Here is a 104,829-nt window from a genome sequence, read left to right as displayed (position 1 = left end):
TATTTAATTCACGGTGTAATTGTTGATTTTATAATATTGTTTAATTCTTAAAGTACACTGATTGAATATGAAAAAATATTCGCTGATTCCTAAGCTATCAAGGTAAATTAAAAAAAAATTACTAATGGTCCGTATATAAAGCCAATGATATTTTTCTTTACAAGTTATAAATATAAACAATTTTTAAGTAAAAAAATCTTTTCCATTCCCTTGCGCAAGAGAATTTATATACACCAAATAAAATTAAATTTCATGAGGGGTTGAGCAAATGATTCTCCACATTCAAATGTATAATCATTCAGAAAACAATAAAATTAATGCCTTATTTATATACATTTAAAAAAAGCTAATAAAATTTAATGTAAGGAAATAATGAGCATGGGAAACCGAAAGGGGTTTAAAGTAGTTCATGCAAGATGTCTTCAACAGGGTGGGCCGGCGAGTTAAAAATTTTAAGCTTTGGGTGAATTAAAAATATCAGGGTTTTCCTAGAAAAATACGAGATTTTATTAAAATTTACAGCTGCCATATATCTTAAATATAACGGCTTTTTAAAGCTTAAAAATGGATATCTTAAAAAGCTGTATTTAAAATTTAAACTTTATTATACAAATTTTTAAAAAATTATTTTTCAGGCTTTAATTATAAATAATATGACTTTGAATTTTTTTATATAGACTTTCGTAATTTACTTCAGCGTAAATTTTTGTTTATTTACAGATTTTCTCTTGAATTGCATGATCGAAGTTTTTCTCATCTTGATGAATTGGCGGGAAAACTTGAGTTTTAATAAAATGTAATTATTAGAATAGAACAATGTTATAATTAATGGGCGTATGCCAGATTTAAGAAAAAATATTTTTGAAGGAATGCGAATACCCTCCGCCCTCCTTCTTTACCCAATTTTTTTTATTCACTATCTTAGAAGCAAATTTCCCTAGCCCACCCGTTTATATAGGCACTGAACGTGAGAAATCATTGAACCCCTGGTCTAATATTTGAATTTTCAATTTATCATTAAGTATAAATTTGCGAAGTCAATCTCAAGAATAGCATTAAATTGTCTGCAATATTTCTTTCTCCTGTATTTGGGAATTGGAATCAAATATTTCTCTAAAAAAGATAAAAAGAAATAAGATGTTGATTTTAATTAAAGTTGTTAATGTATTTAGATATATATCTAGACGCATAAAGTTGTATCTGTATTTTATCCAGATGCATATATAAAAAAATCTCTGTATTTTTAGTTTTTAAACGATTATATAGGTTTATATAAATTTTACTTTTTTTTATTATATTAAAAATAGTTATTTTTTGTATATTAAAATTTTTTCCAGATTATTTCTTTACAATAGGCAAACGTGTTTTAGCACTCAAAGCACCTAGCTAGCGACCTCCCTGCCATATTGTAAAAAATAAATAATAACAATTTTCAAGATCACAAAATTCTCATTAATCATTTTTCATTTATAAAAGTACTAACTCATTCTAATACTTTCGCACTAAAAAGCAATCAATCATCAAATATCAATCTTAACCTAAGAAATATTTTAATACTTATATACAAGCAATTGTAAACTTTTTTACATTTTAAAAAATATCATATACTTAACTGTGACTAATTTAATTAAACACATAATTTTATTTATGAGAATTTATTTGTGTGAAAACCATAATACTGATTTGGTGATTATCCCAAAGACATATAATAATACCTAGACTGATGATGCATTCATAATAATGCATTTGAAAGCGTCGTTGAATGCTAATCAACTGACTCGCTATTTTGGTAATCCATATAGTAATTATTTTCATGTTATAAACTACTATTATTGATAACTTGCTTCCTTATTATCTCGATGATCAGGCAATTCTTTAATAAAGTTTGCGTCAACTTAGGAATAAATTAGCCTCTCGTTTAAAATTTTAATAATGATATGGGTGACTAAAATGGCATCTCCAGCTGTTTTTATTGATGTACACTTTTAATGAATGTCTCGTTAGTCTAGATATTATTAAGTGTCATTGGATTATTCTCAATATTGAGGAAAAACTGAGGTATTTTATAGAATTTGAAGCTACACGATCCAAAGATGTCATACCTAAACCTACCTCTTAAGTTACCCCTATATGAAGCTTTCATATTAATAAATAAATTGAAATCACAATTTTACACATATACCGTAATAACTTCTTGTACCACTGGTACGATAATAATGAATGTGGCTCCCAACCAACTAAAAGTTAGGGAAAGGTATATCCAGGAAACGAAATGTTTGTAGTTGAATACTTTGAGTGTGCATGCTATAGAAGGCCACAGAATGATTATACAGATGAACAGAATAAATGACATCACGGTAGCCCATATTTTGATTTTGCTGAATTTGATTTTAACTTCGCTCAAAGTAGGCCTATCAATCAAATAGTGGGTATCCTTAATATCGAAATCACTTGTGAAGAGATTTGTAAAAAAAATGCAAAAAATATTTATATTAATATTGGAATAAAAATTTGAATAATAAGTTTAAATATATTGATTAATATCAAAAATAATGTTCGGAAATATTTTGAAATTTAAAACATTTGTGCTTTATTTTTTAATTTTTTATGTCTAACTTAACCCACAAAACAAATGGTGCTCAAATTGGCAAGTTGAATAATATCCCCAATTATATAATATAGAATAAAAGGAAATAATATAATAATTATATTTTACTTTTCATAAACTTCTACCCAGGGTGACAATGGATTATCGATATCTCTAGTATTTTCCCAAATTTCAGCAATCTCTTCTTTATTTTTAGGTTTCTTGAGGAAAGTCAATGAAACCGTTATTATGCCGCTTGTCAGAATTGACATTATATTCCCTAATACCATAGGAAACTCTTCGCCTATTTTTTTGACCGAAAACAAGATAGAGAAAATAAAATTAACTAAATATTTTTAATATCGCCTTTGGGAAATTTATTATTTGCATACTTGGATATTTAGAGAGGTGGCCAATAAAGAAATTTTATTTAAATATTTGGAGGTCCATCTGAAGGGTTCTATATGATACCATGTAACATTATAGATTAAATTTTATTGTATATACAGAAACCTGAACGTTCGATAAAAGATTTTGTATTGCCTTGTTTGCGACCTACGGCCAAGGTAGTCCAAGATATAAGAGCCCAAACGCTCACGCCAACTAATGTTCCTAAAGATGCTCCGAAGATCATGCTTTTAGAAGTTAAATGGGCCCAATAAATACTGAGACTCACCGGTATAATAGCACTGCCAATAATAATTCCCATGAACTGGTATAACCAATTCAAGTTTATCTGATACGTATAATATAAGGATTTTTAAGAAGAAAAAAAAATTTTGATATATAATATTAGAGAAATCACATAACTTTCATAAGTTTCATAAATAGACTAATATACATAGATCACTCTAATTCTGTGAAGATCATAAAGATTTATAGAACTTTCGCCTTATATCTTTGAATGATTGATCAAAAATAAGCCTCTTTTTTTATTATTTATATTTAATGAAAATTCTTATAATAATTTATTGGTATATTTATTTCTAAAATAATCTTAGAAAAAGTAAATTTTAGACAAATTAAAATCAGAATTATATTGTGAGAATATTAATTTTTCGACTAAAAGAAATGCCTGTTGGTATGGCAGATGCATGGGAATATTTTTTTTGAATATAAATTAATCGGATTATGTTCTAAAAATGTTAGGACCTGAACCCCTGTTATAGGTAACCCGAAAACGAAGAGTTTACCTATAATCATGCGGGTAAAAAGATCAATAAATGGAGGGGAGATATGTAGTTAAGTTAGTTTCACATTTTTTATAATTTAAGGATAAATTTAGTTGTTGAAAATTAAAATGATGATATGTACACCTTAAATTATTAAGCTGATAGGACCCGATAATGTGGCATCATCCAAATACCATACATTAAGGTCAAGATTATAAGTAGTTATTATATTGATAATGCTGTTTATGGTTAAGCAGAATAATGTAGGGTGATCCCATTGCTGTATCCTTGTGCTGATAGGATAATTTGTTTATCATATCATAATATAATCGGGTTATTGTAGCTTACTTGGATATAGTTGAAGTAATCTGGATAAACTTACAATAAACTTTAGATTGAATATTTATGTCAAATTTGACGAATGCCTGTTCTGAAGCAAAATATCCAGAGTAACCTTTCACTGCGTGGTCAGCTGTTACACGCCCTTCGTTGCCAAACCCTAATTGTTTTGGAGATAGAAATTCTGATAAATAGTTTTTTATAGTTTGTATATAATTTTTGAGATAATCCTTTTTATACCCCCCCCCCCCCTCCCCATAACTATTGGGCGGATGGTTTGATCTTTCTGTAAGACAATCTATCTGGTTTCAAAGAATATTAAAATTAAGATGAGATAAACCTCCAAAGATTATGTTACGATCTATAAGTTGTACTGCAATTGGACGTCAGCGAAAGGAATGGAGTAGATATTATCTGTAATGAGAAGCTTAAAAACATATAGCGCGAACTCAAAAAATGCGTGAATCGCCAAATGTGCATTAAGCTCTCTAGTGATGGAGGTTTGCCATAGATTATAAGTGTCTACACTCCGCAGGTTGAATGCCCAGAGTTGGATACGGAAGATTTTTAACAGAGCTGGAGGCGATAATACAAAAGATTCCTAAAGGAAATGTTGATACTATGGGCGATTTTAATGGGCGAGGGGGCAACGAAACGGCGGGTTTGAACAAAATCATGGTAGACATGGCTACGGAGCCAGAAATAGGAAGGGAGGAAAACTGGTGCGAGTAGCTCTGGTGTAAGACTGGCAGTGATCAACATGTTTAGGCAAAAAGTTTAAATCGAAGTTTTTAAATATAAATGTGGTTCCTTCTTGTATATATAATTATGGTTTTTTTGAGAACACAATTATTAAATATATAATTAAATATACATTCTTATAAATATATGCTTTTTATTGTTATTTTAATAATAGTTTTTAGATTATTTTAAAGAACTATATATATTATATTAAATATAATGCTGATTTGATAGAAAATTATAAAAGCTAGAATAATTTTCAATGATACACTTGTGAGCAATTAATAAAAAATGCTTATTGATCATTCAAAGATGAGGCTTTTTTTTGTCTTCTTTTGGTTTGTTAAGCATTATTCGTATTTTTCATTTAATGTCAGGTTATTTATCACTCATTGACCAATGAATGGGATTTATTTTTACATTTTATTTTTAGAATTTACTCTTCAAAATAATAATTAAGTTATCAAATTTTGGTCATATAATAGGAGATGGAATATCGACCTCCCTGCAAAATCGTTCAATGAATAAAATTTTTAAAATTATTTTTGTATTTATAGGTTTACCAATATGTTTTCCAACATACCTTAAATTCATGAAATATAACTTCCATCTTTATTTTAAATTTGAGCAAAAAATGTATAAATCTTCCATAATTTATTTTTATGGATGAATATTTATGATAAAGATTAGAGTTTTTATTCAAATAGCTTATTATCTTATTGAATTTGAATTTATCATTAATATTAAAATCCGCTTTTTATCCCTCCTGTATATTAGTTAGATATTTTGCCTTTAGCCCGATTATATATTATATTTTTAATGTTTATAACTTTTACCTCTTAATTTCTAAAATATAAAATATTCAAAAAATAAGATTGAATTTAGAAAATTAGAATAATAAACAAACTTGCAATATGTTTAGAGCGAAGGTTAATGGCAATATACTGAGAGTGGTAAATAACATTATCCAAGTTTTTTTGTTTTCCATCTCGGAATAATAATTCCTAAAATGTCCATGAATTCTGCATTTGTAGATTGGTCTTATAGCATTGTATTTACTGCTTTCGATATCTCTGTTTTAATATTTACCATTTTAATAATTTGAAAATCATTGTTATAAATAGATTGGTTCTATACATACAATTGGCAATAAATGATGTTTTTTAATCACAAAAATTTTAATTAAAAACTAATTTATTCATGAGAGTCTCTTATTTTATAATTTTATTTTTTGTTACAAGCTCAAAAAAAATTTAAAATGAAATTATAAAAAGATTATAGATGTGCCCTTCACAAAAAAAGGGTCCGGGTCTGGATCAGGGTTCAGCAAAAAATTAAAGATAAGAGATGAGGTCCGGGTTCGGGGTTTGGATAAAGAAATATTGACTCAAAAGAATACAATTTTTTTAAATCATATATTTACTATAGTTTACAAGTAAAATATTATAAAAATTAATTTATAATTTATATTTTAAATATTTTATTTAATTGCTAAGCCTTAATATCATTAATAAAATATTATTCTCCGCAATACAAAACATAAGCGTATCCAGGGCTTTGCTAAGTGAGGGGGGGGGGGAGTGAATTCTTTCCCTATAAATTTTATTAGAGATCTTTAGGTTTACTTATTGTAAGCCTCTGCCTATATTAGATTTTTATAAAAATAAAATTAGGTTTTCACTTCTCTTTATAAAAATTTTCTAAAAAATTTTGAATTATAGTCGTTATTTTAAAAGTTATTACCTTTTACTAATTTTTCTTTCAAATTCTTTATATAGTGATATATTGTTTACGTTTTTTGGAGGGAGGAAGGGGGTGAGGGGTGTGTAGGGGAAAAATTCTTATTAGTTTTAAATGATAGTAAGTGAACAAACAAATTTGCAATGGGAGGGGGGGGGGGTATTTCCCCACCCTTGGTTACGCACCTGGTACAAAATTCCCAAAATTTTACTTTCTAAAATTGATATAAAACAAATGAAGCAACATATACCTATTGTATAGAAAATTAATAAATTATCATTTTATAATAAAATATTATTACCTATATTATAAAAAGCAAAATATTTCACTTTCTGAATTAATTAAAACAAGATATTACCTATAAAATAGAATGTAAAAACCAGAAAGTTTTTAAAATTGCGATGAGGAATAGATGATTTCACAAAAAAAAAATTGTAGTTTATTTTTTAAAGGATTTAATGAATATTATTTAAAATTTTTTTTAATATTTCTTTTGAACACCTAGAACCCTTGATTTTCAAAAGGGTTCGGTTCTGGTTTGGGTCTAGCAAAAATACGAGGGTTCGTGAGGGTTCAAGGTCTAGGTTCGGGTTCATATCCTTGGTAATTTTTTATATTTGTTGATATACATACATACCATTTTGTTACATTTTTATATAAAAAATCCTATATTTCTTTTCAACAAAATGTTGCATATTGCTAGCAGGAACTTCCTTCTACCTTCTACCATGGCGGGGAGGGGTATCGCACAGAATCATCATTAAAATGAAGGGACTAGAGTGGACTCTGATTTTTTTGTTAATTTTTTGAAATAATTTTATTAGAATTCTTGTTTTGTTAAACACTTTTTTGTTTTTGCTAATTTTTATCTGGATTTCCTTTCTTTTTTTAATTAGAGAGATAGGGAGGTATGGCCATTGAACCAGGGGGGGGGTGTAGAAGTACTTGTTTATTAGTAGTATAGCTAGGATTTTACTACTAACTATTAAAAGTGACAAAATATCTCAGAACTCCCTTTCCACTTCCTATCCATTTGTATATGCAGGATACTATCTTGCTGAGCTTCTGTAAAAAAAGAATATCTTCTATTGTTAAATTATAGCTTGTCAAAGCAAATAATTACTTTTTACTTATTAATGTTAAATCTTATATTATAATACTTCATAATGGATTATAATGCAATCAATCCATCTAGCATTTTTAATGGTCAAGTTGTCGTGATAGTTGATTTGAATAATTAGTGTGTTTAAAAATTTTTTATATTATATTTAGTAATTTGAATATTTATCTGTAATTTTCAAAATTATATTATAGACCAACATTTTATAAGGGATTCGAACCGAATCACGAAACTGGAACGAACCGTTATAATTTTCTGAACAGTGAAATATAAAAAGAGCGAACCGAACTATTTCTTGAACCGGTTTAACACCGTTCATAATAGTTTTTAAAAATAATTAATTTTAAATTATTAACTTAAATTTCAAATTTTTATTTTCATTGGGGGCAATTATAATTAGTGATTTCCTATCAAATTGAAATTATCTTCATATCAATCAATACCAAGTTTATTGTTTTTACTTTATATACTCAATTTAATAGCGATTAGGCAAATTACTAATTAATTAGATAAGAAATAATCTTAAAACAGTTATCACACAAAATTTATTACTAAATTAATAAATTCATTCTTATATAATTTATTAGTTTTTATAATAATACTTGCGTTTAATTTAGGGAAAAATCATATAATTCTAATATTATTCTAAATCAATTTTTTTTTGTTTTTCTATAATCTAAAAATAATATAAAATTCTTACTATAAATCTTCAATTTTAATAAGTTAACTAACATTGCCTTATATTTTTATACTTTTATTTTATTTATGTGTTTTATATGAAATGGTCTTAAATTGAGTTAAAAATAATAAAAAACCCGAAAATAACCGTTATTAATTTGAAACCGGAATGAATCAATATGAATTTCTATACAAAAAACCGTAATGGAATAAAACGTGTATAAAACTCGGAACAAACCGAATCGCTATACGAAACGATTCGAAACCCTGCATTTTATATAATAATTTTAAAAAATGTATAAATTAGTAATCTACATCAGGCCTAATTTTTCTAGTTCAACCTAAATTTCTCTTAAATAGATTTGTCCGGCCCAGACCAATTCCAAATAATTTTTTTTTTGTCAAGCCTGACCCTAAAAAAATATAATTTATCCGCCCAGCCTGAATTTATATATAGAAATTAATTTTGTTTTTCAATATTTTTCATTTTTATACTGAACATAATCGAGTTCTTGAACAAAAAAAACAAAAATTAGTGGCACCCCGAATTATTTTTAAAAATATTAGACCTGACCCAATCCGAACAAAAAAAAATTATGCCGGGTTCGAGTTGGGCCTACTTTGGCAGATCTTTAGTATAAAGACCGAAAATTCGTTTTTTACAAGAATTTACTTTATGTTTAAATATTATTTTATTTTATAACTGTTTAATAATTTTATATTATTTAATAACTTTAGTTTAAACCTTTTTTGTTGTATTATAACTAGTGTTGTTAAACGGCTCGTTTTGAGGCGATTTTTAAAAACGGCTAACTCAATATTTCATCCAGAAAAATATTACCCAACCCTGAAGAATTTGCTCATAGAAGGAACAAAGGTTTAGACATATATTATCAAAATCTCAAGGCTTAAGCAATATTTTTCTGGTTAAAATATTGAGTTAGCCGTTTTGAAAAGACTCAAAACGAGCCGTTTAACAACACTAATTATAACTCTATTAAAGCATATATTATTTTATGACTTTAGTTGAAGAATTATATAATATTTTACTTCTAAAATAAATTAGTGTTATTTTATGCTTTGTAAATAACTACTTTTTTGTATTAAATAAATTTATAATTATAAGTTTTTGTATCATATATGAAATAAAATTAATAAATAACTAAATTAATTTTAGATTCACTTCCTAGCTCACAACAAATTATAAAGGCTAAAAAATAAAATTAGTTATCTTATTTTTTTAAACAAATTTGACAAAATATAATTATGTAATTAAAACTAAATGGTTCCAAATAAAAGTTAAATTTATATTAACCTGTCGTCTGTTTTGCAGCCTCCGCAATAGGTCATACTAACGCACATGCATTTATCTCTGATGTTAGATTTTCTTCCTCTTTGCATACCACATAATAAACAGCTATTTATATCAGTCGTGCGCCTAAATGGCTTTTTTAAAATATTTTTCATATATTGTTTTTTTTAAATGATGAATGTTCACTTTTTATTAAATTCTTATAAAGGAATCTTCAAAAATCAATTGAAAACCCTTAAAACAATATCATTTAACTTATAAATAGAGTTGGTTAAATATTTAAAAAATTATAAAAATTAATTAGGATATCAATTAATTTATAATGTTATAATTAAGGTTATTGTGATATTAATTATTAAGGTAGAAAACTGACTCTGATATAAATTTGAAATATATCGTAAGTTAATATCGACACGACTGCCACTATATTTGATGAAGCTGTAGAAGATATGGCCATCAATAGAAGTAGATACATCAGGAATGCCCCCTTTCTACCCATTAATAACGTCAAAACTCTGGGTAAAACTAGACCTATTAAATAAATGGGATGTTATATTATTTATATTTTATATAATATTTAGGCTATTTTCATCTCCTTTTTTCTAAGAAACTTTTGGATGCCACCTATCCATAAATTATATCGGAGAGCTTTAAGCCCATATTCTACAGACCTTTGATGGATTACATTTTAAAACTAAAAATAAAAATATTTTTGGTTAAATTTTTTTTATTTTTTAGTTTTTAGTTTTATTTTATGAGTAATTCCTTATTTTAAAATATTATCAAACTTATATTTCTATAAAAAATATTTTTTTCGAAAGAGGGGAATAGGAGATAATGTTTAAAAACTTGTAAATTTGACTGATTATTTTCTTGGGCCTATCCGATAACTACTATATTTATCAGAGGCGTCGCTAGCCTTTACAATCTCAGGGGGTTTAACTAAAAAAAATTATGGGGGCTTCGCTCCCCATGCCACCAATTTGCAGGCCTTCGGCCCTCTTTTGCTCGGTCTACGGCCGGGTTTTATATTAGTATATTATACTTTTTAAAATTTGTTAACTCTGAACAATTATTCTGAATTTCATATATTGTCATTTATTATATTATGCATACAAAATAAATTGGCATATAAATAATTAAAACAATATAAGACATTTAAAAAAATAAGATTTTTTAATACAAAATCTATTCATTACAGTATAAAATATTTTCGATTGCTGATATAAAAAAAATTTGCGTCTAAAGAATTATAAGTGATAAAAAAGGTAAATTAATTCATACATATGCCTCAATTGATAATAATTTTTAAAAATCACATATTGCAATAATATAATTCTTAGCAACTTACATTGACAAAAGGTTGAAACGAATATAAATCTCTGTTACCATTTTAGACAATGATTTATAGAATGGACTAATAAGGAAAAATTTACAGACCTAAACCAAATTAACAATTCTTGAAGAAGAGAGTAAAAACGACCAATCCAAACCATAAAACTATATGGTGGTTAGTGCATCTTTTTAAATGATTTGATGGAAGCTAGATAAGTAATCGAGAAAATTATTGTGAGATATTGAATTTCTAAAAGATTATCTTCCATTTTTAATGATATATAAAAGACTACAGAGTTGGCCATTATTGTTTATCTAAAATATGCAATCATATGCTTTCAACAGCTGTGGTAATCATCCTAAATTACATAGCAACACAAATAATAGATGCTGGATAATTTGCAGTCATAGCCATGACACTCACGATGTAAACTAATATTAGAATTTATTATGTTGCATAAATTGATAAAAAAAAACACTAAAAATCTTTGGAAGAAATAATTATGCAAATATATTGAAGCCTTGAATTATTTACACGGCAAGGATGCCATATTAGAAATGAAACATTTTCTAACTCTAAAATAAGGACCAGAATGATATGATGAAACAATTAAGATTTTATATATTGTGGCACTACCTCTAGTTGGTATATTATAACTTAAAAGTTTGTAATAATATCAAAAATATATTTGTATTAAAAATTTAACTCAAAACTGTTTTTCAAAGAAGAAAAAAATAGCTTTCCTAAAAACACGTAAAAAAAGAGAAGAAAAGATATCTAATTTATTACATCCATTGTGGGATGAATAATAAGATGTTAAAATATAATAATATTTTTAAAAATATAGATGGCGTTAAAAAATTGATTGCAAATTGTTACTTATTTATTATTAAAAGCATTTATTAGTAAAATTTATTAAAATATTAACTGTAATATATTTCATAACTGTCAAATACGTCTATAAAAGTGGCATTTTACCTAATATTTTATAATCAATTATATATAATAAAGGATTGTAAACTATATGCCTACTTACTTTTTATAAAGAAACCTCTTAATACTTATTTGGACCTCGAAAATTTTTTTAGGAATAGATATGATAATTAAATTTAAAATAAATATACAGTTGATTAATCATTTTAAACTCAGCTATACAATATTAAATATTTAGTTTTTAATTAATAATTGATTATATTTATTTAATTAGGGTTATATAATAATTTAAATAATAATAGTCAATTAAGTTTCAGCTAAAAATTAATATTAAATGAGTGATATTGATATTCTATTTTTAACACAGAATTTAATTGCAAGCTAACATAGTGAAAATATAATTTATATGTATTAATTCTAATCTAATATTTAAAATAGTATTCATTTAATAAAAGTAAGACAGTCTTTTTTTAAATACTAAAATTAAATCTATATATTACTTAATGGAATTATAAAAGAAATCGTTTAGGGGGTAACCAAAAAATTTATTTTTAGTTCAAAAGGTTAAGATTCCATAAAAAATAATTTTTTTTGCTTCAAGGGGGCTATTCAAATCTTTCAGGGGGCTCGAGCCCCTGCGCCATCTCTCCTAGTGACTCCACTCTGATATTTTTTTCAAGCATTTATTTTAGTTTCAATTTTAATTTTATAATTATAAATAATAATATATCAGTCTTTCATATATTGTTGACTCTAAAAATTGTCAATAAACATTTTTATTAATCATTCATACATTTGTGAGTGTAGTTTTATATATTTTCATCATTTTAGTTAATTTACCTGCAAAAAAAAATTGTTATCTCATACTAAAAAAATTTCCATTAGAAAATATTTGGATTAGAGATATTTTTAAGCAGAGTTCTCAAAGAGCCATAAATGTATTTATGTGCATATTTTAGCAGTGAAATAAAAATTTCATTCAGTTCAGTGTATAGATTTATAATTTGTGGCTTACTTAAAAGTTGGAAGATTTCTGATAAAAATTTTGCAAAACGACGATTGGACTAAAAATAAAATTATTAGTCGATTTATAAATTTTTGTCCGATGGAAAGAAACATACCTCTCGAAAATCTCTGATTTTTAGTAAACATTTAATAGACCAACCTTGGCATTAAAATTTTGATATATTTTTTAATGAATTTCAAGTCAATATTTTGAGTTGACTAATATAATTTGAAAACAAATTACAATATACTTATTTCTTTGTATCTTAACAGCTGTCCAACTAAAATATTAATTCCATAAATAATTTAGTAAATTTCCTAAATAATACAAATTATTTATGATATGATCCAAAATACAGATATTAAACATAATTGTTTTACGAAATGGTTGTTGTAGAAAGAAATAAATAACCATAGAGGAGAGATAGATATTTTAAGAGAGAGGGCAAATAATTTAACGTTCAGAAATGAGAAGGGTTTGCATGCCTCTAAACTAGATTTTTAAAAGCAAACTATGTGTGAAAAAGTTATATTTAATATAATGATTTGTCATTACATATATTGACAGCATATTAGTAATATACTACAGATTAAAATATATCCTACTGACCAAATAGACTAGCCATTTAGTATAATATATTGGTTGTTTTCCTATCAATATTATCAAGACAATGGAAAATAAATGAATAATATAACCTCTATCAATATCTTCCTGGTTTAACAATGATTTACCAGCCGCAAATTCTAAGGCCCTGAAAGTGAGTCCTCCCGCTGTTGCCAAGGTAAATGGTATAGAAAACCAAATAAGTCCCCCTAAGATGAAGCCTATAACACTGTTCTTGGGTTTACTAGCCATGGCGCAGTTCCAATAAGATTGATCTATAAAAACGGCACCAAAATTGCCTAAATATATTTTTATTTTTCGGGAGGTTTAAAAGTACATCGAACCGGTTTTCTATTTTTGAATAGATCTCGAATCTTACGTTCCTCTAAATAGGTCCAATCCGGCCCAAAATATATTTTAGGTCTAATGGTCAATTGGCAATATAAGATATATTATAAAAAAGTTTAATTGCGAGTATTTCAGAACTTAATAATTTTAAATTAAACCTTTATAAAGTATTAATTTTAGTTTTAATTCAACTAAAAAAAAAATTGAAAATCGATATATAAGTAATAATTATATCGTACTTTTTTAAAAAAAAACTTTGCTTAAGAAATATCTTACATTAGCGTCGCGATTGAGTAATTTTTAAAATTAATCTTTTTTTTCCTAGCTACTATCAAGACATTAGCATTTTATATAAACTAATCCTCATTCTCATTTAATTTTCCATAGAAGTTTCCCCTCCCATTATCTTATCCTGAAATCTACATAATGCTGAAATGCATATACCTATTTATAAGTGCGTTAAATGAGTAAAATTTACAAACAATGAGATCAATATTAAAAAGTTTAAAAATTGGCTATGAGATAAAATTTATAATTTTAAAAAAGCACATCAATTATATTAAAAAATCTATGTAAAACATAAATACAAATTGTGTACATTTTTATAGCTCTTTGAGCTAATGATTTCAACAAATTTTGTAGGTCTGAAAAAAAATTTCCCCTTAATTATATAGAGTGGCTAGCACTTTCGATAAATATAAATAGAACACGTTGGAAAATTTTACTTTTTTCGTAACTTCCTTTTTGAGCAAATTGAAAAACTCGGGTAGATATAATATGAAATGCTTTTGTGTGAATGTTATTACACTAACCAAAAATTATCAGTTTTTTCTTTTCGAGAATGTATTTCGTTTTATTATGAACATAATTTCTGATCTAAATCTGATATTTGTCTGATTCCTGCCTGATTTATAATTGTCTAAATTACCCCCCCCCCCCTCCCGCTCTCTCCTTACTCGAGGCATTAAATAAATAATAATATAAAGTGGCAAAAAAATATTATATCTATCTTTTTAATGCACAACTAAAGTGCCCATATTAAGAAACCCCACTAAATTTCCGACTTAATAAAGAGAATGAATCTATATATTTTATATAAATTTTGAAAAATAAAAATTTGATTGATTTCGCGAAACCACATCAATCGCTTAATTATAGTAGAACATATTATTTCTTGGCATGCTGCAAATGTATTCACCTACCATAGGCCAATTATTCTTTTCATTTTCGCGAAATAACTATATATTTATTTACCTAATGATTCTGCTACCTTGTAAATTTTGTATAAATGATAATAGACGCTGATAATAATTTCTAAGTCTATTTCTTTTGTTTTTAAGAATTTTTTTTACTAATCGATAAAAAAATTTTATTTGCATTTAGGGGTTATAAAATAATTATTAGGACAAATGGGAATAATTAAAATATATTTTCATTAAATAAGGCGCTGAAATCTTATTTAGAGTAATAATTAAAGATAGTTAATCATATTCATTCTCCATACATAATATTTACTAACTCGTTGCCAAATGGCAAAAGGATAATTTGCTAATTTTGGACACAATCTATTTTATACAAATAAGACAAAAAAGATTTTTTTTTTATAAAAATTGATGCAGCGTCTACAGAGGAGCACAATAATTTTGAGCCAATACATCGGGTTTCACCTATCCCACCAAAACCTACTCTCTTTATGACATCTTGAAACAAATTTTTCTTACCCTTAAATCATAAGACACTGCATTAATACCTTAAGAAGGTATAAGATTACAAAAAAATAAAATATTGTAGTATATAATATAAGTGTAAACTTTAGTAAAAATCTAAATCAAATATAAAACCTATGAGGTTGATGATCCCGAATTGAAATCCCGAGAGTGAAACGAATGTTAAATAACTGTTATCCAAATTTTTATATGGACCTTTCATGCAATACAAGTTGTTGTAGATATGTCTCAAACCCCCTTATAATTGATGTATATAAATAAATCATTTAGAATATTTTAAGGAATTGAACCTATATGGGAGTGATCATTGTACAGCATGTGGCACACATATAGCAAGAAAATGAAGATGAATGAAGTGTTGAAGTAGGAAACGTATAGGGTGCCTACAAGACCTCCTATTAGCGTGTAGCTGCCAGTCACTACGATCATAAGGAGAGAAAAGTTCATGATGTTTATATCTTCTATCAGGTATTTACAAGCTCCATACCCACCTATTATAAAAGACATATAGATATACTAGGGATTAAGCAGCCATAAAGGTTGACTGGGCATACCCCCTTAAATCAATATATATTAAACATTTTGTCTCAAAATTGGTCAATATGTTATATATATGACTTGTAGCACCTTATATATGTTCATTTATTAGATACTGCTCAAAATATATTTAAGAAGAAAGTTCTTGGTACCACTTTCTACTCAAATCTGTTTTTGCATTTTTTTTATCTAGAGAAAAAAAAAGTATTCATATTACTGATGTTTAATATAAATGTGATATTTAGATTTATAAAATTATTCGCAAAATTGGAAATTTCTGACAAAGACTTTGTTTATAATAAGCGCGAAATATAGTTCTTATCGCTAAACGATAGCATAGCTCTGTAATTTTAAGACTATATATTTTATATATTATGTATCGCTTGAAGAGACACTATGAAAGGTCAAAGACAATTAATATATCATTCTAGCAGTTTTTAGCCTATTCCAAGAATGAAAATTATATCAATTGAATTTATTGAAGGTGACATGGTCTCATTTTGATATTATTATTTCATAAAAAAAAATCAGGTACTTCTTTTCATATTTTTTCCTTTAAAAATAATTTTATATTTACAAATGGAAGAGCGTTTTCGCTTTATTCCATATAATGTTTTAAAATGGCAAAGATAATATAACTTCTATTTTAAACACCAACTTTTTTAGAAAAACATAACGCTAATAAGCGCTTCTGCTCAATTTTCAAATATTAAATTAACTTTTTATTTTATAAATTTCATTACATTTATTCTAATTTAAATTTTTTGTATTATTTTTAGAAACCAATAATTTCATAATTTTCTATTCAAAAAAGGACTTGGTTCATAGTTTTTTTTAAATTTTCCTATATACTATTGTTACTGTTAATTATATTATATATATTAAAAATAAGGAGAAATATAAAATCTACAATATAATATCAGCAAAATGGCATTTATAGTATTTTATTAAAATGTTTTATATTATTTGTAAAATTCATATTATTATCTCAAAGAATTTTCTCATAAAGCAAATATCAATAAGAACTGGTGCAAAAAAATGAGTTCCTTCTAAAACAAAAAACTCAATTTGATATCCTAAGAGGGAATTAAAAGGGTTTCTTTAAAACACTTCCTTATCCCTATTAGCTTCTCCTTTCTCCTATAATACTATTAAATTTTTTAAATATTATTTGCTCTTATTTTTCTTTAAAAAAAGCGTGCAATATTTATTTCTAAAGCTATTTGGTAGCTAAATCTGCACTTTAGATAATATTTATATAAATAAAGAAATAATTGCATTTGTTTTTTTCTATGAGACTGCACAACCTGATATATAAAGTATATATTATCAGGGGTTTTACTATCCTTTACAATCTCAGTTGGTTCAAAAAAAATTTTAAAGTTATTTTCAAAATTACCTTCTTTTTAGCTAACATTATCCGAAATGACCTTTTTTTCAAAATTATACCTTATTTGTTTTAACTAACATTTTCAAAATTATGTTTGGTATAAAAAAAAATTCAAAATGTTGAATGTTATCTTCAAATTTTTCAGGGGGCTCTAAACCCCCCCCCCCTCCCGTTACTAATATTATACATGTATAATTAATATATTTTATAATATTATCGACATTAGATTAAATTTAATAAATTTACCTTTTCGTATAAATAAATATTTTATTTTTTTATAAAAATTGTTATATTGGCTGAAAAATCGAATTTTTAGAAAATAAAAGAAATTATATATTTTTGTATTTAACTTAAAGGTCTGCAATGGTAAAATTTTCATGCCCGGCTAAATTAGGACAGGCCCATCAAAATTTGTACAAAGCTAGGAGGGTTCCAATTATGTAAAGGTTGCCGGAGCCAGTTTTTAAAATCCATGCATATACTATGGGAAAATGACCAACAATGATGGGGATTTGAGTTTCATGATTTTCTTATTATTGAAATAACACAAAATGTAGGAAAAGGAAAGCCAAGCCCTGTCAAAATCCAATGGGCCGGATACCGAGACTAGCTAGGCATAGCTGATCTCTAATTTAACTCACATTTTAATATAATATATTTTAGACATTATTTTCTTTCATAACTTAAAATTTTTTTTTTATAAAGCAATAGCATATAAAAATAAAAATAATTTTATGACTATACTCATTAACACTCCTAAAAGGAGTTAGCTCTCACTCCTGCTTTTCAAAAGCATTATTATAAACAGTTAAAAATCAGCAATAAAGTTATTTGAAAATTTGTAATTTATTTTTATAATATTATAAATCTTTTATTAATGCCTCGTATAAGAGACTCTACAATAGATTGATAAAACTCTTAATCTGCAAAATAATTAAAGTTTTAAGCAAGTCTAAAAATAGTTAAATTAAACCCCATATTCATATGTAGCTCACCTTTAAATTTTTGCCATATGCTTTATAATAAATTTATGTTCTTGATGATTTATACCCTTCAAAACTTTTAAATTATATTATCATTTCTGTTTAAACCATAAAGACTGATATTTTTGATATGAGCTTTGGGATATAATTTTAAATCTATTTTCTAATGCTTTCTCCGCAAAGATATTGAGGCTGACACAGTATTTTAATAGAAAATCATAACTTTTGCTCTATTAATTAACATCTTCGTAATTTACAAGTTGAAAATCTTCATAATTTTTAAAACGTTTATCCTCCACTTTTACATATGAGAAAAATATTCCTTGATGAGAATTGAAATTTTTCTCCTGTATTTATGGTATACAACAATATATAAATAAATTAAAATTATTTTTTGAACAATTTATACAATAAAATCCAATCCCAAAATAGAGCTGTCTCCCGCTCCAAAATTTTAAAAAATAGAGGGATGATTTTTAAAAATACTCCATTCAGTATTCTCAAATAAATCTAGATTTAAATTATATTAGTCAATCATGATAAACTAAACAATCTTTTATTCAAAATTTAAAGATTCTTTTGATTTACATCACTGGCGTCCAAATTCGCAAGGGGGGAGAAAATTTTGGGTAGTTTTTTAAAAATAAATTTTATGAGTCCCGATCAAATTCCCATTAACAAATAAAAGTACCTGATAAATAGGGCAACTGTCTGCCTTAAATGGGCAGATTTTTAATTTTTTGTCCATTTGTATAGGACTTCATAAAGTGGGCATTTGTTGTTTCTTTGTTACATTTATTTATATTATTATAAAATTTTATCATCTTTTGCTATTTATGTAAAGTAGCAAAATTAATAAAGAAAATAAATATAAATTACCGTTAATTAAAGAAATTGACATTATTAAATTTCTAAATTATCATTCTCAGAAAGAATGTGCTAAAAAGTTTAATACTTCTAAAAGTACTGTTTACAAAATTCATATAGGGGAGACCGGGGTAAAACGATAGGCATTTTGCATATTTACCATAAAAATTTTAAACAAGAGTCAAACACAACAAATTATAGATCAATGTGTAGCCCCATCTCTCTTCTACAAGATAAAAAAAAGTGTAGCCCTCTACCTATAATATTTTAGGAGCTATGATTAGTTATGTAAAACTACTCATTTTCGCCATTTTACCCTGGGTACAGGGTAAAATGGATAAGCACTAGGGTAAAGTGGTTAAAATAATATTTGACACATATTTATTGTTTTATTTAACAAATATTACAAATTTAAGATTTATTTATGATTTTTATTTAATAATCGATACAATAAGGACATGTAAAATAATTATCATAATTAGCATATTTAGAATGTGCCCATTCAAGGCACATTGTACATTTTAGCCATTCATCGTCCTCCCGACTATTTTTATAGTTTTTATTACAAATAACACATAAACAATTATTTTTTGATATCTTTTTTTTTCTCTGAATTAATAATTTTTTTTTATAAGGTGTAGATGTTAATATTTCTGAATTCTTTTTCTTAGATATTTTATCCGATGAAATATTGAATAATTTTGGAATAGGTATTATAGATGAAGGATTGAATACTTTATTATAATTTTTTGAGCATGATGGTAACATATCATGATAAGGTTCATCAATATCATCTGGAACATTTTCGTTCAATAATATAGATAAATCACTATCATTATTTTGAGTCACTGTAAGATTTTGAGTCACTGTAATATTTTCATCATTATTTTCAAATTCAATATTTGAGTTAGCATTTGAATTATTACAGCAGATATAATCTTGTTCTGTAAATATATTTGGGTTTAAAGGAAATATGCCACATGCTAAGAATCCATTTAATATATTATTTGATGTCACTGCCCTTGGTATTTCATTTTTTAACACTCCTGGAATATCATAAATCTGAAATTGTTGCCCCACATGATTTTTAGATTGAGCATTATTAAAATTATGAAATACAATATAATTTCAATTGAGCATTTTTATTAAAGTTACCAAATAAATAATATTTAGATTGAGCATTATTAAAATTATGAAATACAATATAATTTCAATTGAGAATTTTTATTAAAGTTACCAAATTAATATTGATATTTAAATTGAGTTATTAAAATTATGAAATACAATATAATACAAACAATATAATTTAATTACTTGTTTAGGCGTTAATCCCATAAATGACCTACTTGCTTCTAATATGTAGTCACACAATCTAGATTCTTCTTCATTTGTAAATATTTGTTTATGATGATCTGAACTTTTAATACCAATTTTACATCTCCTTCTCAACGTTGTATAAGGTATGTTAAATTTTTTAGCAGACAAATTTAATGAAGTATTATTTGTTATTTTATATTTTATGGCTTCATTTATTATATTTACATCTCTGTATATGGTTTTTCTTTTATATTTTCTCATTATTTGATTGATACAATAAAAATTATAATAAATGAATTAATGAAAAATTAATGTGAATAATTTTATATTTTAACCGTTTTACCCATAACAGCTTTACCCCTAGGTGACATATATTATAAATATCGTTATTGCGTGACTTCTAATATAGCTAAAGATGTCAGATAAATTTTATTTTATAGCTAATACATTAAGGAACATGTGTGCCAAATTTTGAATCCTGAGGATATGTAAATTTTACTAAAAGCAAAATATACTAGAGAATGATTTTTATATTTTTTGGGTAAAAAACAGTTTTTTGACAAAATATATAAAACCAGGTAAGTTTTTTAAAAGATGAACATAGGTAAGAAATTAGATATAAAAATACATCTTCACACAAAATTTAAGGTCTTTATACTCAATGGTTAAAAAGTTATTCGCGTTAACATTGTTACCCCGTCAATCGCTTTACCCCGGTCTCCCCTATCCAAATAACACATTATCAAACGCTATGCAAAACATATTGTATTAAATAAACAAAGATAATATTCTATTTTATAAATTAATTTTATATTTTTACTCTTATTTTATAAGCAACCATTTTATAAACATATACATACTTATTTTGTTTAAGTTTATGTATACATACATAATTTTACTCATGATTTTAATGAATTAAAAAATAAAATTATTGAAAAAGGTTGAACATAATATTACTTGCTAAACTAAGAATATAATATAGAAATTTTTATTAAAGATAAAAAGGCTAGATAAACTGTGCAAATGTCTAAGTTGGACAAAAATGTCCAGCACTGCCTAAATTATACAAGTGTATACTGTTGTAATTAGGGTTGTTAAAGCTCGTTTTGGCGATTTTTAAAAACGGCTAACTCAATATTTCATCCAGAATAATATTACGTAAGCCCGAAGATTTTGCTTGTAGAAGGAACAAAGATTTGGACATCTATTAGCAAATCTCGTGTCTTAGTCATTATTTTTCTGGCTAAAATATTGATCTATCTTTTTGAAAATAGGCTCAAAAAGAGTCGTTTAATACTAGTTGTAATCATAGTCGTATATTCGTATAGCATATTGTTGTATTTTTATTTAAACGTTATTATTATTATAAATTAATTTTGAGGTTTATTTATTAACTAGTGAAAATCGAATGTTTTATGTTATACATATGTGTGACATAATCAGATAATCTGAAAAATGGAAAGTTATGCAATGAATTATTGTATTAAAAGAAATATGAAAAGTTATATATGATTTAGCATCTATATTGAAATTTATTTCGACACCATTTTTTATTTCCTATTTTATAAATTTTTTTTTTTTTTTAACATGTAAACTTTTTTTATTAATTTAAAATATAAACTCTTTAATAGTAAAACATATATACGTAATTTAAAAAAAATATATATTAAAAATGTCATGTAAACTATTTATATAAAATCTATACAAAAAACTGTATAATAAAAAAAAAAAAAATTTAAATAATTAGTATAGTAAATTGTATGTTGGGTGGGGGAGGAGGTCAAGAAAGAGAGCCATGGATGGCAATGCAGTTAGATCTGCATATATCAATAGATGTGCGCTGTCTGAGATAGAAGCCTTCCTGTGGGTCACCAGTGATGGCGCGGATTTTTTTACCGAGGGATTTGAAGAAGGTTAGGGCATGATTGCCAAAAGAACCGGTTGTGTCTGATACGATTGGTATGAGATTGCAATTGGTTAGGGAAGTGTATTTATTAATTTTCGAGTTTTCAGCTCGCATGAATGAGTTCTTATTAAAGGAGGGAGCAAATCGGTCGATGCAGGTATAGTCCCATGCTAATGGACTTCCAATACTCCATGGTATTAATGTCAGCCCATCTGGACGTATATTATTCTCTGTTGAGAGGCCACAGGGTTCGAGGGTTGCTGGAATTTGAGCTGAGCGTAGAGCACGGAGAATGGTGTTGTTAACTGCACTGTGTCGAGAATGTCTACCTTTAGAGAATCGACAATGAAGAGGATGATGTCCTAAACAATCAACGGGTTGGGAACATAATGTACATGTGGAGTTGGCCAGTATATTACAACCAAGACGGAGACCTATTGCTATGCGTAATTCTTCGTTTGTTAAGAGAAGTCCTAAGTTTGAACTGGGCAAAGCTTCTAACCATTCATAGCCCGATAGGGAAGGCAAAAGTTGTGGAACTTGCAGTTGTGGGAGAGAGAGATGATCAACTGTTAAGAATTCATCAACTGTAATGGGAGATAATAAATGTGAAAGGATTGATGGGGATCCCTTAGAAGCAGCACTCGATATTAGATATTCAACGGAGTGGCGTATTAAGGGAAGATCCCAGTCATGTTGCTTTCGTGATGTGGGGATTGGAGCGGAGAAGGAATTCTCTTTCCAGATTGCTAGGGCGTGGGGAAAGTGGGGGTCTGTGGGGTTATTGTTAAGTGATAGCATAATTAAGCGGGAAAGTTATCAGAACCCTTTCCTAGATTTTAATAATATATTGGACCTTTTATTAATTAAAGTAAATTAATTGAAAATAGGTCGATAGAAGTAACAATATTATTTGTTATTTTTTTTAGGAAAAGGAACACCATTCATTACTAGTTTCAAAAGATAACTATTAAAGAATTTTTTTTTGAGTAACAGTAACGTAGAACATTATATACTACTTTTAATTTTTAGAAAATATAGAAAATAATATATTACATAAGCTCTTCATTTTTATTTTATTTATTACATTTTTATTGTTAAATTTTATACAGTCTGTTAATATAAATAACATTCAATCAATCAAGGTATGTTAATTAATTTTTTTTATTATTAATTTATTTTATAAGGAATATATATATCAAGAATTCAGATTAAATTCTGATAAAGATAAAAAAAATTTGAGGATCTGAATTAAGATTCTTGTTAAAATGATCTGATATGTTTTTTTTAAAACAAATAATTTTAAAATAAATTCAATTAACATGTTTATTTCTTAAATTTAATACTACCCTATCGTCCTTTACATCAGTTGGATGTTCTTTAACACAGCGAAAGCTGTGTTTAGGACTAATCGCTCTTGTTTAACGCGTTTCATAATGCAACGAGTAATGGTAATGCCATCCTTTTTTCAAACGTAACGAGTAAGGCGTTTCTTTATAAGTAACGCATACAGCACTAATTAACTAAATTCCCTTTCCATCTAATTACAAATGATATGGGAAATATATTTAAAAGCAAATCAATTAATTCAAACAAAATCAAAATTGCGTTGATTTTATTTTTACAGGATAAGTCTATTTTATTAAATTTATTATTTTGGTTAAGAATATATTTTTAGATTCATCTGTTAATGACGTCGCCAGGAGGAGCTAAAAAAGATAGACCTTATAGCAATTTCATTTTATTTGAGTATCTTCTAAATTAGCGCCACTGACCTGACCTATTAACATAATTTTAGAAAAAATAAATATATTTATTTTTACCCAGCATGAGCATGGAAGTTACGACAATATTTGTCAACAGTGCGAAAGAGCAATACAGTATATGACACTTTGAACCGAATCTTATCCTTATAATCTGAAGAAAGGTTTTAGCTCCCGGTCCTATGATCTTGAGTTGAATGGCTAACATGGAGAATAGAATTAGCTGAATGCACGCTCCTGCTGCGTACCAGAAGGCTCCACTTATTCCATACTTTTATGTTTAATTGTTGGGAAGAATATTATAATATTACAAAATTCATATATAATGAGATAAAATAATATATTACAAGAGTTTAGATCTGAACTTGTGTTTTAGAATTTTACAAATAAAAGCTTTCAGTAGCTTTTTAGGTTTCAAAATTTGTTTTCAGGCATTAATTAAGTATGAAACATTCAGATATATATTTTAAAATTAGTACCTCCAATGTTCATGCAACTTTGACCGAATATAAAGATATTAAATTTTTAAAATAGCAAAAAAAGCTACAAGATTTATGAAAAGTAGGGCGAAGTTCAGAATTTTTTTTATAGAATTTATTCAATAGTGCCCTTCTTGCTAAAAAATCATGATATAAAACTAGAAAAAAAAACCATTTTGAAAATGAATAGCATGTGATAATAGCATAGTTATAAAAATATAAGCAAATTTTACGAAGTTTTTTGAAATTAACAGGGTAGATATATTCTATTTATGCTTCGTTAGTTCACTCCAGAACCCTAGTATGTGACAAAACAAATGAGAAAATACATTTGACACTGTAACTCTGCGCACCGAGAAGGGTTTAACTCTATTAGCTGCTTCTCTAAATATCAGGTCTTTCAAAATTAAAAAATACGCGCTTAAATGATTTGAGTTTGAAATTTTCTAAAAACCAGATAAATGAAAAATAATCTTGAATTTTCTAAACCCCTAACAATATTTACATTATATTAATAAATAAATACGCTTTAAAATTATTAATATAGTTATATCTTATATTCAATCTATCTGTTTTTATGATGTACATTTTGACATATCTTATCCATTCTTAATCTTATACCATATTAATAAAATAATATTTATAATTGATTTTTTGAAAAGTATTATTTCAATTGAGACCAAAATTGAAAGGATAAAATTTTCATGAAATGCCACTTTAGGTGATTAAAATTATCTGACCAATTTAAAAACAATGAATAGAAAATGTATCAGACATTTCAAAGTTATAGTGAAAAATTAATAAAGAAATTATAATTTTGTTAAATTACAGGAGAGGACTAAAATAAAATAATTTAAGTTAGGCCATTTCCAAACAAAACGTTTTTTTAAAGCAAAAAAACAAATATAGCTGATGTACTTCCAAAAACACAATGTTTTTTTAATGCAGGCTTTCCTGCGTTTTTAAATATCATATTTTTAACGATTAAGTAGCGTTTTATATGAATGAAATAACAAATTTTTAAATATTATATTATCAGTGGTGCATTGCAAAATAGACTACGGGGGGGGGGGCTAAGCCCCCCTGCTAATTTATTTTTGATTTTTAGTGTCTTTCCAAATTTTGAAGAGGGGCGGGAGGGACGCCCTCTTCAAGAAATTTTAAAATATTTTCAAAAGTGCTAAAATTTGCCCTTTTCTCTTTATTATTTTTATAAAAATTACAATTATTTTAGTCAAAATCTTTTTCATATATTTTTTATAGCCACATAGAAAAAAGAGAGGGTGAAAATTTTATTTTTCAATATTTATATTTTTATATAAATTTTATGGCCACCGCTTCTGCCTTATTATAAGTATAGAAGGTTCACCATTAACAAATATTGGTGATAAATAGCTCCTTTCTAGCAGGTTTGAGCCAACTTTAAAAAAGGCTACAAATAGGATAGCACAATTTGAAAAAAATATGCTCTCACCTCAAAGTTTAGCATTTTTGACTTTTAGTATTGAGCCGATAACGACATTATAGGCAAGAAATTTAACAAAATCTTTGTTTAAATGGGAATTTGAAATTTTTTCAAATAAGTTGGTTATTAGTTATTAAGATTGATCAATTTACTTTGAAAGAAATAATAAATTGGGATATTTTCGGTGCCTTTTGCCAATAAACCATTTTTAATTAAAAAAATAAATTAGGAACATGGTGACAATAATAAAATATTATATAGGCAGTGTCTACTTGACAGAAAATTTATTGAAAGCAAACTCCCTCCAAAATCAACCCTTACTCCCTAAATGGCAGCCTTCGGGCACAATATGACTCACCCATTATGCTATAACAACCCCTTGATACTAATTTAAAAATCTTATAATGAGCCATAATTAAATAACTTAGAAATAATTCTTATTAAATCTTCTAGGCCTCCTGATTATTTAGACTTGGAATAATAATTTAACATTAGTTGGTGGATCAACTAGTTGTTGCTAATCGTATTCTGAACATTAGCTACGCGTGTTCAATTTCGGTCTGTTAAATGTTATCTGTGAATGAATGAGAAATAAATATCTATTAATAAATTAATTTTTTTATTAGTTATTTTTATCTTTAATCTACAAATATTGTTTGTTTTCCCTACCCCGCCCCCCCCCCCTCCTCTTCAAAAAAAATTAAAATAAATCTCCTACAAACTTTTTCATATAGACGCCATAGGTGTAGGTAAATATTTACAGATGTCGCTCGATTTAGCGATTACAGTTTTATTTAAAAATACAACATTAAAAATCCAAAAATTGTAAGATTAAAAACAGACCAAGTTATAATATCTCTACACCAGTTGCGTAGCTACAAAGGGGGGGGGGCACCCCCCCCCTCCCCAGAGAAAAAAAGATTATACGTTCAAAAGAGTCAAAAGTGACTTTATATCAAATAAATACCATAAATATTTATTCTGTTTTGATGTTTGTGGAAGGATATTATATTACTATTGAAAATATTCTGAATAGTATTATTATAAAGTCATACAACACTAATTAAAATGATTAATTCTAGGACTTTTATATTATAAGAAAAACAAATATGATTTTCTACGCCACTGCTCTATACATGCAGTCCCGTTGGATAGCTAGAACTGAAAATTTTTTAATAAAATTATCTTTTTATTTTCGAAATATTTTATAATATAATATTTATTTAAAAAGAAATTTGGGCTAATAATGTACGATTTGGCGAGATGCAAAAGAGGAATCTACCAACGATTAAAAGTAAATGAATATGAAATGATTGCTGAACTTCGACAATATATCGATCAAGATATTCCTAATAATTTTAAAAAATTACTTAACTCTGTTCATACTTTACCCTGCAGTACAGCCGAGTATAAAAGGGCGTTCATCTTATGAATTCAAACATGGTAGATAATCGAGGGAGTTTAAGAGTAAATAATTTGTCAAATTTAATTTTCAATATTAATGGACCTTCGATAACAAAAGAAATCCAGATCCATGTAACAAAATATGGAAAATGATTCATCACGCCAGAATGAAATCTTTTCAGAGAAAAATACACCCAAAGAAAAAGAAGAAATAAAAGATTTATATATATTTATATATGTTTTAATTTCTATAGATATTGGTGGTTTGTTATCTTATTTTAAAATATAATATAAATAAGGAATTTACTCATATTTGTAATAAAAAATTCAATTTTATATATGTCATATTTTTTGATAATATATAAAATAAAAATTGTAGCCTCCCCAGTCACATTTTTAAGCAATAACCCACTATATTTTATGCAATAATTTTAAACTCAAATAAAGTATTAGATTAATTATGATATGAATTATGAATTTTATACGCCAAAAGGTAAAATAGTTTGATATTGCATCACATCTTGTTGAGTTACTAAACATTTTTACATATAATTTTATATCAAAGGATTTTTTTAAATTAATTAAGATCATTATTTGATATAAATATATTAATTTATATTTCTTTCATTAAATTAAAATAAGGTATTCAATGAATTTAAGCAAATTATGATAAAAGAATTATTAGATAACGATCCATGATCATTATTATAGAAATACATATTAATCAGATCAGATTTTACACTTATCCCAAAATAACTTAGAACTATTTCAAACCTTAGCTAATATGTATGATAGATATGTTGTTATTGAAATATTTTTTTAGAATTTGCATAAATTAATAAATATTATAAACAATTACATTATTTAATAATTTCCCATTCTTTTATCCCAGTTAGATGGGCTCTTATGAGAGAAACAAGCGTTGCTCTGTTATATATATGTCGTATTGGGATATGGAATCATGTGGGATTCGGAATCCCAACGTGGGGAACGTTTTATTCGGGATCTTTTTTTTATTTAAAAATATTTAAAAAATATTCCGAATCCCCATGAAAAAATAATAAAATATAATTACTTTTTCTTCTCTTTTTTGCGGCTGGCACCATATAATTGAAAAACCAAAATAAGGGATTTAATAAGAGAATTTAAAAAAAAAGTAAATAGTATAAAATTAAGAAATATGATGAATGAAAAGGGATGAGGTTAAGACTTTTTTGATTTAAAAAATATATTTATAAAAAATCCGAATTATTTCAACATTTAAGCAGGGACCCGAACCGTTATTTATAACGGTTCAGTTTGGTTACGGTTCAGTATATAAAAAATTATAATGGTTACGTTTTGGTTACGGTTCTTGAGAAGGAATTTATATAAAGGTTCCGTTCGGTTCAGCTAATTATAAAGGTTCATTACAGTTAGAAATTTTTTTTTATTGAAGCAACACCATCTTCTAATTTATTTTTATTATAAGCATTTATGAATTATATATAAAAAAAATATATAAGATTCAAAATAACTCATTTTTAAATATATTATTTGAACTTATAAGTAATATATTTTCAAGTATAAATGGATTCCTTTTTGTTCGTTGTGACGATAACACAAAAAGCCATTTCTACAGAAATTTGTGTTGCGGGAACCGCAGTACTATAAGAGCACGTTTATATAATTCTGGATATTCAAATTATTTCCATTTCTATATAAAAACTGAACCGGTTTAACCGTTTTTTATAAAGGTTCTTTTTACTCCTTCAAAAAATAATTATATCGGTTCGGTTACGGTTATGGTTCAGATATTTATAACAAAAATAAATTTTTTTAAAAAAAATATTTAAAGGGATTCGGAATCTTTTTTTTAAAAAATTTAATTAAATTTTATTTTCACCAGAAAATTTTATTTTTTAGAGATAATTATTATGTATTACTTTTATGCTTTAAATCATTAAATACTCGAAGGCAATATTTTGTTTCACGCCCGAAAATTCATGGTGTTTTTAAATTTTTCAAAACTTTATGCTATAATTTTTTACACTTTATTGAATTTATTCCATTTATTTCTTTAATTCCATAATCCATAATAACAAAAAATAAATACATATTATAAATCCAAATTTTGACTTAGAAAAAGAAGAATGTCTATTTTTTTTATTTCAATTGTGTACGCCTTTCCTCTAATAGGCGATTGGCTAGAGAAAATAACCTTTCACTAGAAGCCGAATTTGCCAGGGCTGAACAAATTTTACTCTCTAATTTTCTCAAAAAATGAAAAATTTTCCTGCTTCCAAAACTTCAAAATATTGCCATTGTTATTTGTTTTATTTTTTTAAATTTTATTTTGATAATATTGATATTGGTATAATTTTAAAAAAAATGATAAAACACTAAAATATTAAAACTATATAAAAATATGTAAAAAAAAATATAAAAACTAAATAAAAATATATATTGGTCCTTAGCTTTTTTTAAAAAAAAACATTTTGATAATCTCAACTTAAAATTTGTTCGTTATTATAAATAATTTAGTTTTAACAATCTCTACTGACCTTATTTGTCTCAACCTAAAGATACATAGTATTTTTCCTTATTCATATTTGATTTTTAAAAACGGCTAACTCAATATTACATCCAGAAAAATAAACCATTGTAATTTTTTATATACTGAGTAACCAAACTGAACCATTATAAATGTTTGGATCCCTGCTTAAATGTTCAATGAAATGCCATATTGCATTGAATAATTTTTGCTTTGCAATAATTCGAATTTTTTATAAATATAATTTTTAATATTTTTTAAAACAAAAAAATCTTAACCTCATCCCTTTTCATTCATTATATGCCTTAATTTTATACTATTTACATTTTTTAAATTCCCTTTTTAAATCCCTTATTTTGGCCTTTTAATTATGTGGTGCCAGCCGCAAAAAAGAGAAGAAAAAGTTATATTTTATTTTTTATTCATGGGGATTTGGAATATTTTTTAAATATTTAAAAAAAAAAAGATCCCGAATAAAACCACGTTGGGATTCCCCACATGATTCCATATCCCAATACGACATATATATCTTTGATATATATGACACTTTAGGGCTAATGCGCTTAATATCACGTATCACGTATTAACAAATAAAAATCTTCTAAATTATTTATTACACATTTATATGGAATAATTTTAATTCTTTATAAGTTATAACGGCATCAATAGATTTTCGATCTCTATCCCTTATTTTTTTTTAAATGCATCTCTTAATTCAATATTGTAAACATGTATTATATATTTAGGATATTCATTGCCTACATTTTTTTATGTCATTATATTTTTGATAATAAAAATATATAAACTTATATGGTGAATATTTTAATAAAAGTAATCATTTAAAAATTAAGCCTTATCTTTCTCTTAGATAACTTATCCCTATAAATATTCAGTTTGCTCATTCTGTTTGTATAGATATTTGAAAATAATTTGGTCCTGTAACTATTTTATTGCTTTTTATATTTTAATAATAATATAGGTTTAAAGTATACCTAAAACGAATTATTTGTTATTCGATCGAATAAGGAAAATATATTATTCGTCGAATAATTTTTTATCTATTATTCGATCGAATTATTCGAGATTATTCGACTAAAATAATTTATAGTATTAATATATATTGGAAAATAATCATATATAAATCATATATTATTTATAGGAATTATTTGAAATTATTTCAATTTAATAAAATCTCCTAGTGGAATAATGAAAATTGCGCCAAATTTTGAAACTCCATTTTAATTTATCTCATAATAGACCATTACTTTAGAAATTTCTTTTATGATAGAGATGGACGAAGAAGGTAATTTATATAACACATAACATATACAATTATAATAAACTGTTAATCCCATCACATCAAGAATGACGGGCAAACCTGATATTTCTCTTTCATTTGATGATGGAGAAATCATAAATTTGACTTTTTGCCTAAAGTTTTTACCACTTTATTTGTAAAATATTTCTAATGTGAGTTTTTCGTAATTATTTAAGTTGCATAGCTTTTTGACAATTTATTATTTCCCCACATTAAAAAGAATATTACTTTGACTTATATATTATTTTAGTTTATGTTAATAACAACAAAGTAGTGTTTGGGATTGAAGATCATCAATGAATCTCAGTAGGAATTTCTTATTGCCCAAATCAAATAATCTAAAACTTTCATTATTCTACTATGAATCAAAATTCACAAAAATTTATATTATCTTTATAAAATTATATTCTTGATTCTTTTCCCAATATAATTAAATTTTATGAACAGTGTTTGGAATTAAAACCTATAAATCCAAATCATTTTTGTAAAAAATATTTTATAAGTAAATCTATATAAAATTTAATATAAGTACATGTAATAGTATTTTTAAACTTAAAACTTTATTTTTCATTTATATCCAAATTCACTAAAATATATATTATAATTTTGTGATAAATTTTTTATAAGCTATCATCTCATCTACATTTTTGGATAATTTATCAATTGTATGAGCAGTTTGTAAAAAATATTTTATAAGAAAATTCTGATATGATGTTTATAGGATCTGATGATTTTGACATATATATTACTGACTAACTTATTGATTGCCATATTGGGTTGGCTGGCTATGCTATAAATATTATAATAATATTTAATTTATTAAATAGATATTCAACCTATTGGTATAATAGATATTTCTGAATCAGAGAGCATTGGAGAACAAAGCCAATATTCATCATCCACCTCAAATTCTATACAGTCAGGCTCGGGAGGACGAAAAAATGCAGATATTTGGAAACATTATATTTACCAAGCATCAACAGAAACTCCAAGATGTAAGATTTGTCGGGTTGAAATTAAGTGTAAAAAAAAAACTACTTCAGCTTTGATTAATCATTACAAACTATTCCATCAAAAAACTTATAATAATAAATTTATTGCATCATATTTTGATAATGATATAAATAAAAATCATATGCACAACAATAATGATATCAAACACCATTTATTAAAATTTTTGATCAAATCTAATATCCCATTTAAAATTCTTGCAACAAATGAATTTAAAGGTTTTGTTAAAGCATTAAATCCTAGCATTAAAATATGTTCAATTCCTACATTAATGAATATTTTGATAATGAATTCCAAAAAATTAAATTGATAATAAACAAATCTAATACACAAATAAATTTTACAATAGATATTTGGTCAAGTCCAACAAATGTCCCATTCTTGGGATTAACCTGCCATTGCATTGATGATGAATGGGTACTAAAATCTATATTATTAGACATTGTTCCTTTTACAAATTCCCATTCTGGGGAAAACATATATAAGACATTTTATAGAATCATTAACAATTATAGCATAGATATAAAGTCAACGGCTATTACATGCGACAATGCCGCATCAAACACTACCTTTATAAATAACCTTAAAGTTAAAAATCCAAGATCAAAAATTGCGCATATTCGCTGTTTTGAACATGTTTTAAATCTTGTTGTTCAAGAAATAATAAAACAAATTGATGAGCAATTAATAAAATTAAGAGGCATTATAAAAAGCATTCGAAATTCTTATAAGAAAACTAATATGATGAAAGAATTTTGTAATTCACAAATTCCATCTATTACATATTTGAAGTTAAAATTAGATACACCTATCAGATGGAACAGCTCATATTCTTTGATAGAACGAGCAATACAAATGAGAAAAGCTATAGATTATGTCTTTATTAATAGTTATGATATATCTATTATTCAAGAGAAACAACTTAGTGAAGTATTTATTTATATTTAAATCTAATTTTTATTTTTTAATATAGGATGAATGGACCGCCATAGAAAGAATACATTTAAACTTAAAAACATTTTATGATTTTACTGTTGCCATATCAGGAGAAACATATCCTACACTTAATCAGGTCATCCCCTTTTATATATCATTAATTGAGCACCTAAGTCTCTTTGATAATACGCTTATAAACGCAATTAATGCCCAACAAAAAATAGTATCATATTATAATTTAACAGATTTCCAAACAATTATATCTGCAATATTAGATCCAAGACTTAAACTGGAATTTTTTGAGTGACTACCTATATCTTATAATATAAACGTTACAACTATATTTACTAATTTTGAGAAAATATTTGATGAATATAAAATTAAATATGATGTATCAAAAAGTAAACCTTTAATGCAATCAAATATGGATGTCATTTTTAAACAGAATGTTATGCCAATTTCTGAAATTGACACATATTTGAAAGAAGTGAGAATAACGTCAAATAAAAACCCACTAGAATGGTGGAAACTACATGGAGACCGTTTTCCCGTGTTATCTAAGATGGCGAGGGACATATTGTCGATACAGGGATCTTCAACCCCATGTGAGCGACTCTTTTCTGTTGGAGCTCATATGGTTACAAAATACAGAATGTCGTTAAAGGAGGAAACAATCCGAAAAACTTTATGTTTGAAAAATTGGCTGTTGTCAGATTTATCTTCTACATTATAGATATGAATATTATATCCACATTGTATATAAATATATTATATATGTATGCTTCTATTTTGTCTCACTAATAAAATTTGTTTGTCTTTATCCTTAGTTAAATTTTACAAAATAAATTTTATAATAGATCTTTTTTAATTCATGGTAAATAAAATTTTCGAATCGAATCGAATATTCGACGAATCGAATAATCATTTTATTATTCATAAGAATACGAAAAATAAATTATTCGATTCGTATTTTTGTAGGTATAGTTTAAAGTAACATTTTTTCTGGGGATATTGTATTTTTTTGCACAAATGATTAATTAAAATATTGTATAATAAAAATCGTTTGTTGTTTAGAATAAGTTATATATTTTGTGAAAAACGTGCCTAAGAAAAAACGTTGTTTTGTTTGGAAATGGCATTATAAAACGTTTTTGAATTAAATTTAAATTTCTCTGTTATTGATAAATCATTGAAATTTAAAAAGAGAAAGAAAAGAAGAGCTAGGAAGAGTTTAAGTATCTCTGACTTTTTTACATCGATATAAAGAACAATGACAATTGGAAGGAGGATGTTAATTGAGATGGAAGTGAGTCATTCTATATTCATCTATCATATATGAACAAAAAGGGAGTAGATCTATAATCATAAAATAGGAGGGTTTGACTAGTTGGGAATAATAAAGGAAAATAAGTGATTAGTGTGAATATAGATGACATAAAATTTATGGCAATGCCCAAACTATGGTGAGAATATTTTATAAAAATATAAAGGTTGATAAGATAGAGGAGGTATAAGTTGATTGATGGACTACAATACTGAAAAATGCTGATCAGAAATCAATTAAATAAAAATTAAATTTTTCTATATTTGAAGCTTTTTTACTCATCCTTTTCTTATGGCCACCTATCATTTTTATAATTTCAAAAGCAAAATCATTGAATACTATACTTTTTTGGATTTTTTGATTAACATGCTGCGACTACATAAAATTTTATGAAAAACAATATTTTTGTCTAGTCACTAAACAAGGCCATTCTAATATCTTTAGCGGCCAAAGATGAAAATGAATTATATTACAAGGATCTCTAAACAACCTATCCCTAAGAAAAGAATAAAATTGCCCCAAAAAATAATCCACTAAGTAAAATTTAAAATAAAGGGAATAAAAATTGACAGGTAAAAAGAAATTTACCAAAAATCAAAAAAATGAATTTAAAAAACATACACAAAAATATATTTGGTGACCCTTAAATTAGTCATCTGCTATATTTTCATTATTTTACCCAAAGAATTATATTATCAGTAACATAAGTTAAATCATGGTATTATGGTATTTCATTTCATGATTTATTTCTCATTAACCCACTAAAAAATTAAGATAGATGAAAGAACAAAGAAGCGTAATAATTTATAAATCTGTTTTTCATAAAAATCAAACTTTTTTAATTTTGTGATACTGTGGCAATATTTTATTAAAACTTTATAAAAATCAATATAGTTAATTAAAAAATTTTTTAAAAAAGGTTTAAAAATTCACATTTGTGTTATTAAAACTTAGGTTAAACATTAATTTACTTCTTTTTTTTGTTCGACCAGTACATTAATTATATGAATACAGATCACTTTTAATGTATACCTTTTATCATCTAGCTAATTATGTTTCACAAAAAAACAAGCTAAAAATTTTCCGAAAATAAATGATATTTTAATTATAAAAGCGATTCATAACACTTTCAGCTTTACTTTAATCTCAGTATGGCAAATTTAATAAGGTATACATTATCAAAACCATAACTTTATAATTAATGTTGTTAAATCATCTACATGTGTGCATCATTAATATGGCATAGCCTTTTAGCCCCTAAAAAATAAACTGAATTTCTAAATAACTTAAAGATTGTGAAGAATTTCTTAGGAAAAAAAATTTAGGTTTTTTAGAATTGGTCAACGGATAATTTAACGATACTATATTGGGGAAAAATATATTGAATACTTTAGCGGAGACGGTAGAAGACTGAAGCAGCGTTGCCGCCCACGTCCAATTTGAAATCAATAAAGAAGCAATTAAACCGTATGAAACTTTCCTGCCAGCGTCAAATGTTCTGTCAATGTTTCCCTGTGTTAGATTTTGAAATCGAAAGATAAAGATTTTAATTTTTTTTTTACTAAATGAACTGAAGAAATATAACTTTTGATTTCTGTTAAAAATGAGATAATATTGAAAAAATTTACTGGGCGTAATTAGTAGATAAGAGATTAATAAATGCAACTACAACATTTACACTTCTGACGGGCTTATATTTATATTTCTTTAGGTTTGAAAATATTTATTTTGGTTTTATTTCAAATATAAATGTATATAATATTTTAAATCTTTTATAAACCCAAAATGTTTTACATTTTTTAAAAATAATTTGCTGTAAAATTTATGAATCAGCATTAAACTAAATTTGGCATAGACACATAAATTAATATAAGTTGTATATGTAATATCAGAGATCTGTAAAGGTACCATTTGCACGGTACAGCCCTCCCCGAATCTGAAAAAATTTATTGGCCCAGCCTAGCCCAGTTTTAAAAAAAAAATTTTCGGCCCGGCCCGGTTCAACTTATATAATTTCTGGCAAAGCCGGTCCAGATTTTTTCTTTTTAAAATTTCCTCCCGGATTTCTTTAAACAGTGTCAGGATGCGTAAATTTTTTCTACGGCCTTAGTTAAAAAAAAATTAGAATATACTAGATATATTAACTTTGTAAATTATCTTTATCTCCCAATTTGTCTTAAAAGGAGTGAATTTGAATCAACCACTTTTAATTTGACTGATCGATGGTAATTCCCATATATACTTATTTAATATAGATTTATATAAATATCAGTCATTTTATATTGTTCTGTGATACACTATTTTAAAATATATTTTATTTATTTTTAATTTTTTATAGATTAAATGGCGATTTAAGATATTCTGCTTTAAAAAATTCGGCCCGGCCCGGGTATTTTTAAAATATAAAAATATGGCTTGATCTACCCGGGCCGGGCTTAGGACTTGGCTGCAGGTCTTTTGGAATTTACATTGCTTGCAATAAAATATAAATATGCTAATTCAGAATCATCATAAATTATATATAATATTATTAATAATCTATTTGAAAATTCAAATGATTAGATAAGATCAGAATCTAGATCGAGATAAGGTGGGGAAGGCAAACGGCCATAACTTTTTCATCTTATGGGCTTCTAGTTCTAATTTAGTCAAGAGATGTATTTCTATACATACAATCTACCATATGTTTATATAAGCAAGATCCCGTATTCAAAAGTTATCTATTAAATACCTTTAGCCGGGACAGGTCTGGTCTAGATCCAAATGTTTTTGTTATTGAACTAAGGGGAGGGTTTGGCCGAAAAAAATTGATTTTTCAGTCTATTACCTTTCATCTTGAGCATACACAAACTTCATATTTATATAATTTATTTGGACTAATAGGTAAGGCTCCCTATATTTTGTACCTTAAATTCATAGTGTCGCGAGAAGACTTTTGGGTGGGGTATAAAGTATTCGTTGTTCTTTTAAAAACTCATAAATAACGAACTTCATCATTTTTTAAAATGAGATCTGCGAATAAGAACATTGGAATATGAAATAATAGGTAAAATCTGTTTATAAACATTTAAACAAAACGAATTCATTCGTGTTCGTTATTCATTTATAAAAAGCCAATATGTTCGCGATGAACGTCATTTGCGAAAAAAGGAACGCGCAATCTATAATATTATATTTCTAAAATGCATTTAATATATAAATGCCATTTAAACTTAATTTGTTTTTGAAACAATAAAATCCGATATTGGCGCAACCAGACATGTAGTGCTTCTATTGTTCTAGTATGATGCCAATATTTTTTTAAACTATTTACCAAATGGGTTTAAAGAATAAAATGTACTAAATGTGTATTAATTATTGGTGTCCAAAGTCAAAAAAAATTTCAAAAATAATGATTCTGGCATTTATTATGATGCGTCCAAACTCGATTTAGTATATTTCAATAATAAATTAGTTCTTTTATAAAAATAAAATTCAGGGGTTTGGTTGAATTAACCCTAGCATTGCGCCATATTTTCATTTTGTTAATAATTCTTTTTCTTATTTTGGTTTGCAAAATACCTTAAAAAAATTTGTTAGAACTATTATTGATAGAGCAGGAGAAGTTGTAAAATATTAAAGAACTCTGATTTTGTTTATTAGAATATTAAAATTAAAGAAAAGGGCAATGGCAGTATAAGACTGCACAACTCGCAGGTTCTCTTATGGAATCTTAGAACGATTATTAAGTTTGAAATATTTATGCATAAATTTTATAAGTGACTAGAATTTAATATTGGTTATTACTAAAATATTGGCACCTTTGAAAATCACAACAATGAAACTGTAATCTGCTTGTCTGATTTTTAAATACCGATTAGATTTGCAAAAAATAACAAGAATTTTTCCCATGAAATTTTAGAATATATAAAAATTGACAATTATTTACAAAATATACTACATCCATCTTATTTGTAAGTTCTGTTGAGTAATGAGCAAAAACAGATAGCTAAAGATCATCTTGTAGAAATATGGAAAAAAACACTTAATCTTTTATAAAATATTGAGGCCCACCACATCTTATGCCATAATTGATTGTGATATTAATAATTAATAAGCAGCTGATGAATTTGAAAATTTACTTTTAGAAAGGTAACTAAAGAAAATTACCAGAAAAATAAAAAAGAGGAAGATCAAATCTCTATCCCATCCTTAAAGGAAAAGTTAGTATATGTCAGAAGAATATATAAAGATAAAAATATTTTAAAATTCTGGAGAAAAAAACTTTTCCATATAACCAGAATTATATATCATATCTAGAATTTTTCTGCATATACCAGCGATAAAATATATTAATTTACAATATATTATAAAGATAGCTATTAAATCTAGGTCAGCTTAGAATGTGGGTGCCTTTTCTTATTTGAAATACATATTGTCAAATTTTCGTAGAAAATCTTATAAAGGATATTTTGGAACATGACTAATTTTTTTAATTTTTTTTGGCTATAACTTATTTTATCATTAATGAGTCAGTATTTTTACTCTCCAAACCTTGAACCGGAACCTGTTTACCTAAATTTTCTATTTCATAACCTGACTCGAACCCTTTTTTTCTTGAAGGGCTCACAACCCTGTTATAAATTTTATCTCATTTTTCCAAATATCTCTTATTGCAATCAAGTGTTTATTTTTTTCTATGTTAAAGAAGTAATTTCCAATTGTCTAAGTCATTCTTTTGTTTAAACGTTAAATATTATTTTTTTGACAAAATATTTATTTAAATATTATAGCAAATTTATAGATTACAATTTTGAAATAATTGTAAATATATACCAATGATGGATATATTTCATTTTTAAATAGGATAAAGATAAAGGTAAAGAATATATGTTCTAACGAAATGTTAGTCCTTTACTTTCACTATCAATTAACGGTGGTTAGAAGTTTTATAGAAAGAAATTTAAATAATAATAAAATCAATTTATATCACTAAGTTATAAAATATCTCCTACTTATATTAACTCTTGTTTTAATGCAAAGAATTAAATTCTCTTTTTTAGAAATTAATTAAGGAATACACTTAAGGATTTTATGAGTGGAGGGAGGGGAAATGAGCAGTCTTGCATTAGCCTCCGATTAATGATATGATGTATTAAACTATTACAATTTATTATTTTTAAAGTGGTACACATTCAAATATATTATCTGTCTTTCTTTCTTTTCGATAATTGAAACAATAATTATACGTTATCTGTATAATGGATTTCTATTTTATTTTTAAAGAAATAATTTTCTTTTGCTTAGTGTATAAATTGAAATATATAATAATATAAAAAAGGTAAATATTTTTATCAATTTAAATTCAATGTTGACCGATCTTTGAGACATTAAACATATTGCCATTCATAAAAACATTTCATTATCTTATCAGTAATTTAAAAAGTATAATATTCATAAATTACTTTATATTGAAATTTTCACAAAAAATGTATAAGTATTTCTTTTATATTAAGATATTATATCCTCTAGAGCTATTTTAAAAAAATATTAATGATTTTAAGTATAATTCATTTATATATTTACATTACAATTTTCTATGAATTAACAAAAATCATAAGATCAAACGTGTAACTCTAACTTGTAGGCATCCTCTTATTCAAAAAAGACTAGTCTTAGAAAGATTTGAATTTTTACAAGCAACTATCTTATATTATATTAGTCACTTCATGAATTCTCAATATATAACATTATATGAAAAAAAATATTAAACAGGGAGAAGTGGCATGACTGGTCATGCTCTTTTCAGAAAAAAAAGTGATCAAGAATTGGATTTAAACAAGGAACTAACGTTAATATTTTTTGAATAAGATATCCAAAACCTGACCAGATTCATCATTTTTCAAATTCAGATCTCAATCTATATGTATATTAACGAGCTTATCTCAATATAAATTTAATCACAGTCATATATTTATTGATAACTTTTTATGGTCATTTAAAACCTCACTTATTTTTTTTATAAAAATGCTCCTAAAAATTTTGAATTATATAACTTTTACTAATTTTTCTTTCAAATTCTTGTTTATAGTGTTATATTGTATACAATTTTCGGGGAGAGAGTAGTGAGGGGGGGGATATATAGGAGGAAATTTTTAATAGCTTAAATTGATATTTACAAGAATAGGCAAATTTTCGAAGGGCGCTAGCTTGAGCCTAAAGCTAAAGATTGAGAAGATTTTTTAGGATAAATAGTTGAAGGCTGTTTTGAAGTTGGCTAAAGATATGTGATTTAAACAACCACAACCAAAGTGGATTCATCAATAATGAAATAAGATATAACTCCAAGGGAACAGTTTCATCTTAATACATCTTTGATTATGAATAGTAAATCAACTTTAGATGTCTTTTAAATAAAACTTTCACATTGTAATAGTCTGCCGGTTATTTGACCATATTTGACCATAAATAAAAAAAAAACAATAATTAGATTCAAGCCTATAACAATGAAAAAAATAAACTTTGCAGTAAGCTAATTTGTTAAATGATATCTTTTTAATTATAAACACGGCAAAGGTAAATTTTTTAAAAGTCGATCTTTCACGAAATATACACCAATTTAAAAAAATATATATTCAATTCTTTGGAATCTGCGCAATTTTTAAGCCCAAATTAAATGTAAACCAGGAGTGGTGACCTTGGTTATATTAATTTGAAAAAATAAATATTATGTTAATTGCAAAAATTCTTAATTGCTTCCCAACAGGTGCATAATGGGGTGAGGGAGGGGTCCCCCCATCACATATTTGTTTGTTCACGTAAATATCATTTTAAACTAATAAAGATTTCATCCCTAAACCTACCCCACTCCTCTCTCCCCCAAAAATATGTTAGCGCCAATATGTTTCCGGCAATGTGTTATTTTTCCAACTTTAATCATTTTATGAGCCGTTTTTTAAATTTTAAAAATCTGATTTTATCGGTAATATATTCTATCATGTTTGGAATACCTATCTTATGAATTGTAAACAATTTTCAAACCTTTGAGTCATTTATAATTTATATAAAAAAAATATGGAAAATTTAAAAGTTATATAAATTTTAAAAGTTTATGGAAAAATTGTCTGAAATTCATAGGGTAGGTATTCCAAACAAGACGGCATATATTTTCGGTAAAATCAGATTTAAAAATTTTTAAAATCAAGCTCAAAAATAATTTAAATTTGCAAAAATAACACATAGGAAAAAACATATTGACGCTAACATATACACGGTCATAATTCAGAATTTATAGAAAAAATTTGAGTATAAAACCCAAAATTATTTTTTATAAAAATCTCACCTAAAAGTCTTTAATAAAATCTATGGAGATAAAGTGCGCCTAATAGTGCCCCCCCCCCTTAGCAAATTCCTGGATATGCCTATGCTTCACAACATTATTTTTCCTTAAATTCGAATGGGTTTATTTTTCTAATAAAAGAATCATTTATATAATATGTATTTGATAAATGAAAAAGAATAATAGAAAAGAGAATTTAAAAAAGGAATAGATTAAAGAAGTTAAATCCAATTAAAAAACTGAATTAACCTATCTGGCATAGGGAGCAAATTCTTTTTCCCCAGATTATTTTCTATTTAAGCAGCCCATCCTTGCTGATTTGCAGAACTTTACCTAGGCGCCCTTCGGAATCTTTTAGTTTATATTCCTAATTTTTGAGAGTTTCAATTTTTAATTAATGTTTATCCTTTTTTCCATATTTTTTATTAATAGAAAATTTATTCTGGCTTTAATAATATATAATTAAAAATTTATAGCTTATTAATATTCCTCTTTTAATGTATTTTTTATTTTAATCTCTCATTTTGTTACCTTTTTTTAATAATTAATATATATATGGAGATGTTAAATATCAATAAAATTTTAAATATTTGTTTTATAGTAAATACAAAACGATGAGATGAGAATAAAATTAATCATAATTACTTACTTAAATTTAAAAAAATATGATAGAATTTCGAAAATTTTTTTTTATAACCTAATTATATAAAGAATCATGTTCATGGCAATCATTTGTAATTTATGATGCAAGAAATAATTGCTATAATTAAATATTTAAGGCTTCTAAAGTTTTTTTTAGTATTCCGTTTATTTAGTAAAATTATCTATTCTATTTTGTTCTACTATTCTATTCTATTCTATACATTTGTTTTATTCATGAAAAATATTACAAATATTTTTGAAAATGCTCGGAATTAGTAAATATAAATTAGTTTTATTTTTTCACCGAATAAATAAAATATTCATTTTTACCTCCAAAATAAATATGAAATTAAGAATGAGTAAATATTTCTATAATGTAAAATTGATTTAAAACCAAAAAATTTTGAACTGATATTTCGCTAAAATTACAGATAAAAAAAATCATTCAATTTACTTATTTTTATTTTAGGCTGTGTCCTAAATTTAAAAAAAAAAATTTACTCAAAAGTTTTGCGAAATGCACAACTTTCGTGAGTTTTGAGAGATACGAAACATGTCCTGAATCATATATTTATTTTCAATTTAAAATATATAAAAAGTTTGATGTGAATGATTTACTAATTCTATATTTTATATTATTTGAAGATAATCATGAGTGCCAAATTTAAACACTTATATAAATCCTCAGAAACTAATATTACTCATACTATACAAATAGTTAAGGCTGACTGCTTATTACAAAATATTATTATTATATTGAGGGCAATCATTGTACACAAATTAATTATGAAGAATACCCTTATTCCAAAATTTTTTATATACAATTATTTTTTAATTACTATTACCTTATATTTCTTATGAATGTTTAAATTTGTCAAAGTTATAGCATTTATTTAAAAATATTAATAAAAAGTGTTTTTTGATTATATTGTATAAGTGAGAGATTTGTATTTGGAAGAAGACTCAAAAATGACTTAAATCACATTTTATAAAAATTCATTAAACATAATAATTTTTAATAAAAATATACAAAATTATAAATATGAAGATAATATTTTTTTTCTCTTTAGCTTTCACCTTTTCTGGTGGTAAGCTCCTTCAACATCTCTCCACTTTATGTTATTCATACAATCTCTTTAATCTAATTTATACTTCTTTATATTGGCTCTAACTTTATGACCCCATTGAAGTTTTGGCCTTCCTCTTTTACGTTTGCCCATCACTTCCAAACTCTCAACCTTATTTCCTATGTGGTTCATAGGCCTTCTCATTGTGTGCCCATACCACCTAAGTCTGTTTACCATTAACTTAGTCTTAATGGGCACAACCTTTAAACTACTTAGTATTCTTGTACTGCGCACTTTATCCTTTCTTGTTACCCCAGCAATCATTCTCAGCATTCTCATCTCCATAGTTTGTAGACTTCTCTTGTCTGATTCCTTGGTTGGCCATGTTTCCGAACTATATAGAATAGTTGGTTGTACTATGGAACTGTAAATTTTTCCCTTCAATATTTGTGGGATTCTTTTGTCAAAGACTCCAGATAAAGATCTCCACTTTAACCACCCTTGATTAATTTTAGTATCTCTTCCTTCTATTGTGCCTTTGTTTGTATAGTGGGCCCAAATATTTGAAGCTTTCAATTGCCAATATCTGCCATTCATTTATATCAATGCTCTCTGTTTCATCTCCTCCTATCACCATATAGTCCGTCTTTTTTCTATTTACCTTTATTCCGTGCTTCTCTAGGATATTTATCCAGCTCACTCTTTCTTTCATTTCATCCTTAAATTCGGCAATTATCACAATATCATCTGCAAATATCATATTCCACGGGACTGTTTGAGGTATAGACTGTGCTAATACATCTATTACTGTAATGAAGAGAAGTGGGCTGAGAACCGACCCTTGATGAACTCCTTCGGCTATTGTGAAGCCTGCTGAAGTACCTGTTGTACGGACCATTGTTGTAAGGCCCATATACATATCCTGTATTATTCTTATATATTTTTCGGGAACCTTTTTGTGGCGTAGCGCCCACTAGATAAGTTTTCTTGGGATTCTATCGAAGGCCTTTTCTAGATCGAGAAAGACCATGTATAGCTTTTTTTTCTTTTCCCTGTTTTTCACTCATTTGCCTAATTGCGTGGATAGCATTAATTGATAATCTTCCAGGCATAAAGCCAAACTGAGTCTCTCCTATTTCGATTATGTCTCCTAATTTTTTTTCTATTATTTTTTCGTATAGTTTTAGACAGTGTGACATTAGTTTTATGCCCCTGTAATTTTGACTATTGTGCGGATCCCCTTTATTTTGAAGATAGGAACTAGATAGCTCTGCCTCCATTTTTGAAAGATCTGTTCATTTCTCAGTATAGATATGTGAGGAGATGTATTCCATCATCTCCTAGTACTTTAAGGCTTTCTATTCTGGACCCCTAGCTTTGTTGTTTTTCATATGCTTGAGATATGTGATTATTTCTTGTTCTGTTATTGGTTGTACAAGGTTTTGACATGGGAAGTGTTCATCTAGATGTAGTATGTGGGGATCAAAGTTGAGAAGCTCCTGAAAATATTCTTTCCATCTATTCATTATTTCTTTTTCCTTTATTATCAATTTCCCATCTTTATTTTTGATTACTTTCAGAGCTCCGTTTATATCCCTAGAATTCTTTTTTCGCTGTTTGGCTAATCTGTATATTTTATTTTGCCCTTCTTTTGTATGTAGTTCTTCATATATGTCATCGTATGCCATAGATTTGGCCCTAGCCACCGCCTTTGTAGCTATTCTCTTAGGTTTTTTGTACCTTGTTTTGTCATCTGGGTTTTTGAATTTGTACCATATTTTATAAAGGGCTTTTTTCTCCTGTATTGTGGTTTGTACCTCTTCGTTCTACTACCATAGTTCTTTGTATGATTTTTTACCTCCCTTTGTCAAGCCTAGTGTCGTTTTGGCAGTGTCTATTAATTTGGAGAAAGGTCTGTCCACATTTTTTCACTGACTTGTGAGGAGACTTGTGAGGAATCTATTGTTTCAATGTTTGCATTGATTGCAAAGGCATCAGTCATTGTTTTTAATTTACCCCATTTGATGCATGGTTCCAGCTTTATCTTATTTTAAGTGGATTTATTTGAGATGTGTAAATCCATGACTAGTAGCTTGTATTGAGCGGCGATATCTTCTCCTGGGGTGACTTTGCGGTCTACTACATCTTTTAATCTTCTGCGAGAGATTAGCATGCAATCTATCTTTGTTTTCCTTGTACCACTTTATATGTTATTAAATGACTGTCTATTTTCCTATAGTAGGTGTTTATTAAGGCAAGGTCGAATGCTTGCGCAAATTTTAGTACATACTCTCCTTCATCATTTCTTTCTCCGTATCCAAAACCACCATGATGCCTTTTGTAGCTATCTCTTGCTTTTCCCACATGCGCATTTAAGTGACCACCTATTATGACTAGGTCATCCTTAGGTTCCATTACAGCTTAATCAAGGATAGCTCTAAAGTCATATCTCTCTTCTTCCTTGCAACCCGTTTGAGGAGCATATACTGAAAGGATGCATAGTATTGATTGACCAATGCAGAGTTTTATCTTCATTAGTCTATCAGAGACCTTGTTGACTTCTACTACTGAGGAGGTTAGATCTTGACTGAGAATGATGCCGACACTATTCTTATTGCTAACAATTCCATTATAATACAATTTATACCCATCTCCAATCATCAAAGTCTTTTGTCCTTTCCATTTCGTCTTTTGTATGCACGCTATATCAACTTTTCTCTTGTTCAACATTGATGCCAATTCTCACGTCTTACCTTTAAGTGAACCAATATTCAAACTTGCTAATCTTGTCTTTTTTGCTTTGACCTTTATTTTACTTTTCACAGGATGGAGGTCTACACCCTGCGCGTCGCTTGGAGGGAACGCCTTAGCTTTCATATTCATATTTTTATTTGTTTCCTTCATTTTTTTTATTGGACAAGTATCCTTAGCACCCTGTCCAGGCCTGTCGGCGAGCGGGGTGTCATCTCTAAGCTCAGAAATTCATCTTACCATATGTCTTTACACATCAGTCATCGAAGAAAAACCTGAAAATTTTTATGCTCCTTACCAGGATTGAACCTGCGTCCTCTTCGTCATTCTGGTTCCAAGCATACATCATTACCCATTAGGCCACCCCGGCGATAAATATGAAGATAATATACAAGATTATAAATAGGAAAATTATAGATTACTATATAGTTCTAATTTCATGTTATAATACATGTAGAGATATTTGTACATTAATAGCATCCGTAGATTGTTTCAAATTGAAACTTGCTTCAGTATGCTTATATATATCCTCCACATTTTCTTTTAGCCAGTAAAAATTTTCAACAAATTTAAGGTGCTTGCTATTCATCATAGCAGCACCTGAACCTAAAATAAAAAATAATATTTATATAATCTCTTCCCATTTGACTATACTTGCAGCTGTATCTCTATATTTAAGGTCACTATTACATCACAAATGTCTATAAGGTCTTAATTTTCCATCAATTGAAATTTGTTCGCCATTTTTATTCACGCAATTTGCAAAAGTTTAATCATAAAAAGATTGTCTTACGAATCGTAAAATTTTTAAGAATCACGTAATTTGAAAATCAAAAAAATCATTTAGTCCAACATTTTAATTTTCCATTAAAAATGGCTTATGCAATTTTTGATATTTAGGACACAGACTTAAATGTATTTCCACTCCCACTCCTCAAAAACGGCAACTTTAATTTTTTCAATTATATTTAATACTTTTTAAAAAATTAAAATGACAATCATTATATTTTATTAATAACTTTTTGAAAAAAATAATTAAGGTATAAAAATGTAATCCAGAACATTTTACAAAAAGCGACCATATAGTCAAGATTAAGATTAACCAGGATCAGTTTAGATATATGCATAACCCAAAGAAGAAAAAGGAGTCAGCTGCATCCAAGTCGAGTTTGAACCAAATCTAGTTAAATTGGGCTGAACCCATGATCAGAATCAGTTTGATAGATGCATAATTCAAAGAAGAAATAGGAGTCGGCTGCATCCTAGTCGAGTTTGTAAACCAAATCTATCTAGAGCAGGACCCGTTTATAAATTTAATATGAACGCCAATCTGAATTGATTTAAAATTTTAAAATTTTTCCTCTCCAAATCTGTCATGGTGTGTGTCCTAGTTTTTGTTCAATTTATTACACATTTTCGTTTATTGTAAAAAGTTATATTTTTTTATTTAAACGCCAATCAACAATAATGCTTATTGTTGATGGTAGAATTTAAAAACAAAGCATAATCATAAATAATAAATAAGGATTATATTTTTGGGAACTTATATTTTTTTTTGTGATTTATCATTCTTCGATTTATCATTCGTCGTTTTTATCATTCTTCGATTTTGGTTAATTCTAGTTTTTTAGATGCAACAAATTCTTAATAATCTATTTTTTTTAAAAAACAAATTCTCAATTTCAATGTATAAAGATTTCTTATTTTTTTCGGTAGTGTAATACAAAATTAATAAAAAAACTGTCAAAAAGCTTCAAGTGTCATTATTGTAAGAAATTTATTTAAGTGTTAGAGTAAGAAGTATAAATTAATTATATCTGAGTGTAAGTTATAGAACATAGAAAGTGTGAGTAAACTCTCATTTCATAATTGACTATAGATTTTGTTTGAACTTAATGAGGACTTCGAAATATTGTATTCCTTTAAAAAAAAAATTTGAATTTTGAAGGATGGCGTTGATGAACCATCTTGTTGAAACATTTTTATCATTTTCGGTAAATAATTGATACTTGATATTGAATTAGCTGTATAGATTTTACTTGTCATAGGCTGTTTTTTGTTTAACTTAATCGAAATACGCCCTAATTGATGGTGATAATTGGACAAGTACATTTAGGTTTTATTAAGACAAGATATATTATTTTATCCTTCTTTCTTTTCATTAAACAGTTTTGTTAAAGTATTACGATTCTGTAACAAATGATACATTTTTTAAATTTCAGTATCGGCGAAACTTTTGACATATATATGTATTGTTATATTGTTATCAAGGCATTTTCTATATTTTTATCTTAAAATTTATTTTATATAAAAAAAACAATTGTTTATTTATTTTGTTGAATAAATGATTTAAACAGAATTGTTATTATTAGATTTAATTATAAAAAATATATATTAGGAATATTTCCAAGCATTTTTCTTTCATAAAGATATCCACCCTTATTTCAAGCATGAATAGGGTTGGATCTAAAACCCAGAGAATAATATAATACATATGATAGTTCAAGAATTTGTATTTCCAATTTCTCAAATTGAAACTAATGAAATAAATACTCCTTTTTTTAAAGATGGCATTGGAAGTATAAAAAAATATTTCCAAATATGTTCCCAAATAATATTGGTAAACGGCTCGATTTGACCCGGTTCTTAAAGATTACTCAATATATTATGCAGAAAAATTTTGCTAGCTATATAAAAAAATCGGCTAAAATCGAGTCGTTTAACTACACTATATTCCCAAACAAATATTAGATCTAATATTTATATTAATTTATGAATATTAAACACTTATTTATAAAAAATACCGCTAACTATTCAAGAGCACCGATACCTTTTGTGCTTATGAAGCCGTGGGTGGGAGGGAGGGGGCGAGATAATAGGGGGCAAACCCCCCTCCTTTCATGCCAAAAAATTTAAATGCCGGTTAAAATATTACTGATCCCTATTTTTATCGCATATATATTCTCCAATTTACGTTTATTTATCACAATCACAGCAGAAATAAATAGGCAACAATTTATACCATGACTTAATATCGATCAAATTTTCTTAATGTTTCAACCATTTTAAAATTTTCCACCAAATCATTTGAACCTTTTCATTGTAAAGCAAGTAAAATATTTCAAAAAAAATTAACATCGAATAAATTGAAATGAGAACCCCTGAAAGCATTATATTGGAACTTAAGGAAATTAGAGAATGTAAATGACGAATTTCGTAAATTATATGTCATTGTTGAGTCAAAAGAAGAGTTCCACGAATTTAATATTTGTCTATTTCGACTCAAAATATATCTCTTTATCTCCATCTTGGATGCTTTTATAACTCAGAATGAAAGGTTGTTGTTTAACCAAGCAACAATTACAATTCTGTAAAGATTATTGCCATTCAATCCTTTCGAACTTATTTTAAATCTTGATATAGAAAATAGTTGACGGATTTTTATTGTGGGGATGTTAAAGTATTTCATAACGCAATACTAGCTGAATTCAAGCTTTTTCAAGCTATAGATGCTCCGCATAATTTCAAACACATTTTAGACTATTTTCCTAATATATAAATTTTTTTATGTATTTTGGAAAATACCCATAAGTATATTTTTACCAATAAAAGAACATTTTCTTCGTTAACAAGAATATAAATGTACTTGAGAAGTGAGAAATTACATCTGAAAATAGATTGAATGGTAGCCCTTCTTAATATACATATGAAGTTGACACCAAATACTAATGAAATCATTAAAGAAGTAGCTCAATTCCAAAAAATATTGAATTATACATTAAAAATTTGTAATATGCTTCTTAATATTTAATTTTATCAAAAATGTAATTTATATTTATGTATAGGAAATTGTCAATATTTTATAGCCACTAGTCCTAATAAATTTCTGAAATTTAGAATTCCATCGTACACGCCTGCTTCAGTGTTTGAAAATTATGTTCTGCCATTATTAAAGGATGTTTCCTTGATTAAAACTCTGAAAATAAATTAATTGTTAAAATAAAATATATTATATTGAGTATAATCTATTTATATAAGTTAATAATTATACCAATGCAAAAATATTTTGCATCGGATTTAACTTGATTTATTTATTATATCAAACCTCATATTTTTTTAAAAGTATTTTATCAGTATCGACATGGTATCTATTTTGGATTATTTATAATACATTTCGAAACTATGGTTAGCAATTCAATTATTTATCATGTATATATTTTATTTGAAATTCCTTTGATAAACATTTCCTCACTCATTGGGGGAGGAGGTTATTTGGTTATATTTAAAGAAATAGTTACATTTATAGCAAAGTTTGAAAAATTTTGAGTAGAACGGGAAATATATATAGTGGGAGAAATACAACATTTATTCCCAATGCAAAAATAAAACTATGACCAATAGTTAATATTATCCAGGAAATTTGACTCCATTTTTAAGATCCCCCTCTCCCAAATACGAAATGACATCAGTCAAATTTCATTACTTATTTTGCCTGCATGTTTATTACGCTAAACACAAATGTTACAAAAGAGATCTTAGGCTAATTTTATGTTTCAATTTAAAATTCAAAGAGGTGAAGGGATTAGTAATTTGGATCATTTGATTGTTTACATTTTTATTTAGATTTTTTGAACCAGATAAGAAACTTTACTTTCACTACCTCCCAATCCCATCATCCCCTTAAAACAAACAAGAGCAAACTATTGACCTATTTGAAAATATTTTATGCCCATAGATATAGCACCTTGTACATATTTAGAGACGAGGCTTTCGGTTTCTCAATTAATTAAAAGCCTTGGTAAAAAATAACTGTAGACACTGGAGATCCAAATGAAGAATTTTATCTTATCAGAGATATCGATCTAACTTACTAAGTGTTTACTCTTCTCTTGGATGGCCCCACACTTTTTTTATTCATTTAGTTACTTTTTTAAGTCACCTCTTTAGCCATTCTGTTAGAAATTTTTTCTTACTCATATCTTAAAAAAAAATAAAAGGTTTTGTTATTTTTTTATCTGATATAAATGTGTAGCTTTTTAAATTAAAGTTGCTTTAAAATAAAACACCTGATTTATATTTTTATCTTTTGGTAATTGAATAGATCTCAAGATTATTAACATTTCAAAATCAAATCCAATGGTGAACAATATTATATCTGCTTTACAATGAATACGTATAAATCAATATGATTCTACTTCTAGAGAGCAATTATAATTCCATATAAATCATTCCTAACATAAATATGTTTTTCACGTCAACAATAAATATATGCTAGTATAAATTGAAAAGCTTGTCAAAATATTTAAAAAACATAAATTATTAATATTTTTGTTTTTGGTAAAAATGGCATTTTATTCCCCGCTAATCTGTATAATAATTATTTTTTTATTTTCTTCTTTTTAAATTAAAATACTAATATTTTAAAATATTATGTTTTCGAAAGTATCCTCCATAAATAGAGGTTAAATAATTTTTTCTTTATCTTATTAGGTTTATTATAATATCCATAAATATAGTATATAATATATGTTTGATGAATGGTGTAGCAAGATGATCTTGAAATTTTTTGGAAATTACTCAGATTTTCCCCAAACCTTATAAATTATTTAATCCTTTAACAAAAGTTTAATTTCTATGATATTTAATTATACTTATATATTAAAGTAATTATAAAACTATTGGAATTCTTTGATATTAATTTGCTATAGATAATACATATACCTTATCTTTACAATTAAAAGATATAAAATTAGATTTTGTTGACATTTATATATTTGTAAAAGAAAAAAATTGATAAGTTATTTGATTTATTAATTTTTTTTAGAAACAGATTCTTCTAAAAGGTAAAATTAAAAAAATATAGACTAATCAGTAGCGTTAAATAAAGGCGAAAACAAAAAAATATTATGTAAAAGCTGATGCCATTTTTAATTTTTTAATTCATTAGAAATAAAAAAAATTTAAATTAGAATATTATTCCAATCCCGACCAACCATATCAATCACAACAATTTTGAGACAATTTTTCTTTTAAAGATTTCATACCCGAGCCCCAAAAATTTAAATATCTTCATTCCATTTTATACCTATTTAACTCCCTTTTAAAATATTCACTAAAATCAAAAAATAAATAAAAGTTATTAAAATCTTGATCTCAACTGGAGATAATTCGTTCATAAAATGAGTCGGTAGTTATTTGAAACGGATATTTAATGTTAATAAACATGTTATTTAGAAATTTTTGTCTATTCTATTAAGGCCATTAAATATTTTGTACGTTTATTCAAATTGTTTTTTTTTAGATAAGCGCTCAAGTTAAATTACCGATAATAAATGGAAATGATTCACTTATCTGATCCACTCTACTAATTTATCGCATACCCTTCATAATAATGTTTTTCACTTTCGTGGGCTCCTAATGGCAGGGATCCAAACCGAAACAATTATCGGTTCGGTTCAGGTTCGGATAAAAATAACGGCTCAAGGTTCAGGTTCGGTTCGTAAATAAAAATATCGGCTCTGTTCGATCCTCTAAAAACTGGTTTGAACATTTTTGTATGAAAATTTTTTTGAAATTTCTTTTAATTTATATAAATTATTTTTTTAAATATTTTCTTTATTCATAATAAAATTTTAAAATAAAATTAAAATTAAAATATATTTTTTTATTATAAATTATGTTATAAAAAATAAAATTTATATATTATATAATAAAATAAAAATGAAAGGGCAATTATAAAGATAAACCCTTATTACTAAAATAAAAATGAAAAGGGCAATTATAAAGATAAACAATTATTATTACTAAAATAAAATAATACAATGCAGATTGCAAACCCAAAAAAAGGAAATTTTAAGAGAAAAGTTTTATTACATTCCCATAAAAGGAAATTTTTAATAGACAAAAATGTGTATTTATTCTAAGAAAAAAGTTTTATTGTTGTGTTTATTACATAATATAGTTAGGTAAATGTTCTTCACTTAAAAAAACGATTGGTACAATAAAAAAGAAATATTGTTATAGATCATTTAAACAATTATTTTTTTTAGTTTGTTTTTGAACAAAAATTTTAAATTTCCTTAACCCATCTGCCCATTGTTTAAATTTCCTAACCGGCGCCCAGCCCGCCCGCTTGCCCATTCTAGAAAATTTTTTTACCACCCCATCCGCCCGCCTAGCGGGCCGAAACCCCGCCCAATGCAGACCTCTATAACAATGTTTAATTCCATGTTATGTCATATTTTAATAATATGCTCTCTAGACTTGGTTTTTTCTTCTTAGTCGGAAGCCCTTGATATCTATATAATAAAAAAAAAGTATCATTAAAAAAATCCTATTATTTTTTATAAATAGATAGAAAAATATATAAAGTAAAATAAAATTATGAATTAAGGTAAATAAAATTATTAATTAAATTTATATTATATTATATAAGATATAATATAATATTTTTAAAACATAGCTTAAATCTAGATATAGACATGACAAAAGGCATTGTTGTTTAAAAGTTGATTCTCTCTAAAATTCATAGCATCTATTACTGAACCAGCAAAGGGTGAAGTAAAATATAAATGTCTAATTTAGTTTTTAGACATGTGCCATAAAAATCCCCTAAGGTTATCTCCCCAAGTTGTAAGTTCTTGGTAGATACTTTAATTGATTTTAAGATATTTATCAACCCTATAATTGCTTCCCATTCCAAAGCTGTAAAATAAAGTCATCTATGATACTGATAATTCCTCACACATATCTTTTAATTCATTGAATCTCTCCTGTACGTCATAGGTTGACAACAATCTGTGATAATCGAATATAGATCTTTTTAAGTTAAATTTTTTTAGAATGATTGTTATCGATTTTGTCCTTAGCTTCTTGCACGCAGCATAAGCATTAATAATAATATTAGAAACTGAGCAATTTTTTAATGCATGATCTACTACGAGTAGTAAGGTATGAGAAGCACATCTTATATTTATAATATTATATTAAGTTCATCAGGTACATTTGTGAAACTAATAGAATCATCATTCAAATTAGCTATATTTTGTATTTGTTCTTCTTCATTATTTGATTGTCTTCATCACTATCCTCCAAAAATAATTTTACCATCTTAATAAGATTTTCCCCATTGTCAGTTGTTATAGTGTATATATGTGATGTTTTGATTTCATAATCATTTAATACTTTTATTAAAAGTATTTTTAAATTTTCTGCAGTGGGCCTTAAAAAATTTCTTTAATTGCTAGTGTTCTCAAAACAATTTTTGCTTTTTGAATATACTGAAGATTATTCCCAATAATGGACCTGTCTAGACGAACAACACAGTCAATTTTTAGAGATAATAACTTATCATTTATTTCTTTGATTATATTTTGCGAAATATTTAAGGCTTATTCTGCAACATTAGAATGAATATTATGAGAATTAATTTAATATCACGTCTTCTATTATAGGTCAAGAATTTTTTAATGCTATCATCGATTAATTTGAATGCCATTAAAAGTGACCAACTCAGTACAAGCATCGATTATTTTTTTTAATTTAATTTTACTGATATTGTTTGTTCTTTTAATGCTTCAGCCTTGATGTCATTAAATCTTTTTATTTTATTAGGCTTTTATTATGATATTTTGTTAATTTTATCGAATTCTAGATGGTGGTTTCCTTTTATGTGACGCTCAAGATTTATGATGGCCTTCATATTTATTTGACAATAATATTACATTTTGATGTGTCATTTATAATACTTATATGCAAATAATTTATATATTGGATTAATTTTCTATAAGCATTATAATTTATAAGCTTAAAATATTTAAAAATGTTGTAAAATGGTAATATACTAAAGTTTATAAAAATTATGACTGACACTTATCAATCAAATGGGATTAAAACAATTCGAATATAATTAAAATTTTTGCAATATACCAGTAATAACTTAAGCATTATTTTGTATAAAATCATGAGGTTCGAACCGGTTCAGAGGCATTTTAGCGGTTAGGTTTAGGTTTGAAAAAAATTACCGGTTTTTAATGGTTTAACGGTTCGGTCCCGGTTCGGTTTGGATCCCTGCCTAATGGGCATAAATTGAGAATCTACGTTTTGCCGTACTTTTTTAATATAAAAACGTAAGCGCAACCCATCCTTAAGGTTGCCTTTGTATTGTCGATTACAAATTTTAATTAAGTTATAAAAAAGAATTGATTTTTGTAAATTATATTATTGTCTGCCATTTTATTTCATTTATAAATATTCTAAAAGACAAGTTATTTTACATTTTATATATAATATTAAATTTAATTTACATATAATTAAACAACTAAGGAAGGATTTTTAGTGGCCTGATGATCCTGTGTGCCACAGGAACGACTTGTTACTCCTTTAATTTTAATAGAAAATGATATCGCCTCGTCGTTAGATTATACTTACATAAGATCCTCCAAATAAAAAGGCTAGGAGGATAAATAAAATTGCAATTGTCATGATTGTTTGATAAAAATGTTAATTGATTATAATATATTTGAAGGATATATAATATGCAAATGTTAATCATTAGAGTTAGTAAATTGAATTGTAAAAAGATAAAAAAAGAGAGATATGTAAATTTTAGTGTTTAAAATTAGTACAAATATAATGAAATTAAAAATGTAATAAAAAAAAGATAAGAAAAGCTTTATAATTTTTACATTATATTTTGATTTTATATTTTTAGTTTATTTTACCTTATAGTTTTCTTTATTTTATTTTATAATGATTGAGTAACTATATATTTTAATAAATTAAATTGCTGTCCTCAATTCTTGATCTTATCAATTATTAATTAAACTTGAAATAAATTTCTTTCACATTCAAAACTCCAAATTTTACATCACTATTTTAGTTTATGATTTTATTCATTCCACATTTATGATTAATATATTTATAAAATTATAAATACTTTTAGTTCTCATTGCGAAAAATTATCAAATAAGCTTAGGTAAATTTTGTTTATTAAGGGGTCGCCAAATTATATTTTGTCCAGTGCCGCCAAAAGTTTTGACTAAGCGCTATGCTCATGAATGTCATATTAAAATGTTTAAGGTATTTTCATCCAGATTTTTATCATAAAAGATAAAAATTTGATGCTTTATCAGATGTCTGCTTAAGAACCTATTACAATTTAAAATAAATATAAATTATTTCAAATTATTGTTGCTAATACATTAAATTTGACATTGCAGTGAGCACATATTCTGTGTTTCTTATTGTGAATATAAGTAAAATGCTTTGACCTTCGTTTTCATGGTATATTGCAAGAAAGAAATAAATTTAAAAAGTTAAGGAATCACTAAAATGAAAATAACCTCTAGAAAACTAATAAGAAAAAAAAATACACGAAAATTAGATAAAATATTATATGAATTAATTAGTAAGGTAAACCTAAATATTAAAACAGTTCGAACTGAAAGAATGGGCCAAACCTCATCCCAAATAGGACATAACCGTTGAGCTTCACCTAATGACCATTTATAATCTCTCCTGTATCTATAAAATTCTAATTTTAAAATAGTTGCATATTTCAATCCCTTTCACTGTAATCTTTTTCTTATATGCTCAGTGATCTCTTTCACGTTGGCATGATGAAAATATAATAAGATCACTCAATTCGTAAGTTGCAGAAACCAATGGCGTCATGACCATTTATGGCTATCCCCTACCTCCATTCTTTTTCTATAAATTTTTTAGAATACAAATATATTAAGCTAGAGATCTGCAAAGTCCTTGGGCCAGACCAGGTAACGTTTGGGAAAAATTGGGCAGGGCCAGGCAGAAAATTAACTGGTTAGGCAAATGATTGAAATGGATTATTGAAGAATTCTGATATTTTATAGAAGTGATAATCCATAAAGTGTAGCACTTTTAATTTAACCCCTCCACAATATTATAAGTAGTTGTTTATTTTGGTGTTCAACTCCATATATTTCGGTAAAAAAAAACTGAGCAAGACGAAGCAACCTTAAAAAAAAAATTGGAAACGAGCTGGATATAAGTAAAATTTCAACTGTGCCGAGCCTAAAGATTTAGCCATTTGCAGACCTCTAAACTAAATCTTCCTCCCCATACCTATATGTTAAAATAAATATTATTTTGCATTTTTTATACACAATTATATATTTTTAAATTCATGAAAATAATAAATTTAATGAAAATTAAATTTAATAAACAAAGTCATTCAAATCTAAATCCTGAAGATATGGGATAAGGTAGATGTTTTTGTATATGATTTGTAAATTATTTTATATACCGGGTTCAAAAGAATTGTCGCGTATTTAATCCCTATAATTCCAAAAAGTGTGTCTCCTTATTTTAAATAAAATTTCATATATATTTAAAAAATTTGGAACTTAATATCCAATACGAAGAACTTACAAAAAATCACTAAAGACCCTCAATTTTTTCTCCTCAAAAATTAGCTAGATGGGTTTACACCATGTTAGACTATAGTGGAACGTTTGCCTTTCAAATTTTTCCCCTAATCATAAATTATAATGCAAAACACAAAAATATTTTAAAATCTTTATTTAAATTTAAATTATATAAATATCAAAATAAACAAATATAATTAACGAAATATGTTAGATCGTTCCTCCTTTTTTTACGAATGACTGCTAAAAATGTATTCTTACACTCACTGATTTAATTTTGCTTGAGAAATTAAAGGCCACACTTCACTAATTTATTTTGAGTACGTCTAAATAAAAGGTCGTAACCTATTTTTATTCCAAACATGATATTGATAATCCAATGGGGCATTGAGAAAATTCTATAAAATGGGTAATTAATTAACAGACAAAAATTTTTTATTTATGCAAGAGAGGGACTTGTCTTGTATAAAGTATATTTAAACAATAAGTCTTGGGTCTTGAGTTATTTTTTGTCAAATTCTAGCATTTTTTATTTTTTCTAACGACTAGATTAAATCCTAAAAACATTTGAGGATGTTAAATTTCACATTCTTTAATTCAATACAAAATTTAAAAAAGTGATCATATGAGGCACTAGGTAAGGCACACAATTCAAGTAAAAGCATTTATCAACTACTATTTTAGTATCTTTAGGAAAAATTGGAGGCAATGTGCCAAGATTTACCCCTATCCTAAGCATAATTTTTACTCCTTACCCCCTAGGAGGCTCCTAGTGTCCGCCTACTGAAAAATAACTGGAGGGAAATTGCCCCCCCCTCAGGATATGTACACTACAAAGAAATAGGTACCTTTTATGAAAAATGCTTGTATATATTTCATCAATGGTGCTCAGAGACAAGCAGTACTACCTACAACAATGCTAGATAAAAAGTTAATAACCGCAAGGGATATTTATTATGATTTATTTATTTAAGCTATAAAATGGAAGCGCTTTATGTGACATTAGACAGTAGCTTTGCTACAAACGGAATGTTTTAGTGATGAGACTCAAGCAAATTTTTTATACTTTAAAGAGATTATATGAAAAGACATGCCTTCTGAGCTTTACCTTTTCAGAAAATCAACATTGATGCATCAATAAAATATTTCTGAGCACAAAGAACGATTCTTAGACATTCCTATTTTATATCCATTTTCAAACTTTCCATTTCTTTTATATGTTTGATATTGAAAATGCAATTTTTCCAATTAAGTTAATATAAACTATTGAACTCGATATTATACCTGATTTAAAAAAAAAATATTATAGAAAGGGGTAAATAATTGTTAAAAAATATATAATATTTTTGTTACAAGATCAAAGTAGTTAAAAACGAACAAAACGAGAGCGTTATTACAGCCTGATATGAATCGGTTAGTCCAGTTAAGTGCTACTTATAAAATATTTATATATAATGAAAAAATCCAAAATCTATTTTTCGATATATATATTGACAGCGGCGCCCGAAAAATAAGTTGGAAGTAAAAAAAATGCATTTTACATATTATTTAAAATATTTGTTGGCCGAACATATTGAAAGATATTTTAGGATTAGCCCGGGTCATCCCAGTTATAATTTAATAAATATAGGTATATGGTAACAGTGGTTGCTGTCACTACTTTTCAAAAATAATATACAACTAAAAAAATCTCATGATTATAAATTAATTAATTAGCTTTTCACAAAAAAAATAAAATAGAAAAATTTATTTAATCGGGATTTATTTGTATTTGTATTATTTTTTTAAAAAAACTCTTTTGGGGATGGACAAACAAATTTGCCAAATTGATCAAGTTTGATTATAAACAAAAGATCCATTTTAAGCTTTATATAAGCATTCTAATCATCATATGGAAAAGGTGAAAGATAACCAACTAACATTTATCTTAGCCTGCTGTCTTTCTTTTAAAGTTGGTTAAAACTTCTTATAAAATGTAAAAACTCCTCTTCATATTATCAATTTTTTCTTCTTTTGCTATTTTTCAAATATCTAAATGTCTTTACTATTTTAATCAGTTTATCCTAATATTATGGAATTCCTTAACTTTATAATCGAAATAAAAAATTATATATTATATAAAAATATAATAGATTTTGCTTAGCAGTGTCAGACTCATATAACATTTCTTTTTAAATTAAAGCATGTTTATAGACCAATGACTAAAGAAATCAGAAAAAGGCCCAAGTAATAAAAATGCAAATCAAGATAAAAATTTATATTTTTTCTCTTACATGCTCGCGGAACATTTTTTTTCTTAACTTGACGAACGTTTTGGAGATCAGGATAGCCAGAGCACCAAAAACAATGGTAACTGCATAATAATGAGAATTTTTAACGACAACTACTTGGGGATTTGCTAAGAGTTGGATTAATTTGTATCTGTAAAGCGTGAAAGAATCTCTATCAGTATATCTAATCAACAAAGAAGATGACGTTGAGGAATTCGCTAGACCGTAGAGACCCGAGAAAAACTCTTTAATAAGACTGGTGGTGTTAGCTAGCTCATATATGTATGAACTGTTTAAGTTAAGTGAGTTGACGAGGTCCAGGCAGAAAAGGTCGTTAGGATCTCTGAGCATACTGGTGTTGTAATCGTTGTACATAACAGAATATAAATTCTCTTCTGGTTTTTTGGTTCCCATTAGGAATTTGAGTATTAGAATTTTCAAAAGAATATTCTACATTCTCATAACTATGTTTCTTTTATGTATATTTGTAACCAGAAGTATTCATTTGCTCGTATAAATAATAATGGTATTGGTAGTATATAGTATGTAATTTATTTTTTTTTAAATTTGAATTTTTATTTTTATAATTTATTTTGAAAAACTGTTTAAAAGTTTTAAGAAAATTATAGCAATCTTTTTATAATATTAATTATTTTTCGATAAAAAAATAAATAGGCATATAACACTATAAATTATTTATTATATTATTATTTTTTATTAATTATTTATAACAGATATAAGAAAATGTTTGCCAAACCGAATAATCTGGAATTGTGAATAATTTCAATTCTTCTTTTATGCCCGGCCCAGAACGATCTATAAAATTGAATGATTTATAAAAAAAAGGGCCCGACTTAAAAATGGAATAGGAATAAAGATATTATTTTTCTTCAAATTCGGGGAAAATTATTAAAAATAAATTTATTCATTAATCGGCTAAAATCTTATGATGTTTAATTTTCTCATAAATCGAATTTACCTTTAAACCCATTTAAAAAACCAAACTTATGAGGCAAAATAATAAAAATCTGTTCAGGATAGAGTCTAAAAATAAAAATTAGTTCGGGCCAAAAATATTTTTTAAAAAAATCTAAGCCGAGCCTAAAATATTATCTTGATTGTGAAAATTTTAAAATAATGATTATTGAAAGGAAAATATATTTGCAGAAATTATTAAGCCTGAAGCCTCCAGAGTGCTGTAAAATGGGATTGCTCTATTATCTTTTTTTTAAATTTTATTTATTAAAAGTCATTCAATTTGATGATATTCAAAAAAGAATTCTCCGTCCAATTGTTTATTTATATTATAAAAGAGTAAGCATAAAACGTCACCTATAGCATATCCATGGCAAAAGTATAAATAGTACAATGTAAGTTTGGTATTCATATATTTACCTGAGTTGATTAAATTGACAGACGCATTAAAATACCTATACCCGAATATATTATTAAAGAAATCCCATTATAATAGTTTGAAATATACCAAAAAAAATTATTCATTATTCGATTCGTATTTTATGAATACGAATTACAAAATTCGATTCGTATTTTACGAATACGAATAACAAAATTCGATTCGAATTTTTGAAATACGAATAAGGGAAATATATTATTCGCCGAATAATTTTTTATTAATTATTCGATTGAATTATTCGTATAATTAGAAATTTTTAATGTTATTCAAAATTTATCATAAATATTCTAAACTATGTATAAACGTATTCAAAAATATGTGAAATTATTTGTGCATGTCATTTTTTTAAATTTATTTCTACATCACTTTTTAAAAAAATATTTTATAATGTATAAGAAATTTTTAAGAGATGAAATAAGAAATTTTTAAAAAAATATATATTCAAAGATTGATTCAAAAAAAATTTAAGAATTTTTTCAAACTTTGATTTTTCATTTTTGATAATAGTTATGGAATCTACTTCCCGAATCAAATTGAATAATGTTTTTATACGTACGAATATAAATAAACAATTATTCGATTCGTACGGATACGAATAATACATCAATTTTTAATTGAATAAATAATATTATGAAGAGAAATGCTAAAATAAGTTGAAAATTGTTTGTACTATCTAATAAGTTTTGCCCTGGAATTAGCCCAAGAGGGGAGGAATCCCCCCTCCAAGTATTAATTATAAATAATATTTTCTGAAATTATAAATGTATACCAATAACTTGTCTTCAAGAAGCCGGCAGTAAATTTATTAGAAGTTGGGCCACCCATTAATCCCCATTCTATTAACATTTACCATATGATATCCATGATTTTTTAAGTGTTAGTTATCAAATTAATTATTACTCTAGGTATTCGGGTTCAGATATGGGAGGGGGGGGGGGGTTTCCAAAAATTACGTGGCATTTAGATGAAAACTACTAAAAGTTTTTTGAAGGCATCAGGTCTTGGTTATGGGGGAATAGATATCCTTTTAAGCAAATAAAATATTTGTTTTTAAGTCCTATAATATTTAATTACATGGCCCTCGGATCTAGGTTATGCGGGGAATTTTTTATTAAAAAATATCTAGACAATACTATCAAATTAATTATAATAAAAAGAGTTTATCCCTTTACTAGTCTAGGTCATAAGAGGGGAGGGGAGGGGAGAGGTAAAAACTTTTTATAGAAAGATATTTAAAAAGGCTTATCAAATGAAAGCTAAAACATATATTATTGAATTGAATTCATCGATCCATCACTCGTCTCGAGTGAGCTAGGTGGCACGGGGGGGGGGGGGTAATTATAAGATAATATTTGGAGGTAGGTATCAAAATAAAGCTAATATAAGGATATATTTACATTGTTTCTCATCTCTATGTTTTCAAGGTAAGTCTAGGAGAGAGAGGAGGATAAAATTTCTAACATAAACTATAAAAATTATAACATAATTTCTCGACAATAAAAAGATCTTTCGACTATTTTGGCAATCATCCGCATCTCCATTATAAATTATGAGAGTTGAGGATGGGGGGGGGGGTTCAGATATGAAAAAAAAATTTTAAACAAAATATCCTGACATTTTAAATAAAATATTTTTTGATAGCTCTGTTAATCATAATTATCTTCAGATCTAGGTTATAGGTGAAACGAGAAAAGGGGGAGGGTGGGGGGGGGGATAAAAAATTTAAATATGGATCTAAAGTGAAATTTATTGATATAATAAACAATCACATTGTGTTTTCAAAGCAGATCGTTCTGGGGGTGGGGTCATGGATTCTATACTCTAAACCAATGAAGACATCCCTCGAAAGTTTTCTCAATTCCATAAAATTTTTACCTCCTATTCTAAATTTATCCCCCTCCTCCACAAACCTTCTTTCCTAACAAATCATATTAACAAGAAAAAGGACTTCAAATTAGAATTACTCTCCAACCCATTTTCAATTTTATTCAATAACGTTAGCGTCAGAACTACCTACCCCTCTAATTTCAATGATAATTTTGCGTCTCACCCCTCTCTCCTGTGTAGGAATTCTGTGCGATGCTTAATATAATATCATAACATGGGTCTTACTCAAGTTATGGTTCCCTCGGGTTTCCCATCCTTTTAATTAATTTCCAAATAATTAAATTAGCTTAAATATTCAAACAATTAAATTAGCTTAAATATTGTCAATACTTTTAGGTAGGATTCAGATTATTTTAACGTTTAAAATTGATTTTTGTTTGAGATATTTTATAAAAATAATTAAAATTGTAATTAGTATCAGAGATCTGCATGTCCTGAACAAAACCATGCCAGGGTATACTTGCCGGGGGCTTTTCATATTTCCATTTCATAGCCATTTTTCCAAAAATGAACATAAATATATTTTTTTCTTTGCTATTAAAAGAAAAATAATCTTCATCTTTGAATTAAATATTAAATGATTTTATAGAAAAACTTATCGTAAAATGCTGAATTGGTAAATTGTTTAAAGCCAGGGTCTAATTTTGTTTTAACCCCAGCATAAAAATAATATTTATATACGGGCCGGACCAAAATTTGCTTTTAAATTCCGAGCTGGGCCAAAAAAAATTTTACAAACCGGGTGACCTTGCAATTGGTGCCTAATTCTGCAGGTCTCTGATAAAAATGTAAAATTTTACTTTTACATTAAAATTTAAATTAGTAATTGAAATTTTTCACGTGAGATTTTTTGCAACGGTACATTTTTAGAACCATCCAGGCATCCTATTAAAATAGAATGATTTAAATTTAAAATCTCAAGGTATTTAAATTGTTTGATTCTAAAATACCTACCTTTGAATAACACCATCCCCTATTTCTTTTCAAAAATATTGTTAACGCCACCCCATCCCCAAACCCAATTCATAAGATATAAACAATTAGATTATTTTAAAATACAACCACCTTTATAGTGCGCTAATTGCCCGATTTTGACGCTGCGTTGATTGGCAAATAAAGAATTTCAAATGATATTCTTCAATTAGCACAATTCTATCTTTGCGTCAATTAATATTAAAAAATATCAAATAAGTTGTGATTCATTTCATTAAATAATTTCAAATATCGCCCTTATTTTAACAAGGCTGGCCACGTTTTTTATTTCTTTTTGAATGGCATAATATATCTCAAACACTCAATCTGTAAGCACTATTAAATCACTAATCCTTACCGAGCAACATTTATTGATTTTTGTGTAATCTTTTTTTTTATATAAATATAATCTAAAAATAATAATGGCCATATTTATAAGTAATAAGTATAAATATATATAATAATGGTCATATTTATAAGTAATAAGTAATAAGTATAAGTATATATATAATATTGTCTTTTTGGTAAAAAATAATAATTAGCAATTATTTTGGTAAATTTTTAAAGGATTTTATAAGTATATGTATATGGCCAGTATAAGGTATGGGAAATGATGCGCATTTGTATTTGATCTATGAAGATTTGAGTGAAAAGAATTCAGTGGTATAGTTAGTTACTAGATATGACCATCTTTAACTTTTTTTTATTGTATTCCTTTTTATACATTTCATTTAAAACATGGATTATTTATGTGGGATGGGTGTTTTATACCTGGCTCAAACTAAGCGAAATTAAACTAATCTTGCCTAAAGATTAAACATATATTTAACCCAAAAATTACATTAAAAACATCAGTTCGCAAAACAGTGGTCATTTCGCTTAGTTTGAGGCAGGAGTAAGTAAGTGATAAGGTGATAGGTACTATAAAAATGCTGCTTATCAAAATTTTGGAAAGTAAACAAATTGATGAAATGTATGGATTTTACTATGCGATATATGATCACTACAAATTGTTATAATAAAATATAAAGTAATCAAAATGATACCGATATTGAATTATAATTTTAAGCATATATAGATGGAAAAAGAATTTGTTTATTTCTTGTTAACTGGATTGAAAAATATCATGTTTTATAAAAAAAAAGTAACCATTATTTAAAAATGATATTATGTGAGGTTGGTTTTAAAAAAAAGATATAGATGAAGAGTTTGTTATTAAATTCATAAGATTTTAAATTAATTTCCATATATATGACAAAGTAAATATAAATGACCCGCAGAGTTATCATTTTGAGACTGGTCAGAATTTTTAAAAAAATCCCACTTTTCAGCCCAGTCTTTATTTTTCAAGATATTTAATATTTTGTTCATTTTATACCTAGTTAAAGTTTTTAAAATTTGGCTATTTTAATTAGTTCTAATTTTTCAAAAATAGTGGTAAAGTAAATTTAAAAGAAACAAATACATGTGGTCTAGTGTAAGATTTATTGTTTACAAATTTAAATTATTTTATAAGCTCGGGCTTTGCTAGGGAGTATTTTTTCAAAGCCCACTCCAAGTCTGGTAGTTTTGTACCAATAGATTTTCCCTCAGGTCAAAATTAATTTTAATAAAATTACATATCAATTTTGACTATCTCATTAATTGTACTTTCAATTAAAAAATTTCTGCTCGGGCAGTAATACCAAGAAATAAATTAAGCTCTAAGCCGGACTCGGGCTATATGATATATTGAAACGGACACAACACATGTTCCTTTTTAATATTCGGACCCAATAAATAATTCTCCGTTTTATATATTTTTCTGAAATTTATACATATCTAACTTGGAAATTAAATATTAGTACAAAAAAAGATGAAGAATTTTCTTGCTCAAAATGATTGGGGAGGGGTGGGGGGTTCTTTGCCAAATCTTAAAATATTATACGTTATTTAGCGGATGGTCCTCAGGTTGAAGATTTAACAGAGCTACCATGGTATCCCTCACTTCTATATATTTGGAATATTAAGTTGGGGAAAAATATGAGGATTCCTTAAAGGCACACATACTTATACGCACAACAATCCTAAGATTGTCATTTAAACGTCCTTAAAGATAAAAAGAATAGGGCAAAGCAAAAAGCTTATACCCGAGAATTGCGCATATATTTATTACTTTATGGGGTAGGGGAAGGGCTGATTTTAATTTTAAATATCTATGTTAAATAAATAAATTTGGTTGGTGCTGATGTTAGTATTATGAATAAATTGAAAGTCTTGTTGTAGTGTTGTTCCATCTAAAACATAATTAAATTAATTATAAATAACTTTTGCATCTTGCTATTCCATTGAAATTCGCAATTCATTTTTTTACAATTATAAAAAATATTATAATTATAATATAACTTGATTTTTGTGAAAGCAAATATTATAATCCATTCGTCTTTTGTCAATATTTGTAGTAAAAAACTCAGCCAAAAAATTTTCTAGCCTCATATAGTTTTTCTATTATTTTTTGAGCACATATAAAGGAGTAAAAAAAAATTAAATTTTTTAATTATAAATTTTTTTTCACCTTTTTTTTGTTTTGTTTAATAAAGAGAAAGAATAGAATTATGAAAAATATACTATAAATCGAATAATTTTTCAAGGATAAATGGGTAGAATTTATTCAAAAAGCTTCTAAATTTGGTTCGAATTTTTTAAAAATATTCAGGATATTAAATTTAATTAATACATTTAATTAAAAAAAACAAATTCAATGTTTTCATATATTAACTTCATCGATTATTAAATATTCAAGAATCGCTATCCTTTTATATATTTGAAAAATTTTAAAAGTAAACAAAACATTTCAGGCATTAAAAAATTTTTTTTTTATATACTGTGGACAAATTTTTTTAAATTCTCTTTTTGCAGCAGTAATCAGATGTAACATTTTAATTACCGAGGTGAGATTCATTATATAATCAACATTTCATGACTTCGAGATAAGCTTTTAACTATCAATAACTTTTATTTTATAGCTAATACTTCAAGAAATACAAAATTTTAAATTATTTATATTTTTTTTAAATTCAAAAATGAGAATGATTTTAATTATTTTTGTGCGGAAAATAGTTTAGCAAAATATATAAACCCGAAACATTTGCAAGATGACCTTAGATAAGAAATTATAAAATTATAAAAATATATATTCACATCAAAATTAAGGCAATTATGCTCAAGGGATAAAAATTTATTCGCTTAGCATTGTTACCCCGTCAATTGCTTCATTGCGGTCTCCCATACATATAATTAAATATTTATTTCATTTGGCAGTGGCTTCAATTTTAATTTTTTTTCAATTGTCCACTTATAAAAACGATCAATCGAGGGCTAAACTTGATGAAAATATTATTTTTCTACAGTTTTTCAAATATTAATTCGTAAGGTCCGCCAAAAAAGAAAAAATATTTACAATATAAAAAATTGCAGCCCGAACAGCTTTAAGGCGTTGATCAATGAGAAAATAATTCTTAGTTATGTCTCTAGGGCCATTCATTTGGCCACATGGGAAAACAAATTTGCCCCTTTTAACGATTTTACATATCTTTCCTCAATAAACACCCTCCTGTTAATTATAATATCACTTCCCCTGACCTTTCCAAGACTATTCCCTTTTACTTACACAAAATTTTTTTCTTTTAAAAGCTTTCACAAAGGCCTAATCGGAGGGTGGGATGGTGTCTGCCCTTCTCTCTTCTTTGACTTAATCGATCACACTAACCCTAACACGGAAAAATTATTAATTAAACTTATCCTTTTTTGAAATTTTAATTGAAGCCTCTATTTTTTAGTGATAGACTGGTTGCAACCAGATTCCTATTGCTGTTGGTTATTTCTTTATAAGTGTAGTCGTTAATCTAATTTAATAATCGAGAAGATTAAATCTATTAGCTTCGCCACGGTCTCTTCTCCCCAGCAACTAAGCTTCCCAATTCCTTGGAGTTCAATGGGGTTAGTCGAATCAGGTTTATTAGGCTTCCTATGAGATACAAAAAAATTTTCTTCAGATTTTCATATGCTTAATTTATATAATATTATATTTACAATTATAACAAATAAAATAACCATCATTTTTGTTAAAGGACCCATACGCCGTTTATTATTTTGACCTATTTTTTATGTCTTAGAAAATGGTGGTAATATATTATATTTGTAAAATTTGTTAACTCTGAACAATTATTCTGAATTTTCTATTTTGTCATTAATTATATTATGCATTCAAAATAAACTAGCATACAATACAAGACATTTCTAAAATTAATATTTTTTAATACTAAATCTATTTATTACAATATAAAATATTTTCGATTTCTGATATAAAATTTTGCGTCGGATGAATTATAAGTTATTAAAAAGGTTAATTAATTCATACATATGCCTCAATTGATAATGGTTTTTAAAAAACCACATAATATAATATAATTCTTATCAACTTAAAATCACAGAAGGTCATGAAAATAATATAACTCTCTGTTACCATTTTAGACAATGTTTTATAGAATGGACTAATAAGGAAAAATTTATAGGCCTAACCAAATCAACAATTCTTGAAGAAAAGAATATAAACAACCAATCCAAATCATACTATATGGTAGTTAGACCTTCCCCTTAGATGACATGATGGAAACTTAAGTAATCGATAAAATGATTGTGAGATATTAAAGATAATCTTTCATTTTAATGAAATATAAACGACTACACAGTTGACCATTATTGATTATCTAAAATATGCAATCATGTGTTCTTAGCAGCTGTAGTAATCTTAAATTACATAGCCACACAAATAATAGATGCTGATTAATTTGCAGTCATAGCCATGACACTCACGATGTTAACTCATATCAGAATTTATTATGTTATATAAATTGATAAAACAAAAACACTAAAAATCTTTAGAAGAAATTATGCAAATATATTGAAGCCTTGAATTATTTACACGGCAAGGATGCCATATTAGAAATGAAACATTTTGTAACAATAAAATAAGAACCAGAGTGATCTGATGAAAGCATTTAGGATTTTATATATTATTGTCTCACCACCTTCAGTGGTTTATTATATCTTATAATAATAGAAGTTTGAAATAATATTAAAAATATACTCGTATTAAAAATTTAACTCAAAACTGTTTTTCAAAGAAAAACAAAATAGCTTTCCTGAAAACACGTAAAAAAGAGAAGAAAATATATTTAATTTATTACATCCATCGCAGGATGAATGATAAGATACATTATTTTTAATAATATATTTTAATAAATAGATGGCATTAAAAAAATGAATGCAAATTGTTACTTATATTTATTATCAAAAGCATAGCATATATTAGTAAAATTTATTAAAATATGAACTGTAATATATTATATAACTGTCAAATACGTCTGTAAAAGTGGCATTTTACCTAATATTTTATAAACAATCAATTATATATAATTGAGGATTATAAACTATATGTCTACTTACTTTTTATAAAGAAATCTCTTATACTTATTAGGACCTTGAAAATATTTCTAGGAAGAGACGTGGTAATTAAATTTAAATATAAATAATATAGTTGATTATTGATTTTGAACTCGGTTAATTATATATTAAATTTTTTCATTTTCAATTAATAAATGTTTATATTTATTTAATTAGGGTTTTATAATATTTAAATAATAAAAGTCAATTAAGCTTCAACTGTTAATGCTAAATATATATTTAGTTAGTGATATTTATAATATAGTTTTAATACAGAATTTGATTTAAAAGCTGACATAGTGAAAATAAATTTATATGTATTAATCTAATCTAATAATTAAAATAGTATTCATTTAATAAAAATTTAGATGTCTTATTAATTTTTGAATAATAAAATTAAATCTATATATTAAATAATAGAATTCTTAAAGAAATCGTTTAGGGGGCAATCAAAAAAATATTCTTAGTTCAAGGGAATATTAAGGAGCCATTATAAAAAATTTTTGCTTCAGGGGGCTATTCAATTTTTTCAAGGGGTTCGAGCCCCTGAGCGACCTCCCCTAGTGACGCCACTTTCCTGATGACTAAATGTTCATATCTATTTAACTGTAATAATTTGGATCATTTATATTGTCAATTACAATAGAGATATATATGAAAATCTTTGTTTGCTAGATATAATTCATTTTATAATGGATCTTCAGGCTAATATTTATATTAAATAAAATATTCATATCTGATTGATTAGATATAATTATAATTTAATCAAATTAATAACTCACAATCACGATTCTACTAAGCTCAATGGTGGTAATATTACTAATATGATCTTAAGAAACTTTCCTAAATATTAAAATAAAAGTTTGTCCATTTTATCATGTTTAAACTTTTAATTTTTTAATACTAACTAATAATGTAAAGTAAAAATATTGTAATTTTCACATCAAAAACATGTTATAACAAATGAAAATTTAAATCGCTAAATAATATAAATTATTTTATTCCCCAAATATGGATATCATAGATCATAGAATTCTATCTTTGAACGAAATTTTAAGTTATAAAAACTACCAGAACTTGCAAGTCCCTTGAGCCGACTAGCCCTATGGATCTTGCCTGCGATATGGTCACCACTCGACAAATTCTCAAAAGGGTATCCAACAAGGAGACCTCTTAGGATCGCTTTTATTTAATCTTAGCTAGTTTGAAAGATCGATTCAACTTTGACATTTATTTTCGGCAACTTGATGACATTTCCCTTTGGTTCCTCCTATTCTTAGTCGGCATCACTATTAGCCTGAGTCTTCATCTGAATTGTAGCAAATATAAGATTTGCTCTCCCTCTTTGCAGGATTACAGGTTTTAAAATCACTGTAGGCTCTTCTATCAGGGGCTCTTCTTCGATTATAGATTCCATCTTCGCCAAGCTATTAGGTGAATTTAATATTCTGGTCATCGATATCTCCAAACATGGAGGTAGACACGTTAGGGAGAACAGTGGAAAGCCGCCCCCCCCCCATAAAAAAACTAGCTCCTTGAAAATTTTTTAGCCCCAAAATTAAAAAAAATTATTTAATTATTAAATTTAAATGAAAATACAACAAAATTTTTATTTTTAGAAAAATATTATTTATTTAGTTTATACAAATTAGTAAATAGCATAACTTATAAAAATTAGTCGCCCGAGTAATGAATTTTGACAAAAGAGATTCAGCAATTGGAAAAATGCGTTAGCTGTTTAAATAAGATGAAAGCTCAAAAGCTCATTTAAATTCAATAACAATGAGGCTGATAAAATCTTAAGATAGTAACAATTCTGGTAAGCTAAAAAATTAACTGTAATCGTTATTATCTTAAATCAATATTTACTTAGATGTTTTCTTTAGAGGAACTACCTTTTAGTGAGGCTAGTTTAACAAAAATTAAGGTTTCTGCAAAAGATGAAAACAGAATTTATTCTGGGAGGGATTAACGGATATTTTTTCTGTGTAAACATTTTTACCCAAATATTAATATTGACCCTCTCCTATAAAATGATGTAAAAAAATTAAAAAATATTTCTATCTATCTTTTCTTCCATTATAGTTAGCACCCTTGGCCGCTTTGGCCAGAAGGATCTGGCTTTTTTTCGTTCTATAGTCTAAAAAAACTCCTTACAGGAAATTCTTTGAGTTTTACTTAAAACAAAGGGCCTAAATTAAAATTCTCATGGGGAGTTTCTTTCATTCTGATACATTTCCTTCTTAAATTTTTTTGTAAGATAATAAAGAATTTTAAATAAAAAATATATTTATTTAGATCAAGGTAAATATTTTAATATATATATATACATATGTAATTGTAATGTTTTAACTGATCTGAACAGAACCAACAATAAAAATGACAATAAAAAAGGGTCGATAGGATTTCATTTCTCTCAAAATTGTTCTTCATAAACTTTCTGAACAAGAAATTTATATTTAAAGAGATAAAGCAGTATTAGTAAAATTAAATTATAAAGAAATAATAGTTTAAAAAAATATGAGATAAATAACCTAAAATGTTTAGTTCTTCTTTTCTAATTTGTAGATTCTATCAAGAGCTCTAATAATTTTTTATTTCTCTCGGTTGCTACTAGACCTGTGCGCCACTTGGTTATCTTAGTCATGCAACACCGCCGATTAAAAAATCGCGATCAGCGCGCCTCCCCTGACTTTTAAATCGGTGGTCCGACATAAAGTATATTAGTGTTTGCAGTGGTCCGGTCCATTTTGCTCTCATCTGACTATTGGGTCAGATGGGACGGTCCTGTCCGGCAATTCGATCCGATGATCCGGTCCGACCGAAGACCAATTGAAAGAGCCAAAAGTTTACTATGAATTGCTTTTTAGTTATTGTGTTCATGACACTTTATAATATCTATCGTTATTCTTCCCTTTCATTCATTCGTCAAGTAATTTAATTTATTAGAAATGAAAATTGAAATCATAGAAGATGATAATATTATTGAATCACCACCCTCAGCCAAAGAATAACTATTGATTTGGAAAATAACATTAGTAGTGCAAATGAAAAAATTGATAAAATATAAATTTGAAAATATGTTAAAGTATTATATAAATTTTTTGAAAGGATAATTCTGGGAAAACATATAAAATATGTTCAAGCACAACTAAGTTATGCATATATATATCAAATTGAGAGCTCAAAATTTTAAATTAATAAATAAAAACTTCATCAAATGAACCTACTTATAGTTATAGGGCTGGAAACAATAAAAACCCAAGAGAAATATTGTATTGGCATTGGATAGGTAAAAAATGGAATAATTTTTGATTTTTTAGAAGATAGTTAGAATATTTATTTATAAATCAGTTTTATATTATAACCAAATATCTATCACATTCAAAAACAAAAACTAATTAAACATGCTAATCAAATTGATTTAAATTATATTCAATAAATTTGTATTTGTTTAATCTTTTTGGTATCACGTCAATTCGGCGGGAAAATTCGGCGCCCGACAATTCGGCGCAGAAAACTCGGCGCGGCGACAATTCGGCGCGTATCTAATACAGTTGCAATTTATTATTATTAGTATAAAAAAAAGGATGATTAAATAGAAATGATTTTGAATGTTGGTCATATTAATTATTTCTTCGTATTTTTTTTTACAAAAATCTCAATTTTATTTACTAAATGTGTAATATCAATAAAAAAAATTAACAACCAATATTTATACCGATTTCCTTGCTGGACCAATTTACCACATTATAAAGTAGGGGAGACTGGGGTTAGTCGGACCGATTTTTACAAAATTTAGCTCCTGATTTTTTTAGATAATATAAAAAATAATATATGATTAGATACCTCCTAAAACTATACTCTATAAAGGTACTTTATAAAAATTTTAAGAATATAATCATTTTTTTTAAATTTTACATTTTAAAAAAGTAAAAATAATATTTAAAAAACCCCAATAGCAGGGTGAGGCAAATTCAAGGGGCTTCCTAAATCATTGGTTTTTTTAGCCATAATAAATTGAAATGCATTTTTATTTATTAATAATGATACGTATAGAATAATTTTATTGTTTTATTTTAAAAATATCATAATACTTATAAATTGAAGCAAATTATATATAAAAATTGAAACTTAATTTAGGTTAATTTAATAAACATTTTGGACATAAAGGAGATATTATAATTTCTTAGCATAAATCCTAAATACCAATCATAAACAGCCATGAAATTGCCTTTTCAAGATTTTGTAATTTTTTTTATTAACTGCCATAATTGACGTATATGGTTTAGCAACACCTGCTAGCTCTAAATTTCTAGATATAATAAATACTCATAAAACTTTCCCAAATTATAGAAGAGTGTTTTAACTTTGCTATAAAATTTAATTTACATATAAATGATTATATATTTTAATAAAATTTCTGTCATGTAAAAATCTTTTGAAAATTTTATCAATATTTTATTTCTTAAATAAAATTTTTAATAATTATTTCAAAAGATTTTTTGTCTATAGACGTAAACTAATAAAACTATATTATAATAAAATTTTAACCTTCTGTTGTAATTAATTTTAAGAAGAGATTAAGTGGTTTGCCAAGCCCCTGATTAGTAGGCAATATTATGTAAGCCTGGAGATTTTGCGTGAACCTTTATCTCGATAAACATTTTGTATTTTTTTCATTATTAACTGCCATAATTGACGTGTATGGTTTTATTTTAAAAAAATATTTATTTTTACACAAATTATAAATCATTTCCATGAAGTTTTTAGAAATATATCAAATCATTGCCTTCAAAAATAGTTGGCCATTTTTTCAATTTTGTTTCTTTTGCTGATAATTTTTAGAGTATAAAATATTTTGTGTTCTATGCACAAACTTGATATTTGTCATTAGTTGGCATAAATAATAGCATATTTTTTTATATTATCTAAAAAACCAGGAGCTATAGCCAATTTTATAAAAATCGGTTCGACTAACCCCAGTCTCCCCTACCTTGAAATCGGTATAAATATTGGTTGTTAATTTTTTTTTATTGATTTTGTAAAAAAAATATGAAGAAATAATTAATATGATCAACATTCAAAATCATTTCTATTTAATCATCCTTTTTTTTATACTAATAAATTTATAATAAATTGCAACTGTATTATGCGCCGAATTGTCGCCGCGCCGAATTGACGATGCGCCGAATTGTCGTGCGCCGAATTTCCCGCGCCGAATTGACGTGGAACCAATCTTTTTGTATAAATAATTTAATAAAAATGATTTGATGATATAATTAAAATATTGGTAATTTAACACATTTCATTTTTAATAAATTTCATGCAGAATAATTTTATAGCTTAATAAAAAAACATTAGACAGGACCGAGCCGAGCTGGACCGACGGACCCACGTCTGGTCTCACTTATCTTAACGGTCCATCGGTCAGAAAAAGGACCGAACGGGACCGGACCGTTCAAACACTAAGTTATGTAATCGCTAATTATATTAATAAAATACATTAATTTTTATAATTATACTTTACATTATAGATATAAATCTTTCTTTATAAATTTAATATTTGTTATTTTATTAATTTAATCATTTTTACACAATTAAGAAAGAATCTGAAACATACTGGGGGAAACAATTCTTTCAGAAATAGATAAAGTTGAATACATGTTCAATAAGTCTAAAAAAATTTCAATAGTCACGGATGCAAGTTCTAATGTCAAGAAAAATGAACGGTTAGTTTAATATGAACATTAGAGGACTGCAAAGTAATTTATCGCAACCCGAGCCCGAATTAAAAATATTTTTTTGTCCGAGCACTTCCCGGTAACACATTTTTAGCCCCAATCCTACTTTAAAATAATTTTAATACATAACTATAATTTTATGAATTTAATATATATTATTGGTATTAGAAAGTAAAGTAAAATTTAGGACATCGCCGGACCTCTGCTGATAAAAACGACGGGGTGAAAATTGGCGCCTTTACAATCGCTGAGTTCCATTAGATTTTTTTCTAAATGCAAGGACCTGAAGAGAGCAAAAATGTGAGTTAATTTTAATAAGAAACAATACAATAAACAATATAAGAAAGTATATATTTAAGATTTAACCGTAAAAATAGAACATATAAGTATTTTGTTCCAAAAGTCGACGATATTTAATTAAATAAGCTTTATATTTGAATGTATGTCGTTCTTATTGGGATATAGAATTCATGGCGCAACATTTTTGCCAACTTTAAGCTAAAAATAAACTTGAGGGCACTAATTCTAAGCACTTTTTTGCTTAGGTCTTAATATAATTGGTATATGTTTGGTAGAGTCTAAAGAGAAGTTATTACAAATAATAAAAACAGCCATTATGACAGAATGAAAATGATAAAAGCATGGAATATGTGGTTGGCGTTAATATTTAGTACCTGATCTCTCTATTTCATTATCAGTTTCGCCAATAACCCAATGGAAACGAATAATTATTAGATAAATAAAATTAATACTGTAAAATGAGATTTTGTTTGATATGTTAACTATATTACATAATGAACACGATATGTCTAAGAAATACGAATTAACGGAATCCATGATTGATATTAGATATCACGTCCTTTAGTTCTCCCGTCAGGAAATTTAGATTCCGATATCAATCATTTTAAAGAACATCTTTCTATTCTATCGTGTAACATTTAGATTGTAAATTGATGTGATATAATAAAATGTTAAGGATAGTACATAGGGGATCGTAGTACAACACATCTGGAACCTAGAAACAAAAGTTCTAAAATTTAATTGTGAAGTATCTCAAATAAATTTAAATTTACCTAAATATCGAATCTAGATATTCATATAAAATGAATACTAGGGGATCAACTTAGTGTATAAATGATTTTCAAAATGCAGCAAACAAATTTTAATAGGAAGCTTAACATGCATACTAGAATTTAACGCGACCCGAACCAGCTCGTAAATATTATCTATTAGGACTTTTGGCTTAGCCCGTTATTATTATTACCCGATCTGGCTTATGAAATATATTATGTACAAATTGTCCTGTCTTTAATAATTTTCCCGGTCTGGATTATAAAATATATTTTGTACAAAATGTCCAACCCGTAATATATTTTTACAAAGGTAAACGACATGAATTCACATAATTATTAGCTTTAAAATATTTTATATAGCCCCGAAAAACAATTTCAGCGTAGCCCGGAAATATTTTTACCAGGCAGGGATGATCAAACTTATAGCGCATACATCAGCGCCTACATGACAGAATATTCAATGGAGGCAAACCCGCTCAAAGACCAATCCCTACCCTAAAAAATTTCACTGCCTTAAGGGGCGATATGCTTACTTTACGAATACAGATTTTTAATTATAATCTCATCATATATTTTAAATAAAAACTTAGGTTGTCAATACACTACTACAGAGTTGGGCAGCACCGCGAATACTTGTATCTAAGATACAAGATCCTTTTGTATCTTGTATTGACATTTTATTAGATACTAGTATCTGTATCTAAGATCCTTTAATCTGAAAAATATATTGTATCTTTTTCATTTTCTTGACAAAAGATACTGATTATTTTTAATATTAATGTTCAAAATTTTACATCTTGTATTAATTTCCTTATTTATTACGTAATATTTTAAATATATTGAGAACCAAAATTAGTTGGAAAATTTAGAACTCATATTAAGATAGATAAATAAAAAAATAACAACAAACGAAATAAATAAAGATTATATTTTATATATAAATGTAATTCGATAGAATATCATTACTTTTATGTAATATTTTTTAATATATAGGATGATCAATGACATATAATAATACCTAAATTGACGATGCATTCTTAATAATGCATTTGAAAGAGTCGTTGAATGCAAATCAGCTGTACCCAGCATTTTGATAACTCATATCATATAGTAATTATTCTCGTGTTAAAAATTACTATTAAATTAATAACTTGCTTCCTTTATCTCGATGATTAGGCAAATCTTAATAATAGGAATAAATTGGCTTCTCGTTTAAAATTTATAATAATGCTATTGGTAATCAAAATGACCCCTCCAACTGTTTTCATTGATGTACACTTTTAATGAATGCATCGTCAGTCTAGGTAATATATGTCATTGAGGAAACTCATGGTAGTGAGATTTTAATTATAATAGGTTCCCCTGAATCAAATCCTAGCCTTAAAATTATTTTAAAATAAAAATTAAATAAGACATTGTACAGGCTGAATGTAAAGCCTGTATAAACAAAAAAATTACAAAGGGTTCAACACAATTTGTTAAACATATTAAAGTATATTATTTATGTAGTTTAAAGAGACATAGGTTATCTTAAAAACAAGTTTACAATATTGTCTACGTTTTTTAAAAGCTGCCCAAGATGGTATGGGCAAAATAAAGAAAATATTTTCCTATGATATGAATATAATGAGGCTGTTTTGGCATCAATATCACCTACATATTTTAAGAACTTATGGATTGAGTCCGATGATAAAAAAAAATACTCTCAAAATATATTAAAAGCCCTAAATGTACTACCAGATAATCAAGCTCAAACTATAACACCAATAGATTTAACATCTAATAAAGAAAATAAATATTTTTCTTTGTGAGAAAAATGTTGCTGAGTTCAATAATATAAATAACAAGGTTTTTTATTATATTAAAGAAAGTCGAAATACTATAAATGCTTAACTATTATCCTTCCATTAAGGATTTTTATTAAATATAATACTGCATACTTTCATCAGCTCCAATTGACAGGTTATTTAGTTTTGACAGAATGTTAAGTACGCCAAAACGGCAAAGGTCAAAATTATAAATTTTTTGAAAAATTTTATTATCTTATAAAATATGAATTTATTTTAAATACGCTTTTAATTTATAAAGAATCTGTATTTAGATTCTTTTTCTGGAGGAGCTGCCCAATTCTGACTACTATCAATGTAATTTATTTTTTATAATATGAATAAAATTAAAAACTTTCCCCTCATTTATGATGAATATCATAGTATTATTGTTTGTCATGAATATGAGTTTGCTGATACTAACCCTTATAAATAACATTTAAAAATAGAACTGGAAATAAGTTTTATTTGGAAGCTGATCATATTTGTATGCAATATTTATATTGTGGATTTTTAGTATAAAAGTATTAAATAAATTATTACAGCAATACATTTTCCCCAATTTTTAAAATAAAATTAATTAATACCCCCCCCCCCCTCCCAATATACCAATTCTCCAATATAGAAGATGACAACCAAAATTATTTTAAAAATGATCAAATTTTAAAATCTAAAGTGGGCCTATTTTTATTGAAAAGTCCAGATCAGATCTTAAAATAGTATCTTTAATTCTGCAGTCTGGTGTATTATAAATCTGCTTTAATCTATACATATTACCATAAAAAAGGAATCTAAATATTGGAATCAGAGTGGTTAAATTTTATGTTTAACATAAATAAAATTATATTATTTATCAGACACTTTCCCTCCAATAACTCATATTATAAGAGGGTGAAATTTTTCATTATTATTATCTGGATAAGGGTAAAGCACCTTATTCACGAGATATTGCATCCACTATATTATTTCCATAAAATTCGTTTCGGATAATACCAAAATCGAACTAAAACAAATTTCATTATAAAAACCAACAAAAGTTTATTTTGAGTTTTTTAAAGCTGCATCTATGTAATGTCTTAGGCATTTTCTTTCTTTTATGCTTCCTTTTATTAAATATGTATTTTAGAAATCTTTCTTTAAGAAAGCTAAAACTAAATAATTTTCTTTCATGAATTTAAAAAAGCGCTATTAGAGGGATATTTAAAAAAAAGTAGTTTTCTTATTTATTCAAAGGTAAATGTCTTACCTAATATTAAAACAGGATCAAATGAGATTTTATTCTTCATGCTATTGGAAAGTTGTTAGTTAGATTCAATATCCCAGAATATTTGTTCTTATCCACCTTTGATTATGTATAGAGATGATGAACACAAAAAACTCGTAATTAAAATATTATAATTTAACGACAAATACAAAATTTATACATTTTATATCAAGAAAATAGTTCATAAATATTATAATGACGTAATATATTAAATTTTTTATATATTAAATACTATTTACCTTTTATTCGTTTTGATAATATAATAATTTGATTCCAGCATTATATTATGTATTTATTTACAAATGTTTTTAACACCTATTAAAAAATATAACGATTTTGTATTATCATTTTCCACTTTCTTTATCTGTCAATATTTTACTTATTTTTTTCCAAATATAAATCATTTATATATACGATATTTTTTCCCAGCTTTCGCTTCGAACCCTACAGCATTCAATAGTTTAATGCATATAAATATAAAGCTAAAAGAGTACTAATAATGAGAGAAGCGAAATACAAATGGAAGACCTCAAAAAGAATTTTTAGTCTTAATATATTTTTTCTATTTTCTTTTGGTCCAATCCCGGGGATTCCAATGCATAGCTCGACTGTCTATTCTCAACTTTCTTTTACTCTTGGCTTTAATGTGATCTTCGACTAGCTCCTTGTCTAGTGTTATGATGTAAGCTCCTTTATAGTAGCACAAAACGTTCAAATTTTGGAGTGTATAAATAATGTCCTCTTTTTTGATACTGGTCAATTCAGATATTTCACTAAAAATTGTTTATTATATATTCAGTTAGATCAATATTTTTTTTTAAAAAAAGAACATAAAAAAACTAGATGTGCAATCGAATCAATAAAGATTTTTAAGGACTGATCTGATTTTTAATAATATTTGGAAAGGTCCCATTATTAACATTCAATCAATCCGCCATTTTTAAATATTATTGACAATGTAGTCAATATCTCTAAAATAATTGATGCACCCCTATAAGAAAATTAATACTTTATAGATATCTGGGGCTGAGAATTGGTCTCCTCAGATCCGCCACTACCTCCTCCCGCGACACTATTAATGTTACCCAAGCTGCCATAATTCGAGTTATTAACATCAAGCATATTGCCGTTACAGCTAGAGTTCACGGTAGACGAGTTGTGGGTGAAGTTGGAGGAATTGCTGTTAATGGATGAGGAATTGGCTAGGGATGAGTAAATTTTACGATTGTGTTTGAGGTTGCAAAGGATGTCGAATATGGTTTGGCTCCAATAACTCCGGTAGGAGAGAAGTCCGAGATCTGAGAGCGGTTTTTCTGGGCTGCCTACCTTACCCTCTCGTTTGGATAGTTCGTAACCTATACGATCGATTAATAAGGGTAATATATGTTATGATTTCTTCATTTTTTCAATACTTTTTTTTGACAAAATGCATTCCGGGAAATTTTAACATGGAATAGATTTTAAAAATTGACTCACTGAATTCGATGAGTAATTTTCCGAAACCTTTTCTTTGGTAAGGAGGTAGAGTTAGAATGCAAGCCACGTTATAATCTTCCGAAGATTCCTTTTCCTAATGAAGATATGGATTTTAAAAAATAATTAATAGACATAATTCTGGGAAAATTAATGACAGCGCTTTTTGGGAGTTATTTCCTCTTCCACCTTATGCTCGATTATTTTCTTAAATGATTATGTGATTGCAGGTTTATTTGGAAATAATTGAAACTTGTTCTATTTAGCGGAAAATATATTAAAAAGGAGATTATGTTGGCAAATTTTAAAAAACAAATTATGCTAAGCTTCTAAAATGAACCTCATAATTAATGGTAAAGATATCATTAATCGATCTGATATTACACATATTATTTTATAATAAGCTATTTTATGAAACTCTAGGAATAAAAAGATATCATTAATCGATCTGATATTACACATATTATTTTATAATAAGCTATCTTATGAAACTCTAGGAATAAAAAGATATCAACATAATTCACTCCTAAAATGCCATCTTTTGCCTCGGCGAGGAAGGGGATGACTGTCTCTGAGTGTGACAAAAATTATGAAAAATGGGAAGGATGCTCACGATTAGAGACAGATGCAGGTCTAATTTTTATTCATGGCCCACCCGCTCATTATGGCAAAAAAATCATGCCCTTTCACGCTTGCTGCTAAAAAATTTAACCTAACCCGCCAGCTCACGAAAGACAATATTTTAAAGCCGAAAAATTCACGGTTTAAAATTTTTTTTCTATATTTCATAAAACATTAATGCTACCTTTACTTTGAATTTATTCTATCATAGTTTTTTTACTTCTTTAATCCCATATTAATAACAAACAAAATCATTACCATTGATATATCAATTTTAAAAAAAAATGAATTTATTCTATCATAGTTTTTTTACTTCTTTAATCCCATATTAATAACAAACAAAATCATTACCATTGATATATCAATTTTTAAAAAAAAGGAAAGAATGTCCATATTTTTTATTTTAATTATGTTTGATTTTCTTCTAATAAGCAATTGGATATACCCTAACCCAGGGTTAGGCTACACATGGCTTAAATCTGCTTAGTAAAGATTTATGCCAAATGCGTTTTATTGAAAAGATCATCATAAAAACCACATAAATAATTAAATATATAAATTTAATGGTATTATATTAACAAAGTTTAAAGAAAGGCAAGGATATAAATCTTCCTTAAAAATTCCAAGTCCGACATGATGGAGAGGTTTTGTTATAATGTTGCAAAGTATTGTGGAAAATAAGGAAGTTATGCAAGAAATTGCAATTTATTTATAACAAAATTATAATTGTAGAATCGGATACAGCGGTATTATCTGATGTACCAGAAATATTTTGAAAAGATAAACTCAATTCATCAACTTTTATTTTTAATGAAAATGATTTGAAAAGTGTTAAGATGCATATTAATAAACGAAAGAAATTATTTTTCCGAGAATATCATTATGCAACAAATAAGATCCTAGATATTATGGTGTGAAATTAACAGACCGCAAATTAACAGCTTTACATTTAATAGCGATATTGAAAAAATTATGGGCAATTTAGCAGAATATCGTTCAAAACAAGGTTTCTACAAAGTGGCATTTGGGAGAGCTCGATCCATACCAAACCACTCATATGGTGGAAAGGGTTGTGTACAAACAAATCAGCCTTTTTGTCAAGTGAAGCTTTCTTACGTTATCATCCTCAAGTGCCTCGTCAGAAAGAGTCTGGTCAGCATTTGGAAAAATTCATTCAAAAACGAGAAATGGGAAAAAATGGTCGAAAAATTAATATCAATAAGGCATCATATACATTTAAAGGATCACATAAATACATCATGTTCGGGATATCATCAAAAGAGTTTAGATTCCGATTTAACAATATCAAGTGATAATGATGATATTTCAATTGCATCCCATGAAAATGTTGATGCTATTTCATTAACATTCCATGAATTTTAAATGTAATTTATAATACTTGCTTCTTGTAATTAATAAAGTTATTCAATAAAAAATGAAATATTTTGTATTTTTGTCTTTATTGTTTAATTATTTATTTTCCCTTAGTTCCACAAATTTAATAAAGTTATTCAATAAAAAAAAATTGAAAGGTTTAAAGTGTATTTTGAGTTTATTTTTTATTTCCCGTTATTTCCTTTTTACGGAAAATTTATGTTCAGGCCCAATCACGCCCGGCTAAAATTTTGCGAAGGCCCGTCACGCCTAATAATTTAAAATTTATTCTCACGCACACCGTGACCTATTATGTCACGCATAACTTCACGTCCCAAACCCACGATAGTGAACTTTGTAGATATCATCAGCCATAGGGGTAGGTGTAAACAGTTGATTGAATAGATCAATTAAAAAATATCAACCAATGGTCTTAATTATTTTGCCTTTCTATTCTCTTTCTTAATCTCTTCGCATCAAAAATAAAATTCAAAACAAAATAAAGGTACCTTAGAAAAATAACCGACAATGTGAAACCCTTTAGGGTCGTATTCCGTCATGACGTAGAAGAGAAAGGGATCGGTATCGTAATAAAGTGTTTTGTGATCCAGGAATAGCTTGGCCAGAAGGCACAAGTTTTGACTAAATTTTTTGCACTTTCGACCATCTATTTCGAAGACAGATATGCAGTCCTTGCGGTAAATCTCGTTGCCGGGTGGGTGGCGCCAACGACATTTAAACTTTATATGAGTTTTTAGTGATATAATTTTTTTAATGTAATTAATACCAATTTTTAACGGTTAATATATATATATCTCCGTTAGGTCATTATTAGGTTACAAAGGCTAGGGCAGTTACATTAGCCCAGTTCAAAATTTTTATTTAACAAATATAATATATACAAAGCATTTTTATGAAGATAAGATAAACGTAAAAATTACTAATTTTTCCGATTAATTATTGTATTATTTAAAGCAAGATTAAATATTATTTTTCATGTTATATTTTAATATTTTTTCAGGCCCGACCGCAAATCGATATTAAAATTTTTCCAGGCGGATGAAGCATGACTCTAAGAAAAGTATAGTACATAAAACTAAATAAATACATGTATTTAAAATGTTACCAAATGTCTTTTCAAGCAAGTTGAGCTCTTCACGTATTTCAAGCAAAACTCACAGATGTACACTATGGGCAAAAGAGTTAATTCCTTACGATAGTTAAAAAAAAATTAAAAATAAAAGTTTCTAAAAAATTGTTAAAATTATAAATAAAATTTATTAATTGTGGACTAATTATCACAGATGGGAATTGCTTAGCAGCTTTTGACAAGGCTGTAGTTTATAGCAAATATATATAGCTATTAGCTGTATCTATATACATTAGCTTGACTAATAGTTATAATGGCACCTGTTAGTTTTTTTAAAATCAATATTTTAAAAAATTTATTAGCTAAAGCTTTTAAAACTGACTATGATAATAATTATTTATGATTAAAGCTAATAGCTAGTTATTTGGCTAATAATCGGGTACTCTTAGTCGTTTCCCCACCTATGTTAATTATAAGTCGTTTTTATTTTTTTATATTATATTCAAAATAAAATTGATTTAAACACAAAATATTATTAATATAATTGGATGTAGGAGACTGCAAAATAATTGCAAATTAAATAGCTGTCACTCGAAGAAAGTGTAAAGCTGGTGATCGAAATAGACCCATGCATAACATTCAATTTGATTCTGCTCGCAAAAATCAAAATGATTTAATGGGTGCGAAGAGGACCAAATGGGGCTACATTTGGTTGATTGATTAGGAAATTACAGAAAATAGAAAAAAAAATGAGAATTCGAATGATAAAAAAATTCTTCTGAAGTCACAAAGTAGTAGTAAAAATTCTAAAAAGTTATTACATGTATAATATGCATTTTTAAAATAATACTTGGGGATAGGGTGAGAAATACCATGGTTTTATTTTGTACCTGCCGAACTGAATACACTGGATGTTCTTGATACGAGTTACGATATCCTCCTCAGCCGTATGAGCATGGGATGACGTCATGCTACCTATTTTTTTTGTGTTAAGAACAAATAAATGATAAACCCACTTCAAAGTCAAAATCGAGTAAGGATTAAAATCTTCTATAAATTAAAAGATTCGTCTTTGAATTTATGAGAAGAAGAGTAAGTTAACAAAAAGTAAATATCTAGCAATATACGAATGAACCCGAGTAAGTATTTACGATGTACCTATTGTGCAAGACAGACCAGATTAAGAAATAAAAATGAACAAAAAAAAATATTTTTCGGACAATCAGAAAAATAATGATCTATAAAAATTACGAAAATTAGGAAGGAAATAGTAAATGTTATAGGTAAGATTTTTATGAAAAATAGAATTCTATTTCCATAATTTATCATTCTAGAAGTTATGACATATCTTAGCTGGAAAATAAAAAATTTAAAAAATTAAATAAAATATTTATGAAATCGGTAGCAAGGGGGAAAAAACGCAATTATTATAATAAAAATATTACCGGTCATTTTTCGTTGGCCTCCCGTTAACCCACTAGTAGGAATTAATCCGTCAGGAACAGTGAGCGTAGAAGAACAAGTTATAAGTTGTTGAATAGTCTTAGTTAAGTTATGATGAGTCACCAAGTTATGTGAAATATTAGTATCTTCAGAAGAATAATTGGAGGCATTATCCGTATCATAGTTGGTTTTGATGTTCATGTTTGTCGAATTTATAGTGTTTGGGTCTATTACTTTGCCACTTTCCAAATTTAATGGCAAGTGAGGTGTGAGGGTTTGATTACTGCTGGGAGATGGGTTTTGATGAATACCAGACAAAAGGGATATAGGTAGGGGTTCGTTGGATTTCGGGGTCAGGGCGTTAAGGTTTAGTTTAGGGATATCTCTTGATGGTGGCTTTCCAGTAGGTTCGTCTATATGAAAAAAATACCATATATTTTTAAATCATGGACTTTTTTTTGCATGTAATAATTTTTAATTTTCAATTAGAAAATATTAAGACAGTTCAAATTATATTTTATACTAGAAAAACGTTAACTAAAAACATTAACCTCCATCAAGACTTGAAGTTTCGAATAAATCCCTATCTCCCAATATATTTTTATCTTCTGCAGAATTGTTTTTCGTTAATCTTCTAGTGCCCCGATCTCTAAAAATCGCCTGCTCTGAAGTTTTTTATGTCAATACAAATTAATCATTTAGAAAAAGAAATTAATGAACAAAACAGAATTAAACATAAGCCCGAGACTAGGGCGTATTTCTTAGGGTTGAGCTTTGAGCCGACTAGCAGGGCTCTTTATAGCTGATCGAGTTAATCAAAGATTTATTACTTTCAACAATAATAATCAAATTATCATCATGATTGGGTTTAAGATATTAAGGCAAAAATAGCACTTAGTCAGCTGTTAAATCGCTAACGATGTTGCGGATTCGTACTTACTATAATGAAAGTATTAGGCCTTCATCACTCCATAAATTAATAAAAGCAATTAATACTGAGCGATACAATGAAGTGAGGTAGGTCTCGTTTATGGTAAGCACGTATCGCTCAAGCAATGCGACACACATCGCTGGATATTTTTCAAAAGCAAGCAAATAATAGGCAAAATTATAATGATTGTGCGATGCATTTAATGATATATTATTATTCAAAAAAAATTACGGGAATTTTTTTATAAAATCCACTTAATGCCTATAGATCAGTTATATCAAATGTATATAGATATGGATACAATTTTCCCAGGTACATATTTTCTTATAATCATGAAAAGCGTGCAATGCTAAAATTAAAAAAAACCTATTGTTAAAACTAAAAAAATTGAACCAAATAATTTTTATTAAGCTTGATATTTTATTTATATATATAAAATATATAATTAAATGATTATAAAATAGTATTGTTAGCTTTCAGTAATAAAACATTCGTTTTTATAACCAAGGCATCTCCATTTAAGCATTAGACATACTAAAAATTCTTACAACTTGTGGGTTAAGTAGAAAAATGTTTTAGTTACCATACTCATTTTTATAATAATCAAAGTTTGACAGGTGTTAAAATATATATCCTGGTCCATATCCCCTTATGGGTGTTGAAAAATTTTCTTTAAATATTCGGCATTTAAAGTCAATCTCAATTTGGAAATATTTCTGATGCTGTTTCATTGTTTCTTCATTATCAGTATAATTAATATTAATCTAAAAAATTTATGATATTTATATTTATCATATTTTCGTCATTCATGTGTAAAATAAAACTTGCTGTGAATTAAACTGAACAGTATTTTATAAAATTAAATTAAATAAAAAATGTAAAATATAATTATTACATATAGATAGAGCTAATAAAATGTATCTAGATGCAAATACTTTATACAACTCTATTTACAATTAATTTCACTAAAAATTTCTTTCATTACAGATAAAATATGAATAATCAATTCTATTATGATTTTGAGCCGAATCTAGATGATAAAAAATCTATAGATTTTGAAGTATTATTCTTGAGTAGCTTTGATTGTGTATGGCCAGATTAGATTTTAAAAATAGTAATTATTTTTACAATTTTTTAAATATTTCCTTTATTTAAAAAAAAGAAAATATAATATTTACATGAACATACACATTGTAATCATTTCTAGGGGGGGGGGGGGGGATAGAAAGATAATGTTTATCAGGAGTGCATTGAAGTATTGACAGAAATTCTCAATTTTAGCCAATTTCAAAATAGTAATTAACCCTTCTTATAAACTTATTTTAACCCTTCATTCATTACATGAATTCACAAAAATTTGATAAATAAATTTCTCAACCAATAAGAAAGAAAGAAGATGATAATTTTTTCATATTTCTTTCTTAGTATTACAAATCTCATATATCAATTATGAATGATAAATAAAAAATTTCAAATAATAAAATAACATAAATGAATTATATATTTAGTAATGGACAAATAATGGTGCATCTCGGATTTAGCTTTAAATAGTATTTACAGAAGGTTGCGATAGCCTTTAAATTATGATTATAAACTATCCTATAAATTTTAATAAAAAGTGTTTCAATATTTCTAAAAAGATCAATATAAAGTGTATTACCATTTTTCTTGAATTCATTTAGATTTGACACCTTAAGCGTTGATGATGGTATTTTAAAAGAACTTCTTCTAGTATTGGTATTTGCATTGTTTTGAAAAGTTTCATCTTTAAGAGCTTTAAGAAATCAAATTGTTTAAATATAATTTAGATAAAGATAAAATCCATTTAATTTTTAATATAAACAAGGTTGAAAAAATAAGTGAAGATAGTAGGCATAAACCAACAAAAACTATAAATAAAATATAAAAAATATTAAACAGCAAAAATAAAATCCCAAAATATATTATTAAATTTTTTTTATATAATCCTGGAATCATAAGAATTAAATACCGAAACTGTATCAATTTATAAGTAGCAGATAGCCTGTTAAAAATGGTGGATGTATCAGAAATTGTTACTTTATATGATGATGGGTGCATTAAATATTTACCTCATTTTTGAAGTATGAATCAGAAGTTTACCTTTATTTTGATGAGTTGATTCAGAAATCTTCCATTATTTTGATTAAATATCAGAGACCTGCAGACCCGGCCCTAAGCCCGAGTTCATGTGCCGAGCCAAAATTATTGTTTCTAAAAAATAACCAGGCTGAGCCTAAAAATTATTTTTTAAAATACCAGGGCAGGGCGGATATTTTATATCGCTATCATTATTTAAAAAAATTAAAACGAAATAATATATAGTTAAAAATTGTGTATCATAGAACAAGATATCACATTCATTCACTTATAATATTTTCCTATTTCTATTGTTACGATTCTAAGAAATATTTCTAGTAAAATATTATTCAAATAAATTATTTAACTAATCATCATTTTAGGTGATATTCAATTAAATTAAAAGAAACAATGATAAATTCAAAATTTAATATAATTTTTAAGAGAAAAATTTATTTTATAAGTATCATTTTATCTCTCTTACTCTTTGTCAAAAATTAAGGCAATTAATTATATATGTTGTCAGGAAGGGAGCACAAAATGACTTTTACTTATATGCCTATTAAATTATAAGAGGCAGGAAATAGTGGAATGGGAAGTGTGGTGATTCTAGGTATATTGTTTCTGAGAGGTCCAAAGTCAAATTTTTTTTAATGATTTCCACATTTATACATTATGCGTCCAAACTCAATTTCGTAAATTTCATTAATAAATTTTTCAGATAAAATTTTGATTTTGGACGCACCCTTACTGTTATAATTTTATAAAATCTTTTATTTTTCATTAAATTTAATGACTAAGAGAAAAATAGTAATTTCAATTCCATTAATGTGCTGTAACGCCTTTCGAATTGCAATTAATATGTTATGTTTTAGACGGGTTATTCGGTGGAAGATTCAAGTTAACTCTAACATAGCAGTTAATCAAAAAATTTGTAGTTCTTTTTTTTTTAATTTTATACTTTTCATGGAGTTTTTACTTAGTATACCTCTACAACCATGAGAATGATTTTGGGATCAAGGCAGAATGACATTTTTTGCAACTGCACAAGGCAAAACTTTTTGCGATAGTTTAGAGGGTATTATGGTTAGCTGCTAGAGCAAGTCTTACTTCCTTATAGAAATCATTATGCGAGAATTAATATCCTGGCGATTAATCATATATTCGTCTGCAACGTTGAATTTAAGTGTTGATATCAATCTCAAAAATAGATTTTTAACAACCAAACGAATCCCCGAAGACAATAATTTCATGCATTTATTCCCATGGAAGAAAATGAAAGTCAAATTTTATTCAAATTCATTGGAATTAATATGTTTATTATAATATTCATGCATAAAAATAATTAGCCAAATATAAAGTTATAAATATTTTTTACATTAATTATCTTCTAACACAATGTCTACTAGTTGCATTAGGCCTAATTTTTTAGGTCCAGCCAGAGATATTAATAAAAGGTAGGCCCAGCCCGATCTATTTTTATTTGTCCCAAAAGCCCAACTTGAAAAAAAAATTTTGACCCCGGCCCGAATTTATTTAAATTATCTATTTCTAATAGTTTTGATTACTGAATAAAATAGTTATAAAATCATAAATTATTAATAATAATACAAGACCAAAACAATCCATGTTAAAATAATTAAATTTACAAGAATAAACAATAGAAAATTTTATTTAAAATCATATAACTTTCTATGTTTATAAGAAATAGGCACAGATATAGCAGTCTTATTTTCTATATGTTCATCTCTCAAAGGAGGATTCATTGATGTATCCATTACGGAGCTGAGTATTTATGGAGTATGGTTCATTGTTAATATAAATCTGAAAAAATGCTTAGAGCCAACCTTTGACACATAGGTAGTAACCCTAGTTGGGATCCTTAGTCCTAGCAAAGATCCAGTACCCCAACTCTTTAAAAAAAGGTTGGGGTATGAGAGCCGATATCCAATAACATATTTCTTATGAGCCTACTGCTGTCATATGATCGGAACCAGAAAATTAAGTGTCATCAATCTGGGCTACCCATCTCATCACCAACCATTCCTCCATTGATGCCTTTTCTGCTCTTGTCCTCAGTACAACTAAGCAACCCATCGCTTCCCTATCTATTGTCTGATAAGCATACAGGCCCAACAGTCCAGACCTCCACTGGAGCAGATGGTCGACATTTAATCAGGCTGAGTCCACATATGTAGAAATATTTTTAACAAAACCAAAACCATTCATCTTATCCCGAATACCTAAGGGAACAAAACTTCAAGTTGCCAGACATTTATTTCATTGTTAAGTAATTATTCTTCGGCAAACCACTGGCTAGATATCCTGTAATTAACCATTAGGAACTTGCTTATTCCCGATCTTGCTGGCAAAAAAATCATGTACACCGCACATTAGTGATGCCACGATCTACTCCTTATCCATTAATCACATTTCCACATCCTTTATGAGTGCTGAGATGGATAATAAGAATCACAAAAATGGCCTGCTCACGAAGGCCAGACTAATATCTAAAAAGCTTACTTAATGTTAAATTTACCATATGTCAGGCAATGGCAATAAGCTGGCTCCCTACGACCAAGCAACTTACCAGGCTCTTTTTAAAACACCCCTCAGACGATGTTAAAGATGAAATACCAGCTTACCATGAGGTTCCTCTAATTGCAGCCACCTATACACAAGCAACTTAAAAAAAAACCTTCCTCTCCTTCATACGCGTCTCCTCGCCATGGTTTGATGGGTTTCACCCAATATTCATACAGGATCTAACCAAACTTTGTATCACATAACAAAGCAACGTATGGAAAAAATTAACCAACTTGTCGGTCAAATGCTATTGGAGGCATACCACCCGCCACTAATATCATAGCTCTCCATAAACATAATAAAGATATTCGCCTTATCACTATTGAAACGCTTGGAGCCGATTAATTGCCATGCTAGTAATAAGTAGAATATTGTTCATGATATCCAGTCACCTGCACCCACATCAATTAGGGGTTAACGTAAAGATGGATGTAAGATATCCCCTCATATAACCCAGATGTATTAAAAAAGCCCAGTGATATCCTAATTAAAATGGACTTTTCAAACGCCTTTAACTATCTAAAGAGGTAGCGCGTTTCTAAATAATGAAGTCTTGTCCCCTTAGGTATTTAGGGTATGGCAAATAGTTTTAATGTTGTTTAAAATATTTCTACATATGTAGAGCAGGTTGGACCAAGCGTCATATCTGGGGTAGTGGAGGTAGGATCTGTAAGCAGTATGCATATCAACCAATAGATTGGGAATGGTAGCTATGGATTGATTAGTTATATTGAGGGCAAGAGCAGAAAAGCATTAAAGTTTCGAGGAATGGCTGGTGATGAGATGGGAAGCCCAGATCAATGACACTTAATTCTCTGGTTCTGATCAGATGACAGTAACCTCCAGGTTACATTAATAAGTTAATATAATGGGCAGTTATATTTATTAGGTGCAGTGCTGAGGTCTGGTAGGCTCATAAGAAATGTGTTACTAGTATATTCGCCTTCACGCACTAGCCTTTTTTAAAGAGTTGGGGCACCGGATCTCGGACAGAGGATCCCAATGAGGGTTATTATCTATGTCAGAGGTTGGCTCTAAACATAAAGATGAGTAAATGAGACCCCATTAATGAACATCCTATACATGGGATATGCTTAAACTACCCAGCTCAGTAATGGCATACCAAGCATTTGTTGAGAGAAGAACAACTAGAAAATAAAACTGCTATATCTAGGTCGATTTCTCATATAGAAAATCAAGTTTATGATCATATTACAAACAAATAAAAATTATGGGCCATTTGTTTATTTATTTTATTTCAAAATTTAAGGCCAACCCAATATTTTTATAAAATAAAATAGGCCCAACAGAGAGATATCCAATGTCCACCCATCTATTTATTACATGTCTAAATTTGTTTTCTTTTTTTTGCCGATCCACATATTTTTCACCGATCCGATCCGATATTGCTTAAAACCCGATCCAATATAGATCCGATATTTATACTGATTTTTAATCACCCCCAATCAATATTTTATATGCAAAAAATCGAATTATGAATTTAATTTTTTTATTTCTACAATTAAGATTATAATAAAAAAATATATATTTAATAATAAATCCATTTTATGTTGGTATGAATTATAAAATTGTAATATTTAATATAGAAAATTATAATATATTAGATTTTTTAAATAAATATGAGAGCCGATTTTCTGGGAATAAGCTTCTATGATATGGACTATCTATATCTCCTGCCGTACTGAAGGCAGACTCAGATGATTCTGCAGATAACGCATTTTGCAAAATTATCTTTGTCTTTTGTAAAATATTTCCATAATTCAGATACCACATTTAAAAAAATTCTTTTATTTAAAATATAAATAAAAAAATTGACGTTATTTAAAAAGATTTAAAATAAATAAAACTTTGGGTGTTCCTTTCTATTTATATAAAAAAAAACTTTTAAAATACTATAAATCTATTTTTAAAAAAAATAAAATTTAAAAAAAATATTTAGAAAATATTATAATAATGTAAAATAAATATACATAACATAAAATAACAAAAAAAAAGAAAAGTAAAAAGATCGGATCGGTTTTTATAGGTATGGGCCCGATCCAATATTTTTGGAAAACGCTAAATATCGGTACCGATCCGATCCGATATTTAATATCGGCACAGCCCTACTAATATTTTAAATATAAATGATATTTATATACCATTTTAGCCATACGACTAATACTTAAGGTGCAAAAACTCGTGAACCAGTGTTTATCCCAGTTTATGATTTTGCATAAATATAGAGAAATATGTCTATCTATAAATAAAATATCAATTTTTGATAATAGAATTATTTTCAATAATATATTTTATATCATAACAAAGGGTTATTATAAAGATATTTAATAAAATTAAAATTATGGTTTTATCTAAATTAGTTCTTGAGATATTTAAAATTAAATAATGTATTTTTGAATTTTAGCCATTATAAAGATGGCCATATCTTAGTAAACTAAGTTGGGAATTAAAATATACATTTTTATTAGTTAGTGTATATACTACTGTCATATAAATTTTAAAAAAAATTGAGGAGTCAGGTTGAATTGTCACTTGATTTAATATGGAATACAACATACACTTCTCAAATTCATTTTTTTAAAGTTAGACAGCTCTTAAAATACAAAGTAATAAGCAAATTGTAATGTATTTTCAAATAGTATAAGGGTAATTCCATGACAAATCGACCAACGATTCGGCCGACCATCTCAAAAATGAATGAAACTTGGCATGTTAGTTATTTATGTTGTAAATGTTAATAAAAACAAAATTTTAGAGTACCAGCTCAACCAGATCCAAAGATATACGCCTTTAAAGTCAAAAAAGTTATTTATGTTGTAAATGTTAATAAAAACAAAATTTTAGAGTGCCAGCTCAACCAGATCCAAAGATATACGCCTTTAAAGTCAAAAATCGCGAAGTGCTTGATTTCATCAAATCTTGTTATTTTAAAAAATACTTAAGATAGAGCTACAAATTATGTATAATTTTATAGCCCTTAAAATTTTACGTTGGAAAATATTTTAAAAAAATTCAAAATTTCAAGTGTTTCCTTATTTCCAGTAAAAATAAAAAATTAACATTGTTAGGAAGGGATTTTTTTTGGTGTTAATATTCACTAAAAATGTTTATTACCTTTATATTAAACGATTTAATAAAAAATCTCAATAGCCATTTTTGTTTTTTTAATTTTATTTGAATTTTTATTATTTTTATAAATTAAAAAATGCAATATAGATGGCGTTATATTATATTTTTTTATAAAATGTAATTTTTAATAAAAATATGAATAGTATTGTGATTAAAATTAAAAAATTAATCGAGTATAATCAAGAATGATGTCCTGGGGCGATATGTAAGCAGGCAGCTGATATAGATATGATTTTATTAGGACGCTATATTGTAAAATAAGCATATTTTAAAATTTTATACACAAACAATATAAAAAAAAATACCTCTTGTTTTAATCTTATCTCAGAATTTTTTGAGACGATAATTTTTAGGTACGTCCTGTCACTGCAATAGAATCTACTACTGTTATTATTTGATTAATGTAACCATATCTTTTCCACAATTGAGGGGTAAAAGAAGGATGGTGATGGTCCATGGGGATATAAAAAGGAAATATATATCTTCTCAGTAATTTCATTCTTTTTTAGTACTGTGGCTAACCACCAAAAATCGTCATAAACACATGTTACAAATCCTTTAATATCAGCAAAAGACAAATTATCGGCATTTGAGATATTGTTAATTTGAAAGTCCATTGCATATGAATATATTTTTGATCTAAGTTTACTTAAACTCAAAAGAAATACAGCATGTATTTACCGAGTTGGAATGGGACGAGCTAAATTGAATCTTTCTCGTAGTTTAATCACTTGTAAATTGTATTGTTCGCTGGTTATATATGTAAAATTTATTAATAGCATGTTTTGTTTTGCAAATTGATATAAATCAACTGGCGTTAAAATGTGTCCAGAACTGATGAGCTGAAGGCTTGAACGCGCTGCTAATCTTTTTAATGTTCCGCCAAGGCCGTCTCATGGACCTTTTCCATGGAATATAACTGAAAAATGCAATTCAGCTGCTACACCAAAATCTGATTCATGATAACAGATTTATAAAAAATTTACTGTTTTTATATTGTGCAGCTGATCCGTCAGAGCAGTAATATATTTTATTTGGCTTTTTGCTGAATTGATTGGTCAAAAATTTATAATTTTAGTCTGGTATAAATGTGCTGCTACATTATGTTATCATATAATTAAGGTTTTCTATATTGCCCTTATTATTATAATATGCTATCATAGGATGGATAGTGGCTTGATTATTATTCCAGTGGAATCCTTAACAGTGTCTTGAATTATAAATGCATAATTTTCAGAGAAATCACAAATTACCATAAATTCATTTGGTTGTAAAAAATGTTTGTTTTGAAATATATGATGATTGATTGGTAGCGATGTAGGAATAAAAAAATAAAATAAGCTGATAAAATCGCTATTTTTAAATAATAACGATAGTAGATCCACAACAATGAAAGGATATATCTACAAATTATGGCCTTAGGAATTTCTATTAATAAGCGCAAAATAATAATAGTTTGAATATAAAATTTTAAAATATGTATATTTTTTTACAATATAGCATCAATAAAATAGTATCTGTATGGGCTGCCTGCTTACATATCGCCCCAGGACATCATTCTTGGTTATAATCAATAAATTTTTTAATTTTAATCACAATACTATTCATATTTTTATTAAAAATTATATATTATAAAAAAATTAATATAACGCCATCTATATTACATTTTTTTATTTATAAAATAAAAATTCAAATAAAATTAAAAAAACAAAAATGGCTATCGAGATTTTTTATCAAATCGTTTAAAATAAAGGTAATAAACATTTTTAGTGAATATTAACACCCAAAAAAGATATTTTTTAATTTATTTTAAATACTTTCCAACGTAAAGTTTTAAAATGATATATAATTTGTAACTCTATCTATAATATTTTTTAAAATAACAATCACGTACTTTGTGATTTTCAACTTTGAAGGCGTATGTATATCTTAGGATCTGGTTGAGCTAGCACTCTAAAATTTTGATTTTATTAACATTTACAACATAAATAACTAACATGCCAAGTTTCATTAATTTTTGAGATTGTCAGCCGAAAATCTCGTTTTTTTGGTCGATTTGATGTGGATTTTAATGTACAGGCTGGCTAATTAAAATTTAAATAAAATAGAGAATGCTAAACCCTGCCTAAATTTTTATGTTTTAAAGCCTTCTAGCCAATTACATAAAAAAAATTTAATATAAATTTCCAGGGCTGATCCATTAGAAATTTTTTTTTAATTTGCCTGGCCCAGCCCACAGGCTTTGGATAGGTCCATTGCAAGTATCTATTTTTTACTAATATTTTTACTTTAAAAAAAAATAGATTAATTAACATATCAGTTGAAAATCATATCCATATATGTAATTAATATCTAAATTGAAAATAAAAGACAAAATAATAATTATAATAATGATAATATTATTTAAATAACCCTAACTATATAAAATACTATGATATTTTGGTATGCTTTACTTAATTTTTTGTAGGTATTTGTGATATTTGGAAATTGCAATGACCTTTTGGTGGGGTGCATAGTAATGGGTGATGGGGATTCAGCTTTACAAATTGATTTATGTCTGGTGTTACATGAAACTGATAATGTAGACAAGGATTCCTTGTCATTAATTGTGCAATATATAATAATTTGAATAATATTTAAAAAATATTAAGATTCATTATAATGGACTTAAAGTTTTGAATAAAAGTGATTACATTATCTGTTTTTGTTACAATAAAGCTTTGAACTGAATTTCCACTGTTATTTATTGTGATTTTATTATTAACACTAGATATAATATCTTTTGAAGGGTATTGTATGTGTTCCAACTTTAATTTATTTCTTCCTACCCATTCATCCAATCTTTTATTATCTATTCAATTGTAATATAGTCGTGTAAAAAAAATATTACTCACAATCTATATAGTGGACATAATAGTATTCAGTATCCTCTTCTGACTTTTTAATGCTTAGGATCTCTGCAAGAACTAAATGTGTAATAAAATTCTATTCTAGTTAAAAATAATGGTTACCCCATTTATGAGATCCTGACATCAAAACAGGCATTTTGCATCCCTCAACAACATTAACCTATTTGGGTTTATTAAAAACGTAATAAAAATATGTTTTAACTTCGAATTTAATTCTAACCATTTTTAGAGAAATTAATGTATATTTTATAAAAGATTTATTGACACCTTTCATATAGGTCAAATTTATATACACCATATCTGAACATCAATAATATTTTATATAATGTTATTTTCTTAGTACTAATGGTAGAGACACAGTGGAATAGAAGGGATTAAATATTGAACCTCTTCCAAAAATTTCATTTGGTTTGTAAACTCAGTTTTTTTGATGAATTTTATGTTGTTAAAAAGCCTGATTCGGGTCGATTTTAAAAAACGTTTCTTTCTTTCTTTCTTTCTTTCTTATGCGGGCATAATGTTATTTTATCTAAAATTTAGTTGGGCCGTTTAGAAAAACAGACCCAAATCGAGCTTTTAAACAACACTGGGTAAAGAAGTAAATAGAAGACAGGAACTAAAGCGTACTAGATACTTAGTTATTCTATATTTCCCATTATGGCATGATGCAAATTTTGGAAATTTTTTCTTTAGACTGCCTACTAAATGGATTACAATAATATACAATTAAGTCCTAAAGCTTATAGTGTTGTTAAAGTCGAGGTCTCATAACTCAATTTTTATTTTGTTTCTCAAAATATTAAAATTTTTTTACCTATTTTGTTGTCACATCAATTCGGCGCTGCGCCAATTCATCGCGGCCCAGCGTATCGTCAATTCAACGCAGTTACAAGCGGTTCGCATCTAAAAGAGTTGCTTTTGTTAGTATAAAACCAAAGAATGATAAAATAGAAGTCTTCTTGATTTGGTCCTATTAATTATTTCTTAAATTTTTTTACAAATCTGTTTTATCAAATTGTGTAATATCAAAAAAAAATTAATAATATAAATTAATCTAAGAATTCTTTGGTGGATCAATTTACCATGTTATAAAGTATGCTGATTAGTGTTGTTAAACGGCCCGATTAAGATTTTAGCCAAAATAATTTTATATGAGCAGGATTTTGCACATAGATGGTAGAAAAGTTTGGATCTCTATCTCAAATCGTAAATATTATTTTAGCTAAAATCTTAATCGGCTGTAATTAAAAATAGACCCAAATAGAGCCCTTTAATAATACTATTATTAATCCAAAATATTCAAACTATTTTTAGAATTGTTTGTAAGGGATTAACAAAAGGTAAGTATTTTCTAATCATATCTAACGATTGTATTAGTTTATAAATTTGTTATTGACTTAAAAATATTTTTCCCTTTAAGATTGATCCATTTTATAGATTTATTAAAAATCCTTAAAATAATTCTCTTAATCATTTAAAAAAAATAAATAATGTTTAAATAAGGGGTTTGAATCGAATCGCGAAACCGAAACGAACACTTATATATTTCTGAACTGTAACCGAATCGTTATAAATAAAATAAAATATAGAGAACTGAACTGTTATAAATATTTTTGAACATATTAAACCAGGTTCATAACGGTTTTTAAAAATAATTATTGTAAATTATTAGCCTAAATTTAATATTTATAATCCTTTAAGGGTATTAAAATTAAAATTTTTATACTTAAATCGCCATTATCTTCATATCAATGAATACCAAATTTTTGTTTTTACTTTATATTCTCAATTTAATAGAGATTAGGCAAATTTAATTAGATTAGAAATAATCTTCATGATTAAATTAAATAATAAAATAAAAATATAACTTAAAAGGATTTTTCTCTAAGATTAATATATATGGTTTATGATTATATTTTTTTTAAATCAAATTTATAAAAGCCGAAACGAACCATTATAAATGTAACCCGAACAGATATGTATTTCTTCAAAAAAAACCGAAATGTAACAAATTATAAAATTTTAAACTGAAACCTTAAAGAAACGGGAAGATAGATCCCAGAAGTTTTGGAAGTTTCAAAAATAATAAAAATTTACGTTACTAAAAAATTATATAATATAATGATTCATTCATAATTATTCGTGTTTATTTTCTAAATTCCAATTTGTTTCACATAACAAATAACACATTATTTAATATTATGTGATTTCAAGAATAAGATTATGAAAAACTTTTAAAATCAAATTTGAGATAATTTTAACTGTTTAATTATAAACCTACTAAATTTTAAAATTTCATATAATAATAATTATGTTACCAAGTTAGCTTTGAGCTTTTCGATATTCAAATTTATATTAACACCACCAAACTATTACAAATTATAATCTTTTAGAAAATGTCTTAATAAAAAAGTACAAGTGTAAAAATTGACATAATCTATATTATAATTTTCCGATGTCATCATTACGTCATCCCTATGTCATGTCATCGTTACAAAATGTCAACGGTATGTATTTATTTTTTGTTTATCTTTTTTGGGAATAAAATATTTTTAAGAATAACATCCACCGTCAACAGCCAAGCGACGCAAATGAAAAATGTAGTAATCTGTTTGACAGGGGCGTCGCTAGCCTTTACAATCTCAGGGGGCTCAACCGCCCCCATAACCCCCATTTGCGAGCATTCGGCTCTCTTTTGATCGGCCTTCGGCCGGGTTTTATATTAATATATTATACTTTTTAATAATTTTCTAACTCTGAATAATTATTATGAATTCTATATTTTAAATTATGCATTTAAAATTAACTATATGACATTTCTAAAAATATTATTTTTAATACAAAATCTATTTATTACAGTATAAAATATTTTAGATTGCTGATATAAAAAATTTGCGTCTCAAGAATTACAAGTGATAAAAAAGGTTAATTAATTCATACATATGCCTCAATTGATAATGGTGTTTAATAACTACATATTATAAAATTAGCAACTTACATTGACAAAAGGGCAAGAAACTAATATAACACTCTGTTACCATTTTTAGACAATGTTTTATAGAATGGACTAATAAGGAAAAATTTATAGGCCTAACCAAATCAACAATTCTTGGAGAAGACAATCCAAATCATAAAACTATATGGCGGTTAGAGCTTCCTCTTAAATGACATGATGGAAGCTAGATAAGTAATTGATAAAAAAATTGTGAGATATTAAATTTCTAAAAGATTATCTTCCATTTTTAATGGTATATAAACAACTACACAGTTGGCCATTATTACTTATAAAATATGCAATCATATGCTCTCAGCAGCTGTAATAATAATTTTAAATTACATAGCCACACAAATAATATGGTTAATTTGCAGTCATAGCCATGACATTCACTATATTATCTTATATCAGAATTTATTATGCTAGATAAATTGATAAAACAAAAACACTAAAAATATTTAGAAGAAATTATTCAAATGTATTGAAGCCTTAAGTTATTTACAAGGCAGGGATGTCATATTAGAAATGAAACATTTTGTAACTATAAAATAAGAACCAGAGTGATATGATATGATAAAAGAAATTAATTAAGATTTTATATAATATAATCGCATAACCTCTAGTTGGTATATTATATCTTAAAATAGTAGTAATATGTATTAATATCAAAAATATACTAATATTAAAAATTTAACTCAAAACTGTTTTTCAAATAGAAAAAAATAGCTTTCCTAAAAACGAATAAAAAATAGAAGAAGAGTTATCTAATTTATTACATAGATTCTGAAATAAATAATATAGTGTTAAATTTTTTAAATATTATAAATAAATAGATGGCGTTAAATATATGTCTTATATTTATTATCAAAACATTTATTAGTAAAATTTATTAAAATATTAACTGTAATATATTATATAACTGTCAAATACGTCTGTATAAGTGGTGTTTAACCTAATCTTTTGTAATCAATTATATCTAATAGAGAATTATACACTATATGTTTACTTACTTTTTATAAATAAATCTCTTATACTTATTTGGATTTGGACCTTGAAAATAATTTTAAGAAGAGGCATGGTAATTAAATTTAAATAATATAGTTGATTAGTGATTTTGAACTTGGCTAATTACAATATTAAAAATATTAATTTTCAATTAATATATATTTAATAAGGGTTATATATTAATTTAAATAATAAAAGTCAATAAAGCTTCAACTGTTAATGCTAAATTAATATTTAGTGAGTGACATTATATTCTATTTTTAACACAGAATTTGATTGCAAGCTGACATAGTGAAAATATAATTTATAAGTATTAATCTAATCTAATAATTAAAATAGTATTTATTTAAGAATAATTTAGATGGACTTATTAATTTTTAAATTATTAAATTGAATCTATATATTACTCAATAAAATTATAAAAGAAATCATTCAGTGGGCAATCAAAAAAATTTATTTAGTTCAAGGGGATATTAAGGAGCCATCAAAAAAAATCTTTGCTTCAGGGGACTATTCAAATTTTTCAGGGGGATCGAGCCCCCGCGCTTCCCCCTAGCGACGCCACTGCTGTTTGACCGTTGTAATATTGGAAGAAATTATCGTTTGGTAAACCAGATCATTAATAATTATAAAATATTTATATGGACATCAGAAAGATTACTAAATACAGAATCAGGCAAATTTTTTTAACTATTTTTTTTATTTACAGATTCCTTACTAACCTTACAACTCCTACCACTAATATTTCTTTCTAACATCCTCCAACCACAATTAATAATTTAAAAATTGGTTTTCTACGATTAACAATCCAGAAGATCAAATAAATAAATTTATTGATCATTGAACATTTTCAATTGTAAAACACCTCTCATTAAATCTTTAACTTCTCAACAACTAAACACACATGATCCTATTCCCTTAAAACAAGATGCTATCATTAAAGCTATAAACAGCCTCAAAAATCAAAAATCCATGTCAGACAATCTTTCAAATGAACTATAAAAAAATTCCCAATTACAATATCAAAAATTCTATTTCCAGTTTCAAACAAGACATGATTAACCCTTTAGGTTCCCTCATAAAATTAATATGATGCAACACGATATTTAGTAATTTTTTTATTGATTCTAGTATAATATAATATAAAACACACAAAAAAAGTTTTTTAGATTCAAAATGGTGGCTCCCCCTGGTGGTTTTAAATTCATATCATTGACACCTTATGGAAACTTTCGAAACAGTTTCTATTTTTATTTAGACATAGTGGTACGTTGCATGATTTGCACGACCACCTTGTTCTTCTGGGATTTAACTTTGTACTACAGAAGGTACACCTTCGTGAGGTTCCTGCCTGAGGTTGATGAGCTGAGTTTTTTAGTCTTCTGGAAGGATATAAGGTTTATTATTTTTTCTTTGCATTGATATATAATTATTATCATTATGAATATTATCATCCCTATTAACATTTTTACAGAATGCCAATTCGCTAGCAATTATTTGTCTTCGGAATTCTTTCGATGAGAGTTTATTATCTGTAAGAATATTGTATATTATGAATGAATTGATAATCGCCGCATCTATCAGCCAAAAGAATATTGGTAGCCACCATTTTCACCACTTTCGCGAAATTTCATATAAAGACTTTAAATGGTCGAAATGGTCAACAGACCCCATAATTTTATTGTACATCTTTATCATTATTGGACATTTTACGTCAAATACTTCCCCTTTTTTATTTTTTCTCTTCACAGTATACACTGATCTCGGATCAATATAATTGGACATTATAAATACGTCACGATTATCTCGCCATTTAATTATACTTATATTATTTTTGTCACTTCTCCAGTCAAACTCACCTCTTTTTAATTTTGTCGATTCATAAATCATAATCATCTTCGGAATCAGTGGATGAGTTGTCTAACGAAGAACCTTCAGATGGAATGTCCAGATAATCATCCATATATATAACAAGCTAAAATTATTGCGAAATGAGTTGGCAAAATTTATCAATTATTTAAAAAAATATAAGTGGCTAGTTTAATATACCACATTAAAAAATCAAAATAATATATAAATATTATTTATTTGAGCAAAAATAAATATTAGAAAGATAGATAAAATAGTGAGGAATATATATATTTAAAAATATTTGATAAATATACTTACTTATAATTAAAATTGGAATTTTAAGAAAAATCACCTTAAAAAAAGTATTTTGAAATAAAGGCGCGAAAAAAAAATTAAAAAATAACTCCTCCACAAATATATGAAAAAGAATATCTTTTAATATATATTCATGGTGGTTTCATTTTATATGATCAACTCCTTTAGAAGATATAAAGGTTAAAAGGTGGTTTTATATTTGCACTACCGCAACCGAAAGGGTCAGCAAGCGTACCTTGTGAACCTGCAAATCAACTATCATTAATTTACCCAAAACACTAAGTATAAACCTTTCATCATCAGCTTCCACAGGCCGAAGGCAAGACTATGATAAATTAATTATAAATTTAACTATCTCCGTGCTTGGGAAAAATTTTTCAAAATAATTATGGGGTTGGCTGGGCTTGGAAAATTTTCCTCAATAATATAGGATCGGACCTAGCTTGGGAAATTTTTTTTAAAATTATGGGTTGAACCATGCTTAAGAAATTTCAAAATTATGATGGGTTGTGCTGGGTTTGGGAAAAATCAAAATTATTAAGGTCTTGGACACTTGGAATTTTTTTAATATATAATATGGGCGACATTGGACTAAAAATTTTTTTTGCAGGCCTGGACCGGGTCTGATCAAAAAAAGAACTATGAAGATCTATGATTAATGCATTACGATTTTTTAAATTTTATTTAGGTTTTGAACTACAAAATTATTATGGTCTTAACAGGGCTTGAGAAAATTTTTTCAAAATATTGTGGGCTTCTTGGGATTTTTTAATATTAAATATTAGCCATATGTCATCAATTATTTTAACAAAGAATTTTGATATGGGTCTCAAATAAAAGCTAATTTAAATATATTTTTAATCAAAAAATAGTATTCACTTAGTATTAAATGGTTGAACTTGGCCTTGGGGGGAAGGGGGGGGGGTAAAAAGTTTAAAAATTGGATATGGTTTTTAAATAAAAGGTAACATCAATTGTAAAAGAACGAATAAAATTA

At 26.7% G+C, this 104,829-nt stretch overlaps 2 protein-coding genes across 3 annotated transcripts; both read right to left on the bottom strand.

The window, feature by feature from the left end:
* Nucleotides 1–617: 617 nt before the first annotated feature.
* LOC135931418 (uncharacterized) lies at nt 618–60,905 on the bottom strand. Its single transcript, XM_065468500.1, has 13 exons — nt 60,332–60,905; nt 36,265–36,387; nt 24,466–24,676; nt 15,933–16,133; nt 15,757–15,879; nt 13,660–13,866; nt 10,063–10,220; nt 9,693–9,823; nt 5,747–5,912; nt 3,101–3,323; nt 2,717–2,891; nt 2,183–2,450; nt 618–778 (listed from the first exon to the last, which is right to left on the bottom strand). The coding sequence occupies exons 1-13, from the start codon at nt 60,740–60,742 to the stop codon at nt 689–691; spliced, it is 2,487 nt and encodes an 828-aa protein (XP_065324572.1). The 5' UTR covers nt 60,743–60,905; the 3' UTR covers nt 618–688.
* A 19,349-nt stretch (nt 60,906–80,254) lies between these two features.
* LOC135922757 (histone acetyltransferase KAT5-like) lies at nt 80,255–97,920 on the bottom strand. 2 transcript variants are annotated; one of them, XM_065457213.1, is made up of 14 exons: nt 97,869–97,920; nt 97,769–97,826; nt 97,652–97,723; nt 97,451–97,608; nt 97,211–97,352; nt 88,585–88,698; nt 86,545–86,658; nt 85,996–86,406; nt 85,401–85,525; nt 84,587–84,670; nt 83,970–84,200; nt 81,496–81,562; nt 81,002–81,347; nt 80,255–80,765 (listed from the first exon to the last, which is right to left on the bottom strand). In XM_065457213.1, exons 1-14 carry the CDS (start codon nt 97,887–97,889, stop codon nt 80,555–80,557), a joined length of 2,154 nt encoding a protein of 717 aa, XP_065313285.1. In that variant the 5' UTR covers nt 97,890–97,920; the 3' UTR covers nt 80,255–80,554. The 2 variants fall into 2 exon arrangements, with proteins under 2 accessions (XP_065313285.1, XP_065313284.1); XM_065457212.1 differs by having other exon boundaries at nt 80,257–80,765; nt 81,469–81,562.
* Between the last annotated feature and the right edge of the window lie 6,909 nt (nt 97,921–104,829).

Source organism: Gordionus sp. m RMFG-2023, chromosome 1, assembly GCF_954871325.1.
Source record: "Gordionus sp. m RMFG-2023 chromosome 1, tfGorSpeb1-WG-v2, whole genome shotgun sequence".
Taxonomy (NCBI): Eukaryota; Metazoa; Nematomorpha; class Gordioida; order Chordodea; family Parachordodidae; genus Gordionus; species Gordionus sp. m RMFG-2023.
This window is presented reverse-complemented; position numbering and strand designations above follow the sequence as displayed.

Coding starts and splice junctions, on each gene's coding strand:
- LOC135931418 (XM_065468500.1), bottom strand. CDS start 60,742: ATGGGAACCAAAAAACCAGAAGAGAATTTATATTCTGTTATGTACAAC. Junction 9,824..10,062: donor TATTTCAAATTTATATCAGA/GTCAGTTTTCTA, acceptor ATTTTAAAAAAG/CCATTTAGGCGCACGACTGA. Junction 5,913..9,692: donor GGCTGCAAAACAGACGACAG/GTTAATATAAAT, acceptor ATATTAAAACAG/AGATATCGAAAGCAGTAAAT.
- LOC135922757 (XM_065457212.1), bottom strand. CDS start 97,889: ATGGTTAGAATTAAATTCGAA. Junction 86,659..88,584: donor AAATGAATTCAAGAAAAATG/GTAATACACTTT, acceptor AAAAAACTTCAG/AGCAGGCGATTTTTAGAGAT. Junction 86,407..86,544: donor AACTTCAAGTCTTGATGGAG/GTTAATGTTTTT, acceptor TTTTTCATATAG/ACGAACCTACTGGAAAGCCA.